General features: G+C 43.4%; 13 protein-coding genes across 20 annotated transcripts; 6 read left to right on the forward strand and 7 right to left on the reverse strand.

The window, feature by feature from the left end:
- The first annotated feature begins 10735 nt into the window (after positions 1 to 10735).
- On the forward strand, positions 10736 to 15573 carry inab (internexin neuronal intermediate filament protein, alpha b). Its single transcript, XM_076728887.1, has 3 exons — positions 10736 to 11811; positions 12338 to 12462; positions 12676 to 15573. Exons 1-3 carry the CDS (start codon positions 10765 to 10767, stop codon positions 12962 to 12964), a joined length of 1461 nt encoding a protein of 486 aa, XP_076585002.1. The 5' UTR covers positions 10736 to 10764; the 3' UTR covers positions 12965 to 15573.
- A 19529-nt stretch (positions 15574 to 35102) lies between these two features.
- On the forward strand, positions 35103 to 40267 carry taf5 (TAF5 RNA polymerase II, TATA box binding protein (TBP)-associated factor). Of its 2 annotated transcripts, none has more exons than XM_076729544.1 (11): positions 35103 to 35529; positions 36034 to 36259; positions 36356 to 36671; positions 36774 to 36937; positions 37726 to 37861; positions 37958 to 38078; positions 38184 to 38313; positions 38574 to 38738; positions 38845 to 39022; positions 39280 to 39457; positions 39689 to 40267. In XM_076729544.1, exons 1-11 carry the CDS (start codon positions 35121 to 35123, stop codon positions 39901 to 39903), a joined length of 2238 nt encoding a protein of 745 aa, XP_076585659.1. In that variant the 5' UTR covers positions 35103 to 35120; the 3' UTR covers positions 39904 to 40267. The 2 variants fall into 2 exon arrangements, with proteins under 2 accessions (XP_076585659.1, XP_076585660.1); XM_076729545.1 differs by having other exon boundaries at positions 35107 to 35529; positions 36037 to 36259.
- Position 40268: 1 nt separating this feature from the next.
- On the reverse strand, positions 40269 to 41534 carry atp5md (ATP synthase membrane subunit k). The gene is made up of 4 exons (XM_076729546.1): positions 41449 to 41534; positions 40700 to 40804; positions 40497 to 40590; positions 40269 to 40389 (listed from the first exon to the last, which is right to left on the reverse strand). The coding sequence occupies exons 2-3, from the start codon at positions 40784 to 40786 to the stop codon at positions 40501 to 40503; spliced, it is 177 nt and encodes a 58-aa protein (XP_076585661.1). The 5' UTR covers positions 40787 to 40804; positions 41449 to 41534; the 3' UTR covers positions 40269 to 40389; positions 40497 to 40500.
- Positions 41535 to 41680: 146 nt separating this feature from the next.
- Positions 41681 to 54039, forward strand: pdcd11 (programmed cell death 11). Of its 3 annotated transcripts, none has more exons than XM_076727968.1 (36): positions 41681 to 41758; positions 42274 to 42396; positions 42551 to 42697; positions 42824 to 42988; positions 43110 to 43271; positions 43390 to 43510; positions 43743 to 43918; positions 44106 to 44213; positions 44372 to 44584; positions 44706 to 44830; positions 44928 to 44988; positions 45204 to 45350; positions 45467 to 45718; positions 45838 to 45963; positions 46057 to 46251; positions 46402 to 46572; positions 46675 to 46888; positions 47062 to 47211; positions 47738 to 47850; positions 48007 to 48506; positions 48647 to 48709; positions 49178 to 49277; positions 49436 to 49525; positions 49624 to 49726; positions 49811 to 49988; positions 50232 to 50288; positions 50397 to 50519; positions 50707 to 50829; positions 50997 to 51162; positions 51441 to 51584; positions 51705 to 51851; positions 52003 to 52253; positions 52451 to 52619; positions 52744 to 52897; positions 53061 to 53226; positions 53421 to 54039. In XM_076727968.1, the coding sequence occupies exons 2-36, from the start codon at positions 42286 to 42288 to the stop codon at positions 53590 to 53592; spliced, it is 5463 nt and encodes a 1820-aa protein (XP_076584083.1). In that variant the 5' UTR covers positions 41681 to 41758; positions 42274 to 42285; the 3' UTR covers positions 53593 to 54039. The 3 variants fall into 3 exon arrangements, with proteins under 3 accessions (XP_076584083.1, XP_076584082.1, XP_076584081.1); XM_076727967.1 differs by having other exon boundaries at positions 41688 to 41758; positions 51708 to 51851; XM_076727966.1 differs by having other exon boundaries at positions 41708 to 41725.
- On the reverse strand, positions 53938 to 60649 carry LOC143319214 (RING finger protein 122). The gene is made up of 8 exons (XM_076727970.1): positions 60497 to 60649; positions 59958 to 60389; positions 59396 to 59764; positions 57897 to 58050; positions 56955 to 56997; positions 56459 to 56500; positions 55686 to 55768; positions 53938 to 54926 (listed from the first exon to the last, which is right to left on the reverse strand). Exons 3-8 carry the CDS (start codon positions 59418 to 59420, stop codon positions 54806 to 54808), a joined length of 468 nt encoding a protein of 155 aa, XP_076584085.1. The 5' UTR covers positions 59421 to 59764; positions 59958 to 60389; positions 60497 to 60649; the 3' UTR covers positions 53938 to 54805.
- Positions 60650 to 60683: 34 nt separating this feature from the next.
- On the reverse strand, positions 60684 to 65144 carry calhm1b (calcium homeostasis modulator 1b). The gene is made up of 3 exons (XM_076727969.1): positions 64599 to 65144; positions 62894 to 63395; positions 60684 to 60715 (listed from the first exon to the last, which is right to left on the reverse strand). The coding sequence occupies exons 1-3, from the start codon at positions 65142 to 65144 to the stop codon at positions 60684 to 60686; spliced, it is 1080 nt and encodes a 359-aa protein (XP_076584084.1).
- A 1789-nt stretch (positions 65145 to 66933) lies between these two features.
- Positions 66934 to 69165, forward strand: LOC143319058 (inositol 1,4,5-trisphosphate receptor-interacting protein). Its single transcript, XM_076727627.1, has 2 exons — positions 66934 to 66994; positions 67291 to 69165. The coding sequence occupies exon 2, from the start codon at positions 67300 to 67302 to the stop codon at positions 69163 to 69165; it is 1866 nt and encodes a 621-aa protein (XP_076583742.1). The 5' UTR covers positions 66934 to 66994; positions 67291 to 67299.
- A 147-nt stretch (positions 69166 to 69312) lies between these two features.
- On the reverse strand, positions 69313 to 72384 carry zp3c (zona pellucida glycoprotein 3c). Its single transcript, XM_076729082.1, has 8 exons — positions 71836 to 72384; positions 71631 to 71737; positions 71343 to 71446; positions 70381 to 70564; positions 70171 to 70297; positions 69999 to 70087; positions 69771 to 69844; positions 69313 to 69485 (listed from the first exon to the last, which is right to left on the reverse strand). Exons 1-8 carry the CDS (start codon positions 72382 to 72384, stop codon positions 69313 to 69315), a joined length of 1407 nt encoding a protein of 468 aa, XP_076585197.1.
- A 692-nt stretch (positions 72385 to 73076) lies between these two features.
- Positions 73077 to 77782, forward strand: LOC143319912 (ras-related protein Rab-40C-like). The gene is made up of 6 exons (XM_076729178.1): positions 73077 to 73798; positions 73911 to 73971; positions 74109 to 74169; positions 74274 to 74351; positions 74555 to 74777; positions 75624 to 77782. The coding sequence occupies exons 1-6, from the start codon at positions 73645 to 73647 to the stop codon at positions 75923 to 75925; spliced, it is 879 nt and encodes a 292-aa protein (XP_076585293.1). The 5' UTR covers positions 73077 to 73644; the 3' UTR covers positions 75926 to 77782.
- Positions 77783 to 79071: 1289 nt separating this feature from the next.
- On the forward strand, positions 79072 to 80959 carry wfikkn1 (WAP, follistatin/kazal, immunoglobulin, kunitz and netrin domain containing 1). Its single transcript, XM_076729363.1, has 2 exons — positions 79072 to 79332; positions 79442 to 80959. The coding sequence occupies exons 1-2, from the start codon at positions 79072 to 79074 to the stop codon at positions 80957 to 80959; spliced, it is 1779 nt and encodes a 592-aa protein (XP_076585478.1).
- A 667-nt stretch (positions 80960 to 81626) lies between these two features.
- On the reverse strand, positions 81627 to 84170 carry mettl26 (methyltransferase like 26). Its single transcript, XM_076728068.1, has 6 exons — positions 83825 to 84170; positions 83421 to 83583; positions 82527 to 82586; positions 82358 to 82425; positions 81993 to 82071; positions 81627 to 81903 (listed from the first exon to the last, which is right to left on the reverse strand). Exons 1-6 carry the CDS (start codon positions 84016 to 84018, stop codon positions 81847 to 81849), a joined length of 621 nt encoding a protein of 206 aa, XP_076584183.1. The 5' UTR covers positions 84019 to 84170; the 3' UTR covers positions 81627 to 81846.
- Positions 84171 to 84264: 94 nt separating this feature from the next.
- On the reverse strand, positions 84265 to 103174 carry LOC143319264 (girdin-like). Of its 5 annotated transcripts, none has more exons than XM_076728064.1 (28): positions 102665 to 103026; positions 102492 to 102583; positions 100813 to 100918; positions 99053 to 99122; positions 98380 to 98438; positions 98210 to 98293; positions 97941 to 98081; positions 97521 to 97699; positions 96382 to 96463; positions 95410 to 95568; positions 94455 to 94601; positions 94144 to 94288; positions 92983 to 93660; positions 92680 to 92885; positions 92395 to 92589; positions 91975 to 92105; positions 91730 to 91868; positions 91447 to 91620; positions 91049 to 91210; positions 90608 to 90885; positions 90356 to 90499; positions 90072 to 90258; positions 89505 to 89650; positions 89211 to 89303; positions 88236 to 88447; positions 87256 to 87336; positions 86218 to 86283; positions 84265 to 85987 (listed from the first exon to the last, which is right to left on the reverse strand). In XM_076728064.1, the coding sequence occupies exons 1-28, from the start codon at positions 102725 to 102727 to the stop codon at positions 84882 to 84884; spliced, it is 5325 nt and encodes a 1774-aa protein (XP_076584179.1). In that variant the 5' UTR covers positions 102728 to 103026; the 3' UTR covers positions 84265 to 84881. The 5 variants fall into 5 exon arrangements, with proteins under 5 accessions (XP_076584179.1, XP_076584178.1, XP_076584180.1 ...); XM_076728063.1 differs by having other exon boundaries at positions 91730 to 91871; XM_076728065.1 differs by lacking the exon at positions 87256 to 87336 and having other exon boundaries at positions 91730 to 91871; positions 102665 to 103174.
- A 2195-nt stretch (positions 103175 to 105369) lies between these two features.
- Positions 105370 to 116196, reverse strand: pld5 (phospholipase D family member 5). The gene is made up of 10 exons (XM_076728914.1): positions 115882 to 116196; positions 113306 to 113442; positions 112609 to 112792; positions 112283 to 112391; positions 111700 to 111827; positions 109421 to 109618; positions 108556 to 108707; positions 108247 to 108412; positions 108021 to 108111; positions 105370 to 106295 (listed from the first exon to the last, which is right to left on the reverse strand). Exons 1-10 carry the CDS (start codon positions 115912 to 115914, stop codon positions 106054 to 106056), a joined length of 1440 nt encoding a protein of 479 aa, XP_076585029.1. The 5' UTR covers positions 115915 to 116196; the 3' UTR covers positions 105370 to 106053.
- Positions 116197 to 122373: the final 6177 nt, after the last annotated feature.

A 122373-nucleotide genomic window follows, 5' to 3' on the forward strand; every position in this document is an offset into this window, starting at 1 on the left:
CCATGTGAGAAGTTTAGAGGGGAAATGAAACTGCTAACAACTCATAGACATCTGGAACGTGACTAGAGGCCCAATCTACGCACTGTTTTGTGTGTTCATTTGTTTGTTTCTTGTAATAGTAGGGTTAGGTCATGTAAATTCTTAAGTAGATGATCACAGCTGTCAGACAGTCCAGTAAAAAGTGCATTATTACTCTCTGAAATGTAATGGAATAGTAGTATAAAGTAGCATGTATGGAAATACTTAACTAAAGTACAAATACTTCAAAATTGCACTAATAGTGCTTGAGTTAGCATACCTGACCACTGTCAACCATTGGATACTACACAGCAGCTTTAAAGCTAAAAGTCAGTTCATTATCATTGTTACATTTCACATACACTAGGGAGGAGAAACTACAGAAAATGTGTTGCTTCAAATACTAAAAATACAAATAATAATAAGCAAAAGTAGGGTTTTTGAAAAGACCCCAATTACAAGTACAAAACAATGCACAAAAATATACTCAGTCACAGTAACAGGACAAAATGCAACCCAAAACATTTTGATGACATTTCACTCAGGTCAGTATTTGAGGAAAATGTCAAAAATGCATTTCTCCAGATAACTCCGGGAATGAAACATTTCCCATTGACATTGTCACTATAGCTACGTGCCTCCCCTACCACAAGCTGATTTTGGCTTGCAAGGCTTCATTTTATTCACACAGAATTCATTGTCACAGACTTTACACATTGCTTGATACCAGCACAGATTCCTGGAGAAAGGTAAAAAGGTCCTCCAGGGTATTTGTAGGGCAACTCAGAGGCTCAGGTTTGAATATCCTGCATAAATATAATGCATGTCATTCAGCTTGCAGCTCCATGGTGCTTCATACAGGGTGTTTTGATAAGGATGGCTTGTGTTGGCTGGATGCTTTATTGGGGGAAATCGCTCTCATCTGTCAGCTCACCAGTTCATCCATCATCAATTCACCTGAACATCCAAAATCCAGAAGGCTGCATTCATTATTATACTTTATATGTTCAAGAAAAAATATGATCTGAATTCGTGGTATTGGCTGACTATATGTAGTTTATTATGGTGTATGAACAGTGAAGTAGGTTAATATAGATAAAACTCACTGCTCTATCCCCCATAGCTGTATTCAGCCCTGTAAATACATTTGCCTAAACACATTTAGGCAAACAAGTTCCGAACCTTGATGGTCAATCATGCATGGAGGCCTTTCATCCAGCTGCTGCAGCCGTCTTGCAACTTATTATGCATAACATAAGGTGAGTATGTGCAGTGGCATGTCATCTGCAATCATACACTGCAATCATCAGTGTAGATAAAGATAATGTGACCTGTGGCACCTCCTGGCAGCATATGTTCTCAGGCTCTGACTGCATTGTTGCACAATTTCCACATGTGCACTACAAATACACGATACAAACAAATTTAAACAAAAAAAAAAAAAAAAAAAAGACAATTCATGCATGTATAAAGCTAAAGAAATAAGAAACCTTGCATACCAGTATTTGCAACCAATAATAGCATCCACGTTTTAGATTTCAATGTGTGTGCTCTAGCTAGCTCCTGTTCTCAGCCTGAGGTGAATGGCCAGTAGTGCTGGTCAGCAGTGCCCTCTGTGTGCGCTCTGCCCATTCATGTGTAAATGACAAGGAGCACTGAAACTAACAGCGCAGTTAGACCGGTCAATGTCTCAGCAACCCAGTGGTCGAATTTGATGATCGACACCTCTATTGACCAGTCAGAGTCAAGAGAATCGAGGGGCAGCACCCAAGATCACCATAGAAACACCAATGATGATCCAGAAGGAAGTAACCCCAGAGATAGTATATCACATGAAGAGCACTCCCCCCACTCAATTCAATTCAATTCAATTCAATTCAATTCAATTCAATTCAATTCAATATTCCTTTATTTGTCCTGCGAGGGGAAATTCCAGATTACAGCAGCATCAGTAGAGCAGATTAATATAAGAAGTGCATGCAAATTAGAAATCCCCTTCTCCCCTTCTCTTTATGTAAACAACCAGGACCTTTTGACTCTCTGCTTTCATATGATATCAGGCTTGTATGGTTTGCGTGACGTGGTGAAATCAGCAGATGCACTAATGTTTTCATGTTTTCGTTACATATCCATATAATTTCTTGGGGTATGAATTATGTTTCGTTTGCATGGCAATGCTTGGTAGAGGCTTTTAGCTGAGTTTCTCCCATCATTCTGGTATGCTACAAGTTAGGATTGGTGCTTCCTAGCATGAGAATTGACCATCTGAACTGTGTGCATCTCACGCTGCCCCCTGTACAGGGGGGGCTCGTATTGAAGAGAAAAAAAATAGAAAGACATTTTTGGACTAACCATTCAGAAGCATCCTGCTGAATTCTCTGAGTATGAGGTTCTGTAGGAGCCTCCCCTTCTTCTTCAGGATCCAATTCAGGTTCGAACATGTACAGCTGAACTATTGAAGCATGTCTGTTCATGTCCACTACTTTCACACAGGTAGTGTTACGAGAGTCCAATCTGGCAGCGTGCCGACTCTGCCACGGGGAGAAGGTTACAAAAAACACAAACAACCACACAGAAAGAAAAAGCCACATCATAATCACACAGACAATAACAAATTTGACCTTTTTGCACAACTTGCTATTCTCTAACAAGGAGCTGAACGGTAAAATTGGTGTTTGATCCATGAATCGACCAATAAATTTCCTGGTGCAATTAAAATTGCTATTTAAACAGTCCTCTTCATCATGCTGTTCACATATTGACATCATGAGACCAAGACAACACCTAACAATTGGTCAACAGTACCTCGCCATTGCGAGGCCTCAAACGGGATGTTCTCAAAGGAAGGTGGCCACTGAGCTGAGAGTGTTACAGAGTGTCATCAGCAGGTTGCAACAGAGAAACAGAGAGACTGGAAGAGTCACAGAAAGGCATAGAAGCGGACGTCCTTTGGCCACATACCACACTGATGACTTCATCATTGGTGGGTGGAGGAATCTGTTTCTACATCAACAGTGGTTGGTGCAACAACGTGACAGTGATCCAGCAGCACTGTTCTCCTGACCTGGAATCTTTCACCATTAACTGTAAGCCTTTTTATTCACCCCGTGAGTTCACTTCATTCATTCTGGTCGGTGTTTACATCCCGCCGCAGGCCAGCATGCAGGACGCACAGTGTATGCTCGCTGACCAGATACTGCGTGTGGAGCGGACCAACCCTGACTCCTTAGTTATTGTCCTTGGCGACTTTAACAAAGGTAACCTCACGCACAAACTCCCTAAATACAGACAGTTTATCAAATGCCCAACCAGAGAGGAGAACATTCTGGATCACTGTTACACCACCGTCAGGGATGCTTATCACGCCGTCCCCCGTGCTGCACTGGGCCACTCTGACCACGTCATGGTGCACCTGATTCCTGCGTACAGGCAGAAACTAAAGCTCTGCAAACCTGTAGTGAGGACATCAAGGAAGTGGACCAGCGAGGCTGTGGAGGATCTCCAGGCGTGTTTGGACTCTACTGACTGGGATGTGTTCAGGACTGCTACCAACAGTCTGGATGAGTACACGGAGGCTGTGACGTCCTACATCAGCTTCTGTGAGGACTGCTGTGTTCCATCACGCACCAGGGTGTGTTACAACAACGACAAACTCTGGCACAGCCCAACTCAGGCAGCTAAGGTTGGCAAAGGAAGAGGCCTTCAGGAGTGGGGACAAAGGCAGATACAAAGAGTCGAAGGACTTGAAAGACAAGTCCAGCAACCATCCCCCACGACACCTCCGAACAGCTCCAGCTCCAGTCACCTCCACCAATGCCCACCTTAAAGCCGGATCGGTTTGTTGAGTCTGTTGGCGTCCGCCATCCTCAGCCTGCTGCCCCAGCACGCAACAGCATAGAGAATAGCACTAGCCACCACAGACTCATAGAAAATCCTGAGCATAGTCCGGCAGATGTTGAAGGACCTCAGTTGCCTCAGAAAATAAAGACGACTCTGGCCCTTCCTGTAGAGAGCGTCAGTGTTCTTTGCCCAGTCCAGTTTATTGTCAATATGTACCCCCAGGTACTTGTAGTCAATGTCCACACTGACCCCCTGGATGGAGAAAGGGGTCACCGGTGCCTTGGTTCTCCACAGGTTCACTACCAGTTCCTTTGTCTTTGCCACGTTTAGCTGCAGATGGTTCTGCTCACACCATGAGACAAAGTTGTCCACAACAGCCCTGTACTCATCCTCATCACCCTTACTGATACATCCAACTATCACAGAGTCATCAGAAAACTTCTGAAGATAGCAGGTCTCTGTGCAATAGTTGAAGTCCGTGGTGTGGAGGGTGAAGAGGAAGGGAGAGAGAACAGTCCTCTGCGGGGCCCCAGTGTCGCTGACCACTCTGTCAGACACACAGTGTTGCAGGTGCACGTAGTGTGGTCTGCCAGTCAGGTAGTCCACAATCCAGGACACTAGGGGGGGGGTCCATCTGCATTGCTGTCAGCTTGTCACCCAGTAGAGCTGGGCGAATGGTGTTAAATGCACTGGAGAAGTCAAAAAACATAACCCTCACAGTGCTCGCCGGCTTGTCCAGGTGGGCGTAGACATAGTTGAGCAGGTGGATGATGACATCCTCAACTCCAAGTTGGGATGAACTGGAGGGGATCCAAGAGTGGCTTGACCATGGGCCGGAGCTGCTCCAGGACAAGTCTCTTCAGGGTCTTCATGATGTGGGAGGTCAGTGCCACAGGTCTGGGCTGTGGCGTCTTTGGCACAGGAACGAGGCAGGACGTCTTCCACAGCATGGGGACCCTCTGGAGACTTAGGCTCATGTCGAAGACATGGTGAAGAACTCCACACAGCTGGGAGGCACAGGCTTTGAGCACCCTGGGGCTGACACCATCAGGGCCTGGAGCCTTGTTTGAGTGGAGTCTCATCAGCTGTCTTCTCACTTGCTCAGCAGTGAAGCAAACTGTGGAGGTGACAGGTGGGGGTGGGGTGTAGTCCTCAGGTTGCAGAATACTGTTGCTTTAAACAATATTTTCACAAGAAGCAACTTTCACATGTGCTCCAAGCTGCAGGCATGTTAATATTTGCATGTGTGTATTTACTTGTTTGTTATATAGATCAAATTCAAGAAGCTGGATGTATCAAAAAGTTTCATCCTAAAAATAATTTTAGGGGGGAAATGCTTTTCTCTAAATGTGCACATGGATTGAAAATATTCAGCTCACTGTGTGATAAAACACAGCTTTACTCTTGCTCTTTCATGTGAAATATTTACATCAACACAAGTTATCTGGCACATTGTTTGCACAGACATCATGGCTGAAAGGTTTTGCTCTTGTCTCTGTTTAAAGCTGGACACATGGACAGACACTACCTGTCCTCCATCTCACACTAAAACTCACTCACTGCTGCTGATGCACAGAATTTGCTTCACTAAAAACGTATTCGTTAGCTTTTCGTACGTTTTTAAATTGTGCACATTCATTTAGAAACTCAAAACGAATTCACTCCTTAAGTTTCCTCTATAGTGCGTTTACTCACCAGTCTCTGTTCAGATGTTGTTTAGATGAGCACTGAACTGTCGATATTCAGGAGTTCTCTCTGGGAGCGATGTGTCTCTCAGTGAAATGTTTGTGGTCTAATGCTGAAATCTGCGCGGCCGTATTTATACAGAAAGCACAGAACGCAGAACGCTCTCAGAACGTTCTGCGTTCTAATAGAACATGTGCGTGCGAGAGCGTGTGTGTGGCCATGTATTACTCATCTTGTGGGGACATTAAGTTTACACGCACTCGTCACCTTTATGAGGGCAAAACACAACTATCCATAATGTAAATCATTCAATTTTAGGGCGAAGACTCACTGTAACAAATTACTGTATTAAAATACAGGAAATTCTATCAAGTAATGTACTATTCTTCGTAAATACAGTTCAATACTTATCGATGCGTCTGAGTCACAAAATATTAGTAACAGCAAACTAATGTACAATCTTAACGGTGAAATACATTATACATTATTTTTCATTTGTGTCCGCCCGTTTCTCATCTCAGTAAGGTGATGCATCCAGTCCCATCGCCTCACTTAGCTCACAGTCAGTGTAAAGATAATAAAAGATAGACGTAAATATTGTGGATCATTGATCACGCGGTGCAGCATCATCCATCCTGCCCCTGTGCTTTACTGATCAGCATGACCCTGTTATATATCCACTTTGTGTCATATTTATATAACTTTTCTTTTTCGTGTTCACCACATGATGCTAACATGCGTGCAGGTGTTTCCAGCTAACGTTAGCTAATATCTGCCCTTCAGCTGCTCAGTGGACAACATCTGATATCTGTCTGTCAAACCACCATAACAATAACATGTCGATTTATTTGATTTTTATGGCCACGTGATCGGATTTATACACAGTTAAGTTAGCCAGCTGGATCATTCACGATTAACTCATTAATTAATTTCTAATCTAATCAAGTCCTCGGTAAAATGTGTTATTGACCTATTTCATGTTTTTTATGGTGTGTCGTGTTGCTTTTCTACCCATCGTTTTTCATTATGATAAAGTAGTTTATTATATTGAGATCATTGTGTCATAATGATGAGTCACAGACGCGATTATCATAAGAAAACATCCTTGAATATTTATTTGGTGAATGCATTACGTGCAGGCAATCTTTACTTACCACATCAGATATATACTTTCTCTGTTATTACACATTCAGGTGCTTCACTGGTATCAAACCCAAAGAGGAACAAAGTCCAGCGAGGGGACGGTGGTGTCCAAGAAACAGCTGTTGGTCTTCATGTGACTTTAGGCCACAACACATCTCCACACTGGACCTCACTTTGACAAAGGAACAGCCCACACTGCAGCCAGATGGTCGTGTTATAAGTTATAAGTCTCAGTATTATGGTCTGTTAAGTTCAGTATAGTTCACTGTAGTTATCCCTTTTCTGCAGCTCCAGACTTGCTCTTTCACTTGCTTTCTATTGCACATGATCATAACTGATGAAAGATGGACACTGAAGGCAGGATGCATTAAGTTGTATAGAAATTGTTGAGAACCTGTTTCACATGATTAATTACTCTCGTGGGTTGTATTTGACAATCATTTTATTATTTGAAGTGCATTGGCTACTGAATGGCATAAATGTAAGGCGATATGGGTAGCACTTGTCATAGTTCAAGACAAAAAGAAAATGAATTGAGGGCACAAAGACGAGGACATGCAGACTGAAAACCTGTTCAGCACAAGGACTGGCATTTTTATGGATCCTGTTTTGTTTTCTACAAAAATGAATTGACTTTAATAAAAGACTGTAAAGCCATCACTTGTCCAAGTCATATCTGTGCTTGCAATTTTCATGGTTTTCATTCTTCATTCTACTGCTCTGTAATACACTACACCAGTAATAAACTGGATATGGAGATTACAGCAGGAACACTAAAATAACAGTATCATGCAACCAACCAGCTGACAGTATGATACTGTAAAGCTAAATATTATACAACACAGTACGGTGATTCTTTTACAGTAATAAACTGTTGTTATACAGGGGGTACTCTGCTGAAAAGCAGTTTCATGCTGGCAACTATAGCTGCCCGTAGTTTACTGTGATTTAACAGGGAAATTTCTGTGTAAGGGTTAGGCAAGTAGTGGTAATGGTCATGGTTAGGATAAGGCTCCAGGAAATGAATGTAAGTCTATGTAATGTCCCCAGAACTGATGGAAACATGACTGAGAGACAGATGCAGAGGCTTTAAAGTATGAAGTTTGCTGACTTCATGGCTGGATTAACCTGTTTGGAAAAACAGGCAAAATTTGCTGTTGGGCCCTTTGATGGTAGTTTTAAAGAAAACCAGATTATCTAAGAGCTCCTCCACATGACAGGCCATAATAAGCAAATACTGCAGGGTTTGCCTTACTTAAAATAAGTAGTTGTAATTCATTAGTAATACAAATTCCATAACATATGCGCAATTAAATTACCGAAAGGCAGTTGGTACACTATGATCTGGGGCTTTTGAAGCCCTCATAGGTCTGGGACCCCTGGGCAGTGGCCTGCTTTGCCTGTTTGTCTGTCTGTCTGTCTATTCTCCTCCTAAGAACAAACAAAAACAACAATAATACTACTAATAATAATGACAATAATATGAATTATGATGATTGTTATCATTACTATTATTATTGTTATTAGTAGTAGCATTAAAATAATTTGTAGGTGCACTGTTCAACACCATCCCAGGTTTGATTTCTGGATGTCATTCCTTCCTTTCATCCCCATGTTCCCTGTCCTGCTCCTGCAGTTAATTAAATGTTAGGCAGAAGGCCTGAATAATTTCTTTGGACCCAAAGATGCAGACCAGAGAGGGAATCTATCAAACAAAAACAATTTATTTTAAACAAGGAATATCCAACAAAAAACACACTCATAATGAGTGGACAAAATAAACACAAAACACACTCAAAAGGAGTTGAACAAGGAAAAGTGCACCCAAAAAGTGAGTGGAAAGAAAGAAAGGGAGGTCCGATGAAACGGGTTTCTGAGGCAAGGCACATGCTGACGAGGCGGGCAGACAAACTGAAACACAGAGCACACTGTGAGTGGCAGTCCAAAACAAACTAAACATGAGCACAACTCACGAAGAGAGGAAAGAGAAAAACGTAGTGCTCACACTAAATGAACGAAGACAACGCCAGGGATTCAGGACAATCCGGCAAGAAGTAGGAGAGAGCTCTCCCTTTTTATCCTGTGCCTATAACAGGGTCATGCTCATCAGGTGTGCACCTCAGGAGGCGGAGCTGGCCAGGTGTAGAGACACACCCAGTTAGACAGACAGGGGAGAAAAGACAGACAACACATAACTTAACCAACATAACCTAACTTACCACATATCACCGCCCACATCCATGTGACCTATCACAATCATCAGAATTATTCAATAACAAATAAACAATCAAAAATAACCAAAATAGCAAGTATATAAACCAAAACAAAATTATCTGTTTACACTAAATCCCTCATGGCTCCTAAACTCCAGCCCCTAATTATTAAGTTATTACATAACAATTACTCACATTACACAAGTTAATAAGAGGCACAAAGTATTTAAAGCTCAATAATCAAAGTTCATAAAATGACTTTACATTTCTGTCTTCTTTCTTCCTCCCAATCCTGTAAATGGGTCATAAGTCAGTAAGACCAGAGGTTACTGGCACATAGTCTTATTCAAGAGTGATCTTTGCCATGACTCTGTCAGTCAAGGTCAGGGTCAGAGTCAAGGTAGGCGTCAAAGTGTCACAATGTGCAACTGCCACTCTTCATTCAGGTTCAGACTCCTGTAACAGACAGACCTTGGTTATTGGCCGGTCCATGCAGCTGCTCTTTGTCTTAATGTGCACCTAACGCACCAAGCCTCTCCTGTCTGGAAAGGTTTGTAGGATTCTTCCCATAACCCATGAGCTGCAAGGTGCTGTGTTGTCCACTATAAGCACTATATCTCCAGGGACAAGGGTGTGTTTCACTCCTGACCATCTCTGACACTCCTGCAGTTGAAGTAAGTATTCCTTAAACCATCTTTTCTAGAGCAAGTTTGACATTTACTGGACCTGCTTCCATCACCTCCGAGCATTCAGTATATGTGAAATACTCGTGGTTGCTTGCAGTGTGTCACAGTTTGACAACAGAGGGCAGCAAAGGCCTGTCAGCAGGACGCTGTTTTCTAGGAGTGTGGAACAAAACAAAATATTCTAGAAGTCTATGACTTTGTGTAAAGACTAACTATGAATAAAGATCTTAAGTTTTTTTCTTCTTGAAGATTCAACTCTAAACTCTTTAGCGACACCTTCAAGGCCAACCTGAGGACATAAAGCGCAGTTTGCTGCTTCCACCTTTATGAACAAATTCATCTCCAAACGGAGAGCCCTCACTTCACAGCTCCTCTGCTGATGGTCAGCAGGTGCACAAACATCTCTCCCTTTTGTTCTGGAAATTTTCAGCATCTTTTCATTCATACATTTTAGCCTCATTGTCCCTGCAGACGCCCGAGAAGAAGAGGTGCGAAACACACACGTTCCTTCATCATTTTAAAGGTGTAAAACCAAACATTTTGTCCAGGACACTTGGGGAATAATAACTTTGAATATACACAGAAGTTTAGAGCTCATCAGAAATGTCATTTTGTGGAAAGTGGAACTGTAATGTTTTACAGAGCAGTAACACTGTTAATTGTCAACTACCAGTTGCAGCTATGTACAACAGCAAAAAGTTTTGAAGCGCACACTCACCATTCTGCCTGAAAACCACTGGGCTTCCGAGGTAGAGGTATCTCAATGTTTTTCCAGACACACTGAAAGCAGGCTGGAGGTCACCCCGACATCAAAATCTTATGATTTGCTTCTGGAAGAACATTGCAGAGTTTTTTGTTTGTTTTAAGGGTAAATGTGCAATAAGCGATCAGACACTGACGCATCACCACTGCGCCACAAAGGACAGTAGGACAGTTCCCTCTGCGGCACACAAAGAACAGTGTCCACAGCGCACATCTGGACTAATGCCAGGATTTTAGTACACTAATTATGAGCAGAGACGAATTAATGTATGGCACAAAATTCACACTGTGCTACCTGACGCATGTGGAACGAATGAGTCCTGATGTTGCCGTCGGGCATTAATTAGTGATTGGGTTGGTCCCCCTATATAAAGGAGACGCGCCCACTGCTCTGCTCTGTCTCCATACGAGCCAAGATGAGCTACGGATCTGAGGTCTTTTCCTCCTCCTCTTACCGTAAGATTTTCGGGGATTCTCCCCGTTACGCGTCCTCTCCTTCGCGGACACCGGTGAACATGTCCTCTCGGGCAGGTTACCGCTCTTCTTCTCTATCCCGGAGCAACATTGCACCCCCGATCTCGTACAGCAGAAAGTCCGGCCGCTCCTTCTCCTCCATGCCACTGGAGACCTTCGACCTGACACAGAGCAGCGTCCTCACTAATGAGTTCAAAATCGTCCGCACCAATGAGAAGGAACAAATGCAGGGTCTTAATGACCGCTTTGCAATGTTCATCGAGAAAGTGCACAACTTGGAGCAGCACAACAAAGTGCTGGAGACCGAGCTGACTGCGCTGCGCCAGCGGCAGACCGAGCCGTCTCGCTTGGCCGAGATTTACCAGCAAGAGATCCGCGAACTGCGCTCCCAGCTCGAAGAGCTGAACGGGGAGAAGTCCCAGCTCTTGATCGAGAGGGATGCTATTGAAGACGACCTGCAGAAGCTCAGGGGGAAATACGAGGAGGAGTTCCGTGCCCGAGAGGAGGCGGAGGCCACCCTAAAGGCTTTTAAGAAAGATGTGGATGATGCCACCATGGTGCGCCTGGACCTGGAGAAGAAGGTGGAATCTCTGCTGGACGAGATCAACTTCCTCAGGAAGGTGCACGAGGAGGAGGTGGCCGAGCTGATGGACATGATCCAGGCTGCCCAGGTGTCTGTGGAGATGGAGGTGTCCAAGCCGGATCTCACCTCCGCCCTCAAGGAGATCCGAGGCCAGTACGAGTCCATGGCGTCCAAGAACCTGCAGTCCGCCGAGGAGTGGTACAAGAGCAAGTTCGCCGACTTGTCCGCGCAGGCCAACCGGAGTAACGAGGCCATCCGCGCCAGCAGGGAGGAGATGAACGAGTTCAGGAGGCAGCTGCAGTCCAAGACCATCGAGATAGAGAGTCTGAGGGGAACCAACGAGTCTATGGAAAAGCAGCTCCGGGATATGGAGGACAGGCACAGCGTGGAGATTGGAAACTACCAGGTAATCACATTTGAATTACTCGACAACCCATAGATGATAGAAAACCATAACGTCATGAAAGTTCTTTATTATTTACATTGAAATGAATAGGCTGTTTTTCATCTGAGGAAGTGAATGTCAGAGCAGTGATCATATGAGGGGCAGCTGCTGCGGGTCGGGCTCTGTCCGTGGTGCTGAAAGTCACTCCCCCGGGACAGCGCGCTCAGCAGCTACATCTGACAACGCCCTCTGAGCGTGTACGTGCTGCAAATGAGTAATTTCATCAGGTGTTGTTTTTGATTCAGCACTCCCAACTGAGAATATGCTTTAAGAACAAACATTTCAACCCAGTCGAATCGACTCTAATCTCCAGCTACACATTGCACAGCCAGGGGTCTTTGTCTGGCCACTGTGATTATTCCTCTGCCAGCCATGTGGTCACAGATGATTATTTCTAACTTACTTTGTCTCTCTCTCTCTCTTTTTTTTAAATTTTTGAACCCTGGTCCACTTTTCTTTTATCGCTCTCTTGATGTGTTTTCTTTAGGACAGCATGGCAGAGCTGGAGAATGAGCTGAGGACCACTAAGAGCGAGATGGCTCGTCACCTGAGGGAGTACCAGGACCTGCTGAATGTCAAGATGGCTCTGGATATTGAAATAGCAGCTTACAGGTAGGCTGCTCTCTCAAAGACAACTCACACATTATCAGCTGTGATAAGTTCTATGATGTGGAGGTGAAAGAATTTAAAAGCACTAAGATAGAGATTTTGTCCTCCTCTCCCTTGTTTAACCATTAATTATTAATTTAATTCTAATAATTATCTTTATCTCCTCCTCTATACATCATCCTTTCTAAACCCTTCCCTCCATCCTCCTCTGTGCAGGAAACTACTGGAGGGCGAGGAGACCCGCATCGGGACCGGGATCACCTATCCTGGCCTCTCCACCAGCTCAAGTGCTGGGCAAGGCTACAACTACCAGTCCCGTATTTACACCAGCTCCAGCAGGGGCTCCAAGAAGGAGGGCAAGGACGAGGACCAGCAGCAACAGCAGCAGAGCAAGTCTGGAGGCAAGGTGTCCCAGCGTGAAGTCTATGAGGAGACGGTGGTCACCACAAAGAAGATGGAGAAGCAGCAAGACTCCGGCGATATTCCCACCAATCAGAAAAATTAAGAGCCTACTGTAAGCCTGTTTTTGACCCCTGAAGCTTCCCTTTTACCCTGCAAACCCAAACCTCTCTTCATTCCCCACCCTAAAACAAACCCTGAGCCTTTACACTCAAACACTTGTGGGGATCTTAGATGATAGCTCTGCTTTTGCCTTCTTGTTCTAACCATAGTAAGATGGTCATGGTTTCTGTCTGAACTATTGTGTGCTGGATGTCCACAAGTGTGTAGAGTGTGGGACCTGGATGTTTGTTTTATGTAGGGTTTATTCCTCCTCATCCCGTCGGTCCCCCACATGTGTTCCCCAAAGGAAATCCATAACAACTCTACTGTCACTCTATTCAAAACCACACTGCATCTGTTCTCTCTCTTTCACACCCTCAGCATCAGACAATGACAAGCACTTAGGTAGCATCTCTTACAGAAGTATGGTCTTTCTAAATACAATATTCTACTGGTCTTTCACACTGTGGGCTAATGTTACATTAATATGTCATACTGACACTCAGTAGATGATAACTCTGGTCATTCACTATTACCACAAGCTGTGAGATATTCTCAACACATTCCAATGGAGGCACATGTGTGCGAGTGTTACTGTGCGCATTTCAAGAACAAGAGCTTCAATTCACACCAGCTGGTGTCGGTTATTGCTTCTACTTCCACTTATACATTACAAATAAAATTATTCTTGATATAACAACAATTTAGTAAGGAAGCACACAGTCTACAGTTGCAGCAATCCAGACAAACTAAATAATATAAGATTGCGTCTTGCTGAGCCATTATTTTGAGTCTCTAAAAATGGAGTTTCTAAGCAAAATGTCTGCTTAAATCTCCCATTGCACAACTTTTTTTGATCACAGTTGGTGCATCGGCAGTTTGGCTGTTGTCCAATTTGCTCTGCATGACAACAGTATGAAAGAGGATGAACAACCTCAGACTTCACTTTCAAAAGTGGATTGCTGAAGCTATTTAAACAAGATCTGAAGCCAACACGAAAACAAATGTATCAATGTATTGAGGATAATTTGCATGGTGTATGTAGATGTCATGCTTGCATGGAATCCATCAGCCCATTGATCATTTGACACAGTTATGTTGTTTGAAGTTAAAATGTTGGCCATCTACCATGCTGAGCATCATCACGCAAAACGCTCAACTGTAGTAGACATGTGCTTGTTAGCCTGTAGGCTAGATTAGAGGACAATTATCATAGCTCCCTCTGTAGGATGTGATTTAAGTAGGTTACAGATCTTTGTTGCTGATGCTATGTGAATAACAAGGGAAGAGCCTGTTTAAGGCACTTATACAGGATTGTCAAAACAACTATTTGGAACAGTTTGCACAATGTGATATGAAGGATTCCGGGAAAAGGGAAGAAAAGTGCTCTAAAGGAGGCAAAATGCAGGTAATATGATAAGAAAGAGGAAGGGATTTTCCTCCAGTCCGTTAAAGACTGAATAGTAAATTATGCTTTAGCACAAATTTACAAGATTCTGTATGATCCATCCATGTATCACCATTACCCATGTGCCATCGACAACGCTTTTGAGCCCCAGAATCCATGTCATATCACTCAGCCAGAGGACAAACCAATGCCATCAACACGCAAAATCCATCTCAGATTCAGTCAGAAGCTGCTAGACCATGATGTGTTTGAAACAACTTGACCTCGCTCTTTATAACTGTGGCCATGACTGGATACAATGTCTGTTGTAGTACGACCTCACCACTAGAAATCCTTCAGTATGAGACTTATAGCTTGTTTTTCTGCTTGTGCACTGCCAACTTTAACACAATTATCTTATTCTATTGCTGCTGCTAGTCACGGCGGTCCACGCCCTGACAAACTGCACTCACACAGAAAACAAAAAAACCACTGACTGTCCAGCAGACTCTGGATCAGGTTCCTTTTGTCTTACTTTAGGCTTGTGATAAGTATCTTAGTACTGTAGCGAGTGTGTTTATATCTCTACACAGTGGCCTATCATAACTGGAACTATTTGAGGGGCAAAAAATTTGAAAGTTTAGCAATTTCTTTTATGGATTGGTGAATTTAAGTGTAAAACAGGCATAAAATGAACAAGAACTGAAAAATATAAACAGCATTTTATAGTATACAGCTATAACAATGTATGAATGGTTCATGGGTGCAAATATCAAGCTTTTATCTTTACACTGTAAACCAAAAGAGTTTTCATTGGTGCGACGTCTGAAGAAAAAAATTCACGACTACTTCTACAGCACTGCCAAACCTTTGTAAGTGCGCACGCAGAACACCACTTCATGGAAAAACATCAAGTATTTTCTGAAAATAAAAAGTGTCACTGCTCCAAAACCAACAATCAAGATTTAGCCATAGAACAAATACTGTAGGATGTAAAATGCCTTAAAACACCAGCAGCTTTTATTCTGGCCATGTGTGTGATGTGTATGATTCTGTTCAGTGGGGTGTTTAATCATATCTCTTTATTAGTATTTATTAGAGCTACCATGACTACAAAAGCATAGGGATTGAATGTAGTTGACGTGCTATTCTCTTTACTGTTGTTACTACTTATGTATTGCTGTATGACACCATATGAATAAAAACTTGACATTAATGAGGCTGAATATGAGTTCATTGTGTTTATTTGAATGCCACACACAATTTTTAGGCAAGGATAACCTATTGGTAAGTGCAGACAGTCAGTCTGGGTCATCAGTCCAAGCATGCATTACCCATTAGCATCCCATTAATGGTGTTATAATAACTTAGCTGGACTCTTTCTTACTCCACTGCATATCTATGAAAGCTATAGTTACTTTTGACTTTGCAGATTCAGATTAATAATACAAAATATCATGAAGAAAATATGCGTTATTACAGGTTAAGATAAATGATTGAGCTCTAGGGGGAAATTCACAGGCTACCCAGCAGCACATAAAGTTATTGAAATTAACTCCACGTTTGCCAGCTGCAACATTAGAGTGATGTACACGTGAATGCATCAATAATTGTAATCCAATAACATAATATATGTTATTGAATTACAATGATTACAATGAGTACTTTTACTCTTGATACTTTAAGTATATTTCAATAACAATAATGAAGTAAGATTTTGAGTTGCAGGGAGTATTTCCATACTGTGTAAGTTTTACTTGAGTAAGAGTAGTTCCTCCATCACTGATGAGTTTTTTGTAATTAGATGGATGAGAGAATTCACAAATCTTTAGTAGCATCTAGTACAGTAGACCATGAGCACATGATAATAACATGCTATTCTTCTGTAGCATCATCAACAGACCAACCTGTAGTTTTTACTGTGATAACTAAAAGTTACTCGGTGGGGAGTTTTCTTTCTGTTGCACATGTGCAGGAAAATCTGTGGCTAAAGAAAATTCATTGTACCCATTAACCCGTTAGGGTTCAATGTTGAGTGCCAATATTGTAATATAAGTATTCTTCCAGCATGTTCTCAGGCCTGAAGAAAACCTGTCTTGCTTTGATTTAGCTGTAAAAGTAAATATTACTTTGCACCAAATGTCACCTTGACCTCTTCCTTGTAGATGTCCTTTACTTCTCAGGGTCACAGTGCAGATGTGTATTAAAGAGATATGATGGATTACATGCTGCTGTACTGTACGTTCATCTTTGTATCCCACCGCTGCTCCACACACACACACACACACACACACACACACACACACACACACACACACACACACACACAGTCCTAGACCTTGAGACCCTGGGTCCATGGATTATCTCTGATAAGCTCATCTCTCCTCGCCCACCAACTGGGTGGGACAACCTCAGCACCGGGTGTGCATGTGTGACGCAGGTTGCAGTTCTTCAAAGATTTATACCCCTGCAATGCTGCTGAGTAGAAGGTGTGGTGAGAGACATCCACTGAAATGCCACTGTAAAAGCCCTGTTATGAAACAGCCCTCCCTGCTTTTGCTTCAAACTTGAAAAGTGCTTCAACTTTCTATTTTAGGCCTCACCTTACAGCCACCCTGCCCCTTCTTCATAACCATAAAGAACACAAGAGTATTATGGGGCTATAAAAACATATAAAAAACTGTACTGACTGTGACCACGTATACATTTTTGCCTCCTCTAACAAACTCTGGGATTAATTTCAAATTTATAGCTGCTTAAAGCCATCAGTGGGTGTTGCACCTTCAGTGCCAATGCAATCAGCATGCGCTGTAGCCAGCTGATTTCTCAAGTGTGTCATTCTATGATTATTGCACACAAGCTTGTCTTAAAACAGAGGCTACCAGTATATTGACACAAACCCATTTTTCTCTATTGATTTCTCACATCTCATTATAGTAACATCTGCTTTCCCCCCTTTTTATTTTCTTTAGGTAGCTTTAAGGTTGGAAAAATATCTAATTGCAAACTCTCTATCTATTGATTTGCTTCAGCTCTTTAAACCCAAGAGTTCATGGTTTTATATTCTTCACGTTCTATATGACTCATGCATTGTCTTTCACAAAATTTTGCACATATTCTGCGGTTTTGTAATCTCCACGTACAAATTAAAAGCAGCTTAAGTTCTGTGGGTCTTAACAATGTTTGGATGCATAGTATGAGAGGTTTGAGAGGTTAATAAATATCAATTACACATGCACACTCCTCACTGACTGTGGCAATCTTTCCTTTTCATGGCTTCCCTTTTGGGACAAAGGAGGCTGTGTTGAGGGAGAAGCATGTTTTATGTTCTGTCTGGTAATAAGTGTCTGTGTGAGACTGTGATGGTGGTGGAAATGAGAGTCAGGCGGTGCAGCTAGGAGGCCATGGCTGTAAATTTCTTCTGTTTGTCAGCGTCTCTCGGATCAAACCCATTCCTCTTCACTGGGCTGAGGCGTCGTCTCCAATGAAATACATAAAATGTGACTGTGTCACCTTACAAACAGAAAAAGACCCATATCGCACAAACAGAAACCAATGAAAGCAGAAAGATGTTGCTCCCTGAATGAGGGAGATTCCCTTTTAATGTAAAGTATACTCAAACAAGTGTGTCATCTTGAGCAAAAAAAAAAAAAGCATCTATCCCTGTGCTTTATGAATTGACTTGTAGCCTACAGAGACAAGAGAAAAAAGAAGAGACAGGAAAATGACAGAAAGAACCAGTTTTTCCAACCAAAGTTGTTGAGTCAGAGGCTGAGCTGCCACACACACACACACACACACACACACACACACACACACACACACACACAAGCACACGGTGTGGACGCTATGTTGCTAGCTAGCTAACAGCTAACTCTTTACAGTCAGTACATTGGCCATTTGGGGTTAATAAACACAGACTGCACACAAATAACACAAGGTGAAAAGTCACTATGCTTTCTGTCTGAATGCACCTTTAAAAGAGTAAACTGTTTGGGAAATATGTTTGTTTCTTGTCTTAGTGGCAGTTATACAAGAAGATGCTCTCTGTGCAGGATGTGTTAGCCTAGCTTAGTTGGCACAAACAGGAAATAAAAAAAGGGGGTTAGGGTTCCAACAACTCCAAAATTGTCTTTTAACGTGTTGTAAGTAGCTAACTAGCAAACTCACTCATCAAACAAAAAAAAAACTGTAAATGTGACTAGCTAGCATTGTGCTATGCTAAGCTAGGCTTAACACACCACCGAGCCTTCGCAGACATGAAACTGCAATGAAACAAGGTGATTTCCTAAAATACCAGAGTATTCCTTCTTCATACATTACACACAGACAGGCAGACAAATTTTCAGTGCATTGTCGGTGTGACTCATTGTACCATTTGATCGTGTGCCAATGCTTGTGCATACTTCACTCCCTGTACCTGCACCTGCACAGAAAGTGTTACTTTGTGAGTGGCTGGTGCTGTTGCCTTGGAATCTGTTGCTAGCATCCTGCTGTGCTTCAGCAGCCTCTGGGATTTACCGCTCTGAGAGAGACAGAATTCACTCTCGTCCACACGGGCAGACAAAGAGGTCTGAAGAGAGGCATGTGAAGTGATACAGGAGCCACTCAGCAAACACAATAACAACAAACTGATTGAGGAGAGCTGATTTGTCACATTTAAGCTAATAGCACACTGTGGTTGATGTTACATGTAAACTGGATGAGCTTTAAAAACTGTGGAGGCAACAACATAAAAAAAGAAACACTTTGGTGACTATTTAGCATTAAATAACCAGTTCAATCTGTTTCCTTGCCTGGCAGAGAGTGCTGAATCATTTTGAGGTAGGCCCCGTGTGTGACTTGACGTTCTCTCTGTTAACCGAGCCGTCACTGTGGGTTATTTATTTATTTATTTATTTTTTGCTTGGTGCTAATAATAGCAGAGGCAGGGCTGGCAGAGCCAGACGTGCAGACAGACAGACTGTTTTCCCCTGAACAAAGGGGAAGGTCGTCGCAGCCCTGTGCTTAACCTCTGTTTAAGCGTCTGTGAGGGTGGATGGAGTGCTATTTCAACCTGAGAAATGTAATTACATTAGCCGGAAAGTCCATCTCACTAATCAGACGCTGGAGTGGATGTGGCTGTTGTTCTTCAAATATTTCTAATATTGTAAAGAATCGGATTGAGGTTTAAAGATTTGATTTGTAGAGCAAAGGTTACCTGATTTAATCTAGTATAGATGTGCTCCGTGTTTTTCTTTGTTCTTTAGTTTTATATTTTGACAGATCTCTTAAATGCTGCTTCAAACAGATGTTCGGTTCGCACCGTTCTTTTACTGAACAGACCTGAATAAAGCCTATACATCGTTCAAGGACAAGCAATAGGAAAGGAGTACTTGTTAATAGGTATAAAGCTACACACACATATGCAATAATTATAGGCTACACCAAAACACAGAGTACTGACAGGTTTTCTATGCTGATATGGCTAAATACATTTAAATACAACAGTGTTTCAATTAGCAGACTACCAGAAAACATCCATTTAAAATGCATCACACCAGAACTATTTTAGGGTGAAATCTCACTCCTTCCCCATGTGTATAAAAGTGTGATTTATCATTTCCTCAAGTGATTGAACAGATTTCATAACAACCCACTGTTATACCAGAAAATGTCTGATGAAATGTTAAAAGGTAGATATTTTTAGGTTTCAGCTGGCTGCAACAAAAGCTGGAGAAGGAGGAAGGTCCTGTAATGAGAAACTGATATGTGCATCCTGAGCAGCAGAACTGGAGCTTTGCAGACTGCTGTTGGATGCACTGGAGGCACAAAATGTCACTGTGGAGATAAATCTGGTAAATAAATCTGCCCTTCACAAATTTCAAACAGCTCAGCAATATTTTGCAGTTAATAAATATCATACATGCTAGTCAAAGTTACTTATCTGCAACAGTTACTGTCTGTCAAACTTTCATAGAGGCAAAGTCACTGACTTGAAGCAGAAGTGCTGTTCCCAATTCAGATGGGACTCATTATATTGGAGGAGGCCGGGGAAGTTGCAGGAGTGCAGCAAAACAAGTTCAACCAACAGGGATCCTCTGTCCTTAAAGTAACCTTGTGCTGCAGAGTGCAACTGCTGACAGTATTGTCAGATGTAATGTGGAATCACACTCACATTAAGATATCCATTTGGATAATGGTTTATAGGTCTATAGCAAGGTAATGGACTTTTAAAACTGCAGCCAATTTCAGAAGTATATTTCATGTTGGCTGCTTAAGATCTATTGTCTTAAATAATATATTCTTATTATTCTTGATTCAGATGTGGATAACACAGAAGTGCATACACATTTTTTTTTTTTTTTTTTTTAGGCAAATGGTGCTCCTAAAGATCACATTGTACCATCATGTTTTAAAATGTTCCTTCAGCTCCTTGGGGGAGGTGAGAGGTGTGTGCTGCCGCTGCCTAATCCATAATAGAGCAGCTGAGCCCAGCAGGGCTTTCGATTCAGCATCCAGCCTGCAGACTATGACACAGCATTTTGAGAGTGAGAGATCAAAAGGAAATTGCAAGTATAAAGATAGAGCTGAGCTCAACCTGATGTTGAAAAGAATTCTCTTCAAGGCATCATGAGGGATTAAAACCCAGAAGTTAAGCAGTTGTAAGAACAGTAAGAGTAGTGAATGTGTCAGATGGAATAATTAATGATCAGGAGCTCAAAGCTTTAAAAAGCAGTGAGGCCTCTGATCACTTTTATATGATTCTGTTTCAACGGTCGGCCTTAAGAATTCCCTTTTTCACTTATAACAGAGCTGCAATGACTGATGTAGCCTGGTCGGATGAAAGGTTACATGAAACATAAACTTTTTGCCACGATTTTACTCAAAACTTTTCCTTTCTTTATTCTTATTTCTCAGTGGTAAAATATTAAAATGGCCTCATCGCTGTCGAATATCTGACCACCTACCAATTACTGTTGAATGCCTGCTGCTGGAGAGTTGGTGCAGCAATGCTGTGATGATACATAAATCATACCACCTCCCCCTGCCCTATAAAAAACATCCACTTATTTCCAGTGATATTATCAGGTAGAACACTGGTTAAATATTGCATTTTTTATATTAGCTTGCTTTTTTTTTTTTTTTTTTGCATAATTAGGCCACATCATTGTGGCCATTAATTTCCTCTCCTGAGCAGGTGTAAAACAGTAATTGTGCTATTATTAATCTTCAGGCCTGAGGTCTTCAGTTCAGGCCATGCACCTTTAAAATTACACTAAGGGATATTTCATTAAGACCATTAATAACAAAGTAACATCAAATTTTCACTAAAAAGTTACCAGCACTGTATGCTTGTGTAGGGATGAGTCAGCTTTGCCCTATGTTAGCGACTGATCTGCTCCAGTTAGAGATGTTCTCCTGGTCTTTGTTCTTCTTGAATCCAGGGACATAATACAAAATATAGAGGCCAATTAAAACCTTATTTTGACTGATTTTCAAGATGATGGAGTGTCTGCACTGGTCTGTGCTCACAACAACGGGCCACCTTGGACAGTCTGCAGGCATTATCCGGTTATGTGGTTGTAACAGGATTCAGGATTTACATCTCATCCCTGTCAATTTGAATCTCACACATGTTGGAGGTGTGAACATGCTTCGGGGACATAGATTAATCTGCAAGTGAGCTGTTTGACAAAAGAAATGTGAAAAAGTCTAGAGTGGATTATCTTAAAGGAATACATTTTGGCAAATACTGTTATTTGCTTTCATGCCAAGAGTTAGATAAGAAGATTGACACCTAGCTTAGCATAAAGACTGGAAACAGGAGGAAACAGCTTGCCTGGCTCTGTTCAGAGATAACAAAACCAGCCTGCCAGCACCTGAAATGTTCACTGAATGACACATTATATCTTGTTTGTTAAATCTGCACAAAACAGGAAGTGTTAAAAGATCATCCCCTCTTTCCAGTCTGTGCTAAGCTAAGCTAACCCGCAGCTGGCTGGAGTTTCATATCTGACAGACAACAGGACAGTGGTATCAGTCTTCATCTCTAAAAATCTGTGCGATTTTAGAGCTTCTTCCCTGAAGAGAGTTGCCTGTTACAGCAGGAAATGACAATGACAGCAGGGAGACTGAACTATAAGAGTCAAGTTGTGGGATGTGAAAGCAAAATAATTCCCTGGAAGATGCAGAAATGCTCCATAGAACTGAGGGGATGTGCAGAGTCAGGTGATAATTCCCTGTGTGTTCATAAAAACAATCCCTTTTGTATTATATATTATCATTTGACCCGTCATTGATGTAAAGATATTGAATAATGTCAACCCCACAAGATCTCACTTGTGGGGTTGACATTGTATCTTTATCATTAGAGCATTTGTGTCGTTGTCATTATATAGTGTTAATTTAGAGTGTGATTATGTTGAGCACATCATTGCAATTTTCCAACAGAACTGTCAGTTGAAACATGTCGAGTGCCTTATCCACAAAAATGAAACACATGTAACCTTGACTGGATTATTGGGGCTTCTGCTTCTCAGGCTGTTCTGATTATTTAAGCTCCACTAAAACAACCAGCAGGTATTTTTTATTTCCTTTCCCTACCATAGACCAAGGATACATTCTACAAACAATATCACATTTGAAGTTATCTTCTCATCTAGTTTCATACCGAGAGTGAGATTAACGTATGATTTATATATTAAACTGCCTCAGTAGCTACCTACCAGCGTGCAGCAGAGGATGTAAGAGCTGGAAATGGACACAGAGAGGGAACCTCCCCCACACAGAGGGCTGCAGGCTGTCAGGCTGGAGGAATAAAGATTACCTGCCTCCAGAGGCCGACTATTGACAAATCTCCCATGCTCCACTCACTATATAGTCTTCAAACATCCAGACGTGCACACCCCAGATGGGTGGGGGTGGTCAGGGCCTGCTTGAAGGGGGGAGGCCTTGTTTTTGTGTCTGTCTGCGTTTCACAGACCCGTCTTCTATGAGGTGCAGGAACAATAGTGACACAGAATGAGACATAAAGATGGAAAGTCTCTGCTGCTGCAAGCCACTCCTCTGCTGATTCAGCACTGATCAATGACCAGTGACTGATTAAAGCACTTATAAGTCCACTAATTTGTGTTTTGTTCACAATGTTTACATAGCTGCCACACCTTCTCCTTGCAATGCTTTCTGTTCGGCATCTTAACACCCACCAGTCATCTCTCACTCTAACCTCATTTGCTGAAACGCAGTAAGAACTAATGGAGAAATCCTGCATTGCGTTTGAGTCTGTTAGAAATTACAATGTCTCCCAGTGCAGGAGGCAGCCCATCAAAATGCAAAGCACACTCCCTGTGTTAAAGGCATGAAGGTCATTCATGTTTGAACATGTCCTAGCCGTAAAGAAAATGACAAATGCAAAATTGCCTTAGAAGAAGCTGAAAAGATACTCAGTGTGTATGCAGTGCTGTTCATATTGAGATGAGGTCAAGAAAAGCAATCGTCTTAGACCATGCAGCGAGGATCACTGTGCATAGGTTTCACAAAGAAAATACAAGTCACACAAATTGAACTGATTAAAAGCATTTGATGCAGGTCAGTGCACACCAGTTTCAACTCACAGTAAAGAGTTTGTTTGAAGGTGGAAATATTTTGTATACTCACAAGGATCCTTAAAAAAATGACATTTTTACATCAATGGTTGCATTTATTTGCTTTGCATTTCTAAATGTAAAAAAACCATCAACAGCAATATGTACGAGGAGCTTACAGACACTGCAGATCCTTGTATGGAAAGTGTTGGCCAATGATGAGTGCAAAAATACCTCATCAGCTTTGATGTGGGGTAGCATTGTTTCAGTGGGATGGACAATATTGGTGGGTTTCAAAAAATATAATACAACTTTCTAAAATTTTGATTTGCAATGTTGTGGAAAAATCCCTTGGTGCTGGTCCTTCCTTGCTTTGTCTTTTTTCTTTATCTAGCTCTTAAATTAATCAGTAAGATCCTGATGAAGAGCATCTAAACCAAAAATCCATTTATTAAAAGAACAGTTCAACATTTAGGGAAATATACTTATTTGCTTTCTTGCTGATGGTTACATGAGAAGATTGATATCACTCCCATGTCCGTACAGTAAACATGACGCTAAAAGGTTAGCTCAGACAGGAAACACAGGAAAACAGCAAGCCTAACTCTGTCCAGAGGAAACTAAATCTGCCTATCAGCACCTCTAAAGCTTGCGAATTAACGCACAATATATTGTTTGTTTATTTTGTACAAAAACTGAGGTGTAAAAACATCAAGTTGTCATGTGACTTCTACAGTGATGACAGGACCCCAGGAAATCACTCAGTCACATTTTGTAGCCTTCGGACAGAGTCATGCTACCTGTCTCCCTTTGTTTCCAGTCAGTACGCTAAAAACCCACAGCTTTTTATTAATTAAACTTAGCCTCTTTCTTAAAGCCAGCATGTGTGAGGAGTAAATGATTTATGATGCATTAATTCCGCCATTTGGTGCAAGTTATAAATGGTTAATAAAGTGTATCTTACTGAGAAATGGTTTTGGCTGAAAAATTTCAGCTGCTTTAGCTGTGAAGTGGCTACCAGATTTTATGGTCCCATTACTGCTCCATGCATCTTTGAGCCTTCACCCACTGAAGGTGCTAATGGCTTTGTATGTGATGTGTGTGGTGTGTGGGCAGGTGGGTGGGTGGGTGGTATCCAACAGCACCACCATCACCTTACTCCCCTGTGCCTGTCTGAGTGGCAATGTCTATTTCAACCTTGAAGCGTGAAGAAATGACATTAAGATTAGCGATGGACTGCTGCTCAGTGTTTACCTGGAAGACACTCATTCAATCTAACCTGCTAGTCATGGGTGAGTGCAGGGTGATTACACAACATCATTCAAAGATCTTAAGGCAGCAAAGAATGACTTCATGGCATTATGATCTCCAAAGACTGTCATTGCATGGAGAAGAAATGGCAGGCTGAAGGTAACAGAGTAATTGTTCTCTAAATAAAAGCAGACAGTTATGGGAACGGATCCCACTAATGCCTGCTTTCATTAATCAAATGCTGTCGTGGAAACCTTCGGACAGATGTCGTTAACTCAATGATTCAATTTGTTTTGGCAGTGCAGCGCAGATGTGACACAAAAAATGGTGCTTGAGAGACTATGGATAACAAATTGAAGCAAAGTTGCTTTTTTTTTTTTTTTAAAGTGAGCACGGCCATTCATTTCACTCGTCTCATGTGTGGTGTCCCACGCTTGAGACACTATCTGCAGTATGTGTGAGGGTTTGAACATCCATCAGCGAAGAACAATGAGCATCTCTATCAACGGCTGCAGAGCCTGACAGAGGACCAGGTGGTGGCCGAGGGCCTTCTTTGCATGAAATAGACAGACACAGAACAGCATGAATTCATACAACTTTACACTCACTCAAGCATTCATTATCATCATCATCATCATCATCAGTCAGCATCCAGATTGAATTCATTTTCATCTGTTTTCTTGTGCTTTTTTTTTTCCTCCCTGTGTCTAAGTTCACACTGCGCTGCTGCAGCTTGCAGATCCATTAGAGACAGCGTTTAAAGCCACGACACGAGGAATACTGACACCTTTGGCTCCACCCTCTGTGCTGCACTGCATCAACATGGCAAATACATGCAATACCAAGGCATCCCATGCATCTCCAGGCCTACAGCGTGCACATGCCTGTGTGTGTGTGTGTCCCTGCCTGCCTCCTCTCCTCCCCTCTCCTCTCCCATCATCCAAAGTGCTGACTGGACTCATTCTCCACCTGCTGGCAGTCTGCCCAGAGGCTGATATACTGTGTCACTGTACACACATAAACAGCTATTGATCGGGCAGAAAACACCCAAAGCATTCCATTATCTTGGCGCAGCCGTAGTTAAAACTGTCGTCTCATTCTGAGCCCGTGGGACTCGAGGCTGAAGACTCATTCAGGCTGGTAAACTGTTAAAATATTTACCTCCCACAATGAAGTGGCTACAGTAAAATGTCTGGCTGAGTGGTGCAGAGGTATGCATGATGTGTCTGTATGTATGTGTGTGTGTGTGTGTGTGTGTGTGTGTGTGTGTGTGTGTGTGTGTGCAGATGGTTTTGTAGAGGTGGTTGTGTGTATCACAGGGGCAGCTGATCTATGGTGAGCTAACGCCCCATAATTAGAGAGCAGATCGATGGAGCAGGATCAGCTATTAATTAAAAGGCAGTTTAGAGGCTTGTATGGCAGACTGAGAGGTCGTATATCACTCGTCTCTGTAAATCTCTTCAGGCCTGTTCACAGCTCAGTTTATCTGGTAGTGTTTTGGTCTGTGTGTTCAGATTTAAGCGTCTTGTTTCAGCTGTAGCTGTCGGAGTGGAGAGGTATAAGATGTCACTATGTGCTGTGAGGTTCACATCTGAGACTATTACCTAATTGACTCTCTAACCGGTGTTCACTGTGCATATCTTTTTTCATCAAATAGCATAATTACAGGCTCTCTGAGGGTGAACATGTCCTGCTATTGCTCAGGGAGATGGAAATGTCAATGGAAATGTTAATTACACTGAATAATTTGCTTTCTAAGCCTGAGACATCTCACTGTACAATATAAATGGACATTAAATTCATTCAGATTCCATTAGAGATAGATGGAAAATAACTAACTCGCTCCTCTGCTTAATGCTCTATGGGCAATTTTAGATATAGCTAAAAAAAAATCTATTAATATTTCATGTTTTGGAGTGTACGTCCTTTTGAGCTGCTTTTTAGTACAAATAGGGTCTAGATCTAAATCTTTTTATTACTCTTCCCATCAGCAGAATTATATTTGCTACATATCTGTTTTTGGCTTAATACATGTAATCTCAAGCCAATAGAGTCAACCTGTAGACCCACTGAAAAGAAATGATTCCCACAGCAAATCTATTTATACTCTCCAGACATCACTGATTACTGTATTTCTAGTTGGAGTGAAGACTCTGAAGGGTTTTTGGAGTCGTGTTTTTAATGGCTCAGTGTGTCATAAATCTGTCGTCTACAATCAAAATTGAGACACAGACTGGTCGTTTCTGAGTAAATGTAAAGGTATATGCAATCGTACATATTTGTGTGTGAAATCTGTGTGTTTCTGTCTGTTCATGAATATACCAGTCTGTGCATGTGCCTCCACATGTCTGTCCATCGCTGTGTTTACACAGGTCGGTCGGTCCCCAGGGACATTCCCATCCTCCTGTTCACCCTCCCCTTCTGGTGACATCATGTCGTGGTAACAAAGGAAAACCTGGTCCACCCCCATCCTCTATTTTGTGAAAGAGACTCACACATACACACACACTTCAAGGAGAACAAGGACGATTTGCTTTACCATGAACAGGCTTGTTTGTGCATTTGCCTGTCTGTCATTTCTGATGTATAGTTTTGCTGCAGACACAGTGATTGACTGTACGTTTGTCCTGCAGTAGCCCAAGTCCCTGACCTCCATGATGAAAGGCAACTGAATGAAAATCAATATATCCTTTTCAACAAATTAACTGATAACCTACAACGAAAATGTGCTCTTGAACACTTTGGTTTACAGATCAGATCAGGATTTAGTCCAGGTTCCACTGACAGACTTCAGGCTTTCACAAAGCTCCCTACGTGCGAGAAAGGGGTCTTTGTATCTGCCAGTCTGCTGTCCTGGACGTCCTCTTGGGAGATTTGCTGTCAATGTGACACACACTAGGTGGGAGATGTGCAATATTCCTTAATAAATTATTCTAATTTATGATGGGATACCTCAGGAAAACGTGAAATGGATGGAAAGGGCGAGGACAGTGTTTTTTCACTTCTATATCCACACAAGCACCCACACACTTGGAAGACACTGACGGGCTGAACAGAAGAGCTGCTACTCTACCTTTACTATAAAAACAATAGATGTATAATCCAGATAGTACACCTGCTGACAAAAGGAATGCTACAATGCGTAAATCATAAAATGATCTTAATTATTTGTCTCTAAAATGTTTATGTTGCCATTGGTTACAAAATTGTAATTATCGATTCAGGCTCTGAGTACCGGGGTGCTGACCTTTAGCAAATTGGATACCACCTCTTTATCTTACCCTCACAGTAGCTGTCAGATAGTGTGTGTGTGTGTGTGTGTGTGTGTGTGTGTGTGTGTTTCTGACATAGGCTATTTTTGGGGACAGATTTCAGACTAAAGACCAGTTAATTGGGGGAGGGCTCATCCACCTGACCATGTCCCCAGTTGGAAAACAGCTGATTTTTGCATCAGTGGTCAAGGTTAGAGTTGGGGCGAGGTGAAGGTTTGGGTAAGCGTCCAGGAAATGAATGTAAGTCTATGTCATGTCTCCAAAAGTGACAGAAACATGACTGTGTGTGTGTGTATGTGTGTGTGTGTGATAATCTTTAGACAGTGCTCGTTGGACCGCAGAGAAGGCTAATTTGGTAGAGAAGCTATCTGAAGAGGTTAGCATAGCAGGGAACAAAGGACATCCATGTGGGAACTGTCTCTTAGATCAAGCTTCTTTTTGTAATAACATGGTTCAGCAACAAACAGTGAAGTAGACTATAATCACAGCAAAGAATGATGAGATAAAGAGACATACAATTTTGAATCAAAATGCTCCAGTAGAACTCAGCGTGTTCTTGGTTTGAGTTTGTTACGTCTCCTCGCTGTGCCATGCTGTCTTATTAGCTTTAGACGGGGCCTGCATTATTTATAGTGATAAAGACACTGTGGTGTGCAACATTGTGTTGTGAAGGCCCTGTGATGGGGGGGGGGCTGCTTAAGTGCCTGGTTAGGTCTCCAGTGGCAGAAAATGCGTGGGAGGGAACAGAGAGAACGAGTGAGAGAAGGGAGGGAGAGAGAGGAGAGGCTGCGTTGAAAATGAAAACTTCTTCACGTAAAATGGTTTAAAATAAGATCATCACAAACACCACGCCGCATCTTCGCGAATAGATGTACCACTGTAGAGGTAATCCTTTCCAGATAATGAGGAGATCTGTGTAACTCTTGCATCACACATCTCTAGGGGCTACACACACACACACACACACACAGACAAATAAAAGCACAACAGAAAATACTCTACAATTGAAGACATTTAACACCAAAGCCTTCCAAAAACATCCCCGAGAATCAATTTGGATTTACCTCCAAACAAAGTGGCTTGTAACAATAACAATAATAATAACAATAATAATAATATAATGACAATAAACTTTATTTGTGTAGCACCTGTGCAGCTCAAAGTGCTTTAGAGGAAAGAAATCGCGTGCACCAAGTGTTTAAATGCAGTGTTCTGGACAGATCTCAGCAGTTAACATGGCAAGTACAATGTTAGAACAGATGGATGATGGCAGCAACAAAAGTAAGACTCAAGGTCTTTAACCAAAGGTGAGACACCTACTGGCACCTTTGAAGTCAACACATTCTCACTCCCAGAGCATCAAATACAGACACTTGGTTACGTCCCTCAATGTCTCATACAGACACAGACGGTAGCCTTTAGCGTCTAAGTCCAATGTAAACGCAATGTAACGTACTGGCAATGTTAGACCCCAGGGGCAACTGCTCTGGTAGTCCAACAGGTTCTCATCCCAAGACCGCACAAAGCCTTCCTGCCGGAAAACATTTCCAACAAGTGGTTAATATGGTGAAATGTTTGCAGTTATGTTTAGGTACCAAACTACTTGGTTAGGTTTAGGAAAACATCATTCCCTTTTGGTTCACTTTGGATTTCTCATGGGACATGAATCCCAGTCTGCTTGGAGAGAAGTCATATGTTTGTTTGACCCATCCATCCACCTCACCTTCTTCCAATCATGGACTTTCTTGCTCTTCATACTGTTTCACCTTGCTCTGAGTGTTTAGTATAATAGATGGGTTTACAGTGGAGTTACCTGAAAGCTAAGAGGGTACCTTGTGCATGTACGAGACAGATGGGCGTGATAAAGCATAAGTATTTGACACCCTCTTAACTCTTGTTGTTTAATTTGTACAAAAATTTCTGTTACTGTAAAAAAATAAATCTAGCCGGCCGCTGGCTGTTCCTTTATATTTACTGTATAGACATGAAAGTGAAACAGATCTCTGAAGCAATATTTTTTAGATTCAGAAATTTTGATGACTCAATACTGAATGACTGAAATTTTTGCAGTGTCATGACTCAAATCTACCTCAAACCTGTCGTGACGGTTGTTACAGCGGCTGCCTTTGAGCATATACGGATTCAATGCCTTGCTGAAGGGTTCTTAGACAAGATTATTTCTAGCTGTTCCGGGGGTTTCAAACAAGTTTGCCATCGCCCATCCATAAGGATGGTAGTGCCAACAACTGCGTGCAGGATCCAGCTCTCCAGTTAGGTCAGTATTGAATAATGCAGGCTCCCCATATTTCAGCCCTCAAAATGGAGATCTCTAGTGCCACAGCTCTGCCTCATGCCCATTATTCCGCTTGGATGGACAAACGTCTCAAAGATGCATTCATGCACGCACACACACGCAAAAGTGCACCATCACACACACACACACACACACACACACACACACACACACACACACCCACACACACACACCTCTCACAGGCCAAAGAAAATAAGAGCAGCCAGTGCAAGACAAGGAATGACAGGATTAGAAGCTAACCGGAACTTTATCTTTGAGCTCTGAGTTACAGGAACATGAAGGCGGATTTCAGGGAATTTGGAAGCAACCTAACCTGTATGTATTTCCAGCTCAAGGTTTTGTGATACAGATGGTCTATAAAGGTACTTTTCAGGTGGGCTGAAGGTTTACAACCCAGTTGCTTATGCCACTGGTGCAAATTAAAGCAAAATCTGCCAGAAGAAAAGTGAGTTTGAGTTTTTAGAAATGAAACAAATATCTATATCCAAGAAGCAGTATCAGAAACACTGCAGCTCGTTTAATGCTTCACCTCACTGTGATGAAACAGGGTGAGGACGCAAGTCTTCCTTTTTCCTCTTTTCCGTCTCTGCTCGACTCTCAGATCACTGCAGGAAATCTGCGTTGCTATTAGCTCTCTTCGTTAGCTGTTTCTCTGATGTTTCATGGCCCCTCTACACCTGCCTCTCACCGTTACACGTCACCTCTCACATTCACAGTCTCATCTAAGCTCCTCTCGATCAAGCATACATCCTGTGAGTTTAAGGTACCATCTTTTCTGTCTTGTTACCGTTCCCCAAGCGCTGCCACACCCCTCCTCTTCCCTGACCTGCTCCCCATCCCACCCACCATGCTGCCTTCCCCCTACACCCTCCTTCCACTCTTTTCTCTCCCTTCATCTTAGTCTCCCTCTCACCCTCCCTCTCCCCTTCTCCTAGGGCATTTTCTACCTCTTCTGAGAGTCACACCTCATGAATGATTTACTTGTGCATCACAGTGGGGGATTTTGCTGCGTTTCCTGACCGTTTAACGTTAAAAGATAGACAGGCGCTGTTTGCTGAGAGGCAAAAACTGGTGTTTTCCTTTATATTGCAGTTAAGCATCACAGATCTTCTGCTTCACACCCTCACTGTCTGGCCGACTGCTGGGCGGTCCTGCCTGAACAGCTATAGCATCAACAATAACACCATCATAACAAGCTAAGGATGGACAAACACAGCAAGCCAGGGAAGCATCATTCGAGTGTTAAATATATTCAGGGTGCAGTTGTCACATTCTGGGCAATTTATGGCAAATCTCCGGCATTGTATGGAGATGTTGAATTTATATAAAGTAATCAGCAGATACAGCTCGGTTGCAGCATTTGTCGCAGCTGGGAAAAAGCGTGCATTCACTGAAATCCAACATAAAAGCACTGGAAGCGAGTGGAGAACTGCCACACCCCTGCACTCTGCTCTCTCAGGACTACCTCACTCTCTGTTGCCTCACACACAAACATGCACATCCACAAAGCAAAGCTTCTTTTAATACCTCTTGTCGTTTATCTTTTTACGATTTACAGCATATGAGGAAGGTAAAAGTGATGTCAAACTAATATAAATTTCCATCTGAATGAGCACATCACAGCACTCAGGAACCTGCTCAGGGCATTTTACTGGCACATAACAGCTTGAGGAGACGTCCAAAACAACACATCTTCTCCTGATGCGCATTAACCACAAAGCGATAGTCTTTTAATTTGAATCAGTGGAGCATGTCAGTGGTAGCAGGACTGTACTGGAAAGTACCATATGAAGATCTGATATCAAGCAAAGAAATGGCAGCAATTGGCATGATAATGACATGACCTTTATAAAATGCTACATAATGCATAACAGTGACTTTCTCATTTTTGGATTGCATATTATTGTAATGCTCTAAAAAGCATTGCTATGGCTCCACAGCAAGTGTTGTTCTTTCAGGGTCTGTGTGTGTGCTCCTAGAAAACTGTCTCTGCTGGGTGAAGCCACACCCTGCTGCTTCCTCACAGAAAGAAAGAGAGAGGTGGTGGTGGTGGTGGTGGCGGCACAAGGTTGCTGCAAGGTACTGAAGCAGCAGACGGGTTCACAGTTCTAGATATAAAGTAATGATAATGTAATGACAGAATGTAAACTGATGGTGCTTCATTGTGTAGACAGTATTTAGAATATTAGATGCTCCAACAGAATCACTTCAACACACCAGTGAAGTGATTATATGCAAATATAAAATGTGTCCTTTATGATGGCGCAGGTGCTGTACATTGAAATCATCTGGTGCAGCGCCGCAGGCTCTTTGTAAATCGCTATTTGAAGGGAACACTTATAGATCTCAAATCAATAACCTTTAGCCTGACTCGCGTTGCAGCCCTGATCATCTGCATATCTACTGGGTAAGAGAGGAGGTGAATACAGCGAGAGCTATCTCAGCCATTTATAGCACCATTCATAGTAACGTTGCTGATCTTTGAGCACATGCATTGGTGCTGCCATTCAGTGAATGACACCAAAGGGAGGCATGAATCCTCACTCCCTAATTAGCAGCATCACAGTGAGCCTGCACAGATGACCGCACCCTCAGATGCTAACGTGTGTGTCTCCTACACCCACCCAACCAACCAACCAACCCACCCCACCCCCATCTCTCCTCCACACAGAGCAATGCCACCGCAATGTTATACAACGCCCTGCTGCTTCTGCTGTGAGCACTTCTTTTGTCCTACCCTGTGGACCTCAGTCTGCATGTCAAACCTGCTGCTGAGAGCTCACTCTAATGATATCCAGCGTGCATGACAGGAGAGAGGAGCTCGACGAGTGCATCTGAGCCTGAAGAGACGTTTTTTTGATCATTATCTCTTTACATTGAAATATTCTTTCTACTTTATATAGTTCACTTTTGCACATTCCATCCTCTTCATTTCAGACACTTAACAGCCCTTTTCATTTAAAAAAACAGATATATTTTACATATTTATTATTGGAAATTTCTATTTTATATTTAGGATTCTTGATTTTTGCATTAGTTGCAAAAAAAAAAAAAAAAAAAAATACTGAGGCAAATTCCTTTAATGTGGCAAACCAACTCGGCAATAAACCTGGTTTTGATTCTGAAATAAGCTGGTAATAAGTAGATAATTTGAAAATATATTGCTTGTGGGGTTCTTTCGATCTGGAGAGGTTTTTTTAAAAAACAAAAACAAACTTTAGATTTTCAAGTCTGTTATCTAACATTCCTGTACTTAAAAATCAAATGAAATCAAGTGCTGATTTTGTACTGACAGTCTTTTGGAAATGAAAACGGATGCTGTGCTGACCTGAAACATGCACAGTCAGCGGTATATGAGCGTGCCTCTGAGTGGGAGTTCAGAGCGTTCAGAGACAGAATAAGGTGTGTTATTCTGTATAGGCAGAAATCCAGCCTCAGTAGAATGCAAAGTGAATACTGCTGATACTTGGCTGTACTTTGTGTTGATCTTCTCTGCGACAAGTTGTACATAAAACTGTACAGTACATTTAATTGATCAAGTGATTATCAAAACCATGGTGCTGTTTAGTAAAACCTGTGTGTTCTTCCCCTTATTGCATCATGTATTACATGTAATTATATGTATATCAAATAAAGGGGAGGATAGTGCATCGTTTTAAAACCATGGAAGGAAATGTCAGGTTTTCTTACTCTTCTATGATAACAGACTTAAGATCTGTGGGATTTTGACCATTGGTTGGACAAAACAAGACACAAGAAGGTGTCACCATGAACTCAGAGAGCGCTTGATGGGAATGTTTCATTTGCAGACCTATAAACAAAACACATAATGGAACAATAGACAATTATGAGATTAATTGATTATGAAAATAATTGTTTGTTGCAGCTGTATTTTCTTTACGTTTCATTCATTGCATGGGTGATATATTGTCCAGGAGGTCATCAGGTTGAGACGCTCCAGGCTGGGCAGGGTTCTGTGGGACCAAAGTGCCACCACCTGGTGCAAAATGGTACATATCTTATAATAGCCGAAACATGAAACAAATTCATTGTCTACCTGAACCTGAATAGAATGAAGATTACAACTAGTGCAATAGTTATACACGGTACATCTGAAAATAGCTTATTTAAGGTGTATTAGAGCAGAATCTAACCCGATGATCATGACATGATGAGTTATAAATTTAGGTTTGCTCCAATTTCTTCAAGAGCCCCGTTTCCATTGAGTTACAGCTGCTGGTGTAGAGCGAGGCGGGACTTCCGCTCTACATAGCATGACGCGGCATTAATAAGCACCAATCAGGTGATCTGATTTTGAACGTCGGCGGTTTCCGTTTTCAAACCTCGCACATGCGCATTTCATTTGGAAGATGGCGGCCGTACAAGGTAGTCTGGTCGAAGAGAAAGACATAAAAACAGAACCATCAAACGATGGCGGTGGAAATAATAACGCAAACGACGGCAGAGTGCTCTCTACGTCGCCCGGCTCCAGTGCTTCGTCTGGAAGTAACAAAAGTGCGACGGGAGCTCCGGAGGACCAGCAGACGCTGCTGGCAGTCCTGCAATTCCTCAGAAAGAACAATCTGACCGAGTCCGTCGAAATTTTGCGTCGTGAAGCGGGATTACCCGAGGATTCACTGGATCCGAAGGGAGGCGATTCCTCCGGGGCAGGCTCGGGTTCTGCTGCGGGCGGTGTGGACCTAGAAGGCGGGGATGCGAGCTCTCTCCTCAGCCGGGTGACCGTCTCATCCTCCGCTGCAGCTCAGGCGCCAAACAAAGGTAGAACCGGGCTAACGTTACCGTGTGTGACACGCTGTGTTCGGCCAATCCAAACCTTTCCTGTTATTATACCATCACCTGTGAGCTCCTCCAGGCTTTACTGTTACACGACTATAACAGAGTCACTACAAATGTACTCTCAATGACCGGAAATAAAAATATAGAAACTTAAAATATAAAAACTTTAAAGAGTTTCACACAGGTAGTGTGTGTTGGAGGAATGCTTCGGGGGTGTTGCTTTGTACAGGTGTGTTTATGAGATGCCGCATGGCTCACAAAGCGCGAGTATTAGTATGCATTTCTGTTTTATGAAGATTCAAAGCAGATGGTTCTGGTCATAAAAATGCCTAGAAAGTCTGACTGAATACTCCAGTTACTGAGTTGACATAGTTGTCATCATTTTAGCCATCAGGTTTAAAAGTTATGCTTGGAAGATTAATGACATATTGTTTTTAAAAACTGTAGTTTGGCGGTACTGATGAATGCATGTCTGACTCCTGTCAGTAGCAGAAGATCAGCCGGACGTCAACGTGGTGCTGTCAGCGTACAGTCAGCAGGGAGACCCGGCTCTGTACGAGGTTTACTACAGCGGCCTGAAGAAGTTCATAGAGTCTGTTTTGGACTGTCACCGAGCAGAGCTGTCCCAGGTCTTCTACCCACTGTTTGTGCACATGTATCTGGAGCTGGTGTACAACAATCACGAAAGTGAGGCCAAGGCCTTCTTTGAAAAGTGAGTTTTCTTGACACGTTGTATGTTCTTCCAGCTACAAACATTGAATCCCACACACTTGAATAACTCTGGCCTTTTCGCCTCCCTTCATTCCAGGTTCAGCGGGGATCAAGAGTGCTACTACGAGGATGACTTGCGCGTTTTGTCCAGCCTGACTAAGAAGGAGCACATGAGAGGCAATGAGACCCTGCTGGACTTCCGCACCAGCAAGTTTGTGCTACGTATCTCCCGCGACTCTTACCAGCTGCTGAAGAGGCACCTGCAGGAGCGCCAGAACAACCAGATCTGGAATATCATCCAAGAGCACCTCTACATCGACATCTTTGATGGCATGCCGCGCAGCAAGAGCCAGATTGATGCCATGTCTGGCAGCCTGGCTGGAGAGGCCAAGAGAGAGGCCAATAAGGCGAAGGTTGGATTTATACACTGATGTACATATGTTCATGATGGGATGCATTTTTAAACAGCTTTGTTGAATTCATGACGCGTTCTTGTTTTATTACCGTTCAATTAGGTTTACTATGGTCTGCTGAAGGAACCAGAAATTGAGCTGCCTCTCGATGATGAGGATGAGGAGGCAGAGAACGAGGAGGGTAAACCCAAGAAGAAGAAACCCAAGAAAGACAGCATGGGCTCCAAGAGCAAGAAGCAGGATCCTAATGCACCTTCACAGACCAGGTAGATCCACATATATATGGCTCTGAACATGCGCTGCTGGTTCATCGTTGCTGGTTACGACATCCTGTTTATGGATCAAAACTTTTCATTTGGAGGAAGTGACTTCTCGACACATGGTACAAGACATTGAATCAGAATGAGTGTGTGTGCACATACAAGGAATTTGAGTCTGCTTTAAACGAATTTGACTTGTTGAAACAGCTCAGTGATGACAAAAGAGGAAAAAAGGATTGAACAATAAATTAATGTTGTATTTGCTAAAACTCCAAGCCTCTACGAGACTGTCATATTTACTTGCAAGCTGAAACTGTTTGTGGACGCACCAGTTAGTAGCCATGTTTCCAACAACAATTTTTCTGCACTTTTTCAAATAATGCATCAGAAAAGGTTGATTGAAATGGCAAAATTAGGGGAAAAAAATGAAAACACAAAAAACATTGAACATTTAACTCACATGATCGAGGAGCTGTTTCTGCTCAAAGAAGAAGGAGAAGAAGCTTCTTGAGACCTCTCTCCATTTTTCGTTCAGGCACGGCCATTTCTGGTTTGCAATCTCTAATTTTTCTCCTCATATTATTACAGCCATGCAAAACGTAGCCTATACTGCCTCCTCCTGACGAAACTACGCTACGTATAACCTGGTTTATTCGCGGCAGAAACAGTTGATAGAGACCTGGTTAATTTGGATTTTCTTTTATTCCTTTATTGCAACATTTTAAAAGTTTGATCAAATTTGGTTGACAGTTAGATCAAAGCATGGCTTGTGAGCTTTGTTTCTTGTTGTCCAGGATACCCCTTCCAGAACTAAAGGATTCAGACAAGCTGGACAAGATCATGTACATGAAGGAGGCCACCAAGAGGATCCGCCTGGGACCAGATAACCTCCCCTCCATCTGCTTCTACACTTTTCTCAACGCTTATCAGGTCGATAACTCTGCTCTGCAAGTAATGGAGACTTAACAGTTAGTTGTAAACTATATTAGAATCACGTCTAATTATTCCCCCCTTTTGCACCTGCAGGGTCTGACTGCCGTGGACTTCACAGATGACTCCAGCCTGATTGCAGGAGGCTTTGCAGACTCCACAGTACGGGTGTGGAGCGTCACGCCGAAAAAGCTCCGCAGGGTCAAGTCTGCGGCAGGTACGGTGTATGAGAGTGACGACTGACGAGGGACTGACGGCCTCACTTGATGTTATCCAGACTCTCTATAACATGAATCATTTTTCCCTTGTTGTCTCTCTCAAGACTTGAACCTGATTGACAAAGAGTCAGACGATGTGCTGGAGAGGATCATGGATGAGAAGACGGCCAGTGAGTCAAAGATCCTCTACGGACACAGTGGCCCCGTGTATGGCATCAGCTTCAGTCCAGACAGGTATAAGTCAATCATGGCTTACAATGTAAAGTCAACCTGAACACCCATTAGAACATTAACCCAGAAGAATTATTAGTAATTATTAATGTGCATGTAAACTAGAGATGGGTGGATGATGCTGAAGCTCTGAAGCTTGTTTCGCTCCTGTGAAACGCAGTGACTGATGACATCAGAAGCTTCGAGCGTCACCGGTGCTTCAGAGAGCGCATGATGAACGATGAGTGCATCGTTCCTGATGAACTTCTGCTTCTGCTTTTCAGAAACTACTTGCTGTCGAGTTCAGAAGATGGTACGATCAGGCTGTGGAGTCTCCAAACATTTACTTGTCTGGTGGGCTACAAAGGCCACAACTACCCAGTGTGGGACACCCAGTTTTCCCCACATGGGTACTACTTTATTTCCGGGGGACATGACAGAGTTGCCCGGTAAGAACCTGCAGAACTAAACTGATCGATCCTTCTATATTTAACACAGAAGTAAACAGACAGTCAGTACACTTGTCATTGGTCTTTGTTGTGCTCTCTCAAACAGTCTGTGGGCAACAGATCACTACCAGCCTCTGCGGATGTTTTCTGGTCACCTCGCTGATGTCACTTGCACCCGCTTTCACCCCAACTCCAATTATGTCGTCACGGGGTCATCTGATCGCACCATCCGGCTCTGGGATGTCCTGAGCGGGAACTGCGTCCGCATCTTCACTGGTCACAAGGTCAGCCGAGTCACCAGACCGGTACCAAGATGTCTGGTCTCCTATTCCACTGTTGATGATCTGTTGTCTGAAGTAATGAAATGAAGCACCTATGTGTTTACTTCATTTCTGCTGGATCCTCTTAAGGCTGTTCAGAGATTTTTTCTTTCCACCCACGGAGTTAAAGATCCTTAAAATTCACTGAGTTACTCTGCAGCACAGCTGGCAGACTCAGCTGCTGCAGAGGCAATGACTGAGCCTGTCTTCCTACTCAACAGGGTCCTATCCATGCGTTGGCTTTCTCTCCCAATGGGAAGTTCTTGGCTTCAGGAGCCACTGACGGCAGAGTTCTTCTGTGGGACATCGGTCATGGACTCATGTTCGGAGAGCTCAAAGGCCACACAGATACCATCTACTCCCTCAGATTCAGCAGAGATGGCGAGATCCTTGCCTCCGGTGAGTGACTTGTGTCTCTTAATTTTCCATCAGTTGAATATACATCAACTACTGAACTGGAAGCATGTGATGCCAGATCTGTTGAAGTTGAATCTGATTTTATGAACAGTTAAGCTACAGAGGACCGTACCCCTGTAGCCTCTATGTATTTGTTTCAATGCTACCACACTCAGGTTTTAGTGGAGTTTCTGCAGTTGTACTGGCAGTAATGTTTCGTCTGGTTTGTTCTAGGCTCCATGGACAACACAGTTCGTCTGTGGGATGCAACGAAAGCATTTGATGATTTAGAGACTGACGACTTCACAGCAGCTACAGGACACATCCATCTACAAGATAACTCCCAGGAGCTCCTGCTGGGCACCTACATGTCTAAATCCACACCTGTCATACACCTTCACTTCACCCGCAGGAACCTGCTGCTGGCCGCTGGGGCCTACAACCCATGAGACATTATTGAAATATCACAAGGTAAAACTTGAAAAGAAGCAGACTTCTCATCCCCGGACTCCTCAAGTAATTGAAGAAGTTTTGGGTGCAGTGGGAATAAAACACAACTGTATTATGAAAAGGAATAAATCACCTTTGGTGAACATGTAGCCATGAATGATGAAAGTGATGAAAGGCCACAATTCAAGGTGATCCATTACAGATCTCCCCTCACCTGAGAGAAGTGCCATTGTTGATTGATGACTTTTTTTTTTTTTTTTAAATCACTGCCATGAGTGCAGCTTTGTTCTCCACATGGCTGACTGTTCTGTATCATAGTCTTTTATACTGGTCTAAACTGTAAATAAAACAAGTGTTTTCTATGTTTTGGGAATAAATCTTCTTTATTGTTAACACATGGAAACCAAACAGCCATATTTTACTACAAGCATGTGCAGCTGGTTCCTCCTGTCCCAGCTGTTAGAAATGACGGTCAAACTGGACACCTGGAAAGACACAATGGGGGTTTGAGTTTCATCCAATGGAGCAAGACTTAGCTGGAGTAGATGGAGGTCTGGAAAGTCATTGGATGGAAATCTTTGAATGCACTTACATAATTACTTGTCAGCGATTGCGGCCTGTTTCTTGGGTTTCAATTTGAAGTAAAGGAAAATGCTTAATATGCCAGCATATGTGGCAAAGACACACTGAAGGAAACAAAAAAAAGGCACATTGAGAAATTCAGGAGGCAAGACAGTTTTAGACTGCTTGAGAGTTTCACTGTTTAATGTGGCAATACAGATTATTTATACTCACATTCCTCCTTCCCGTGATTGTGTATGAATTGAAGTACTTGGCAATCCCAGTGAACTGGCGTTCACTTCCGACATCATGTCCTCCCATGGTGGATTGTTAATGGTCCTGCCACAAGGAGAACAAGTTATCAATAGTGATCATTAAGTCATATTATTAACTTGGTCTTCTACGCTAATAACTTGAACATCTTGTGGTTTGGGACACAGCAAATCTCTTGAGGACGTCACCTTGGGCCCTGGAAAACTCATGGACGTTTACCAATACGATATTGGAGGAGATCTCCAGATTGAGTGTTTTATAATGGACAGCCACGTAAATAAACTTCTGTCTGTCAATTACAAACAAGCTAACTTGGTTAACGTGCAACTTCAGTGGTGGTTGGCTCGGCATGCTAATTGTTACTTCGGCAAAATCTGCTCGCTAAGACGCTGATAAGAAACGTCCGTGCAAAACTAGAGTATATATTTTTAGGTTAAGTCGCTTAAATTCAATAACACCGTGGCAGACAAGTGGACAAACAGCAGCATTCAATCTGACTTTCATCGGTCATAGTTGCTTAGCTTGTTAGCGAGCACACTCTATAGTAAGTTGACGTTAGCTTGCTGGTTAGCCTGCTAGCGAATTGAACTTTCAGACCGTTAGCTAAATAATACATTGCCACATAGGGGTTTCAAAAATAACATGGGTACTATTCTGCATTTTAAAGCCAAACTGAGAAGGCTGACTTGTATCTAAGTGTCATGTCTTACCTTTAACACGCGACCCCAGTGCGAGCAGAAAAAGACAAGTGCCCTTCAGCAGAGGCTGCAATGCTAAATTAACAAGGAAATCCCGCCTATTCTGAGCGATCCAAAGGTGCGTCGGTATTGGTCCAAAAGAATGACAATCAAAGTTAAGGTCCAACGCGACCACTGAATGGCTAAAGGTACTATCAATCATTCTTTCTAGTCTGTGACTGGACAAAGGATGAACCAGCCATATGGGTTTTCTTCCGGGTCGTAATCATGGCGTGTTGCTGAACAACATGTGAGTTTGATACCCACAAGCCGAGGATTCAATGTAAGGAAACATTTCTTCTGAAATTCTGAAAGAACGATTTGCTCTTTGTTTAATCAAAAGCGTATTGGTCTGTACCGGAAAAGGCATTTTGTCTGCTGGCAAACTGGCTTTGCTTTCAGCCGTAGTGCTAAACTGTGATACAGGTAGCTAATATTGTCTCGTGCATTTTTAGGGGTAACTTCATGTGCAGCACTATTGTAACTGATCCAGATGGACTACATTATGTTTCTCCAATCGTTTAAAATAAGTAGGTGTGCATGCGATGAATCAAACAGTGTCTAGCTGCGAAGCGAAGCTGCTGTTTGTGTCTCTCGTCACTGTTTTCACATTCGCGATTTAGCATCTGTAACACTTAAATGTAACGTATGAACGATGGTAGTTGCACAAGAGAGGGGTCTGGGTCTAATACTTTTTCACATCCATTCATTACTTGACATAAACCTAACTTTGTATCAACAGCATGCTTGAGTTTTTTTAAATGATCTGTTTATTGACAGTGACTTTGGTTTTCTTAGACATCTGAAACAATGTCAAACATGGCAGCAGTGGAGGAGGACTTCCCTCGAGGGGGGTCGTCAAAGAAGCCCACAGGGAGTAAAATAGTGGTGCAGCGGACAGAAGTGGACAACCTGTTCCAGGTAGAGATCCACTCCTTTCTATCTTTCTGTATCCACACCACTGTGATCCATGGTGACATGACAACCCACAGAAAGAGGATAATCACACAACATCTTCAGGGTGCATCAGTAAAATGGCCTCCAAAGTTAACAATAGTTTGCTTTTCTCTTGCAGTCAAATGAACAAGTAGAAGCTAAGAAACGAAAGGCGGCGGTCAAAGATGACGGCAAGAAGCTCAAGAAGCCAAAGACGGGCAGAGAAAAAGAAGGTGATCTGACACTGAATGCAGCAGCCAAGTGTGTGGAAATTCTACATATGAAGGTGAGACTTTTATCAAGAACCAACATATATGTATGAGGGTTTAAATCTTACTATTGGGAATCAAAAAGGCATCCAGCACAGTGCCTGACTTGATAATGTGTGTGGGTTTTTTTTTGCATTTGCCAGAATGTGAAGGAGGGTATGCTGATGCTGGGCTGCGTGAAGGAGGTAACAGACTTCGAGGTGACAGTCAGCCTGCCTTGTGGCCTGCAAGGCTTCCTCAGCATCAAGAACATCTGTGACTCGTACGCCAAGCTGCTCACCGAGCAACTGGAATCAGCTGATATAGAGGTAGGCCTGCGGAGTGTTGACTCGAATGCGATGCTTTTTGGTTTTATCGGATCAAGAGTTTGCTCATGTTGCAGGATATTTTGTGATTTTGAAGAGGCGGATCGTGTATTTTACTTCACAGGAGTTCTGCTCTCTGCCACACCTCTTCCACCCGGGCATGGTGATCAGGTGTGTGGTCGCCAAGTTGGACGTAGCTAAAGCAGGCTCTCTGAGCATCCAGCTGTCAATCAATCCAAAGCTGGTCAACAAGGCTCTCACCTCAAGCTCTCTAAAGGCTGGCATGGTGAGTCATAAATGAGCATCTCCAGTTAATTTGGTTGGTGTTTTAGTTGAAAAATGTTAACGTTCAGCTTTCTTCTTTCTTCTTTATCCAATAATTTTGTCATTGTGTAACATCACAGGTCTTGAGTGGGTGTGTGGAGAGTGTGGAGGATCATGGCTGCATAGTTGACATTGGCATCAACGGAAGCAAAGCCTTCCTGCCCAGGAAAGCCGAAAAGGACAAACAAAACAACCCAGAAGGTATGACAAAGTATTTCAGATCGCCTGTCATTGACCAAGGAAATAATCTCAGCCGGTTGGGTCCTTCTGATGCAGAGAAGGGTTTCGCCTCACCTGGACCGTTAGGTTGTTGTCCAGTTTTTATCAAACACATTCAGAGACTAAGGGATTGGAAAGAAGTGTCACTACAGGTCTCAATAATGTGTGTGTGTTGTCATGTGTGTTAACCATGTGTGTGTTGTCATGTGTCCAGAGCTGAAAGTGGGTCAGTATGTGACTTCTCAAGTGGAACAAGTGAAGAACGAAGGGCGTGTGGTCCGCCTGTCTGTCAGCCCACCGACCGTCACCCAGGCCTGTGCTGACTCTGAGCAGGGTTGGAACCTCACTAACCTTCTGCCCGGTCTTCTGGTCAAAGCTACGATCAAAAAGGTAGAGGCTTTTATTTTGGTAACATTGTTTAGCCTCTTCTCATCAGATTGAGATGAATTCATCGTCTGTCGTGACATTTGAGGATTTTTTCCCCCTGTTTTCTTTTATCCAATGAATGATCTAGTATTGCCTTCATTACATGGTAGCTGTGTGTCATTTTAGTAAGATGTACATGTTGGTATTGCAGGTGACCAAACATGGGCTGATCCTGGACTTCCTGTCGTCCTTCAGTGGTCAGGTGGACTTTCTCCACATGGAGCAAGAACAGGCGTCCAGCTACACCGAGGGAGCCGAGGTAAAACTGACTTAGTCTCTTGCTCCTTTAGGCTTACACAAGCTAGTGCACTACTTTGGCATTGTTCAGACAGCAAATCCTTTTTTTTGGCATGTCCAGATTGATTATAATTTAAGAAACTAATCTGATTTGCCTTCAAATGCATCATTTCCACGCAGGTGCGAGCCTGTGTGCTGTATGTGGAGCCGTCCAGCCGTCTGGTGGCCCTGAGCCTGCGCAGCTACCTTGTTCAGCCCGGGAACGGAGTCGAACCATCTCCTGCTGGAGGTGACCGCATTGGTGAGGTGGTGAAGGACTGCAAGATGACCGCCATGCACCACATGTCTGGAGCCATGTTGGAGCTGCCAGACAAAACGAAAGCGTTTGTGCATGTGAGTCAGGGCCACGCTGTAGATATTTAACCCTGCTTTGGCTGTTAAGTGGAATAAATGCCATGAATGCTCTCTGTAAATATTCAGCTGACTCAGCATTTTGGGAATCACTTCTTGACAGAGGAACCACCTGAAGGAGTCAAAGGAGCCACCTAATGAAAACAGAGTGCTGGCTATGCCTGAGCACACCTGCAGGATCCTGGACTTCAGCCCCATGGACCAAATCCACTTTGTTAGTCTGCGCAAGTATGTGGCACCTCACTGATGCGTCTTTGTCCCTTTAAGCATGGACCTCACCTGTCCAATTTCATGTGTTGACAACCTTATTTTGTCTTGATTTCAGGAGCATGATTGAGAAGCCTTTTTTCAGATACCATGATCTCCAGGCCGGTCAGGTTGTAGAGGTAAGAATAAAGCATCGTCGCCTGTCCAAGCAGCCTGTCTTTGATTTCACTTTGTATTAAAATAGATTATATGTAAAGGAATAGTCCACAGAGGCAGTTTAGCTCTCCTCTCCTGTTACTTTTATTTGCCTGGTTTCCCTGTCTCATTCTGCTCCGTCCCTGGTCCGCTCATCTGTGTCACACATTGTCTTCCTTCCTGTGTCTCTCCCTCCCAGGGGACAGTGTCAGTCCTGCTCAGTCATGGCATGGTGGTGCATCTGTCGGACCACATTAAAGGCCTGGTGCCCCGGACACACCTGTCTGATATTGTCCTTAAGAACCCAGAGAAGAAGTACGTGGAGGGCATGAAGATCAAATGTCGGGTCAGTCCAGTTCTCTACTTTGTTTTAAAGCCACTGAGAGGAGCGCTGCCAGAGAGTAAGAGAGTAAGGTCTGTAACCTCTAGTTTCACCTGTGTGTTTAATGTTTGGTCCTTCAGGTGCTGTCAGTAGATGCAGGGAAAAAGAAGCTGTACCTGACCAGGAAGAAGGCCCTGGTTGAAAGCTCCCTGCCGTTGTTCCTCAGCTTTGCCGATGCCCGTCCTGGCCGCGTGTCCCACGGCCACATCGTCTGCATCAGAGATTTTGGCTGCATCTTTCGTTTCTACAACAACGTCAAGGGTCTGGTGCCGCTCAGGGAGCTCAGTTCAGAGGTCATCACCAATCCAGAGGAGGTCTTCTATGTGGGACAGGTGAGGAGCTCGGCGTGGACAGAGGGCGTCTTTGTTCAAGATGATAGGCATTATTCTAAACAACATGACTGTGAATGATTTGGCTTTTAATAAGTTGTTTGTTTTTGTTGATTATCCAGGTGTTAAAGGCTAAAGTTCTTCAGTGTGACCCCGATAAGGAAAAGATGGTGCTGTCATTTAAGGCCGCGGTGGAGGGAAACACAGAGGAAGCTGCCAAGCCCCAGTTTGACTGTGAGGTGGGGAAGGTAAGCGAAAGACTTCGTGCCTCTTGTTTTTCTTCTTTCTTATATCTGAGTTTCTCTGATTTTGACCTGAACATGTGCGTTTGCATGGCATAGAGGCTGGAGGCCAGGGTGCTGAAAAAGTCAGTCAACAGCCTGGAGGTGGCCATCCTGCCCGACGACATCCGCGCCGTGCTACCCACAATGCACCTTTCTGATCACTTATCCAACTGCCCTCTGCTGTGGGAGACGCTGCAGGAGGGAGACAACATCTCGAACCTCGTCTGCTTCAACAAGAACAAACAGAATATTGTATCCTGTTCGAAAAGTAAACTCTTACTTTGATTCTGTACAATATGAAATATTTCACTGGCCTTCGATGCTCATCAGGAAGTGAATTCATGCACTTCCTGATTGTGAAAAGCATGAAAGTGGTTTTCCTTAGCTGCTCCTCTGGTAAAGACCCTCACCAAGAAACCAACAGTAAGATGGTCGCTGGAGGAGGGAGTGGTTGCCAAGGATTTCTCTGAGATCACAGTTGGAATGCAGCTGATTGGCTGGATCAAGAACATCATGTCCTATGGCGTCTTTGTAGAGTTCCCATATGGCCTTGTTGGTCTGGCGCCCAAGTCGGTGAGTAAAGGGCTTTGTGTTACAGCTTCTAACCTGAAAATCTCCCTCCAAGTTGTTGTCTCCCCTCTAAAACCCCTCCACCCCCGCTCTGCTTTCCTTCAGGCCATGTCCGACAAGTTCATCAGGGATGCGACGACTTCCTTCCAGCTGGGCCAGACGGTGATCGCTAAAGTGACCAACCTGGATGAGGAAAAGCGGCGTTTTCTGGTCACGCTGAAGATTTCAGAGGTCATATCTCCAGAGAGTGATGCCCAGACCAGACTCCTCAGTGGTCTGCAGGAGAGGAGAGCTGTGACCGAAATGCTGGCTCTGAGAGGTGTGATCGCTTTGGTCTGCTCTTTGTGTTTATCTTGTGACGAAGGTCCATATAGATAAATGTCTGCCTCTTGGAAGTAGTCTCAATAAAAATGTGCTATTTGCGTTGCCTAATTCTTCATTTGAAGTTGTCTTCAGTGTCAAACCTCTCGTCATCTTTGCCTTTGCTCTCAGATAACAGTGATCTCCGCCAGCAGCTGGCTGCTCTGTCTGTTGGTCAGAAGCTGAAGCTGACTGTAGATACAGTGATGGACAGCGGTGCCACCTTTAAATCTGATGATCTGGCAGGTGCTTCCATACAGGCCACCAAGCACCATGTCATGGGTATGTATTAGTTAAATATTAGGTATTCTTTTGGCATTTCAAGCCTTTGTTACAGAGTAGAGAGATGACAGGAAGCAAAGACATTCAGTGTACAGTCGGGTATTGAATCCTTGATGTCCCGACTTTTATTGTGTAGTATGGATCAAACTATAAAAGCTTTGGATCCTACATTTCCTACAACTCATAGTGACTCTCAGTAGACTTTCCCTTAATTTTGTACAGCTATGTCTCCAAGCCTGAGCTGAAAGCAGCCTTTAGAGATGTTCCTCCAGAGCCACAGAAGATACTATACAAGCCTGAGTCGCACTAACCATGACTGAAGTGATTTTTATGTCTGAAATCAGTGGAATGGCCCTTTAACCCATAAGCTATGGAGCCCCCATGAGATAAACTCTATGTCTGCCCTGTGGTGTTTTTCTCGCCTGTGATTGGACAGTTGTTTTGCTTTTCATCTGATTGGATCCAGTGTGTGTCGCACACCTCTTACAGAGATGGTGTAAGTGATAGAATTGTCTGTTGATTCCAGGCGTTAACTTGACCCCTGGACAGAAGGTCACTGCAGTCATCCTCCATATTGACATCCTGTCCGCATGTGTCCACGTGTCCGTCCTTTCCAAGCTGGTGGGGAAGAAGAAATCTGTGAGTGTTCATTTTCTGAATGCCATGCTGTTGATTGGAAACAAAGACGATGTTTAGACTTTTTATGTGCTGTGGTTGGGAAGGTTGGACTGAACGTACATTTCCAGTGCTGCTCATTGACCCTTATTGTCTGTGTTTTAATTTGTATTTTTGCAGTTAAATGAAGGATCAAAGTACACGGCGATGGTGCAGCACATCGACAAAGACTTTGCCGTCATCTCCCTGGATGATACGGCGCAGCTGACCATGATCCAAACCAGCCGCCACCTGAATGAGATATTTCTGTCTGAGTCAGAGAAGCTGAAGGCTGGGATGAGTTTGTCCGTTGAGGTTATAGAGTCCAGCTGCCAGGAGGCGCAGGGGCTCCCTCTAGTGTCGTGGGAGCGCTGTGCACCAAAACGACAGCGCGTGACCTCGGAAAGCCAGACGGGCTCGAAGGGTCACCTATTTGGCGAAATCGTGCAGGGTAAAGTGCGGACAGTGAAGCCTACCTCCATTCAGGTCACACTCGAGGATGGAAGCACGGGCAGCGTGCACGTGTCTGAGGTGATGGAGGTCACAGAAATGCATCAGGGATCTTTCCCCACGTCCTCGGTCAAAGTGGACAGTGTGGTCACGGCCAGGGTCATCGGAGGACGAGACGTCTCCAGTTACAGGTTCATACTTTCATTTTCCATGTTGGAAAAGACATTTATTGTTATCGAAGTTCCTACTTTTGATCAGTTTCAAAGAAAAGCTGCATGTGATGGTTTTTGATGCATTATTTGTCATATTGAACTTAAAATTGTCGTTTCAGATTCTTGCCCTTCTCCCATCCCAAATTTACCTACACCATTCCTGAGCTCACGCTAATACCCAGGTAATGGTATACCACGGTTCATTGTGCATGGTAAATATCATGGCCAACATGACTGTGATGCACCGCATGATAACCTGAATGTAAGAATGTTAGAAGTAAATGAGTAAATCTACAGTGCTCAGATGTTGTTGTCTGCTGCCTTTTGTTTTAATGAATTGTACACAGTGTTGTCATGAATGCTGATGTTTGATATGATGTCAAAAAGAACCTTCGCACAGTGTTGGTACAAAAAGTCAATGTTTTCTTTCATTTGTAGGCTGACACAGTCTTTATGTTATTAAATGGTTATTTTAAACTCATGGTTTCGAAAAGGCATCGATACTTTTGACAACATTAATTGTACAGAGATTAAAGGTGTGAATTGTAGCATTGTAGTATAAACCCGTGTGGATGTTCCTGCTGTTCATGTTTCATGTCATTATGTGTCATCTTTTGACACGCCCACCCTGTTTGTTCTTCTCTCTGCAGCAAAGTGGATAAGAGTGGTGCAGATTTCAAACCTGTTCCAGCAAAAGAAAAGCTGAAGGGCTATAAGGTCGGGGAGGAACTGACGTGCTTTGTATCAAAGGTCAGTTTGGGAAATCAGCTTGCTGCCGCTTGCCTGGCAGTCTCCACAAAATGTACTTTTTTTGTCAAAAGTTGACAAATCCAAAATAAATCTAAAGGAACTTTAAAGGAGTGGAACTGCTGTCAGGATTTTCACTGTGTTCATGCTTCTGTCTCCAGTTTAATCCAAAGAGGAAGTCGTTGGAGGTCACCACCGATCCCTGTGTTACTGGGACCGTTGAACTGCTGGCCATGATCACGGATCCAAAAGTAAGTTTAAACTTGTGTCCAGGTTATGATAGAAGATGGAGAGGAAATGAATTTCGATGGATTTTGAAGCGATTTTTTTAAATTCTGCTTATTTTCAGGATGCCGGTCACCCAGAGAAGCTGTACAAGCTGGGCCAAGCAGTCCATGCCAAGGTGGTAGAAGTGAACTCCAAACCTCAACGCTTTACGCTGTCACTCAACGGTGAGAGAAGCTCAGACTGTGTCCTGCTTCTCAACGTCACACCACACATGTTTCTCATCATGGTTTCTTCCTTCTGCTTTCCAGGTGTCCATAAGCTGGAACAAGGCAGTGTTACTTTGGGGATGGTGATTAATATTCAGCCCCAAACTGGCCTCCTGCTCAGACTTCCCTTTGGCGCTACGGGGACTGTTGCCGTCACTGACCTGGCTGATGCCTACAAGCCGAACCCCCTAGACAGATACAGCAAGGATCAGGTGCTCAGGTCAGTAGAGGCAGCAGTGACGTTTGGCTGAGATGCTTTTTAATATGTGCACACAGTCTGACTGACGAAGCGGGCCTGTTTTTGCTTTGTGATCTTTTATTTCAATTGTAACAGAATCATCAGAGCTGCATTGTTATGATTATAAACAGTCATTTCTGGTACCACTGACAGACTTTAAAACCCATTTAGATTTTGGTGAAGTGCTGATTCAGGATGGATTCTTTGCCTCCTCTTCTGCTTCAGGTGTTTCCTTGTTGGAAGTGAAAACGGCAAGTGGCAGTTGTCTCTACGTCCATCAAGGTATGAGCAAGTTTGATTGGATTTGTGAGTTTCTATGACAAAATTCAAAGCTTTCCAGGACAAGTGTCTTCTTACGACATGCGGTTGACTGAAACTTTGCCCTTCCAGGCTGAACCCCCAGCAGGCCAAGCCAGTGAAAGACGAAGAAGTTTTGTCTGTAGACAAACTGAAGGCTGGCCAGATCATCAGAGGCTTCGTCAAGTCTGTCGGAGAGCAGGGGGTCTTCATCAGGTAACAAAGAAATCCAGCAGACTGGACAGATGGTTACATTCATATCTAAACTCCACAGAAACATGAACATCTCAGAGGAACACCCTGCTGGAAACTGTAATATCAGGGCAGATATTTCAGCAATTATCTGTATGTGTATCCTCGCTCCTGCCCCTGAAGGCATCCTTATTTCATGTTTGTCTTCCAGGTTGTCCAGGAGCATCACAGGAAGAGCCCAGTTTCAGCAGTCCACCAGGTACTTTGTCAACAACCACAAGGTCCTCTCTGATCACCTGCCTCCCAACACCCTGCTCACTACCAAGATCCTCAGGTAAGAGAAGCACTGATGTCCATTCTGTGGTTTGAAAATAAAAGACAGGAGTCTGGCGGCACAATGCTGTTGCTGTGTCTTCACATAAGGCAGCTTTAGGTTGCCATTTATAGAGTCAATACATTGGTCCACGTTTAGTCTGCAGCTCTTTCTATTCTTGTCCTCAGTGTTAACAAAGAGGAGGAGTTGGTCAACCTCTCTCTGCTCCCCGAGGACACCGGGAAGCCGGACATTCTTCCAGAGTCTCTCAGTCTGCCGCTGCGTCTGATTGGAGAGGAGAAGAAGAAACACGATACTCAGAAGAAGAAACGCAAACTGTCTGAGAGCGAACAGGTAACAAGCAGCCTTCGTTTCCTTTCACTGTCACGCCACACTGCTTCACATGAAATAGTAAAGATGCTGTAGATGACTCAGAGGGGCTGGAGGTGAACAGTGCTCTGCATATGAAAACTGCTTCCACACATATCAAAGGCGTCTTCAGTTATCAATCATTCATCATCCTTTGGTCTGACAGTAAGAAACGCTGTCTTGATGTTCACCTCAGTTTAAAACTCATGCTCTGCAGCTTCAACTGTGGCACTTGTTTACATGTGTCGTGGTGTATTTGACAGAAACAAGCAGAGCCCCAGGTCCCGAAGAAGAAGAAGAAGAAAGCAAAGAAAGCAAAGACTGATGACAGCGACAGCGGCGTGGAGGTGTACTTCAGAGAGGAGGATAAGGAGGACGAAGAAGAACCCAAATCCAATTCTGTGAAAGTAAGTATGTTTTTTTTTTTTTGTTTTTTTTTTTGTTTAATCATGCAAATCTCCATAGATTTGCTACAGTAATCTCATTATGCAGAAGCTGGAAAATAGATTTGCCCTCCTCTCTCTCAGCAGGTGAGGCAGGACTCAGCGGGACCATCCAGGCTGCAGGTGACAGCAGGCTTCTCCTGGGACGTGGGACTGAGCTCCCTGAAGCCTGCCTCTGCAGCGCAGGAGGGAGACTCCAGTGACGGAGAGGACCAAGACGGAAGCAGCAAGGTGAGCTGACCATAAAGAGTCACGAAACGTGTTGGGATTATTAGAGGATCCCAACTTTCTGTCATTGTTTTTGTATACAGCTGAAGGATGAGTCTCTCTTTGTAATTTATGACTTCATCAAACTCACCACTCATCTTCTCCTTTCTGCCAGCCCCAGAAGAAGTCTCGTCATGAGCAAGAGCAAGAGAAAAAGGCAGCCGAGAAAGCCCTGGTGCAGCGGGAGGCGGAGCTGATGGATCCGAGCCTGCGGCCCCAGGATGCGCCCGCCTTCGAGCGCCTGCTCCTCGCATCCCCCAACAGCTCCCTGCTTTGGCTCCAGTACATGGCTCACCATCTGCAGGCCACTCAGATCGAGCAGGCCCGTGCTGTGGCCGAGAGGGCCCTCAAAACCATCTCCTTCAGGTGACTGATGGATTTATAGATATATGTTTTTTTTATTCAACTGTGTGAGTGTCATTAAGATAAGATGTGTATCATCCCTCATCTGTTGCAATGAGGAGGTAAAGTACATCTGTTGAAATAGGTTTCCATACACGGTTGTGCTGATGGATGGAGACAAACGTTAACAACATTTGGTTGTATTTTTGTGCTGGTTCCAGAGAGGAGCAGGAGAAGCTGAATGTGTGGGTGGCCCTGCTGAACCTGGAGAACATGTACGGCACAGAGGAGAGTCTAAAGAAAGTGTTTGAGCGGGCACTGCAGTTCTGTGAGCCCATGCCCGTGTACCAGCAGCTGGCTGACATCTACACAAAGTCCGACAAGACCAAGGTACGGTCTGCGAGCGTTTAAATACCACACTTTACACATCCCGCCTATTTGTTGCGACTGATGCTAAAATTCAGTGATCTGTAGCCACTAATGTCTGCTGCTCTGTCTCTGTGTCTGTGTCCAGGAGGCGGAGGGCCTGTATAAGACGATGGTGAAGCGTTTCCGTCAGAATAAGGCGGTTTGGCTGAGCTACGGCACCTTCCTGCTCCAGCAGGGTCAGGGTGACGCTGCCAGTGCTGTCCTGCAGAGGGCGCTGAAGAGTCTGCCCTCCAAAGAAAGTAAGATGGCCTGCCCGAAGCACAGTTTGACGCACATTGACTGAGCTGAATTAAAGCAGCCAGCTCTCATCGTTTCCCTTTAGTGTAGTCGGCGTCATTGCGCTGTTCCAGCTGTGTATCTCCACAGGTTTTAACCTTTATGTATTGTCATTCTTCCTCTCAGGTGTGGACGTGATCGGGAAGTTCGCTCAGCTGGAGTTCCGTTATGGTGATTCAGAGAAAGGTCGCGCCATGTTTGACAAAGTCCTGACGAGCTACCCGAAACGCACAGACCTGTGGTCCGTCTTCATCGACCTCATGGTCAAACACGGATCACAGAAGGAAGTCAGGTGAGCTTGCTTCACATTTAGTTTCATTCCTTGTAGCTTCTCTGTTCATAAATAAGTAAATACACTTGCTAAAATATGCAGTCCCACATAAAACTAGCGAGCCTTAATGATCTACGTGATGAGCCGGTTATGTGTTTAAAGTCCAGTTCTATAAAGAGCGCTTGATGGAGTTTCCAACTTCCTGTCTCCCGCAGGGCGCTCTTTGATCGTGTGATCCACCTGAGTGTTTCAGTCAAAAAGATCAAGTTCTTCTTCAAGCGCTACTTGGAGTACGAGAAGAAGCACGGCACCCCGCAGAGCATCCAGGCCGTCAAAGAGAAGGCCATGGAGTTCGTGGAAGCTAAAGGCACGGAGGCTGCCCACTAATGACCAGATACACACAAAAATATGCACACTGTGTATGTGCGCAGACTGCAGAGTGTTAAACCCTGCCTGAGCCTCACACCTGTTCAGAAACGAGTCTGTGACTGCGATTGCTCGTACAGATTCCACCAGGAAATGAAATGATCGGCTTCTTGGCTTGTAATTTAGCTTTTTTTATCGTTGTGGACTGGGAGACTCCTGAGCAAACCTTTTGTAAAGCGGGTTGTAATCATCTATAAATGTTGAAAACAAACTGGTATTTAACATTTCATCAACTTCCTGTGAGTCACATTTGTATGAGAATGAGTGTGACCTACGAAGAGAATAATTAACGTTATGACTGTTCACTGCTTTTTGGAATCGATTTATTAAAGGACCCTTTACACATTTGTGGGAGCATTTTCTATTCATCCGGCCAGCCTTTCAATAAATCCACCGCATTACAATACATTACGTGACTTTTATTTAAAAGCAACAAATACAAAATAACAATATATAGGGACATGTTTACATACAATACATACAGGCAAGACGAGTTTTCCATCAGTCTCTTTTAAAAGGAAAGGGCCTGGGACACGATCGGTAACAACAGTGTCTACTTAAATCGTCATGGTTGTAATCCCGCTGGTCTTGGTTTCAGCCGGAGGTTGTGGCGACCTCTGACTCTGGGAGCCTTCCACCTACATTGGCAGTATTGAAGATGCATGTGTGGCACAGAGTTATAGGGTGACTGACATGGTTTGTGCTGGCTGTATTGGTAACACCCCTGAGATATTAGAGGTATCCATACTGATCCTGTACTCTGATGTCCTGCTCAGGGCCTGAAGTGGTGTTGGTCTCTGGCAGTGCTGCACTCGTCGTCCAGTGACAGTGGCAATGATGTCCTGCTCTCTAATGTGGCTCTTTTCCTGGCCTTTTTTTTGTTTGTTTTTTTTTGGTGAACAGTGCAATATGGAAGTAGAACTAGGAGCATTTTTATGAAAAGGTCCTATTCATCCAACTGACTGATCCCTGACTGATCTGACCAAATCATTTTGCTGCTGTCAATATCCATTTCCCACCAAGGCATATTGCTCAAAGGTCAGCAGCAGGGCGGCCGCTTGGGATCGTTATCAACATTTCCTGTGAGATGTCTTTAAAGATGACCACTGTCCATCATCCCTAGTGTATTTAATGTGTGTGTTTTCTCCGCCCGGTTTCCTCTTTCCCCGCTCCCTCACACCTCCTCCGGGTCCATCGGACCCTCGGCACCCTGTGGAGCGTCTGTGTGGAGCCGGAGGATGGGCTTGTTGCACATGGGGCACACGCTGCGGATCTCCAGCCACTTAAGCAGGCACCTGACAGGACAAGAACGACAACCGTTACCTTCTAGATTAGCATGAAATTAGTAGGACAAATCCACAGATGTGACTTAAAAACCTTCAAAAAGAACCAGAGAAAGCCACCAACCCACAATGATACAACTGGAGTGTCTGTAATTACATGCTCAATTAAGATTTATTGCTTTTAAATAGTTGCTAAAATAGGTTTTATACCTAAGAATAACATTTTTTCAACAATTCTTGGTGAAAATGTTTTCATGTGTTTGAAATAAAATGAGCTGGTAGTACATTTTATACACTAGCGGTATTGGTGGACCTTGGCGCCCATAGTGGCTGATGGCTGCCTCCACCACTCATGAGGGGAAGTACATCACTGTCTTGCATGGAGGCTCCATAGATTTTTTTTTAATGGTTAGTTTGATATTCAGCTCCAGATTTCTATATTTATTTAGATCTGCATTAGTTGGACTTAGTTATCCAGTTTCTAATTAAGTCAAAGATTGCTCATTTCCAACAGCCAGCACCTCTGACAGCTCACTAAGTAAGACGTTCATCTTCCTTGATCCTTGTTGTCATTGGAGGAGGGTAGCTGTTTAGCTTTCTGTTAAGCTTAGCTAACCATTAGCAGGCTGTGGCCTATTTGCTCGACAAAAGCATGGCATCTTTTTCTTCTCATCTAATATTCAGCCAGAAAGAGTGAAGGCATTTTTCCCCCATACGCTGAATTATTTCTTGAATGTATCTAATTCTGACTCCCAGTTTAACGACACTCACTTCTTGTGAAATGCATGTGAGCATGGGCACACCCCCAGTTCATCTCTGGTCCTGAATTCTTCCAGACACACCGCACAGGTTTGCTGCAAGAACAAAAATAACAGCAAGGTTCAATCTTTTTATTTATTTTTTTTTTCTGTCTCTATTCCACAGTGGGCTTACAGCAGCCAAGAACATTGGCATTTGTAAATTTGAGCATTAAATTAAATTGACCTAGATTTAGAGCACAAGTATAAGCCAGTGTTTTGAAATGACGCTTTTATCTTAACTCCGTTTCCAGGTAACAGCACCGCTGCATTTCATCCTTCCCTTGTACGAAACAGGGATTGAATATTGAATAGTTAACCAAAATGACCCCTGACCATCACTGCTGCCTTGGAAAAGGGGAAAGGACTTGAAAAAGCATTCTTTGTAGAAATCACAAGAGACAGAGGAGAGGTCTTTTATAATGCATTTTGAATGAGTGCAGTTATTCCTGGGGTCCTAAATTCTGCTCCAAGTAGAGAGCCAAGCAGGCGCTCTGACATGGTCCTTAAATGGCTGCATTTGAGATACAAGATAGTTTCAGGACATCTCTGAGTGTGTGCGCTGCATGTTATTCACATCTGACAGAAGAAACTGATCGAGTTAACCGACCGAACCCTCCCAGCTCACGATGGGTCATCTGAGCCGGTGCGTCCGCAGCGTGGGTGAAATGTGTACAGCTGCTGTGTTTTAACATACATGTTCAGCACGAGTGATGCATAAAAGCTTTCGCAGGAGGCATAACTTACTCCTAGGAGGCTCAGTTTCTTGCTTGCTCCCTTCAGCACCACCTACAGTTGGAAAAGGGAGAGGAGGGAGAGAAGCGTTGGGTCATGTGACTGATGTGTCAGCACTATTATGCTGGCAGAAAAATCTATGGTGTAAAACAAACACTTCAGATGGGCTCAGTGTCCTGATGTGACTGGCTTAAAAATATCTGCAAGAGTGGTGTGCGCTCTTTTGTTTGCTGCATCATTAAAAACTCATTATGAATACAGATAATACAGACAGCTGCAGCTGGAGTTCAACCTTCCCCGCAGCTGAAAACACTGTCGCCTCACCTACAGCCCCACAATGTCACACCTCGCTACCTGCTGGGTTAACAGTTCTGAATCAGTGTAGGTAATGACAGCGTCAAGGTCATCTGTGAAGGTCTGTGTTAGGCTTCGCTGTTGACTGTAACAGTGTGAGCAGCAGTATTTATAACCTGCCTCAGAAACTGGTGTAGCACGTTCACCCACATACCTCATTGTAGCTGAACTGCTCCCTTGTTCCTTGTTGCTTCAATCTGAGAGAGGCATAGAGACATAACAACATCTGTACAGGAGACATGACTGGTGTAACATCTGTAAATTAAGGCAGTGGTTGAGGTTGGGGGCTGGGACCCCCGCAAGGGGCCATGTGATGAATCAAAGGGGCTGTGAGATGATTACTCAGGTAGAAAATAAGAAACAAGCAAAATTCTGCTCATTCCGGGGACTTATGGGTATTTATACTACTGTACAGTAACAAGTGATGCTGCATTTTGAGACCAACAATCATCTTACAGATATGTCGGCTGTATCACTGAGTCATTTTTAGAGTAAACACATAACAAACATTTTTGATGAGGGTCCTTTAAGTGTTGTAAGTCTGAACCAATTGATTTGTTGGCCACATGGGGGCAGCACAGCAAGCTGGTCACACAATACAATATATCATAATATCACTTTCTGAAGTTGATATGGCAAACATGTAGCAAACAGTTGTTGCTTTACACACCCGGCAGACATGGAGCAACGTTAGCATTCATTTGTTGTTAAGTTGTTGGAAGGGTCAAACCCCTTTCCATTTGCTGCTGCGGCATATACATGTGCTACTTACTTAACATACATATATAAATAGCAGCATAGAGTGATGGGTTTTTTTTCTAGCAACTCTGGCACCTCTGCAGGACAACACTGCATAAATTAGCATCATTATTGCTGATGTCATCATATCTTAAGATCTTACTGTCAGGGTAGTCTGTGGCACACTGTGTGGCAACGCTTGTTCAAACTGTCAACAAACCTCTAACAGGCTCATCCTCTTGCTCTTAATATCATTTGTCTTTTAGTACTTTTGTTCTACTTGTCTATTTTTCCCCACATGCCTCATTCCCATTTTCAGTCCCCCGGTTCATCTTCCTCTCAAATGTCTGCTACCCACCTGAAAAGGTAGCAGCAGAAGATGAGGCTGAGCATGAAGACGAAGAGGCCAATGCCCAGCACAATGACATACACATTGAGCGGGAGGTGATAGATGTCAGACGTCATGCTGCAGTAGTGTTCAGTGCGCTGAGAACCCAGACCACACAGGCATCCTGCCAGGAAGAGTTTGCACATACAAAGTACATACTTAACACACATTTCACTGTTTCCTTGCAAGGTTAAGAGTCCAGCGTGTCAGATGTTAGACTAAGTGAGTTTAATAAATGTTCTTCTTTTATGATTCTGTATTTTCTGCTTGTTTACAGCCTTAGTCTTTTAAACTACATGTTCCCCTCAAATGAAAGAGCTACTGAAAAAACATCTACTGTTGCAACTGCATTCTTTCCTTTCCCACTATAACCACCAAAGCTCCCTAAAGACCTACAGAATCCATTTGTTGGTATTGACAGAGCAAGTCTAGATTGGTAGCATTAACTTCAGATGCTGCAATTTGTACAGAGAGTTGCACCACCAGGCTGTGAGTTTGGCTGCCAGCGGATAAGAAACCATACAGAAACGTAGTAGCTGGTGTTTGTTTGAATGCAGGTGTGTCCAGGGAGCTGTGACTGGCACTGTGGTGGCAACTGAGGCGCTCATAGGACTGTGCGTTAATTGGCTGTGAACAAGACAAACATGGAGGACAGACAGCACTTCCGCCACACCACCATCTGTTCCACAGACTCTATAGAGGTGACTGGTTGAGTGTGTGTGTGTGTGTGTGTGTGTGTGTGTGTGTGTGTGTGTGTGTGTGTGTGTGTGTGTGTGTGTGACAGCACTGGGGGATGGAAGGGGAGGGCTGTCTGTCTGCATGTATTTGTAAGACAGAAATGTGTGTGTGTGTTGCAGGTGGCAGGGGGTGGGGTATATTAAATAGGATGAACTCTGGGGACTAAAGGAGCATTTGGTGAAACAATAGCAGAGGAAGCCCCACTTCCACAGGCCACATGTGTTCCTATTAATTTGCAGCGGGGATGCTCTTTGCCAGCCCCTAAACGTCCATGTGTCTCTCTTTAGAGTGAATGAATGGGTACAGCTTGCACACTGTGGGGGGTATGAGTTGGATAATTTAACATGGCTGGGGGTTGGGGGATTTACAGGGGGGGTTAGTGTAGGGAAGACCTCGGGTAGCATAATGAGAGATGCAATTATGACCCAGGCATGGATGCACTGCAGAATCAGTCGCCAGTAACAAACCAAGAATATAGAACAAGGATAGAGAATAGAACATCTTCTGTCTCTGTTTTCGGAGCTGTCAGGCAGACATGACCTTGAATGAGGCTTATTTTCACTGAGGCCTCCACTCTCTCTGTCATTCACTATTTCACAAGCACATCCATTACATGGATCTCATAAGCTGACAGCCAGCAACTAACTAAGCAGCTGAGTTTATGAAATACAAGCACACGTGCTGCCACCTCTTGTGTATTTGGCAGATGGGAGAGAAATCCACTCACTTACCGTTACACCATTGGAATGGTTGCATGAAATTTGACTCCCAGGGCAGCAGCAGTATATTCAGGCCCTGTCAGGAGAAGGCTGGAGAGGGCCGGGCTCACAGGCCTGAGCTCCGGACGCTGGATCTGTTTGGAGTGTGGATTCAGGCACCCCGTGCTGGATCGCCCTCTTGTTGGCTTGTGTTGGCTCCTCCAAAAACAACCATCAAGATTTTCAGATTTGCTCAGATTCCACAAATCCTCGGGAGGTGCGGTCTCGTTGGCTCAGCAGTCTGTGCTGCCCAGCATTCCCAAATCTGGATTAACCACTCCGTGTAAAGATTGGGAGATTTGGGACTGGGGTTTGGACTGGGACCGAAGACCTCATGTGCTCCTGGATCCCAGTGAGAATTATGTCATCACAGGAGAGGGAAGGAGAGACAAAGAAATCTTGTTGAGAAGACATGATTGTTTTTCAGATGCCTCGCACCATGTGTTATTCGGGAGTTGTTATTGTGAAACGCTGAATCTCACTCGGCCACAATGTCATAAACAACACAGGCTGCTTGGCAACAGGAAATACTTACATCTCCAGCAGAAAAACTGCCTCTTTGACTTCACTTTGCGTCTGCGTTGTCGTCCCCTCTCCAGATTCAATGACAGCCACCGTTCAAAATGACAGTCCTCGTCCAATCAAGGTAATTATCTGGCATTAGTCCGGGCTTTGTCTTCCTCCCAAAGCTGCTTTTTTTAACAGAGGATTTTCACAAGTCTCATCCCCCTCTCCTCTCCTCTTTTGTCTCCTCCTCCAGTCCTCTGATCCTGCAGTGGGTATTCCTCCTCAGTGTAGAAGGCAGAGATGTGCTTCCCTCTAAAGCCCAGACAAAGTGAGGACAGCTCCATGCAGTCAACAACAGTCCTCTAGCTGGGCTTGGTATTTTGCTGGTGAGTCTGTGTTTGCGTGTCACTCAGTGTGTGTGCGTAGGGGGGGATCCTACTCTCCCTCTAACCATCTGCTCCTTCAATTGAGAAAAAAAAAAAAAAAAAAAATCAGAGACAAAGGCAGTGTGTGTGCGTGTGTGTGTGCATGAGTGTGTCTGCGTGTGTCCTATCTAGTTTCTCCCACCTCCAACTGGCTTTGTCATGGCAGGCTTCCCCTCTTCCTCCTCCAGTCCTTTATGGTGCTCAGACAGACTCTGCAGTTTGCCTTTCCCTTCCTCCCCTCGCTCCTGCTCTGCTCTGCTCTGCCTTGGGTTTGTAAACAGATCTCTGCTCATGTGACCAGCCGTTTTGCCTCGCAACTCTCCTCTCCCTCAGCCCTCCCTCGCTGCCTCTGTCCTCCAATCTGCAGGCAGAAGGAAGGCAGAATGAGCCAGACACTGACGAATGGGGCGCCTGCAAGCGTGTTGATGTGTGTGTGAGTGTGTGCGCACACCCCTGTGCATGTATATGTGAGAGGGAGACAAGAGAGACATTTGCAGCAAAGTCAAGGGAGGCCTTGGTCAGTAAGAAGCGCATGGCTGATGTCCTGACAACCAAAACAAAGCCATCAGTGTGAAGTGGAGGTCAGCGAGAGAAGAGATGAAGCGACCTCAGTCACCATTTCCTCCCGTCTGCACACACACAGATTGTATTTTTAGAGCTACGGCAGATTCTTTTTCATGTTTGGCTTGCTTGATCTATATATAAACACCATGTCACTCTTTTGCAGCGGAAGAAGGAGACAGGTAGAGCAGGAGGAGGTATTTCACCTGATAGAGGGGACAGGAGACAAGATGTGAAGGGAAATAACATCAAGAGAGAAAAATCACAGCGTGGACAAAGATGTCCACCCCCACACCAGCGGCCCTGGCTGCCAATTCGCTGAGGGAGAGAACAGCTGCTGGGCTACTGGGCGAGATGTGAGACGGTCAAGGGGAGTGCTGCTCCACCAACCCCCCTGGGGGAAGGAGGGAGGGAGAGGCTTCAGTGGGACCCGTGCCATTTCCATTCACCCTCCCCTCCTCCCCTCTTGCTCTAGTACCAGCACTACTGCTGAATACTGAGGAACAGCTGGATTGATCGTACAGATGCATGAGCATAAATCCAGCCTTTAATACACTGCATGCATTGTTGGGTGTTTACAGCTGTTTCACAATCAGCGGTGATTGCGGCTCCAGGGTTGGACTGGCTGGTGGTTTTGGTAACAGCGTGCCCTCTTGCGAATTATGATGAAAACACCATTATATCAACAACTCCCTGGAGATATGCAGTATATGAAAATGATCAGGTTCTACGTGTCCAGCTGTAATGAAAGGGCTGTTAAAGATATTGAAAAGGCTCCTTCAGACTGAATGTAATTCCTCATTCTTTCGGTGACCAGGGTTTTGCAAGGGAGTGACTGATTAAACTGAGAACCAAGCGAGAACATGAGGGAGAGAGAGAGAGAGAGATGCAAATGTTGACCTTGTTTTCTTAGTGACATGTAAATTGTTTTGGCTGTCACAACCTTTTGTTTCTGCATAAATCATAGCTGAGCCTGATTTGAACTATAGTACTACTGTGGGGTTCTCTGCTCATGATAAGGTCTGAGGCCCAGAATGTTTTTGCAAAGCATAATAAACTAACATACAAGTGCTCCTGTGGAAAGGTTGTCGTTTTTGAACTGAGACTGCTAAACTCTTGTTACATGAGCACAGATGAAGTATTTGTCCAAAGTCCATTTAATTGTTAAGCTTGAATGTGGCTTTAAAGCAACTTGTGCTGAGCAGTAAATGCTAAAATGTAGTGCAGCATTAGATGTTATGTCAGCTGCATAGCAATATCTATATCAAGTTAGCTAACGTTAGCCACTATAAGCTACTGGTCATACCAAACCAAGTAGGGCTGTATCAACAAAACGCCCGAGTGTTTTGAATTGAGCAAAAGTTTGTTTATTTGCTTCTTAATTCAACTTTCCATTTGTAAAAGAAAGATTGTGTCATTTCTTTCTTTATGTGTCTTTCAAAAGTTGCATAGTGTCGCTTTAAAGCAGCCATATTAACACGTTCTATTTTGTGCCCTGGGAATATTCATGGTGGCCCCACAGACACAAACACTCAAACATTTATTACTGCTGTTATCAATGAGAGCTCTCTAGAGTGCTGTGATAATATTTTACTATCAGACTGAGCCAGGAGCTCTGCCTCTGCAACCAAGAATTTACACACGGAAGATTTTTGGCCTCGGAGAGCGGCTCATAACATGTACATAGTTGTGCAGTCAAAACAGCAGGTTCTGGGTTACATCCACAACTAAATGCTCGAGTATTGTACTATTAGTCAAACTCTATATCGCACTAAATTCAGCTAATATTCATTCACATGTTGTATGCATTGCAGTAAAAATGTTACTAGACTCCTCTATTATATTTTTAACTTTGACAAATGAAAATGTCCCTGCGTATCGAAACAAAATGATTCCTAAAACTCTGAAACAATATCTGAAAGTTAAGGAAGAGCCAATGCCATGTTTTTCTTTCCCGTTTGAGCTGTTCAGACCTTACTATAATACACTGCCCATTCCTTTTTCTCCACCTCATGGGTGTGTCCCTTTACAAAGCCATTTGCTGCTCCATTGGCCTCTCCATTCAGTCTCCCATTGTTTTCACCATCTATTTGGTTCTTTCTCAGTGCCAGGGCTGGCTTACAGGTGTGCCAGTTCCACAAAACTTTATTCATATCCTCCTGGGCCCTGATACCCAGAAGCTTTTCTTCATCGCTTCTCTTGCTGTCCTCGTCTTCGTCGCTGCTCTCATCCTTGCTGGAGTGATGGCGGTGGATGCTTCGCATCTCCCCACTGATGTTCTCGAAGTACTCCTGGATGCAAATCTTGGCGAAACTCTTGGCGTGCTCCTTACAGGTCTCATCGAACATCTTGCGCTCGATGTCGATGTAGTGAGACCAGTACTTGGTCTTTAGGAAGGCAGCTTGAGTAAAGCATGGTCGAATGGCTCGGATCAGGAAGGCTGTGAAGGTCATCATGAGCAAAAACATCCATCCACATGCCTGGAAAGAATAGACATCAATTAAAACATTTGGTGCCGCAAACCAACACTTAAAAATGATACTACAGTACATGAGCAAAATACAGATGACAGAGAAATGGACTTTTGTTGAGAACCTGGTTGACCTTGACGCTTTCAGTCTGCCAGACCAACACTAACAGCTGTGTTTAATGTTGTGTTTTGTGTTCTTACTGCAGATACTGAAGATAGTGGACGTCAAATAGTCCAAAGTGTAATCGAAAAAGAATATGTAGGAGCTTCCTGAGAGTTTCATAGCTCATTAACAGAATCTGTATATCAATAGACTTTTTAGAGACATTACTTTTAAGGTTGTATAATTGCCCTTCGGCTGATCAAAGACCCAAATAACAGTGTGGGTGTTTTTGGATGGATTGAAATAGGTCCCAGCTCCATGAATAATACATTTTGAGGCTTATCTATCCCTCTAATAAGCGAACGGGAAAGCTTCAGTGAGCTCAAAGCGCAAAGCTAGAGTCTGGTGGGGGGATTTAAGTTAACTACAGTTTTTGAGGAATAAAGTAAGGAAAATTAAATTTGCTTAGTCATCATATGCTGTGATGAAATTGGAAAACTGCCCTTTGAAAGTGTCCTAACTTTTGGCCACACTTAATTGTGTTAAAAAAAAAAGTGTTATCTTTACATTACAATGCCTCTATAGTCAGAGAATCCCCAAATACTGTGAACACAGCAAACAAATGAAACAATAGTTCTTTATGTTATTGTATAATCCACAGGTGTCAGATTACTTTTACTGAGGACATGACCAGTGTCTTCAAATACCGCTTTTCATGTCATTTTGACACAAACTGTGACAAAGTAATGGCATATTTTATCCCACTGTGGCATGTGGAAATATTGTCTTTTAAAAAGGTCCATGGCAGCTATGACCCTGATGACAACTTGCCTACATTAAGCGCTCTTGTTGCTAAGAGAACAGTCTAGCCATGCTGACAGTAAATTAAACTAACAGTGATGGCTTATAGCTAACAGTGCCAGCCACTTCTGGTCAGATATATGTTTGCACAATTTAGCCAGAGATCCTCCTGTGTTATTCAGTGCACCATTTTTGGTCTTTGAAATTGTCTCCTTTGTCTCATGCCTGTCTCTTACGAGGGGCTGTCAGCTAATGACCCCTCATTTAAAATCATTCACAGAAAAGCGCAGAGAAAATCAGCCAGCTGACCTGTGATATACACTTGATGTATCGTGATGCTGCCACTCTTATTTCCTGATGCTCGAACAGGTCTTTGCATGGAATCCTTGCCAGCAGTTTTATCTTCTCTGTCTCTGACATCCCAGTTATCAAACTGTAGTTCCCAAACCTGTTAATGTCCAAGCTGATGCTGAAAGCACAGAGGAAGCTCTTCCCATCCATGAGCGTGACAGACACCCATACTGCAGGTGCTATCAAGGATCTCTGTGTGATTGAACAAAACATGTAGCGAAGGATTGATGGATCCTTCCTCCGTCTCCCTGTGGGTCTCTTCCACTCCTCTGCGAGCACTGAAACATTATTGTTCAATACAAAACCCAGCATGAAGAACCATATAGGTGGAATGATAAGCAGTCCAATCCCGTAGGTGTAGTTATATTCTGGCATGCAGGGGCAGCTGAACTCAAAGGCAGAGTACATCTGTGCACTAGCTAGTGCCATGATACCACAGATCCCATTCATAAAAGATTCCTGGTTGGACTGGAGGAACTGGAACATCATACGAAACTTATCCATCTTGGGAGATGTGGTCGATCTTTGGTTCAGATGGAATTAAGTCTGTGAAAAGACATGAAGTAGTTCAATCTAATTTTAAACACATGGTGTTGAAAAAACACTGATACTTTTGACAACCAGTAGAAAACATTTTACAACTTTCTGACAAGGGATTATGAGTTGTAAGTAATTGCTTCATTATGCTTATATTATTATATATAGATCAGTCATAACTTATTAATTAGAACAACTTTTGGACTGACAGATTGCAAAATATCTTAAGTCTGCTGTTATAAATGTTAATAAGTCACAAACAAAGGGCCAAGAGTTACTCACTTTTCTTATAAGCCTAAAACCAAAGTTAGTAAGTCATCAACTATACATGTTAATAACTCATTAAAAGAGAGATCTTACAAAAATCCTGTATCTGTTAATAATAAGCTGTTAATAAATTGTTGTCAAGACGCTCTGCAGCTGTTTTCCAGAAGTTTGGAGGCTCAAAAGCTGAGGAGATTTTTCTTATCAGCCAATCCAAAAGTTGTGCTCATTTATGGCTTATTACATTCTGTAAAGCAAATTATTAACCATTGATAAGGCATTAAAACCGCTTCATAAAGGGTACCTTATTAGAAGTGGTACCAGAATCTCATATGTTCATAGTGAACTGTGACTCTTATTCTAAACCAGCTTTCAAGCAGGAATATCCCAGTTTCATCGGTTGTAAATGGATGTAATAATACAATGTTAGGCATCCACGGTTAATGATGAGAAAGTAACATCACACACCAGCACTCACTTACCTGTTTTCTTAAGAGTGGATGAGTGAAAGAAAAGGAGAACTTCATGTAAAGACAATGTCCATAGTAAATAACCTACAGTCCTTTGCGTAGTTCTCAGACATTGTAGCTCTGAGCGACTGTAAGGTGTTTCTCGAACTCTCAGTGGTGATGTTCAGACTGACCACATCATCTGTCACCATGCCCCACCCTTCACCGGTGTTTAGTGTGATCTAACAAAGACTCATTCAACCCACACTTTATCAAACGTAAACCTGTTAACAGTGCTCAGAAAACACTTCCAATTTAGTGCTTTCACAATTCATAGTAATGTTTTTTTCTTACTTGAGTGAAAGTAGTGTGCGGCAGTGCTAACTCGAGTTACCCGAAACCAGGAGGTGAAGTGTTGTTCAGCTGAAGCCATAACAATCCAGACATGCAAAAACGGCCTCAAACCATTCAAATATCTGTGGTTTTGGCTGGAAAATTTGGTTGTTGCCAAAGAGATGAGGGTTGAATCTGTTTGTTGTTTGATCAGAAAGAAAAAATCAAAGGGCGGTAGCTTATCACATGTAAAAATGATAACTATTAAATCTCCGAGGGATTATTTAAAAATTATTATTAGCCCTTTGAACTCAACTGCGTCCACTGAATGAGACAGAGCTCAACAAACCAGTTACAAAGTCACAAGAGAGTAAAAGGCAGGGGTTTGCTTTAGATACAAACCATGTTAACAATAGTATGCGGCCTAATGTTTGCTCTTTCATGACATAATATAACATGTCGTCATTTAAAGTGCGTATGATTCATCCAGGGACTGGGAGTGAAAGGCTCATTTCAGATTCTGAATACGCAGTTAAACTTACAGGAAGTCTGCGCTCTCTGTTATCATCTGTGTGTTGCACAAGAAAGTGTTGCAGTTGAATACATGTGCGGGGTGTGCAGGAAATAAGTCATGAAAGACAACCTACAACTGTACCTAAAACAGGAAGAGAGCTCTTTGACTGTGTAAGGTTATTCTCTTGCTTCCTCCTTTGCACCTATTCACACATTAACGGAACATCGCAACAGTGAGATAACTGATCACTTCTTTTGGTGCGTATTCTTGTTCCTCTGCTTTAATGTTATGTGCGAGAGTAAATGCTGTTTGATGCAGAGTGTAATGACAGAAATGAATAGAGAGGATGCTTCTACCACATCGAGGAAGTAGCTTCTTTCTTCCTTGCTTTGCATCACTGTGAAATTTGCCAGCAGGAACATTTCTCATTGAGTATTTTTACATATAATTACATGGATTTTTAGTCCATCTTTTGTTTTTGCACATTTCAAATAACACTAATGCACAGAAATGATCCGTAAAAATTCTTTTACGCTGTTTAACTTGTTCGCAGACAGTATTCATGATGCAAGACACTCTGGTGCGGGTGTTTGTGGTGACTCTGAGTCTTCTTACGTATCCGAGGGATGACCCCGGGGTTGAGGAATGGGATGATATCACCACAGTGGGCATCCAAATGCATGAGGAGAGGCTGCTGAGAGAAGGAGATCAACTGGACCACAAAATGGCACCTGTTAGTGAGGAAATGACACAAGCTGAGAACAACGTGCCTCGGGATGACGTCAAAAACATTCTCAAGGAACAAAATCTGCCTGACCAGCGTGTTACTGAGAAAGATCAAATGTCAGTTTTAGAGGAGGTGAGTGTCACCAAACAATATTCAGAAGAAGACAGTGCTGATCGGCTCCAAAACTCCAGAAGTGGACATGAGACTTCACCAGTTGACCATGAGCAAAAGAGGGAAGACATCCAGACCGATGACTCTTTTAGAGACCCAATTGGACCACAAGGACAACAAGAAAATCCCAAGGACTTCAACTCCAAAGACCAACTTCAGAACAAAACTTCAGAGAAGGCCACCGCTGCCTGGGAGCGTGATTACCTCTGGTACATATGGAACACATTCTCCATCATTTCTATGATCCGCTTGCTTAGGAAATACCTCGGGAGAACATCACAAGTCAAACAAGAAGAAACCAAGCACTTCCCAGCGATCTGCACTGCAGCTAAAGTGCCACTACCAGACAGCGACGCTCTGCAGAGATTTCATTCTAAATGCATTCAAGCCTCACCTGAGAAGAAGTGGAGGGACGATGAGTTTTTGGAGGGGTTCGCAAGCGATCTATTGGATGCCATGAGGAGTGTCTGTGATAGAAATAGCAGCATGGTGATTGAGGACTTTCAGATGGTGGATGTGTACAATATCATCATCCCCTTCAGCCCACCTGATCCATATCATTTTCACTGTCTGCTCTGGAGCAACCAGGCGAGTGACCTGCTGCCAGATATGCAAGTCTGTGGTCAAATAAAACTGGTGGAAAAAAAGATCCAGAATGGCTGCCATTGTCAGTCTCCTGATGTGGAAGATGTGGTTTGCCTGCTGCACTGTGAGACTGAGAAAGTGCAGGTGAAAATGACTGAGGTTTGTGATGGCCTGCTTTGCATGAAGAACTCTCCATTCCTGTCAAAATCACAGGTGACCAGATGGTTTCAGAGCACCATCAAACAAGGGTGGGCACAGATTTCACACAAATATGAGTTTGAACTGAACATTCGCTACATTGATGCTCCAGGTGCTTTCGTAGTTCGATTCAGATCAGGGAAGAAGATTAGCTTCAGTATGAATCCTGTGGTTAAACTCAATGCTGATGCTCACTTCTTTGTTACTCCCGGCTCCCCAAACAGCTTGGATACTTTCTGGACACTCTCCCTGACCAACTATGAAGACAGCTTTTTAGAGCACATCTCTAAACGCCTGCCTGAAAACTCATGCCACAGACAAACTCTTGAAATTGCACATTTCCTTCACAAGCGACAGACAGCACTGTCCGGAAGTAGCGCTCTCAAGGATTTTCATTTCAAAACTGCACTAATGCATCTGCTTTTGACCAAAGACCCGTCACAGTGGAAACCCAGCTTTGCGGCTTGTAGGCTGCGAGACTTGCTGGAGTTCATGGGGAAAAGCCTTGAGAAAAAGCTTCTGCACCACGTTCTTATCGGGAACCCTTTAACTCGGAAGGTTTTTGAACTCCCTGCTGAGTTTACTCAAACAAAGGCTGTGAATCTCTTCCATCCCCTTGTGGTACACGACTGCATCTACAGACACGCTGTGATGCATTTCCAGGAAATGCTTAGAAACGCACACATGCTGATACACGATTACATTGATCAGAGTATTGACAGTTCCAGCAAAGGGTTTAAGAGTTAGGCATTCAAGTTTTAATCTCTGTTCCAACAGAAATACAAGTTATGGTTGATTCATGAAGTAATGGCATATTGTACAAGAGAAACAAAGTACAAGTTAAGCATCTGATTTATCTAAAAAATTCTGATCATTTCCATGTGACAATTCTGTTTAGTAATCATGCTCCCAGTACTTTAGGAAGTCTTCATGCTCTGTCAAGTCTGGGTCCTCTAAACTGAATGTATCAGTGTCAAGGGATTTCATCCGAGGGTCAACCTCCGTGTATCCGTCCTCGCTGCTCAAGTCAATCTTCCACGAGTGGCTGGAGATTATATTCCTAGAAGCTGTTGAAACAAAGACATGATCAATTCCCAACCTTAATTTGTGGAAGAGCAGCTTTAAGTATTTATGCCATGTTTTTGAAAGATTGCTTGAGTATTAAGGGATAAGCACACAAGAGATTTGCATTAATACTGCCTGTATATGACAGCAAAATGCTTCTTGAAATAACTGATGCTCAAGTTAAGCCCTGTGCCAATTTGAGGATCATGACTACAGCTGCTGTATTTGAGATGGACCGGTTTTACCACCACGCCCCACAATGTGTGAACACAAAAAGGGAAACTTACCTTTGGTCTGTGGCGAGGAGCAGGTGGATTCACAGCAGGTGCACACAGAGTCATCATTGTACAGCTCCTTCCACCTAAAACACAAACAAGGTTATCAGGTCAGCACGTGACACTGCTCAATACAACTGAGTGGAAAAAAGGTTAATTTGATTTGAAACATTTTATCATACAAGACCTTCAAAGAGCTCCTGCCACATGGAGGTTTTACTTTAACCAGAATCAACTCACTTTTTGGTAGCTGGATCATAATTGCAAGCCTTTGAACTCTGAGTTGGGCTAAGTTTCCCCAGAAGGACCTCGCAGTGCATGTAGAGTTGCTGAAAGACATCAGGTTTTAGGTTTAGTGTTTACATTCTCTATAAAGATAGCAGAGATTTACACTGCTTGCTCTTGACAGTACCTGTGATGAAGACGAAGTGGACACTGCGTTCTTGAAAATCAAGGAGCCCACGCTGAACTTCTGGACCATCTTTGAGGAACCACTGAGGAATTTTGACTGGCCAGTCACCTTGCCGTCAACCATACAGCTGCAGTTAGAGAGAACATGCGTGTTTACATCCAAACACCAAGTGATTATGGCCACCTTATTCTGAATTAATGTACATCTTACCCTTGGTTGTCAATGACTGTATATTTGGGATGTGAACTGGAGTCTTTGGAAGCTGTTGTGAAGCACTTATTGATGTACATCCTCTGATCTCCAGATTTTGCTGTACCCTCAGGCTGCTTGACCTCAAAGTACATTGGCTGGCCCAAGATGTAGGTTTTGGCACCTGTGATTTCATTCCCTGATGCTGTGGCAAAGTGAAGAACATCAGTCACTGAACAATTTAAAACATCTTCAGTTAAGTCATTGGGTTATCAAAACCAGTGGGGAAAAAAGTTTGCTCTTAGCAGTGAATGTGTTAACCCTACCTTTGAAAATACTTTCAGTACATGCATTACATGTAAGCATATGTTAATGTACCTTCAAATACTTAAGGATGAAATGACTTTGCTATGTTGCCATTAAAAATGAGTGTGTCAATTACAGGTGTGCTTAGCTCAAATAAAGCTGAAGTCCCAATATCCCACAACTTTGTTTCATTTGTTCTCCTTCATATACAGAAGCATTAGTAATTTGAGAAAATACACATGTTTTGTGGGATTCCAAAAATGCCCATTTAAGATCAAGTGAACCAACTCGTACCACCTCAGTAGTTCATCCTGCTCTTAGTCCGTATTTAAAGCTGCCATTTTCCATCATGTTACAACATTGACTAAAATGATACTGTACAATATTTACAGTGCCCCCCTCCCTCTCTTCTGTCCAAGGTTAATATCTAGACTGAGGACTAACTTTCTAGCAGGGTTTAGTTCAGATCTCTGTGCTTTTCCAAGTTATGACTTTAGACACTTAAATTACCTGTTCCTGTAAAATCTATGCACTTTTACTTTGCATCAGAAAACGTTGTGGGGGAAAACGCCTTGTGCTAGTAACACTAGTCAGCAGCTTTGAATGCAATCACATGTGAACAGGAATTGAGTCATTCAAACAAAAAAAAAAAAAAGGGGGGGGGGGGGTGAACATACCATCTTGAGGAGTAAGGGTAAAACTACTTTTTGGTTGGAGTGCTCTGAAAACTGTGCCTCCTTGCAGTTTGGGATAGAGGCCAACTTTGAAAGAGTGAAAAAACCTGCAACAGTCAAGTGAAAACTAGTGTTAATCCAAAATTAGAAAACAGCAATCACAGGATTTCTTTGTAGACTTAACAACATGCCAGTTGTTGATTTTTCCCCAACCTTAACATTCATTGTTAGTGGTCAGGTGATAAAGTCAAACATAAAATTCTCATACATCTAGCCAAAACAAAATCTTACCTGGGAAATTTACATTGCAGAGGAATGTCAAACGGCATTTCCCTTAAAACTGGACCAGGTGGCTTGTAGTGGAGCATATTGCTAACGTACCGGTAATCTACAGTGTTCTGGAACATACGAACATTTCTGTGTCGGTTGTAGTTTGTCAAAATGATGCACAAAAATCTTACTTATTGAAAACAAAGAAATAAAACCTTTTCCCAACCTCTTTCTTGAATCCACAGTCAGTCTTCAGAAGGTACAGAAGGTAGTAATATGCTGTGTTACCTTGGTTAACGGGACAGGTGCCTAGTTTCAAATATTTGTATGCTTCCCTGGTCTTAAATGCTTCTCTCTTAATTCTTACATACATTCTGTCAACATGGCACAGAATATCTACCAACTTTGGTTTGGCTGCTTCGCCAGCAGTTGTGGCAGAAGCTGCAAGTAACATTTCCTTGATCGAGTTAGGGAGGGGTCTGGCACCCTTTTCTGGCTTGAAAACCTCTTTCTGGACCTTGGAGGCTGGGACAATCACATACTCAGGAACCTTCTTTGCTTCAGGTATCGAAGATCCACCCGAAGCACTCCTCCAAAATTTGGTTTCAGGTGCAGGGGCTTCATGCGGCATTTCTTCACCTATCACTTTCTCCATTCTCTCCCACTCTAATTCAGGATCTTGCACAAACCGGCCATACCCAGATCCACTTCTAAACTGATAACTATAGGCAGAACAAAAAAGCAATAAGAAAAGCCCAGCATACGTCAGCTCCATTTTCACTCCTGCAGCTGCCTCTGAAGCTGACCCCTCACCTACACGTTGAGTGTGACAGTGGTGTTTCACCTGGCTTTTGTGTTCTGCAATCAAGAGAGAATCCCCGCAGCTGCTGCAAGTGCCAATCAAGAGCAGCCAATGAGAGGTGACCAATGATAATCACGCTTTACTGGCTATACCTTTCTCCGTGTCATTTACCAGCTCGGGTTTGTAATGTAGATCACAACCTGACATTTCCTTATACATTGAACTGGAACGGACAACACGGAAAATAATCTCAATAAAACGCGAATAATACGTAGAATGAGGGTGACAGAGCCAAAACATCAGCTTTATCATTATTGTGAAGTGTAAACAGTTATGTACCTTGAAGGCTATTAGTATGACATGTTAAATAAATCGAGACATTGCATCACAATAACGATGAAATGAAAAGGTCCAAAAGGAATAGTCATCTTACTATTTCTTTTAATAACCCCCGAAGCAGATTAAGTATATATTTATTGACACTGATAATCTTAAATCGACGTAATTTCCAACATTAAAAGATCAAACTCAAACTATGTAGGCATTTTTAAGCACTTGGGCTAACGTATCTGAAATTTGTCTGATAAAACAAGTAAATTATCAATACGTTGTAAAATAACATTAGGTGTTTCTTTTATTTTTAAAATCATACCCGGATGTTACGCGACTAATGACGTTACGACCAGGAAGTTCCAACACATTCTTGTAGTCGTTGTGCGCGAAAGCTGAACATCCCTCGTTGGTTCTTTTTGTTTCTAAAGAAAGTGTAACGGTCGTATCTGCTTTGGTAGGTTGTCGTTTTATGTCGGACTCAAACGCCTTGTTTTTACTGTGTTTCGTCTGTCTGTGCCTGAATGCGCTGTTACCGTTTGCGTTAGCTGGCTAGCTAACAAACCAGCTAACAGCTAGTTAAGGTTGTTTTGATTGTTGATGCGAACATTGACGTTACATCGATGGTGTCTGGAGTCATGTTCCGCTGCTAATAGCGTACACTGAAAGGTTTGCTTGACATATTCCACTCGAATCAGGAAATTATTTTATGTCTTAGACGTCACAGAGGACAGAGTTGATGTAAATTGTGGGTCGTGCACCCGCTAGCTGGTTAGTGTACGTTAACCGCGGTCGCCTGCCTCTAGCTACTCAGTTACCACCGTTGGGGACTATCTGGTTTGTCCCTCGCCCCGAACAGTGGACGTCTGGTGAGCTTAAAAAGCTCTCTGTGAACCGGATCCAATGCGTGGGATGATGGGGACCCAGAGTAGTCCTGTCAAGAGTTACGATTATCTACTGAAATTCCTTCTGGTGGGAGACAGCGACGTCGGGAAGGGAGAAATCTTGGACAGTTTGCAAGACGGATCAGTCGAGTCTCCCTACGCCTACAGCAGCGGTGAGGAACGAGCTCTGCTTTTGGTCAGGAGTTAAGAAATGTAGAGAAATCAGTTAAAATCCACAGAATGACCAGCGTGAACTAACTTTGTGTGTATTCCCTGTAAATTCAGGGATCGATTACAAAACCACCACAATCCTGCTGGATGGAAGAAGAGTGAAATTAGAGTTATGGTAAGTGTTTTTGGCAACACGGATTTATCCAGTCAGTAGTGGCTGCAGAATGAACAAACTCTTAGCATATTGACTGACTTATATACGTGTGTGTGTGTGTGTGTGTGTGTGTGTGTGTGTCTCTCCTCCTTCAACAGGGACACATCAGGTCAAGGCAGATTCTGCACCATCTTCAGATCTTATTCTCGTGGAGCACAGGTGAGGACCTGTAGAGCAATTTGGAGTTTTTCCCCTCATTTGGTTGTCCTATATCTACATCTTTATGTGTTTATATGTTAACATGCTTATCTTTCATTCCACAGGGCATCCTGCTTGTGTATGACATCACTAACGGCTGGTCGTTTGATGGCATTGACCGCTGGATCCGGGAAATTGACGAGGTAATCCCATTCAACTTCATTTGTGGCTGACAAAGAAATGCAGGAAATACATGGGAAGGGGTTATATCCTGTGTCTGCATCCTTCCACCCCTGAGAAAGAATGAGAGATGTTGTAGAATAGCTTTAAGAAATCATGTTTCAGAGATACAACAACTTTGGCTAACATTTCCTAAATATAACAACAATATTGTTTTGTCCTTCAGCATGCCCCAGGTGTACCCAGGATCCTGGTGGGCAACCGGCTTCACCTGGCTTTCAAGCGGCAGGTGCCAACGGAGCAGGCAAGGGCTTATGCAGAAAAGAACAGCATGACGTTCTTTGAGGTCAGTCCGCTGTGCAACTTCAACGTCATTGAGTCCTTCACAGAACTGTCACGCATTGTGCTGATGAGGCACGGGATGGAGAAATTCTGGAGGCCCAATAGAGGTGAGCTGGTTTATCATGTTTGCGTGCCAATTCTGTCAGATTAGGCATGCATGCTTATTTTTTTTGTATTGTAGAAAGATTGTCATTTCTCACAAACGGCGAAATGTTTTAGCAGAAAGTTTCAGTTGTATTTGTCCCAATTTTGATGGATTCACATCTGAAATTTCTCCCACCAGTGGACAAGAGTGGAATTCCATTTTCACTCTCCAATTAATTTCCAAATTAGATTTAAACAACCCAAAAAACATTGTGAATTCTCAGATACAGTGTACTGGTTACTCTGGGCAATCCACGGTCCTCACTGTCAGCGGTTTTCATCAGTACTTTTTCTTTGGTAGAAAGTAGTCCCAGTGAAAGATATTCAATGCAAGGTCTGAGGATCATCCAGAGGAACCTCGGCATTGTTTCTAGTGGCACTTGAAATTTTCTCAAAGTTCAGTGAATGCATGATGTTTCCAAATTCAGTGAGTAATTGTATTAAATAATTGTGATCTCAGACTGAAATCATTTGTTTTTTAAAAGCTATACGTTATTGTTTTATAGCTATCTGACTGTTAGACAACCAGGTTTGTAAATGTAAGCTTTGTCAGCTTGACAAGGGACTGAAAAATAAAGAGAAAATAAAATAGAAATAAATGAAGCTTAAATACCTTAAATACTGACGAGACCGTGAAACAAAAATAATTCATTTATAGTGCAGACAGTAAGAAATGTGCATGGGTCAAAGTCTTATCTGACAGAGAGCATCATCTTTGTCTCCATGTTTTTGTGATTATATTAGTATTATAGATGTATCTGACGTGACATCCACTCATAACATCAGTATTCCCTCCTCTCATTCCACAGTGTTCAGCCTCCAAGATCTGTGCTGCCGTTCCATCGTCTCCTGCACGCCGGTGCACCTTATTGACAAACTGCCCCTCCCTGTGGCCATCAAGTCCCACCTCAAGTCTTTCTCTATGGCCAATGGCATGAACGCAGTCATGATGCACGGACGCTCCTACTCAGTGGCCAACAGTGCGGCCTCAGGCGGAAGCGGCGGTGGAAGCAAAGCCAACAGTCTCAAACGATCAAAGTCCTTCAGGCCTCCGCAGAGTCCACCGAAGAACTCGACGTCGTCCTCGAAGGGGAACTGTAAGATTTCATAGTGAAGGAGCGGACTGATGGTTGCCTCCACAGGGCCAGTATTAAAGGTTGTGTTGTTGCTCCAGGAGGTCACGTGGGGCACAGAAGAGCATGGAGAGCTACCAGCAATCTTCACCAGAAACAGACACAGCTGTGAACTTACATTCACCTTTGGGAACCGTCTTGGACGGCTGGTTTCTGTTCTCTCTGCGCTTGCTGCTGCCATCTTGTGGACGTCCGTTTCCCCGTACTCTTTACGACAGAGGCTCACTGTGATCAAGTAGAACAAGATGTCCCTGGGACCAACGGATGTGATTCAAGGATGAGCCCTCTCCTGCTAACACTACACATGAGTGGAGGGACATGAGCTTTCTTTTATTGGAAAAGGAGTGTTTATTGTATTTAAAGTTGGACTTGTAAATATGTTGTTTGTGCTCGTTTTGGTCTGTGTTTGGTGATTGATCCTGGAGATGCTTGTTTTGTCTTGAATGTTTTGGGAGACCTGCTTCAGTGTACAACTTGTGTGTGTGTGTGTGTGTGTGTGTGTGTGTGTGTGTGTGTGTGTGTGTGTGTCTCTTGTGCCCTTCATCTGCCCTATAAGAATTCCCTTTGCGACCTCAAGGGTGCTGAGCTACTTATTTAAAACTCAGACTTGTGAAGTTTTCAATAAGACCAGCTTCAATTGAATGTTATAAGAAGAGTGGGGCTGGTTTCCCAGACAGATTAGTACTAGACTTAAGACAAATTCAGAAGAGTTATCCGTTGAAAGACCTTCTTTGTCTAGCACTGCTTAATCTGTTCGACTGTCCAGCAAAGTTTAGCCAAACTGTCTTGTTTTGAAGACTTCCTGCGGTGCCCCTAAATTCCAGCCCGGATGAATTCACCCTCCGTCAGTCATTGGCTTGAACATCTGTTGACTTTCTCGGGCCATTTTTGCCTCCTCAGTTGTATCATTGCTTTAACTTAACCACCAACAGCATGATCAGTGTCAGTCTAGTAACTCTTGGTGCAATTCAGAGATCGCGCGGTGCTGATGAGGAAACCTGATTGGTTTGATCGAGTCATGGCGGGCTGCCTTCAGAGAGCGCCGCAGTCGTGTCTTGGATCTGAGCGGGAGTCTGTAAACTCAGTGGACATTGGCGAGAGGATTGTTTTAATTTGATTGCTTTTTTGGATATTTTATGTACATGATATGTATTTATGAATGTAAAACAATAACCATCAGCAGCTTTTCTGTGGCCATGTGGTAAAATGTGGAACTGTAAGAATCAGAGGTGGAAAGTCACGTGCTGCTGTAACATTTTTTATTGGCTGTTGCTTCTCGTCTGAGTATTTGTACTTTCGCTGCTTGAATTAATTCTTCTTTTCCGACGCTCAAACGAAATAGGAGTTGCTTGCCTGGTGTGGTGGTCACGGGGTAACAATGTCAGAGTGTCAGATGAGCTTGAAGACTTCAGAAAGAGCACAGAAAGTGTTTCTTTAATCAGAGCTGACTAATGACATTGTTTAGTTTAATATCTGAATGATCTACACAAATCCTTTTGTCCTGATATAAATTCTCACTTCTTTCCACCTCCGATTGACATGTATTAACAAGTGTTTCCACTTGAACATTCCCAGTGGCTGTATGTCTGTGATGAGCTCATCCAGGGCATAAAAAAAACTGGTGCATGTTTTGTACTGGTGCCTGTTTTCTGTGGTGTATTTTGAGAGCGGAACAGTAGGTTCACAGAACTCTTGAGTGAACAGTAAAGCACTATATGTAAACGTTTGATACTGATCTGTGTTTTCAGGGTTTGGATGCGGGATTCATTCTGATTTGTCTCATTGAAAACAGTCACCCATCGAAATAAAGGCTGAAAGTATTTGTGTTCTCATCAGCTTGTGTTGCAATGATTTTTCATTCATTTATCAAGGTCACTGTGGGAATTGTGGGAATATTTTTTTGGACCCTTTGTCCAGTCCGGGGCGGCCGGTGCCCAAGTGCAATAAAACCCGGTGGGGGTGGGTGCGGGGGCTGAATTGATTAGCAGCTCTCTATTGGCCAGTTTTGGATCACTGGCACATCGCCGCAGCGCATGAATGCAGCGCGGTCAAAAGTCACCCAAAGGTTGCAGGGTCACTTCCAATGAAAAGATGAGGGGTGCTCCTTCTCATCGCCTCGGAGCCGCGCCGAGACAAAGATGAGCCGCACGCTATTGAGAATGTGGCGCTTTACGCCTTCCCACCTGACCGTGGCATCTCTGAGCTCCGTGTGAATGAGGGACGGTGGTAAACTGACCGACGTCTAGACAAGAAGGACGTAAACAGCATGTTTTGCGAGACACGACACGACACGCCCCGTGTTTGGGTGTCACGCTTTCCGCCTTGCGCTCCGGGCGACTTTTAACAGTTTGCTCGCTGATTTTGTGCAAGAAAAGTTGTGTCTGCGCAAGTCTGCGGTGCCTTAAAACATCTGGAAATATGTTACTAGAACTGAAGATGACACTCTAACTACAACATCTCTTGGCGAGAAAACAGCTCATTACCTTAAGTATGAATGACACCTCTATAAATTCTGTCTGGACACAGTTAACGTTGGATTTCTCACCGGAATGTGTGGCTCCGTGCGCGCGGTCGTTGGGACAGCTTGCCACCATGGCCCCACGTCTTCTTTGATGTTTTTACAATGTTTGTCCAGTTGCTTAGCGCATGGTGCTGCTTCATAAGAGTTTCAGACACTGGGCGACCATGGGGGCGGTCAGAGGGGCTGCCCTTTCCACCTCCATTCACACTCTGAAAGGCTGATGTTGCGTCTTCCTCTCTCTCATTGTGCACATTTCGTTCGCTTATGTCGCCGTTGGCTGAAATCGACCTGGATGAGAGTTTGCCCACTACAGCAAGAGTTGTGTTTTGATTAACTGGGCGAATGTTTCATGCAACCGATCTGCATTTTTTAAACACGTTTCTGGGGTGAATTTTGTTCAGTAGATGTCCGGCTGACGGGAACTCGTCCTGATCTTTGGGATTGCTGCAACTCTCCTCTCTGCGCGCAGCAAGATGATTTCCACAATGTTTGCGCAACGAGCGGACGACCACCTCTGAAAGTCGATATTAAACTTTATCCGACTTTGAAGACCTAAAGGAGGAATGGATTTACTCGGTGGTCGACTCATGCAAAAGAGCAATAATGTATAAACTCCCTCTACAACTTTTGGAGGATAGATGTATAAAGGATAAAAGTTGGCACAACGCACCCAATAAACTACTATCAGGATGGATATGCGCGTATTTCTTCATGCTCTTGGTTTGCGAATTACCCGAACTTTCACTGTGTGCAAGTGTGGCAGGACCCAAACCTAAACACGAAGGATTTTGTCCCAACAAGCTGAATTCCAATCTGTGGGTTGATGCGCAAAGCACCTGCGAGAGGGAGTGCAACGTCGATGAGGTGCTGTTACTTATGTTATCTCCATTACTCTTACTCATAATCATAATCATCTGTTCGTGCTGTGTTTAAATTTGCTCCCATAAACGCTGTTTTGTGTGTGTCTGCGCAGGACTGTGCCGACTTTGAGAAATGCTGCACCAACGTGTGTGGCCTCAACAGCTGTGTGGCTGCACGTTTCTCTGATGGCACGCCTGCCCAGCCAGATGGGCAGGGTGGAGGAAAAGAAAATGATGCCCCCACCTCCACCGCTACCTGTGAGGGTTTTATCTGCAGCCAGCAGGGGGCAATCTGTGACATCTGGGACGGACAGCCCATCTGCAAGTGCCAGGACCGCTGCGAGAAAGAGCCCAACTTCACCTGTGCTTCAGATGGCCTCACCTACTTCAACCGCTGCTACATGGACGCAGAGGCCTGCATCCGTGGGGTGACGTTAACTGTGATCACCTGCCGCTTCTACCTAGCAGGACCCCACACCAGTCCACTGCCTCAGGACACCACAGCTAACCCCACCCCGACATCCTCCCAGGAGGACCCCATGCCCCCCACACTGTACTCCAACCCTCACCACCAGTCCATCTATGTTGGAGGTACCGTCAGCTTCCACTGCGACGTTATTGGAGTCCCTAGACCTGATGTGACTTGGGAGAAGCAGAGTGAGCGGCGTGAACGTCTGGTCATGAGGCCTGACCAAATGTATGGAAACGTGGTTATCACCAACATTGGCCAGCTTGTCATTTACAACGCCCAGGTGTGGGATACAGGTATCTACACCTGCATCGCACGGAATTCTGTGGGAGTTCTTCATGCAGACTACCCGCTGTCTGTCATCCGCCGGGCTGATGATGATTTCTCTGAAGATCCCGAGATGCTCATGGGGCGCCCATTCTCACCAGCAGACTGCCTGGCTGAAGTAGACCTGCGAGTGTGCAGTGGTGAGCGCCACGTGGACTGGTATTATGACAGCAAGCTGGGCTCCTGCATGGCCTTCAGCAACGGTGGATGTGACGACAGCCGCAACCGATTTGAGACTTACGAGGAGTGCAAGGCCTCCTGTCAGAGAGAGGGGATGGGCATCTGCTCCCTGCCTGCCGTCCAGGGCCCCTGCAAAGCTTGGGAGCCACGTTGGGCCTGGAATTCCCTCATGAAACAGTGCCAAGCCTTTGCCTACGGTGGCTGCCATGGGAATGCAAACAGCTTCCACACCAAGAAGGAGTGTGAGGCGAACTGCCCACAACCCAAAAGGAAATCTTGTAAGACCTGCCGGGTGAAGGGGAAAATGGTGCCCAGCTTATGCCGCAGTGATTTTGCGATTGTGGGGCGGCTGACAGAGCTGGTGGAGGATCTGGACTCTGGGTTAGCCCGCTTTAGCTTGGAGGAGGTCCTGAGAGATGAAAAGATGGGCTTGGCTTTCTTTAATACCAAACATCTAGAGGTGACTATCGCCAGGATAGACTGGAGCTGTCCCTGTCCCAACATCACCATGGAGGAAAACCCTTTGCTGGTGATGGGTGTAGTGCAGGATGGCATGGCCGTCATCCAGTCAGACAGCTATGTCAGAGCCATAACTGAACGCAGACTCAAGAAGCTACGCGAGGTTGTGAATAAAAAGACCTGCGAGGCCTCGTAAAAGTCCCAGGCCTTGGACTTGAGTCTGTGGACACCTTCATCTTTAGCACTGAAGATAAGCATCAGGATTGCAACACAAAAAACTCATATTTAATAACTCTTCAAATCAAAAGACAAAAATATGTTAAATACTGTGTGTTAATGAAGTTATGAAAGATAACTTGTATGTTCAATGTCATTATATTCACAACACCCCAGGTAGTTCAACATTCCACGTGTTGCTTCCATTAACATCAGTGCTGAAATGCTCTTTTTAAGTAAGTTTAATTCTAGATATCCTTTCTTTTGATGTCTTCTGTATGTTTGTATGTGGAAAAATAAGACAATAGCCAGAATAGCACCCACACAGGCTGAACAAGTGCCTAGTGTGTGATGCTAAAGATGTAGACACCTGCAGTGTATTACGTTTTTTTCTGTTTTACTGTGTTGTGTTCACTTTGTATTGGGCTCTTTATATATTAGACATTTCCATAGGTGTTTGATGATATAGGTTTCCTTCTGTTGTTATGTCTGATTTCAAGATCTAATGTACAGCACATTGTCTCTTACACACCTCCCTCTGCAAAGCACTTCTGCCAACTTACTTTTACTGACAGTCTGCAAACTGAATGAAGAAATAAAAAGGTTGGCTGGATCAAGGTAAACACAGTAAACAGACAACAAGTACGTGAGCTTGATCAACTTTACTCAACTGAGCAATACAGTGGAATACAGTGTATAATAGAATACATTATTTCTGGTCTGATTAATGACTCTCATCTTATGTCAGTATGTGTTAGAATATGGGGAAACGATTCATTAACAGTTCTGGAAAATTTGGCAATGTATCTGAGTTCCAAGTGTAAGTTAAGGCGTCTGGACCATCCTGCTCCGGAGCAACAGGACACTTCACACCAAACTCTCCTTCCTGAACAGAAGACACTTGTTGTTTGCTGGCATGTCCACCTGGCAAAGAAAGCATTTAAAATCAGACATCGGCGACAAGATAGAAGATAAACGACTGTGTTGGATGCTTAAAGGAGCTGTCCACTTACTATCTTCTCCAGGAACAAACCATTTCTTTGTGCTGTAGAGCTGAGGAGGGAGATGTCCCTAAGTCCCCACTCTGGGTTCCTGTAAGACAAAAGAATACAGCGTTTCTATATCCCCCAGTCACCTTTGCATTATCAACTGTATGGGTGAGAAAAACAAATGAAACCTTCATAATTATGCATACAATGCTGCTCTCAAAGCAAATATATGCTATTTTACATCAGATTTGATGAGGAATTAATAACTTCTATGAAAAATTGAGTTCATGTTATTGACAAGAAGAAACTGTGACCACTCAAATCACCTTATTACAATATTAACTTTAACAAAGCATTAAAAAAGATTCCGAAAACACAGAGCCCTGTACCTCTGCCGTAGGCTGTAGTCAAAATCAAGGTTACTTTGAGGGGTGATCTGTCCATTTACTGCATAGGGCTGAGGGGAGCGACAAAAGATTGTCATCATAAGTGATAATAACATGTCATGAATGTGGTTAAGTGCATGTTTATGACAGCATGAAATGGTTTTTCACTCACCCCGTACGTCAAAAGAAGACCTTGCGGCTTCAGCACTGCTCCAGCTCCTCTGAATAAACCCTGCAAGAAAACAGTGATGTCTTACTGCTTGCAGTGGGGGTGGAGTGGCAGGAGGGACAACTACTCCAGCCCTTTGTGTTCTGGGTCTTTTTTAGAGGCAGATATTGTAAAGGGGAATTGCCTACAGTTATTATCTGAGGAGTTATGAGCCAAAAGGGTCATAATGTACACTCTGGGAGGCATACGCTGCAGTATGTCTGCTTTATGGAAGATGAACACCAGCAGCAGTTGACAGATCACTGTACAACACTTAAAGCTGAATTGTACATTTGGAAAGAAGAAATGACGCAATCTTTTCCTTAGAAATGAAAAGTTAGAATTTAAAAGTAATAAAACAGGTTTTGCTCAATTCAATACACTCAAACATTTTGCTCCTGCAGCCTTACTTGGTCTGGTATGACCACTAGCATATTCTGGCTAATATTAGCTTATGTAAGCTAGATGTCGCCGTGTAACTGACATTACTCGGTAAGTTTTGAGACTTTTGACACTTCTACATTTGTTTTAAAATATGCACAGTGTAAGCACAATATAAACCCACACATTACAGGCCTTAAAGCTGGATTTTATCTCTTCTGCTACACAGGGCCTCAAGATTAGATTAAGAGTGCAGGTGTTGATGAGACACAGTTTACTTTGTGTTTGAGGGGTACATACAGTATTACCCAACAAATGTGCAATTTATCAAATGACCACAAATAGCCACACATTTAACCTGAGTGCTTCAGGGGCCCTGAGGACCCTTGGCAGTTGCCTGTTTGGTCATCCGGTTTTGGATCCTTAGATCTTTGGGTTGAATGAGCCAATCACGTCAAATAAAATCAGCAGTCCTACCTGTGTGCAAGCAATCGGAGAAATGTGGATCATGTTGATGTTGACGATCAGATCGAGGCTCTCTTGCTGGATTCCTCCCCAGTACTGATGGGGCAGAGAAGCATCCAGGTGGATGGCAGGCATCACATTGTGCAGCTGGTAGTGGGCTCTGTACGCTTCTATACTGAGAATGGGAACAAAAGACATTATTGTTAATGCAGGAATCCTCCAACAGAACACACGTTTTACCAGCGCAGCACACAAGTCCTGCATATTGAAATTACAACCTACACCTGCGTTAAATGGGCGAAGCTTTTCTTCAAGTTTGCTACGCAGAAATTAATGAACACGGTTAATACCCGAGTTTATAAGCCGTTACTAAGGCACAGCAGTAATGTAAATTGCTACACACACTCTGAATTTACCTGGCGAGAGACTGGCGGTCATATTCTGACGGCTGCCAGATGATATTCCGCAGGGCCTGAGCGAAGTGTGTGACATGCTGCCCGGTCCCGGAGGAGATCTCCAGAGCCTGCAGGGGTCTCCCGGTGTTCACGCTCTCCCGGAGCACCGCCAGGATGGGCTCCTTGTTCCTCTCCGCAGCGGCGGCGCTCAGCATCTTGCCAAACCCCGGGTAAAGCTGTCGCGTTATGCGGTACAGTGCGCGGAACCACTCCAGCGGACCTGAGTAACGTCAGCCTAGATTGAATAACTCCACACCACCCACGAATGTTTTGTTTTTCGGCTGAAAATGGCCCACTTCCGGATTGCATCACGTGACTGACCCGCCATCCAATAAAATTACTGGGCGGGTACAAGTTCTCGCGCACCGTTATAAAAGAATGACAATGCAAATACATATTTTACATAGAGGATTTCTTTAATTGAGGGGATGAGTGGACAGGTACACGTCCTGTTTTTACAAGCTTTACACAGTTTCACACAAATGAACGTCACATTTCCCTCAGGATCAAATTAAAATCCAACAGACTAATCAATCAACTTCAAATAATTTAAAAGTTCTGTACAGGAACAGAGCATAAATAGAAGCAGAGGAAACGAACAAAACGTTTTGGCAAACACATACATAACAGGATTGTCAGTGTAGTAAATGGTAAACAGCTTGGAGTCACAACACCAATCTAATTTTTAATGGGCAAAAGATGATATCTATCAATACATCATTCAGTTATATTAAACAGAATTTGTCCAAAAAGAGAACCACAATGGAAAGATAATGCCGTGAATCTCTGGATTTACACTCAGGTTTATTAATGTGCTGGAAAAGCTAGTAATGTTACTACAGCAGCGTGAAAAACATTTCCTTTACACTTTTAAGATTACTGTATACTCAGGTAGTCAGTGGAATAAAACGCAATTACATTATAGTGACTTAAACTGTGTGCTTCGGTTGATGTGATGGAAAGTGGCCCCTGCTTTAGAGAGCCAACACATTCACATTCACTGATGTGACAGCTGCTTTCATGCGATAGTGAGTGGCCGGTCCTTCTCCTCCAGCCCTACTGCATGTTCTGCATCTTGACTCTGCTCATTTTCCACGTTGAGCTGTGTGTGTGGTGTGTTAAGAGGAGACTCCTGGGTCTCAAGTGGACAGTTTTGCACCAGGGATGGCTCTGGATAGTGCACGGCCTGGTTGTGGCTGAGGGCGTCCAGACTAGTCGTGGTTGTGACCACAGAATCGCTGAAGATTGTGTTTGAGAAGACAGAGTTGAAAGTGAATGAGGAGCCAAAAAGTGACTCCTGCACAGGGGACTTGGGGTAGTCTGTAGGAACAACTACTGCTGGGTCTCTGGGAGGTTTGACTGGAGGAATGGGCTCAGGCTCACTGGTATTGGTGTCTGGTTCTGGTTGCTGCTGACTAGCTGTTTCCTCCTGATTTTTGCTCTCTTCTAAAATCTGGACAGACGGTGGGTCAGTCTTGGCCGTCACCCTGCAGTCACTGTTTACACTGGCGCGTCTGGACGATCCCTCTGCTGTGGAAATGACGCTGCTGGCTCGGGGGAGAGTTGTGGGCGACCTGGGCCCTTTCAGTCGCCCCTCTTTGCCCAGAGGGGTGGAGAAGCAGTTGAGGCAGCCAGACATTGAAGATGACTTACCCTGAACATACAGCACTGTGACAGGTGAACAAACTGAAGCTCGGGTAGTCTCAGCTTTGCTAGAGCTCAGTGTTGAATTCACCCCACTGAGCCCTGGGTTTGCTTTGACTGTGCCTCCTGAATCTGATGAGCGACGTGTCACTTTTCCTCTTGACCCCCTTCGGATACTTTTTGTTCCCCTTGTGAGCCAGAAGTCCTGAGAGAGGCCAGATTCTTTCTGTTTTGGTATAAACTGGATGTCTGAATTCTGACTGCCAGTGATGGGAATGGTAGAGGCCTTCTCCTTGTGCTGCTGCTTCAGTGTGTGTTGGGGGGTGGAGGTATCACTGGGTGGCTGGTTGGAAGAGGAAGAGCGGCGTGATGGGGGCTGCTGGACAGGGCTGCTGCCATTTGACCATGGCTCGTTTTCCAGACTCAGGCTGAACTCACCGCTGCTCTCACTTTGGGCTCGACTTTGCACGCCATTCAGCCCTAGAAAGAGATTATGATGCTTTTTTAAGAGCTACAATAATGAGTATGCTTAATGACCAACAGGGGGCAGCACAGTCTTTCTATAACAGTTGGTGGTCTTTGTGGTCAGCATAGAGATTAATATGAAACAAGGTCATGATTGCAATTTGATGGATTTACTCTAATTCCTGAGCTGGTAATACATCTGTATGCTTGCTGAATCCTCTAAACGAGTATCCACAGGGCTTTACCGTGATTCTGCAGCTCGTCGTTGTCCTCAAATCCAGATGGCACAGCACTGTCATTAGAATCCTTGTCTGTGGAGCATGAGAAATCACTGAATGGCTACATGACAGACACTTCACTTAAAAATGAGAGAAAGCAGACAAGAGTGCTGCCTTCTCTCTCCTCTCCTCTGCACTTTATTCTAGCGTCTACCTACTGCAGATGACATCAAACAGAACAGTGGCTCGTGACTGCCTATACCTGTAACCCAAAGCTCAGACACATCTGGAGCAGTGTCGGTGGTGTCAGTGGTTGTAGTGGTGGTGGTGACGTGGCCAGATGGTACAGAAGTGGGATGATTGAGGTGGAGGATGGACAAGATGGATGTAGTAAGGGATGAGGTCAATGCGCTCTTCCTGTCCTCCTCCACATCAGCCTGTGACCCCTCCAGCTGCTCTGAGCTGCCTGCCCACCGCTCCTCCTCCAACGGGGCCGAGGGGTACGCCAAGCTGCTCAGGGCTGCGTTGTTGGATGGAGGAGTGGAAGAAGTGGGAAGTGGATGAGGTAGGGGGAACAGACAGGTGAATTGATCAGGGGGATTAGGAGGTAATTTGGGCTATGGCGTGGACAACACAGAGACAGGGGTGGTCTGCATCCTCCATAAGATTTAAAATGTTTCCCTACAGTGCAGCCGTCTCCTGGTAGGACAGAGCTCATGCAGCACCAGTGTCCTCCTGCAATGCAGCATTTCTATGACCTCTATTAACAACATACCCCAGATTGTCTTCAAATATAGCTACCCTGCTAAAAAATGACTGGTGCAGATGCTTAAGCTGAAATGTTAAGTTAGTGCGGTGAAATGAGGTTATGATGGACAGAGCACTGACATATGGCTGCTGATTTTACACCTGCTGCGAAGCATCCTTGCTGACAACGACGAAGCTGTTATATCACATAGCAGATGGTGAAGAAAAGCATAGATTCACTTGGTATTATCAAGTTAGCAGTGAAGTAAAAGGCTACAGTCAAGATGAGGGAAGGCGCCGGACCACAGTCTTTCTTACACATGGAACGACGGAAGAGGGACTTGACTTTGTCTCTGTCCTTCAGCCTGTTCCTCATACGGGGAAACATTTTCAGAGGGGCTATTTAACAGCAAGTGCGGCCACATGGGAGGTAGACAAAGGGATGGATGCAAGCGGAGAGAGGGACGTTAGGGAGGACAGGGGTCGGAAGGGACGGAAAAGACAAGGGAAAGAAGGAGGCAGGAGCGAGAAATACATTAACAAACAAGAAAGACACAGGGAAGACATATTGAGGAAAGTTCACACACATCGTGCATCAGGAAGAATGACCTTTTGGACCTCTCACACAAACACACACACACACACACACACACACACACACACACACACACACACACACACACACACACCCATACAAACTCACATGCTTGCTCTTAAATCAACTGAAATACCTGCAACAGTTATTTATTTATTTATTATGCAGACTGTCTGAAACTTCTTCACTAGACACATCCACTTACTAAGAACCCATTCTTTAAATGTAAGTGTTAGTAAACATATAAGTTTGGAGAATATTGAAATTCCCTCAGCACTTCAAGCTTTTTTTAACTTAAAATGGAGTTAATAAAATGGAGGCTGAGACTCTGCTTAGGTCACACTGTGTGACGGCTGTGTATGACGCATGAGCTTAAAGGAGTTCACATGACAACAGTGCTTCAAGAGTTTTACTTTGAAATCCATTTACTTAAAAAATGTGGAGGTGGAGGCAGAAGTTTGGTCAAATTTTGAGAGGATGTCTGTCCTCCAAATGCAGCTTCATGTGTGTGAGTCATCTCTCTGTCCTCTGGCTGTGGGCTGGACCTTACATGAACGCAGTGAAAGACGTTTGTGCCCTGCCTCTGATGGTGGTCTTACTTCCTGGTCTATGACTGAAGCAGCAGTGAGGGGGGGACTTTGATGCCTTGATTCCACGAAGTCAATGGGAGATGATCTGGTGAATTCAAGAAGGTCATACTCACTGCTGTGACGTTGGGGTGAGATGGCATCACCTGCTGGAGTGGAGGCTGAGCCTCCAGAGCCATCTAAGCTGATGAAGGAGCTGTTGTCGTGACAGAAGTGGTGTGGCTCAGCAATGCCTGAGTGTGTGGGTGTGGGTGGGCGGTCGGGTCCATGCTCACGGCTACTGGATTTAATCAGCTTCTTCAGTTTCAGAGTGATCCAGTTTCCACGTCTGTGGGCAGATATGCAAGAGGAAACAGTAACAGCAACAGCATGGGACATAGATAACATGTACTGGGAGACCTGTATTGGGCACCAGTCAGTCAATCACCAAACATGGAGATTTGAGCTGGACTAGCAATGAATGTGTAATTTCCAGATTAAACAAAGGATACCTAAAGCTGCAATATTCTTATATTAACAATGGGCTACCACACATAACAAATGTGTCTGTGAAGGGGGTTGTACGTAGTGACAAATCCATACAGAATTATTATCCAAGTCTGCAATCCCTCTCAGCTTTCCTCGGGGTATGAATGTCTCGAAGCTCATTGTTTAGGTTTCACGGCACGCAGCTACTGTTTTGGTGCACTCATTCTGCTCACAGTGGCATTTTTGCCTGGCAGGAAGTTCAGTTTTTCAGTGAAAAAGCTCTGCTAATCCCACAGTGCTGAACCTTCTTCAGCAACAAAAGTTTTATTTCCCTCAGGAAGTTGATGGAGACCAAAAACAGAGGTGAAAAAAATCAGTTAATGTGGGTTCAAAAGACAGTCGGCTAACCAGTTAGCACATGGACAAACACGTCCTGCTATACAGAGATGGAGAACCAGTATTGAACTGAAATGACATAACTCAACGCTGAACAGTATGAATTAACCAAATACCACTGTAGAAAGTATTGAAAGTGAAAACAGAGATTTGACCTGTCACAGTCATTTCACCATAGTAATGGTAAGATCATTAAATCATAGGTATCAGTATTATAGATAACTTACCTGCGAGGAGGCGATGGCTCATAGAACTTGTACTGGTCCATTATCTTTTCCTCCAGCTTCTCCTTCTGCCTCCTCAAATCATTAAGCTTGTCTCTGAACAGAGACAGGCAGAGAGAGAAAATAGATTGGTTATAATTGTTGATTACTCTGGTATTTTGGTGCCCTGTACAGGGCACATTGTGCTGTTTGTTTAACGCATTAGCTCACTGACAAATGAAACATGCTGTAAATCAACACATTAGATCCTGTTTAGTGCTACATTATCTCCTCATGGTGTTAGCCCTATTTACTTACATATACTGTCTCTCTTCAACGTGAAACAGATCCTTGCTCTCCATAGTCTGTTCTAACAAGGTTCGGTTCTGTAGCATCAGGGTCTCGATCTGGCTGAGCAGGTGGCGATTCTCCTCCTCCAGGTTGCCCTTCAACTGGCTCAGCAACTAAACATCCCATAGAAAAGCAGGCATACATGCACATGTGTAAGCATGCATACAAAACACACACTCATACAATTATTAAAGGTGCAATATGTAAGAATTGGCCACATGTCGAATTCATACTCCAAACAAATAATGGGCCGCATGTCATCAGAGTAACTGCTGCTAACTGTGGCAATAGCTTGTTAGCTCAGTTAGCCATGTAGCTGGTGATTCTATCAGCTAACTCTGCCCAAACTGGGAGCTGGTTTTTATTTTTTGAAATTGTTAAACTAAAATTCTTACATATTGCTCCTTTAAAACAAAGAATTGCAATACTATACATAAAGTCATCTTCTTGAATCTACTGTATGCAGCCCTGACTCTAAAGAGATAATAGGCAATAGGCACTACCACACCAGCACAACCTGCGGCATGTCAGTACCTCACACTGGTTGGTGAGCTTTGTGGAGGTGATGTCCAGCTGCTGAAACTCCTTCTTGAGCTTGGAGAAGTCGGCCTCCAGCCAGGTGTGCTCCAGCTTGGCCTCATTCAGCTGGCTCTTGAGCTGCTTGTGATCTGCTGTCAGCAACTCGTTGTCGTTCAGAAGCTGACGGTACGTCTGGTTCAGCCTTAAAAGAAGATGTACTGTGATGTTTAGCCACGCATTTGTCTAGCCATGCATTAGTGTGCATGTGCTCCAGCCGGTTCATGCGTGTGCCTCCTTACCAGTCCTTCTCGTCACGGAGCCTGCAACATTCAGCGGCAGTGGTCCTGTGCTGTTCTTTCTCCAGAGCCATCCTCATCTGCTCCTCCTTCAGGGCTTTCTCCAGGTCCTCTAGCTTGGTCCGCTGCTGCAACAGGCTGTTGTACCTAAAGATACCATCAAACACACACACACAAGCATCTCGTACCACATGACGTGATCCATTTCAATTCATCCACAGTGCCTTGATTGTGGCTGCCTCTCCTTTCACCTACCTGTCCTGCAGCGTGCGATGCTCCAGCTCCAGTGTGCGATGGGCATTTTTCAAACAGCCATGCTTGCCCATCAGGACCTCATACTCCATGGCCTGCCGCTCGTGCAGGGCGGCCAGTCGCTCGTGATCTCGTAATAGCTGCTCATGAACACCACGCAGCTCTTCACGTTCCCGTATGGCGCTGTCCCGCTCGCTCTCCGTCCCTGACTGCTGCTGCTGTAGCTGAGCATTCTGGGCCATGAGGGAGGCACTCTGTGAGTTCAGAGTGGATTTCTCCACCTGCAGAAGAATGGGAGCCAGTTGATTAGGAGTTAATGTGGCACAAATGCTTTCAGTGCACATGCTGTCAGCATGCATACTGATGCAGAGGCTGAGAAAAGATTCTTCCAGAACTCTATCAGCAATATACGTGTGTGTGTGTGTGTGTGTGTTGTGGCGGCACCTGTAGGTTAGCGTTGTGTGTCTGCAGGGCTGTGTTGTTCTCCTGCAGTGAGGCAGCCTGCCTCTGCAGGGCGAGGATCTGAGCCTGCTGGCTGTCAGACTGACTCTCCAGCTGCTTCAGCAAAGCCTGCATAGCCAGGCGCTCTGCCTCCAGTGTCGCATTCTGGAGAGGATAGGGCGAGAAGGGGAGAACAGAATAGAAGATGAGAGACGTAAGATGCTGATAATACTTTGCCAAACTGCAGAGAGACGAAGAACATGACATCTTAATGCCCTTGATACATTGTTATGTCTGTCATTAACATAAATCAACACCAAAAGCAAGGGCTAGTGTGTTTAAGTATCAAAAGTATAAGGTTATAAATTGATCATCTGCTTTAATGAAGGTCAACCACTGACATTCCTCTCCACTTCAATGAGACGGTCTTTGAGCTTCAGCAGTTCCTTGGTGGCCTCCTGGCTTTCACGCAGCCATTCGCTCATTGCTCTGCCAGTCTCTCTGGGAGGGGTGGAGCTTGATGCTGTCAACTCTTCCTCCTGCCTCTGCTGCAAGGCCTCATAGCTCAGCTTCACCTGTGAGGTAAAAGAGGTCAAACACTTGGATCTGTAACAAAGTACAATGCATTTGTCTCAGATGTGACACTAACAGGCCTGCAAAGGTGAATTTTCAGACATGACTTACAGTCTTGAGCTCCTGGCGCAGCTGCTGGTTCAGGTTGGACGATTCCTGCAGACGAACCTCCAAAGCTGCCATCTTGTCCTCTTTAATCTGGAGAGATTTTTTCAGAGATGACTCAAACTCTGACTCCAGCATCTTGAACCTGCTGCATAGAGGAGAGAAGTTCTGTGACACTGTAACACTCCACACTTCTTACCATATTCCCTTCAACAGTTACAGAATGGTAACACCAAACCGTATGGAAGCACCTGTTGTCTGGGGCCTCCTGTTCAGCCAGCTGTGTACTCTCCTGGTTCAGGGCCTTCATTTCCAACTCATGGGCCAGCCTCTCCAGTTCATTGTCTCTCTGCTGGGTCTTCAGCTTCTCGCTCACCAGCTCCTAAAGAAGGACAGTATACCTGGATTACACTACAGAGCCTCTTTTCATACATTCATTTTACAGTATTTTTACTTGCTTTCATCATCTTTTTTCAAAATAAATGTTTGTACTTAGAGTTGGATGAGTTGTGGATCTTTGTAAAATCTTGCATCTGACCAAATCATAAAATCTATCAAAGGTCAGACGGCCTCTGTAAAACACGTGCACACTGCAGCTGTAGCATTATCAGTGAAACGTCAGGGCAGGTCAGGGCAGATTATGTCTTCAGTCAGCGTAAATTCGACAGCACCTCTCTGAGGGTGGCCAGGGTCCTCTGGTCGATAGCTGTTTGCTTGGTCAGTTCTCTGTTGTCTCCCTCCAGGCCTTTGACCCTCTCAGCAGTCTCCCTTAATGCCTCCACCTCCTTGACAAGAAAACGCACCTCTCTTTCCAGACTGGCCATACAGACATTGCTGCTGTCTAAGTTGGCTTCCTGAATTTCAGCCTGAGACAGAGAAAGGTAGAACAGAAGCCATGTTATTAAAGGGTAGTGTAATCTTTCCAAACATTATCCCTTATATAAAAGCCTACCTACCTGCTGGCGGAGCCTTCTATTCTCTTTCTCTAGCTGCCTCTTTTCCCTCTCCAGGACAGTGGTTTCTTGCTCCAGGCTTTGCTTCTCTTTTTCCAGTTGCTCCAGGCGGCGTGCAGAGATCTGAAGTTCCTCTAAAGTGGCCTGCAGACTCTGGTTCTCCGCCTCCAGTTCCTGAACCTCTGCCTCTAGCCGCTGAACTTTGCGGTCTAAAGAGATGGAGGGTAGAAGAAGAAATAAACTATGTAGTATATGCTTGACAGCATGATAGCAATCTTTAATGTTTTTTTGATCTACAGAACCCACCAGTGTTGTCGAGGGAAGTCTGTAGATGCTGGTTAACCGTGTCCAGGGCCCTGCACTTGGCCTCCAGCCGCTGTGTGTGCTTGCTGGCGTAGGAGGAACGTGTTGGCAGACCTGTGAAGATGCTGTCATGGCAGGGACTCCTGCTCTTGGAGCCAGGGGAGTGATCACGCGATCCCACAAAACAATGGAGCCTGTTGTGACTGTTTTCTAAGACTTCCAGGTCTGACATCAGTTCTTTGAAATGATCTCCACCGTCTGCATCCTCTAGCTGTCCTTTCTCCTGAATATGAAGGTCTGGAATATCTGTGAGGAGGATCTCACTTTGGTCTCCCTCCAGCTCTTCTGCGTTTAGCAGCTGATGGCAGTTTGAATCTCCATTCAGTATTGGCTGTACTGCTGTTCTGAGTGGGAACACATTAGCGCTGTTTTCCATATTTGAGCGGGAGGTTTGCAGACCCGTGGGCTCATCTGTTGATGAGATGCAGTTGTTGGTGCTACGCCTCACCTGGCAGACATGGTCACACTCAAGGTGGTGGCTATGTTTGGGCTCTGTGCTGTTGTTCATAGAGGCAGCTCTGAGTTCCTCTATGGTCCTTAAGAGACTTTGGTTCTCCTTCTCCAGCTTCAGCATCCGACTGCGGGTCCTTGCACTCACCTCCTCGCTAAGAGTCTGCTGGCCTTTACACAAACACATGATGGCAATTAACTGAAGGAGGTGAGGACGTGAGACAGACAGAATGACAGACTAGCTGTAAACACTTCAAGGAGGCGCGAGGCTTTTCGTATGCAGAGTGAGACACACTTCAGTTCACTAGCAGCGGCATCAGTAGCAGCTCCATTCAATAAGGGACGTACCAGTGTTTAAGTTAACGTACACAGTTATTATACATCACATATACTATACAAAATCCAAGCAATTCATTTGCTTTATCAAAAAAACAATACTGACATGATAAATCTGTAAATCCTAATTTACAGTGTTTGGTGAAAACTCTCCTGATCCACGCACATCCAGTGAGGGAGCTGATAAGCTCATGTTTCAGCATACATTCAAACTGCATGCAGAGAGAAGCAGATAACAAGCACACAAAAGCACACATGCAACCAATCCCATCCACTAACTCTCCCATTACTTCACCATATGGTATCAGCAGCTCTTACCCTCAGAGTTCTCAGTGGTCTTGGAGAGTTGCTCTAGCTCCCAGCCCAGGTGCTGGGACTCCTCCATGCTCCTCCTCTGAGCCAAACACAGAGCCAGGTTCTCCTCCTGCAGCTCCTCAACGCGCCTCCGGTCTGCCTCCCTCTCCTGAAGTGACGACACAAAGTATCAGCTGAACAAGTTCTGTCCAGCTGCTGAAAGGACTAGACGACCTTTCAATCTTAAAGACGACTTTGCTTTCTAGCTGTTTTGGAATGTAATACAAGGTAACACAAAGATAAGACAACACATCCTTGTGTGCAGATGACCTGACCTGCTCCATGTCGTGGACCCGGGCCTTCAGCAGCAGACTGTGCTTCTCCAGCTGGTGGATTTTATCTGAGCGTGCCCTCCAGCCTGCCAACTGATCCTCCAACACCTCTTTGGTCTCCTGTAGCACCCTGTTATCCTCCTTTAGCTCCTGAAACACAAAACACCTCTCAGATTTATATATATTTTCTCTTCCTCACATGAAAAATTGCCCTTTATCTCCATCTTTCAATTTTCTTGTCCATCTCTAATGAAAGCTCACCTCATCAAATCACGCAGTAAATCATTTCAACTTTTGTTGGAGCAGTGTACTCAGTGATAGCTAGAAGTTCTTGAGTTGGGATTGATCCGATCCAATATCTATATGGGGTGCTAATACTGATGTGAGTTACTTTTCGGATATCAGACTGACCTCATCGACCCAGATTCCAATCTACATCCTGTTAACCTATTTCATAGGGTCTTTTGATAGTGTAGATATTTATTTCTCTACACAGTTCTTGCACTTTGATTCCAAATATTCACTTTGAATGAAGGAGTTTGCTATTGCACCCTTTGCAATATTCTTGTGATTTTTGAACTCGTATAGAAATCGATTTACTAGTAGTTGATAATGCATCGCTGTGTAATTGATCTGCTCAAGCTTGTTCTAGTACACCTGTTTGTATGTGTAGCCTACTTAACCTACAGTTCAAACAACTTGCTTTGGAATGCATTTGAATCTAATTTATAGCCTCATGTAACGTTACTACCAGCAACAACAATGGCAGTAATAATAATAGTAATAATAATGATAATGAAGAAAAAAGAGCTTTGGCATCAGTGTCAATAACGGAATTCAGGTATTAAAATCAGATCAGAACTGAATAAAGTAGATCAGTGTATCCAAGTTCCAACCATAAATCAAAAAATGTATGTCTCAAAATTTACTGCTAAAGCACTTATGAGACTGCATCAACCTCCACTTTGGCTTTGTAGAACTCCATCTTGTGCAGCTGCTCCCTGTAGCGTCCCACTTCACTCTCCAGCTTGTCTGCCTTCATGGCTCTCTCTCTCTGCGCGTCCAGCTCGTCACGGTAGGTACGGGCTGCACGGGCGTCTACAAGCAGCTGGGAGTTCTGGTGAAGGTTCACACACAAGCACGATTTATAGCAAAGTCAGCTCACACAACCGTTCTTTCTCCACTAGTCTTTACTGTGGGAAACTTCCTCAGAAGAAGCTTTCATATTAACACTACACCAAATGACGACCTGCACTGTGAAAGGTGTGGCTCCTTGTGATGAACCCACAGAAAATAATCACCCAACTCTGCAATTCCCCTTTAGCTTTTCTGCCATTTAGCTAATTGTTTTGGTGTTACAGACAACTACTTTATTGTTCTGTCTCACAGCCCTCACCAACCTCATTTTGAGGTGCAGGTGGTTTAGCAGGCAGTTATGATGAACCCACTGTGCAGACACCAAACGGCACACAGACAAAGTTAGAAACTAGCTGGTGGAGCATTTAGCAGTTAAAGAGCCAGATATTTCCCTGGGAAGTTTTCATTGGACATTCATCAGGCAGACACAAACATGCCTATGAATGAATGCTAATGTCTAAATATGCCTATAAATAAGCAGCTGTTTGCTTATTAACCTGTTCCGCTGCCCCAAAAGTGACTGAAAGAAATCAAATCACTCTGCTTCAGTTTCCAGAGTGGTCGCTGGAAACCATGCTAACTTGCCTAGGCCACATGCTCTGATTCAGACAAATCCACATAAGCTCTAATTGTGTCTCTGAGTCTGAGTTTGTAGGTTGACATTTGCTGTCATTAAGTGCTTCTTTGCAGCAAAGGATGGCGTGCAGTAATCTGTGTAATCTGCAGAACGGTCAGGAGGTTACTGTGTGTCACCATCAGAAGGAGCTGCCATCTATCCTTCTATTCTTCGAACCTCCTGCTGGATCCTCTTCAGCTCGGCCTCCATGTTCTCCAGCTCATGTCTGCAGTCCAGCATCTGCTCACTCTTCTCTTCTCTGGTGTTAAGATGTGCAGTGCACAGACACAAGCATGTGTGTTGGTTAGTAATTAGTAGTTACCGCTTTTCTCCAATACTTTTATGTATATTTAAACACAGCAATTGACCAAACACATGAGGGAGCACATATATACACGTACATTCAACTTTCAGTCAATTTGTTTTTATTAGTTTTTCTAATTTCAAATGCTGAGTGGCAAATTCCAAATGATAAGTAGGCTCTATTAATGATAATATAAAGATCAATAAAACACAATATTATTTTCTTTCCCATGTTATTGAGCCATTGCTGGTTCAGATATATGCATATGAAAGAAGTGAAAAGCCAGGGCTGTTCAAAAGTTCAAAGTCATAAGTTTAAGAGATATCGTGTTTGCCCAGGGGCAGCAGTGTGTGAATCTGAGCATCCCCACAAGAGTGGACAATACAGCCGAGAAGACGGGATGGAGAGGAAAGATGGAACTGAGGTCTTGATCGGATCAGGGTTAGTGTGTGTGTGTGTGTGTGTGTGTGTGTGTGTGTGCATGCAGTATCCGCTGAAATTCAGAGGCAATGTGGGTCAGTGGTAGTGCACAGCCATGGAACCTGCCAAGCAGGCAGTAATGTGGGCCAAACTCCCCAGGGCATCTCTTATCCTGTAGTATCTCTCTCTCTCTCTCTCTGCCTCTCATTCACTCTGTATTGGCAGTTCCCCAGAGGAAAGGCTAACTCTTTACCAGCAGCCATCCTGATAGAGAAGCTAATACTATAGTAAGACACAATATTAAACTCAACAATCACTTACTGTGGGAATGGACAACTTCTGTCACTTCTGTGTATTCCTACACCATTAGAGCTCAGAGCAACAGTTTAATAGGCATCGGCACGTTTGCTCAAAGATGCTTTTATGAAGGTGAAATTTTAAAGGAGTCATTTTTTTCTGTTCACCTAATTGCATGAACTAAATGCAGAGGCTTTTTATACTACTTCTCCCCTGACAATCTCTCATTTAACTGCATTGTACTTTGAGTTTTTGCAGAAAATGATTTATTTTTCTCTGTCCACTTGGTACTCACAGTTCTTGTCTCAGTCGTCTGATCTTGGCCTTAGAGTCGGCCAACTCCACCGCCAGGTGTTGCTGAGTCCCAGCTTGCTGCTGCTGCAAGCTGGGAGAGTAGCTGGCAGACTGTGGGCTGGAGGGGCTATTGAGCAAGCTAATCATACCGTCCTTCTCCTGCATGAGATCTGATATAGTCTGCAAAAAAGACAGGTTACAGATTTCCTTTAGCAGACGACTCAATACTCTCATTCTGAGTAGAACTGTAGAAACTTATCAACTGAAACAGTTTCACTAACTACAGAGAAGTTTCTACCAATATACAACTTCATGTACAAAATATGTGCGGATTCATAGATGAGTTGGCAAACTCACAAAATCATGCAGTTAATATTCATTCCTTAAAGAAGCAGAATAAATGAAAGAAAATCAAATATACCTCTAGATGGGCGTCCCTCTGGTCCAGCAGATTTCGGAGGTGTGTGGCCATGTTCCTCGCTGCAGCCTCCAGCTCATCTGGGTGCACCTCACTGGACTCCAACCACTGCAGATCCAGCACGTTCACCTGACTGTGGGTCAGCTGGTAAACATGGGAAGGGACAATCAGCATAGCAGGAAACACTATAACGTATAATGTGATACAAGCACGACTACACACATTTTTTTCTGCTGTGGCATTTTGAAGCTTGTGTCACATAAAGTCAGTACCTCCTGAATATGTGCAGCTATGGCAGCTTTCGTGTCAAAGTCAAGCGTCTGGATCCTCTCAATGTACTCCTCCTTCTTCTCACACTGGACATAAAAATAGAAAGACATTTAGATTCTCACAGCCCACGCAGTCTGTGTCAGGTTTCTGCACACAAATCGTCAGCCTTTACCTGGACTGCACATCCTAACAGCAGCAGCAAAAGCTTCTTTATTTCCTCCACACTTTGTTCTGTGGGGAGAAAAAAAAAGTTCATTGTATGAAATAAAACTTATCAGATTGAGGCAGTGAGGGCTGCTGGCATGGATTTAAGTCGAAATGAGGGTGAGCCGGTGAATTTGGGTCACCCTGCGCCAAAGCCTTACCATCACAAGCCAATGTAGTTATCAGACTGATAGAGTGCAATTGAATTACAACTGTATCAGAAAGAGCCAAAGCAGTTTGTGAGGAAATACTAACAGTGTTTTCACTGCTGGAAAAATTACCTGATTTTCATCGATCATTATTTATCACTTGCTTTGTATTGTTGCAATGCAATTAATAATTATGTCAACACTAATATTTCAATTTAGTTTCCTTGGCAGGGTTGTCTTCATAGTTTTTCAAATAAATCATAAATCACTTTGTTAATTAAACTCTACATTTTCTGTTTTAACTTGACCTATCAAGCAATGAGCCACTAAAGTTTTACACGTCCTAATCCAAGGTAAATGATGGGAAATCAATGCAGTGCTTATTGAGTATCAGCAAACAGACTAATCAGGCTTCCAACCACACACTGACTTAGCAGCTCCAATAGAGAGGAGAGACGAGGAATAGTCTGAGAGTCCTTTAAAAGAGCATACCACAGTAAGGAGTCCTGCCAAGAAGAAACACGTTTGGCAAAGGGATCATGATTAGTTGTCTCAGATTATCCTGCAAAAAAACGAAAGAGAGAGAAACCGAGAGAAAGATGAGGGAGATGGGTCGAGAAAACGGAAGATCAACACATTTAAGGCCAAAGTGAAACAAGGACAGAATACAACGCTTCTTGAGGTCTGGCCAAAGTGCTTGAATGGACAGAGGCGTATGTATGTACAGCACATAGCAGCTGCTTTAACACATGTAAAGAAACCCAGCCAACAAATGGAGGAGTGCTCTGAATGGGTGGATGACAGAGCCAGTTTCCCTGGTGCGGTGGTGAAATCCACCAAAACTGTTTGGTACAGCCTTGAATCAGGCTGTAAGTGGCTTGCGTTCATGCATGTGTGTACAGTATGTGCGCTGTGTGTGAGCGTGCAGTGTCACAGTGATTGTTAATAGCTCCTAATGATGATAAGTGAGCCTGTACAGTTCAGGAAGCTATTACTGATCCCCATATGCAAGGAAAGCTGCAGTTGACTGGAGTCATTTAGTCTTTGATGTAAAACAGTCTGCACCAACAGTCATGTTTTCCAGTGACCACCACCGTGACCCGGTCAGGAAAGTTCAACAGACCATGAATCTCCCATCATCCTCTCCTTCCCTAGCTTAATGTGGCTTGACCAAGACAGTGGCCATGGTAAACATTATAGCAGCTAAAACATCACCATGTTAGCATTGTTACTGTTATGTTAGCATTCTGACATAAGTGTGTATCTCAAAGCACAATTGCAACAAAACAGAGGCTAACAGAGCTGCTAGCATGACACTCCTCAGTCTTATTTTTCATCCAGTGGAGGAGCCAAGTGCTTCGACTGATCTGACAACATAAAAATAACCCACATTGGACCAGAATGGGTGTGACGTTTCCATGACAGCCCTACATCCACTTTTACTGAAGTGTGCTTGATTAAGAGTTATCTTAATATGAGCAAAGGCACAAATAAAAAGCTGCAGTGTCTTAAATAGGATGTGTTTAAGCAAGAAGCAGACATACATAAATTATGATGTTTTTTCCCCAATGTTAGTTACTTGTACTGAGAGCTGAAGTCAACGCAACTAAGTTTAGCAAGAGTCACTGCAGCCGAAACAGTGATTAGACAAGCCATCGTTGTTATCAGATATACTGTTAATCTGCGGTAGCAAATACGATATATAAGGCCATTGCTCCTTTGCAGTGCAGTCTGAAGAAGAACTTGATGGTCCTGTCCTAATTGAAAGCACTGTTCTTGTGATCTTAACAGATTTTAACAAAAGAAAGCTTAGCTCAAACTGCACTTAATCACTCTGACACAGACAGAAAATCCAAGATTCAACATCAGCGGAGTCTGCCCGTGAATCTCATGACTTCATGTGTCACTTTAAAGCTCCATCTGCCTGTGGCTCAGACTGCAGCTTTACTCTGGCCCTCTGCAGTGCTCCAGCCTCGCTCCTGTGCTGATTACACAGATGTGTACATGGTGGATATTTAGGGCATGCATCTTAAGAGGAACTAGTTGATCTGCTGGGACACAAGTGCTACCAACTATCTGCTCTGCGCATGTGTCAGCCAGTGCGTGCGTGATGGATGATGCAAATTGAGGTAGGGCTGAAAAAATCCAAATTAAATGTTCAGATATCATAATCCGATGTAGATGGAAAGCTTTGCGGCCTGAAGCTTGGATATGTTTTATGACATATTATACAGCTGAGAAACAAAACTCACCAGATAAAACGTCTTGATCTGCTGAATGAGGAAGTTCAGGTTCTGGATCCTCTGACCTGCATCACTGCTCACTTTGTTTGCACCCTGAGGTGTAGCGGAGGGATTTCTGACAATGGAACAACATACAGTAAATGCATTTCACTTGACATTTCTGCTATTCACATACAAACAAATGGTTGTCAGTGGAATGGAGTGGGAGGAAGCTGCGAGCTGGCACAAGTCTTGGCTCAAGGATCACCCTGAAAACATGTATGAGGTCTCTATTCATTCCTAACTTTAGCCTGCGTGACGTCATTCCTTTCAGCCGACAAACTGGGTTGTTTTCGAGCCAAACTGGTGGCATGAGACTTTCCACCCAAAGGAGACTCTTTCGCTGGATACTTGGGCTGTTGGCTCAGGCCCACTGTAGTCTGGGCTTGAACTGTAATACATTATACTTGACATATTTTACATTCATGGAGCCTTGCGCTGTTTTATAGGTCAGACTTCACCTTGTTGCTCAGAAAAGGTAATAAATGAACTCTACGCCTGGGAAAAAAAGTATAGAGAGACAGACATAATGGATGAAAGGGAGACGGAGATGCTGCACAGTGCATCACATCTTTTAGCCTGCCTGTCTTCATCTCTGTGCTGTTTTTCCTGTTTCAGGGCCTCCTCCTCCCTCCCATCTGTGTCCCAGTGCTGCTAAACACCAGCAACAAGGCCCTAATCCCATAGGGTCTCCCAATCCAGGAGATTATCCCGCCTGTTGCCCTCCCCTCCCCTCCCCTGGGCACAGCATTGTTTTGCATTTAGAGCTGGTTATTGTGACCCTGGGGGATAAGTGGGATGAATGGATACTGTAGACTTGGGATGGCTAGACAGCATTATCCACAAGTGCATTGGGTCATCAGTTTTTTACCCTTTGTTTGCAACTCTTCAATTTCGGTTCTTACTCTACCGTGAGGAGTCATTTCATCCTGACAGGGTGGCTACAGTAAGTGTTAGCTCACAGAAGTCTTCAACACATCGCAAACTGCCACAGGACCATAAGTCGGTGTTTGTTAAGGGTGAGGGTAATTCTCTCAGAACATAAGGCACCCAAATCATAATCTCTTAAGTAGCATCTTGACAGTGTCTGATGGCCCTCATGACTGGGCAGATATGGTCCATTTCTACATTTGTTCTTTGAGGTGATGCCCCTCAGTGTTGGTCTCTGTATCTCTAACTCTCATGCTAATTCGACCATTTCTTCAGAGAAACCCTAACCTGTAAGTAATGAGGGAGTTGCATTTAAAAACTGCTGCAGACTACAAAGATCCCCTTTATTGCTGCAGAGTGACAAAGCCGGTACTGTTAGTGTCTGGATAAGAATGCAGACAGAAGCTTGGTACTGTACCAGAGGCTGCTACAGATGGCATGAGGGGAAGAGACACCTAATTCTTAAAAAAAAGAAGACTTTCATTGGGATGATGTCTAGTATTTGAACAATGTGCAACCACTGACATTTCATCCAAGCTTCTTCCCTTTAAACCTCCCAGTTAATCATAACTTAATGATTGATGCAATATCAAGCCTGCAACAGATAACAGCTTCAAAACACAGGCTGCTAATCTGAATATCCATCCGGGCCACCTCCATTAGAAATGTGACAAATGACATATAAGCTGCAAGAACAAAGCTGGCATGAGGTGACTTACATTTGTGCCATTATGTCGTTCAGAAAGACTCCATCCAGCAATTCAGAAAAGTCCAAGTGCACGCCCGCATCATGTGGCACAAATGTCTTCACCTACATAAGAAAGACAACGCAGGATGAGAGGCTTGATCTCACAGTGTCTGGCAGGAAATCAGAGCCTCCCGCATGACTTACCCAAGTGACAAGTGGGCTCAGCATGAACTGATCCAGACAGGGCAGAAAAACTCCACTTTCCATCGTCGCCGAGCTTGTGGGTGATCGGTCTGAAACAGAAAATCCCAGCTGTTTCAACCAGGAACAGGCTGGTAGCGACCTGGCAGCTACATGCTCCTCAGAAGTGAGCCAGTCCTGCAGAAGTGCACCATTCAGGTCGTCCCATCCATCTTGTTCAAAACTAGTTGAGAATGTCTTCTTGCCAATGCGGCGGAGATGCTCGGCGTTTCCTCTCACGGGGCTCCGCTTGCAGCAGCTACATCCACACCATCCCACAGTCGGTGTTCACGCACAGTCCTGTCCGCATTTTGTCCCGCAACACCACACACACACACACACACACACACTAACACATCCTCCTCTCTGCTGCAAAGGCATCTGCCGCCAGTCCCCCCACAACCCCTCCTCCTCCTCCTCCTCCTCCTCCTCCTCTCAGCCTCCCTGCTCGTCACACAGGAGTTAGCTCTGATCTGTGAGTGACTGTTAAAAAATATTAAGCAACCAAAAGTGACACTTTTAGCCAAATGTGCTAATTCCCTTTAAAAAAACTCTCAGTCCAGACGGCAGAAAACGACATGTTCCGCAGCAGAAGTACTAATAGAGCTATCCGAAATACTTTGCCTTTAATCTGTTACCATGACGACGGCGCCCCCAGCCGCCCCCATCAGCAGCAGCAGCCTCTTTTTCACGCGACAACAAAAGCAACAGTGCTGCTCACACACCCTCTGCGACCACCGCCTCAGATGACGATCCGAGAGCCGGAGCAGAAGTAGGATACGGGGCCACGAGCAACGACAACATGTTGTAAAGTTTTGAATGTGTGTGTGTGTGTGTGTGTGTGTGTGTGTTTAAAATGATCATCACCGGATAAACAATTTTAAACATAAAGTTTTCTTTTGTATAATTACCGTTAATTCATTTCCAACTAAATTCCCTCAACGTGATTACTGATGATGAAGCCTAATATGGTTTTAATATGAATCGGTTGAGCTCAGCTCTAAAAAAAAAAAAAAAAAGAAGAAGAAAAAAACGGATGAACTGAATCTGAAAGGGTGTATTTTATCCGAGACAGATGGATGGCAGTTCATATATGTGATGAGGTTCTTTGCTCTGAACACAAAGCCTCCAGTTTAATCATGCCAAACTTTGGCTGCCAAGCTAGGAACGGCCTGGGATGGCGCAATGGCACCATCTTGTGTTCAAGATTGGAATCGCATCTGGACTCTGGAGCTGTCAGAGATGTCTGTTACAGATACTATAACAACCTTATAATACTATCCTGTCTTTTTCAGTATATGAACGATCTACATAATATCCTATAATAAACAAAACAAACAAAATGGAAAACGTAATTAATTTGATCAATTCTTGAAGGGAATCGCATAACATAACAGTGTCGCTCCAGTACAAAGCCTCCGTTCATGGAAGTTGTTGTTTGCCTCACACTTTTGGAGGATGGACTTTGTGGTGCTGTTGGACTGTAATGCAAACACAGAGATGTGTTTCCATTATTTACTGTAGCCTGCCTTCACTGTTGGACAAAACAATAAAAACACCTGTCAGAGTAACGCTGCCAAGTTCAACAGCACCACAAAAATATGAAATGACCACCACATGCACCCACCCACACATGCACGACACCCCGACACACACACACACACACACACACACACACACACACACACACACACACACACACACACACACACACACGCACACACATGCACACACTCATGTTTAACCATTTTTGGGGACATTACGTAGACCTACACTCATTTCCTGGATACTTACCCTAACCATAACCACTACTTGCATAACCCTAAGCCTTACCCTAACACACACACACACACACACACACACACACACACAGCTGATATTATAGCGTTGTTTTTGTTATGATGTTATGATTTATTTAGAAGAATGCTAAAGATTTAATAAATGTGATAGATATAAATGCCACATCAGAGATGTTTTCACTCATTTAACAGCCGGTTTATGTACAGTTACTACAATATAGTTTCTAGTGTTATTTGACATAAAATGAAATCCAAGTACTCCATTTGATGTATTGATCAGATTACTGGAGTTTGATTCCACTGGTTTGATACTGTAATCCTGTGTGTGGGTGATGTGTAGGCCACTGTTTGCTAACACACCACCAGGCTAAATTTGGTTCATGCAGTCTTCCTGAGTTCATTACAGAGTGTAGATGGAGTATTGCACAGGCTTCAATGAAACTAAATTCATTTTTTGGGCTATTTCTGGTCTAACAGAGTAATTCCTTGGACATACTGGAGTTGCTCTGTTTTAGCAACAAGTGGCTCTGTCTTCCCAGTAATGGAAAACTATTTGAAATGTGTTGTTGGTGCACGTTGAGGAGGTTATGTAACGCACACTGGCCTCCTTAGAAACAACTGTGTTCACATATGTTTTCTAATTACATTAAAACTGTGAAGGCCTTTATTTAAACCCAACAACAGGGACTGATTCTGTTATTTAAGAGGCCTCCTTACTTAGTAACTAACTTGCAGCTTGTTAGTGTTTCTGTTGATTGGAACATGTGAACAATGGTTGGGGAGCTACGTTAGTCAGTGCTTACAGAATACTGCACATCAGGAAAATAATTCAGGAGAAGGCAAAAACACAGACATGTCAGTCTCAATATTATCTGTTGAGAAGCACCTGGCCTTGTTTTATTGGGACTGGTGAAGAAATAGAAAAAAAAGAAAAGAACAATAATTAAGAAAGGGTACATTTTATGAGGACTGATGGACATTTTCAGTGAGATGATAAACAGCTGCTGTTATGTCTGTAAAACTATAACATAAGCCTCTCTGTGTGAAGTAACTGAATCAATTAAAACTGCAGGGAATTTAGCATTTGAGTCCTAAATGCTATACAAATCCAAAAGTATTAAAAAAACATATAAAATACATATTAAAACTGTTAAAAAAAAAAAAAAAAAACTCATCATCATTAAATACTAAATGTGATTTGTTGTGGTCGTTTGATGGGATGTGTTTCTGGATTTAAATAAGGTTCACATAGAGCATATTGATTTTATAATCAGCATATTGCTTGTTCCAGTATATAGTTTGAATATGAATATTTCTTTCAATATTCATGCAGCATAGCATGCTCATATAACAGTCAACAATTCATTAAGCAACTTGCAGCCAAGAGTCAAAGTATTTTCTTTGTTAACTGTAACTGAATCTATTAAAATAATGCAGTGCTCAAGTCTAATAGTGTAAACCACATTCTCATATTGTGTTAATGTGTTGTATAATCTACCATATTCAGCCCTATGAGCATTTAGGATATTTAAAGACAGTCTATAAAGGGTTGTTCTACTCGTTTTCCTCCTTCGCCTCAATGTGAATTTTTGCGTGATGCAGGTTTCTGTGTTTTCCCTGCTGATCTTTGTTTCCTTGCAGACTCTTAGCGTAACGTGACCTCCAGTCTCTTTCAAAAGCAGCCTTGACGTGTTCCAGGATTGTCACTCCCCTGTCATGGAGATCATTTTTCATCTTGACCACCAGCCCAACTCCCGCATTATAAGCAAAGTCGCTGCCAACCCAGTCGTGGCTACCTGTGAACAAACAGCAAACATTACATTTTGTGTCTGTAACGGGCCTCTCTGGTGTTTGTGTGTCTCAGTGACTGTGTGTGAGGGAGCAAACATCTTAAAGTAAGAGTTACACACGTGGAAAAATCTTTGCTTCTTCACTTTCCTGAAGATTTATACGACTCTCTACATATGTCTGTTGAATATAAAGCTACAGCCAGGAGGGATTAGCTTAGCTTGGCTAGCCTAATTCTGTTGGAAGGTAAATAAATCTGCCAACCAGCACTTTCAAAGCTCATTGATTGACACTTTTTATGTTGTTAGCTTAATCTTAACAGAAAACAGTACGTATATAACGAACAGTTTGCACTTCAATGAAGAGATATGTGGTGGACTTTTTCTTGTCTTGTCTTTCTTTTTCTTTACTTGTCCCCCACAACCCTGTGACCTGTCTGACAGCTCTCAGCTGGCTGGCAACAGAGGAAGTGACCATGTTTGTGGGAGAGAGTCTGTGTGTGTGGTTTGAGCTCAGCCGTTCTGAAGGAACTCCCCACAGACTCCAGCTCTTTCTGCTATTTCCTCCCACTTTCTTTCCTTTGTCTTGTCGTGTGTGTTGATGAAGCAGATTCATAAAGCCCTGGGAGCTTGTTGTTTCCCCCTTTTTTCCTTTGTCTTTGTTCTAAGCTACGCAAACTGTCTGCTGGCTGTAGCTTCATATTTTATGGAAACAAATTGACAGTGGTACCAATCTTCCCGTCTGAGTCTCAGCAACACAGAGAACAAGCCTATTTCTCAAAATTTCTAATAGATCAACTCCTAAAACTATTGCTTTTAAAAAAAAAGAACTGTTTATTGCTTGAAAATTGCACTCAAAATAAAATGAAGATGTTCTGTAATACCTTTAAAATGTGTAACTATAAATAAAATCAACAAGAAGAAAGAGTAAACTGAACCAGAGACCATCATGCAATGGGATAAGACCAACCGTGATCCAGGAGTTCTCAGTAGTCATTACTACATTATTACGTCAGTACTCAGTACTCATGGGATGGACCACACTCATCTATGAACCTGGCCTTCATTTTGATCTCAATGACACACCTGTGAAGTTTAATGACTGTGTCTTTCACAGTTATGATGCTATTGCATTGACAAAATCTGTATATAGACAGATTAACAGGCAGACAGACATACAGACACAACAAATGAGACAAAATCAGCTTGGTAGTAGTTTCTGTTATAGTCGATGTCAAGCCATATTTTGCTATGATGACAAACACAGACTCAGATTGTGAAAACAGTACCAGCTGGTAAGCTAAGCCAACAGCACATTCTACAATTTGATCCACTGGAAATGAATGTTTACTTACTTTGTCCTCTGTTTTCACATACTTCATTGCACTTATTCACAATGCATACATTCTGGAAATCTCCACGCATAGCTACATATGTTACTTTGGCACCTTGAGCTACAAATGTCCAAAGGTTTTTGCAAATTATATTTGAGATTTTTCACATCTTCTTCCCTGCTTGTTAACAATTTTAGTTAATTCCTGTGTTTCATAGTGAGTCGACTCATCTTCCCTCACTAAACTAATCCCAGATCCCAGACCAGATCTTGTTCTCTCTGTTTTGTTCCTCTCCTCTGTTGTCATGCCACACACACACACACACACACACACACACACACACACACACACACACGAAGAAAACAATATCACTTTATACATTACATTATATGTTGCCTACCAATGTAAACAGCATTGTCGGTCACCATGTACTTGTTGTGATTGAGTCCATGTTGAATATCATCCTTCTGCTCCTTGTGACTAAAAAACCTCTGCAAAAAAATTTGATCAAACAAATATACCACATAAAGACATCACTCTCATTTTCAATTTGATATTTGCATAATCAATCAAGAAACTACGGCTTTCACAAACCATATTTGGAGGAATCATGTCAAACCACATACCACCTCTAATGAACAGTTGAGCAGCTGCATGCAGAGCGACTTGAGGGAGGAGACAAAGTTAAAGGTGAGGGGGTGAGTCTTCTTCCAGAAGCTTATCAGCAGGCGAACTCTGATACTTCTCAGTACCACCGCCTCTCTGATCACCTCATCAATAGCTGACCAATACCTATCAATGCCACCATTGTAATGACACACAGTTTTATAATCTAAAGGCAGTGATACACACACAGTGTTTTTATGCTGCTGAAAGATTTGATTTCAGTTAATGAAATGTATCTGTCAGAAGAAACTGTGTTTGTTTTGATGTACCTTGTGACTGAGGTTCCTCTGAAACTCCTGCTCACCAGAGGGAGGTAGTCGGTCACGGATATGAAGATGAATGTCTTTGCGCTCTGGATGACTTGATAAATTGCGTCTACATCTCTGGTGCGATCTTTAGAGCAGAAGAGATCAGGAGAGGTCTGCAGGAGAGATGCATCACTCAGACAAGTTTGTAGCCAAATTCATATAAAGATTATGAAAGTTGAAGAAGGTGGACAAAAATATGCTTTTGGCAACTTTCAATATCCAGTTTCTATCAGTTCAGTAGAGAAAAGTTGATAAAAGAATCTTTTAATTAACACCTCACTGAATTGCCACATTGATAAGGACAACATAATTTGGGTTTATGATCTTCCAAGGCAGTCAGTGTAACATTTTATAATGTAGTAAAGGGCATGAAATACAAAAAGGCCCATTTCTCCAACCATGCATCACTACCAGTGAGGTGCATGAGCAGGTTGGAGTTGCCAGCAGCTTGTGTCAGCATGGCTCCATTAGTTCCTATAAGATGATAAATGTCCTAAATGCATCTGATAAGCATCCTGTCGCTTGGAGGGCAACAAGATTCATTACTGTCAAATTAGGCAGAGGTACTGATATATTCAGACTCAAGATGCTCCTCAGCATGATATTACCATGATTAATCACCCCCCGCGTGTGTCTGTTATTAGTTGGTAATGAAACTTTAAAGACGTCTAGTCCAGAGTCAGGAAATTGGTGCCCTAAGAGGAATATAAACCAGTCTAAGAATTTATTACACTCTCAAACTGTGGGTTGTGCATGTTGAATTTGTAGAGTCTATGTATGTGTTAACATACACCAAATGTTGCAACATAACAAAGTCGTTCCTTACAGACACATAAGCAGTGGCCTCGGCTGCGTTGAGTTGCAGCTCCAGGGCATCGTGCCTCCCATAGAGGGCTGTGACTCTCTTCGACCAGATGGAGGGGATGTAATCCCTCTCATGAAGCTGCCAGTAAAATGAAAAGACTCGGTGGAAGTCCAGAGCCAGACAGCTGCAGTTGTATAGCACCACCCCCAGTTCTTTCCTCTGTGGGGCGTCAGAAAGGAGCACATAGGAAGAGGTGATGCAGCAGAAAAGTTGCAGTCTCAGTGTAGGTGTGTTCACTGGAGAGACATGCTTTAGCAAAGTGAGAGAGGAAGTTATATAAAAGGCAAAGGTGATGCTGATTTTAGAGTGAGAACAGAAACACTGTGGGAGAGGATTTGATAGTCTAATCAGGATCTAATGACTGACAGAGTAAATGTGTGATACAGCTTTTCTCACCTTCAGTTCGATGGCGAGATATTTCAGGTAGGTAGTTAAAATTCGACTTTCTACTAGTTGTGTAGGCTATGACGTGTTATGTGTTAGCTGTTAGGCGATACAGAATGATAGCTACTCTGGGTCTTTTCATAACTCAGAAGTTATCTACAAGAGTAAGAGTGCCATCCGCTGGGTCATGTGACTATACAGCAACAGGTTTTATCTCTGCCCAACTAGCTGCTGTATGTGGATTGAAACAGCAGTTTCATTTACAGCTGCGTTCAGTGTGGTCACAAAGCGTCTCTGACCACCTCTGGAGGTGCTTTGGCCGATCGAAGCGCAGTCTGTCCTCAGTGCGTCTTGGGTGCATTTACACCTGTACTTTCATATGGTCAAGCACTATCCAACTGCAATCTGATCACCCAAAATGCATTTTAATGCAAAGTGTAAAGGGGGTCAAAGATTCAAAACATGAAATGTTGCAGTATACAGTCAGACACAAAGTTAGACCAAGGTTTTTTCATTTTGCCAGACACCAATAGATTTGATGAACATTGACAGATGACAAATGACTGGAGACAGTGACAGATAATGACGGATAGTATGCTGTCCTACGCCCCAGAATACTCCAGGATTTCCTTTACCTACAGAGCAACTAAGACTCTACAGCTGAACTGACTCTGTGGGGCTAAAGGCCAACATCAGCATGCTTACATGCTCACAATGACAATGCTAACAAGGTATAGGCCAATATTTACGTTGTATGATTAACATGGTAAATGGTAAATTCCAGTTGTGTGTATTAGCATGTTAACATTTGCTAACTAGCAATGATTACTTTACAAATTTCACAATTCATCCTGAGGGTGATGCTCATGTGTAACACCAAATGTAATGACAGATCTACCCAAGAGATGAGACATTTCACCCAAAACCACAAATATCAAGCTCATGGCAGCAGTAGAAGGACAATCAGGGGATCACTAAAGTCAATAGGATTCATCCTGTGGGCAGAATGGTTATATGTATTTAATGGCAATCCAGCCAGTTGTTGTGGAGATATTTCAGTCTGGACCAAAGTGGTGGACCAGCATTGCCATGCATAGAGCTGCTCGCACAGCGAAAACAGCAAAATGAAAAATAAGCAAGAGACAAACTTTCTAAATATATTCTCGCCTGCTCATTAATTACACAGCAAAATTTGTTTTGTGTTTATTCTCTTTTGGCGAGTGACCCAGAAGGCAGCACGCAGAGGTTTCACTCCATTTCGCCTCTGCCCCCTTTGTCTCTCTTCTTTCCCGCCCTTCTGTCATTTACTATGTGTGTGTGTACACACCACACACACATTCACACATGTGCCCGTTCCTTCCTTCCCTCTGGCTCCTTAGTTAATTATACTGAACAGTAGTTCTACCTCCAGGCAGCGCTGAAGCATGAAAAGTGCCAGGTAATCACTTCAAGTAGTAGTATGCTAATTCTCCATGGTTCTCGCTCTATTGTGAATTACATACTAAATGCAAAGTGAAATGCTACTTGTCTTCCCGTCCCGCCTCAGACAGCAATCTTAAATCATCCCTGATGCCTGCTGCTGATGCTGGAGTAACTAAGAGGTACAGGTGAGCAGTGGAACTAATCTAGACTGAGCGCTATGTTTTAAGTCCCTGTGGGGTGCCGAGGTTATCATTTAATTCAGTGTGTGTTTGTCTGTGTTTGTCCAGGTCTAATATCTGAGAGACCAACAGCTACAGAAGCCATTTTGAGGCCAGACATGAACTGCAGACCTGACCACACCTGACTGCAGAGGCTCATATATCCTCTGTTCTGAATTTCCTCTGCACGCTCTTGTTGTTGATGTTTGTTGTTACCTTGGAGAGTGACCTCCAATCCATATCAGCGCTCCCGATGTAAATGTGCTTCCGATCCACTATCCAGAATGAGGAATGCAGTCCTCCTCTGGTAAGAGCTGTCATATTAACAAAATGAACCTCTGCATCTAGACATGGTGAGACAGACAGAGAGTGGTGGCAGTATGAAAAGTTGGAAAGAATGAGATGGAGAGAATAGTGGAAGTCTGCCAACTGGCCTTGGACTGTCTGACAGACATGTGGGCAAAGCAGGCAGGTGGCCTGAGAGGCAAAGGCTTTGAAAGGAAACCGGTTAGGTACATTTGCACATTCATGATTTTTTGACCTTTCATTGTGAAGTTTGGCAGACATGAAGGTTATATGTGGAGCTGCTGGATGGGGCTGCACGGTGTAAATGAGCGCACATCCGTTTTACTTGACGAGATGCTATGTGTGATAAGTACAATATTGTGCTGCTGACAACTAAAATTTTTGCCAGAAATGATGTCAGGTGAGTTGTTAGGAGCTATCAATCTTGCATTCTGGTTGCCTACAGTGGTATAACAAATTGCTTTTCTCAAATCAAAATATGACAGCCACTCACTGTGTGCTGCCAAAGTCTTCAGTTCAGCAGAGTTAGTCAGACTGCTGGCAATCTTCAGTTTAACCCCACGAGATTTCAGGCTGAGCAGTCTCTGGAACAAAAGCTGACCCTGAGGAAGAGAGCGATGTTCTGTCGTTTGAGCAGTGTTTCCGGATGTCTCTTAAAAGGGCACTGCTTACATCTCAGCAGGACTAACCTCATTAAAAGACTCCATACACATTTACTTGAAAATAATTGCATTTCCTCTTACAGAACACCTGGGAAATGCTTCATGTTCTGCGGGATTGTAGGGGGATATATAGAGACAGTCTGTTGTGACTTTGTACCTGTTTGGCAGTGCTTGGTATTGTTTCCAGGCCCCACGGGTTTAAGGTCCAGACAGGTGACACCACCTCAACTGAGTGCTTTGCTTGGTCCAACAGTGTGTGAAAGCCAACAGAGAGAGGGAGGTGAGGTCTGCCATCCACAGGGAGGAAGAGGTCATCTGGAATATTCTCAACAAGCTCGATGCTGAAAGGAACACATCTGTCTTGAGTTTCTGGAGCCTTAAAGGGCATCTCAACAATCCTGCACATCGAATTTTGACATCTTATAGTGCAATGCCCACTAGGTTGGCAGTTAGATCCTCGGTTAGTGTCCATGTGCAAGATACTACTTTGGATGGACAGGCCAGCACCTTGCCTTGTGGCTTAGGCGCCATCTGTGTATGTGTAAAGAGGTGAATGACAAAGCAGTTGTGTAGCACTTTTCTGTGAATGTAGAAAAGTGCTACATAAGGGCAGTTTACCATTTACTGTAGTGTGCTCTTTAATAACACGTTACCATAAGGTTAAAATAGGAGGAACCAATCAGAAATCAGACCTCATCATTTATGAATCATACTTGTTCCTAAATAAGTGATTATGCAGTAGACTTGAAGATATCATACTCATGAATCACTACATCTTGATTTGTTCATAGATATTCTGCACTGTACACAAATGCCTTGTTATGTTATCATGTCGCACTTGCAGATCATCTTACCGGCAGTCTGTGCTGCAGTTTTCCTCTGTGATACCGTCCTCATCGTCCCCCCAAATGTTGACTGATGAAAAGATCAGCGCCACCAGCACAGCGAAGCAGCAGAGAAGGGCAACGATGGCAATGTACTTCTGCTGGTTCTGGAAGATGAGTTACACAGACACACTGAGCAAAAGTCAGCAGCACTGTACAGCTCAACCCCTCCCCTGGTGTTCGATAGCAACTTGCAATGGAGACATTGACAAGGCAGTTAGTTTTGGGTGGAGTACAAAAGGCAAATTATCAGCCCTTAAATGTTAATGTCCTCAGTCAATACCATTGATTAGAGATCAGCATTCATGATCAATACAGAACAACATCTCTGTCTTATTGTGACAGTAGAAACCCCTGATTTGACAAGCAGGGAGCAGAGGAATTCACAACTCTGGAGCAAACATCCCCCCCAGAGCTTCACAAATCTCACTTTATGCCACAGAGCAGACGACAAGTGAAGTGGAACGCTCTCCAGCTGAACGCAAATTGACACACACTAAAGCCCAACTATAGGAAATATTGGAAAGCTCTGGTTTATGCTTTTCTGTATACGGCCTGCTTTGTTATTTGAATCCCAGCTGGAAGAGATTTTATGACCTCTGTGTCAGAATGGATACACCCAATGTGGCATTTATGAGAAACAATATTAAAGGCTTTATTAGTGTGCATGCATGTGTGTGCAGTATATGGCAGATACTGGCTGTAGTAGAGGTGGCGTGGGAGTCAGTGTGGTCAGAGGTTATGATGCAGCAGCCTTATTGCCCTGATCCAGCCCGAGGAGTCTCGATTTTCTCTGTTTTAAAAGTGCAGTTAGGCAAATCTTTTTGCATACGACTACAGATTTTCACCATCTCATTCCCCGGCCTATTTGGCTTTGTCGGTTTTTTTGAGCTGTCATCACATCACATTACATATTCTCTTTTGTTGTGTTCAATCAATCACATGAATTACATCCCACTGATATCATTCAGCACCAAGTCTTACAGAAGATGGTGGTTGGAGGATATTTGTCAACCTCATCTACCACACGTCAATGAGGCTGAAACACTGGTGCCAGCCGGTTGCACCTAACACTCCTCTGCTGTCCACTGAGACCCCTGAGCTCTTCATCACATTTAGCAGAGTCAAGGACCATTCTTGACTTGTGGAGATGTACATGGCTGCGAGGAAATAAAGCCTCATGTCACAGAGGAAGAAGACTGGCACAGCGAGACAGGTCGACGATGCAGTAAGATGCAATATTTCCCTCACTTCAAAAACATAGTAACACACTGGTTAAGCAGCTTGTCTCCACAGCTGTTTTTAATGCAGTCAAAATAACCTTACATAGCTATGTGAGTTTTGAACTGATGAATTCACTTTTGTGCCTGAAAGAAAGTCTAATGACAAAAAGGAAAAGAAGAAAAGAACATGTCTTTGACAATTATCTGGCAAATACTGAGCTAAATGAAATGACTTTGGGTTTTGTAATGTTTGGACAAAACAGGCTATTTGAAGACTGCCCCTTGGGCTGTGAGAAAAATGGATTTTCTGATATATTTTTTGGCTGAATCATGAACAGAAAATTAATTGGAAATAATTTCAATAGATTCAATAGAATCTGTCATTCAGAAATGCCAAACATTAGTTAGAGGCCTCTCTTGTGTGAGAAGTTTCTTTTTTTCCCTGTTGTTTCAATAAAAACAAACTGAATACCTTTGGATTTTGTAATGTTTGGACAAATTTTCATTTTATAGACTAAATTGTTAAATTAATTGGCAAACATTTTGCTAATCAGTAAAATCATCTGAGCCATCTGTCAATCAAAAATGACAAACATTAACTGGTGCAAGCCTTTCAAATGTGACACTTTTCTTTTTTTTTTCCAGTTGATATAAAAGTAAATTGAAAAATTGAAATACATATATATATATTACACAAAAAAAATTCAATCTGAAGACTTAACCCTTTATGGGCTCTGGGTAATTGGTCAGGTTTTCACTATTTTCTGACATTTTACATACTAAATCATTAATTGAAAATTAATAGGCAACAATTTTGATGGTCAGTAGAATCATTTAAGTCTTTTAACTAGTAAAATGCCAAATATTAGTTGGTTCTATCCTCCTAAATGTGTAGATTTTCTTCTTTGTCTAGTTTAAATGTACATAATTGTAATTTATAATATAATTGGCTTTGTAACGTTGATTGGACTAAACATGCAATTTGAAGATGTCCCTTTGGGCTTTGGGAAATTGTGACAGACGATTTTATGAAATTTTACAGAGTAAAATTCATTATTCAAAGAAACTATTTGTAAATTAGTTGGTAATGAAATTGTTAGTTGCAGTCATCCCTATCTGTGCTTTTTATACTCATCTTTGTTTTCACTGGATAATTGTATAATACATCCAAATGAATCAGTCCATGAATAATATAATGGAAGCCAGTAAGAAATGCTGAAGGCAAACATGCAGTGAAATCCCACAAACAGACAAAGTGAGAATATATCACATATTAAACAGATGCAGGGTGAAGCGAGCATAGTTGAGGGTAGTAAACATCACCTTCATGGGCTCCTGTGGGGCCGGTCCCGCCATGAGAGCAGCACTCCTTCAAACTTCTCTGACAGGTGGGAAACAGCAGCTCAGTCACACATCTTCTGCCTCTCTGCCTTTAGCACCCACCCGTCAGTCTGTCCCTCTCTGATGTCTTCACTCTTTGACAATGTCTTCATCCTGCGTGTTCCTCACTGTCTGGAAAGTATGTGCGTGCACCTCAGCTCCAGGTCTGTCCCATGTCCTGAAATGGTTCTTCCAGCCTCTTAGTGTGTGCGTGTGTGTGTATGTGTGTGTGAGACAGATGTATGTGTGCTGCTCAGTGTCTGCTTTTCAGCAGAGGTGGTGAGAGAGATGGAGAAAGACCAACCCCTCTTGTTCAAATGGCCAATACAGAGCTGTAGCTCCGAGCCCCAGCAACCCCCCTCCTCCTGCTCAATCCCTCCCTCCTCTTCCTCTTCTCTCTTTATCGCCGTCTTTTATCTGCCTTGTGAACAAACCTCATCTGGCTGAAAGCAGGTCTGTTTTGGAGGGAAGGGATGCTGAAACATGTCACTGGTAATCCACTGCATTTGACAGCTGCTGCAAAACTACAAAAACTCATTAGGTGGGACATATATGCTCAAACACACACACACACACACACACACACACACACACAGTTTTGCTGGAAAAGACAAACGAATTTAAAATACTCCTCTACCTCCAATTAGTAACCTGGACTGACATGTAAGTCAGCAGTAATGTTTGCTTTAATCCCCACTGTGTTTAAATCATTGTAATGAATGTGCTTTTCAGCAATGCACCATGCAGGTTCCAGAGCACTCATTCGTGCTGCACCTCTTCTTCATATAGCATCAAATCTAAAGCTCTGCATCTTTCTATTGCAAAGAAGTATATTACAGGGCCTCTGTGGGGAAAAATGAAATATGGAAACACTTTCCTCCACCATTTATTTGCCCCAACCCTTGCACAGATGAATATAGCCTTATAGCAGAAAACAACATATGCTGCTGACTGCAGGCAAGCTGCTGCTGCACTGTATAGGGAGTGAAGGAAGGACCTAATGAGGGACAAGAGAGAAATGAGAGAAGGATATTTTAAAGTTTAATTGGTTGTAATGTCTGACCTAATTAGTAGTAGTCAGTTCACTTAACTAGCACAATGGGATGCAGTCAGTAATTTAAAAAAGTTTCAAGTTTGCTTTTGGCCACGCTAGCGGTTTTGACATTTGTGACAATTGCATGTAATTAGGCACACATATTCGTTTTTCGCTCGGAAAGAATTGTAATAACCTGACTCTTGTGATCCTGGTGATTTTCATCTAGCTCCATCATCTGGGATAAAGTTTTAATTTGTCCAATCAAATGCCTTCCAAACTAACGGCATTCCTGCCTCAGCTGCACTTAATATTTTACTTTGTTTGTTAATTTGCAAACGTTAGCATGCTAAACTAAGATGATGAACATGACAAACATTATACTTGCTAATATTAGCGTTTTAGTACTGTCACTGTACATGTTATCATGCTAACACGCTGAACTAAGATGATGAACATGACAAACATTATGCTTGCTAACCATTAGCATGCTAGTATTGTTGCTGTGAACATGTAACATGTTAGCATGCTAACACGCTAAACTAAGAGGAAAGCCTCTGTTCCAGAACAGATGCTATCCTGTACTTGTTGTCATGACTTTGGCTATAATATGTACATGCTAAATGTCAGTTAGCATTGTCACTGGCACTCTAAGCATCTTGCCTCGATAACATTAGCATTTGGTTTTAAGCACTGCCGTTCCAGCCTCAGCACGGCAAATGTGGCTGTGGCAGTGTCTTAATTTACCCTCTTTACATACTCATCTACAAACTAAGAATTTTTATCCATGAAACAAGTAATGGTTTAACAGTGAAATTCCCAAAGGGCATGTAGGCTAAGGTAAGTTTTAATTACACTAGTGGGGCTCTGTGTGAGATTCCAGGTAGATATTGGAAGCAGAGGAACAAAGTCATAGCAGTGAAACCTGCTGTGTCTGTCTGGGGGAGGTGCCCTCTGCACGTCACCCCGTCTGTGAGCAAAAAAAAAAGGAGAGAGAAATGTTTGGACCACTTCCCAGGAGAGGTCAATGTTCCTAAAGCAGCATATATGGGGTCAAACAAACACACAAGGGGAGAAACAAAGTGACAAACAGGGTGAGATTGTCACTGTTTCCCCGACCATCATGAGCACAGACCAAGTGAGACGGAGCCACAGCGCAGGTTCTGTGTGTAACAATATGAACGAGATCCTCAGGTCACGGTTAGCAGTGTAGTAGTGGTCACACCAGGAAACTGCTAACGTAAATGCAACACTGAACAAGTACAACAAGTACAACACTGAATGAAGTGTTTAATTGATAATTTGGTAATGGGTTTTCTTTTTCATGAGTAAGCACTTGCTTGATGAAAAAAAAACTAGAAAAAAATAATATAATAATAATAATAATAATAATAATAATAATAATAATAATAATAATAATAATATGTTAATAATAATAATTTATTATTAAAATAATAATAACACTGAATATAAACACTTCATTCAATTTGCAACACTGAATATTAATATATGAAATACCTAATCTAGCCCATTTCCTTTCCTGTAATGTTGGACAGCTGAGCTGTTGTTGTTATGTACACTTTTCAAGTTTTTTTGTCTTTTTGATGCTACTTGAAGGCGAGTAGTTCAGAGGTCACAGCAGCCTTTACAGTTTATTACTGATCCCCCCTGACTCTCTCTACAGGACATCATTATCTGATAATATATTGTATAGTCTCCAACACAAGGGACCAATTATAAATAGTCTTCATAGTTAAGAGCCACACAGGCACATTCAGACTTCACACACAAATGAGCAAATCAGAATGCAATGGACTTGCACCAGTGGAGGTTGTTATGCACAGTATTTGTGTGTGTGTGTGTGTGTGTGTGTGTGTGTGTTTGACAAAAATATGGTGGTCAAAGAACATTGGGGTCCATATTTTTTAACAAGTTTTGGTCAGTTATCACCTTTTTATTGCATGAATGGGAACTGGATCCATGGGTTCATGCTGAAATATACTCATTGAAACGCCATGAAAACAGCTTTTCTATGTAAGAAAGAATTCTGTAAACCTTCCACTTTTCAACCAAATGTAATCTAGAAGCCTAGATGTTGATTTTGACCTGCAAATGGCCTAAACTATCCTTACAGGTGCATATTTAGAGTCATTTAAAATTATATTTACTTATCATATTTACTTATTATTATGATAACACTATTTAGTTATGCATGAATTATGTTGACACCCCCCCCCACTCACCCACCCACCCAATCCAAACACATGCCTGTGAGTGCCAATGAAGGACACCTCAATGTGGGTGTTTCACCTTCACACCAAGAGCTCAACAGCAGGTTTCTATGCATGCATAGGATTTTTTTTTTTCATGTTCCTATGGCGTCATACTCGGGGTGATATGTGCTGAGTGAAGGTTTACCGGGCACGACGCCATGGGAGAGAGCTGGGCCACATGCCAAAGGGACTGTGGATGGGGTGCAGATAGGGATCCTGCAGTGGTGAAAAAAATGATCCTTTTCTGCTGTTTTGTTCAAAAAACTCCATCAGTGAGTGTCTGTCTACAGCAGAGCAGCAGAGCGCATTCAGCCTCTAAAGGCAACATGGTTAAAAGAGAGGGGAGGAATGAAGTGTTTAATTGATCATTTGGTAATGGGTTTTCTTTTTCATGAGTAAGCACTTGCTTGATGAAAAAAAAACTAGAAAAAAATAACTAGAAAACACTCAGTGGTGAAAATTACTGACAATCTGCCACCTTTTTTCTTTCCCTTTCTAATTTAATTGCATAAGTAATAAGTAATCAGCCCATACAGTAAGCCTAAAACACGACAAGCACATTTTAGTCCTTGTTTACATTTTTGTTCCCTTCTACCTCTTACTTTATCACATGCATCATTGAATTGACCAGAAATCAACCCTAAACTTTTATGGCAGGCAAAGACTCTGATTCACAGATAACAAACCCAATTGTGTAAATATTTATAAAATTCATGAGTAAAATATAGCCTGTATCTAATTCATTTGTCTGACTTGTGGATCGCTTGGACTGAAAGTTTGTGTTTGTTGCACACATCAGCTGATTGTGTCAGCGGATCACAGACCATAGACAGGCTGTAAATATACTGCACGTAAATCTCTGCTTTAGAGATGCCAGAGAAAGAGTAAAATGCCTGTAGCAATTTCCCAGAGCCCAAGGTGAAATATCCACAGTGTTTATTTTGTCTGACCAATGGTCCAAAATCCAAAGACAAATTGATTAATAAAAAAAAAATGCATATGAAGGTGAAGGTTTCCAGTGTTAAAACACACTGAAACGCGAATGAACATTCATAAATATCTTAATGAAACTGTAAGTTCTGTTAGTTAACATTTTAGGATCCTTTGTGTGCATATTTTTTGTGTTTGTGTGAGTGTACTGGGTGTGTGGTAGCACTGAAGAAAGTGGTAATCAATTCTCATTGGAGGCAGCAGGGCTCAGTTGCACACTTTTCCAGCAGCAATTCTCGAGCGCCAAGGCTGATGCACCACAGGCGTCCAGAATGAATGGGTTTCCAGTTAATGAAACTAATGCCCCTCCTGGGCTCACAGGATGCCATAATGCACACTGGACAATGAGGCTGTTGAATTAATTCCTCTGAACATACTTTTAAACACTTTCCCTACTTGTATGGCATTGTGTCGCATGCCCCTCCTCAAAGTTATATCCAACGCCGATAAACAATTGAGTAAACCATGGCATGATATTTGAGAGGTACTCATCTCACCTGCTCCAGCTTGTCTTTGCGTCGGAGAAAGATGGATGCAGAGTAGCCCTGCTGTTGGACAGCACTGGAGCTGCTGCTTCTCATTTGGGACACACAGGACAGGAGTGCTGGGGGAGCCTCGTCTGGACCCCTCGACCTTGGATCATCTGACAGTTCCATTGATGACCTGTGAGCTGCTGCCTGCTGGGGCACAGACAGTCAGATGTACACACACACACACGCACACACACACACACACATACACACACGCACACATACACACACACACACACTCACAGCCAAGCACACATAGAGATGCTGTCAGTCCCGTCTTCCCTCTTTTCTCTTCTATCTATCAATGAACAGCTGAATCAGCCACTATTGGTCTCTGGTGCCGTCTGAGCGACAGCATGCACCCCGTCTGTATGTGGCCAGAGCAGCAATGCCTCCACACACTCCCACATACTTGTTGGGGAGGGTGTGTGTGTGTGTCTTTATGTCTGTATGTAGTACATTCTCACAGGCAGTATGGGAGGGGCAAGTGATGTGCTTCTGGATGAGGCGGAGGTGCAACAGGAGCTCCTGCACTGGACAAGAGGGAGAGCAGGAGACAGTGAAGGAGAGTAATCTGATTGAGAGGAGTGCGAGGAGACTATCAGACATGAAGACACGTACACACACTCTCTCACCCACACGAGTGCATAAAATCTAATTCCTTCCATTTGCACCTCACGTACAGAATACTGATACTGGCAGAGACAGAGTGTCCCTGAAGTACTCAGGCCTCACCTTAAGAAACCTTTGGCACACGTTGAGATGGGCACCATATGCCAGCTATGAAACGGGTACACACACACACCTTAACACACACAAACAAAATGACTGAAGATTTTTGTAGCCTGCACAATTTACGTTATAGAGACCAAAAGGTGCTGGTGTAAGAAAAATGGACTTTTCACTGATGTAATTCAAAGCACAGATTCCCCCGTGGCCTCTGAGTCAATACGAGCAGAGCCACTGCAAGTGTCATTTAGATTCATTTATTCATTAAGAGGAGGACTGCTTGCTGGTAAACATGGATTTACACAATGTGTCTCTAACTTTTAACAAAAGTTGGCTTTGCCTGTGTTTTATGGAGAGGGGAATGTGCTCATCACATTTGTTACACTTCAAGGATACACTCAGTGCTTTTTGGGGAGCAGCATAATGATAAACATCAGAAAACTACACAGGACACCCTTAAGGGCGAAATCAAATGTGTTGACAGTGAAAAACGGGTCATCACAGAGACAGGGGGGACTTGATAATCATCACATAAGGGGACAATGGCACACATTTTCTGACAGTCTCTCCTGGACAACATTCATAGAGATGCACTCAGCTTCACCCTGCCTCCTTTCTCACCTTTGCCCAACTGGCTAAGTGAAGTGGGTGTGACTGCTGGGCTGTTGATTTCAGAGGGTAGCAGAAAGGGCTGAACACAGACCCCTCTGGGGGAAAGGTGTGTGTGGAGGGGAAGGGTTTTCTGTTTTTGTTTTTGTACAGAAACGGCACATAATGTGTTACTTAGTGAACTTTAGAAGTGCTATTTGGCAGATTTTCTTACCTTTAGACAGGCTACTTATGTCCACTGTTTGAAGTCTTCATGCTAAGCTAAACTAGT

This window comes from Chaetodon auriga, chromosome 4 (genome assembly GCF_051107435.1).
Source record: "Chaetodon auriga isolate fChaAug3 chromosome 4, fChaAug3.hap1, whole genome shotgun sequence".
NCBI lineage: Eukaryota > Metazoa > Chordata > Actinopteri > Chaetodontiformes > Chaetodontidae > Chaetodon > Chaetodon auriga.

What these genes read in the sequence shown, in the direction of transcription:
- inab (XM_076728887.1), top strand. Translation starts at nt 10,765, where the DNA reads ATGAGCTACGGATCTGAGGTCTTTTCCTCCTCCTCTTACCGTAAGATT. An exon ending in TGGAGATTGGAAACTACCAG is followed by an intron (nt 11,812 to 12,337) that starts GTAATCACATTT and finishes TGTTTTCTTTAG; the next exon opens with GACAGCATGGCAGAGCTGGA. An exon ending in ATTGAAATAGCAGCTTACAG is followed by an intron (nt 12,463 to 12,675) that starts GTAGGCTGCTCT and finishes TCCTCTGTGCAG; the next exon opens with GAAACTACTGGAGGGCGAGG.
- taf5 (XM_076729544.1), top strand. Translation starts at nt 35,121, where the DNA reads ATGGCGGCCGTACAAGGTAGTCTGGTCGAAGAGAAAGACATAAAAACA. An exon ending in CAGGGTCAAGTCTGCGGCAG is followed by an intron (nt 38,079 to 38,183) that starts GTACGGTGTATG and finishes GTCTCTCTCAAG; the next exon opens with ACTTGAACCTGATTGACAAA. An exon ending in ATCAGCTTCAGTCCAGACAG is followed by an intron (nt 38,314 to 38,573) that starts GTATAAGTCAAT and finishes TCTGCTTTTCAG; the next exon opens with AAACTACTTGCTGTCGAGTT.
- atp5md (XM_076729546.1), bottom strand. Translation starts at nt 40,786, where the DNA reads ATGGGAGGACATGATGTCGGAAGTGAACGCCAGTTCACTGGGATTGCC. An exon ending in CAATCACGGGAAGGAGGAAT is followed by an intron (nt 40,591 to 40,699) that starts GTGAGTATAAAT and finishes TGTTTCCTTCAG; the next exon opens with TGTGTCTTTGCCACATATGC.
- pdcd11 (XM_076727968.1), top strand. Translation starts at nt 42,286, where the DNA reads ATGTCAAACATGGCAGCAGTGGAGGAGGACTTCCCTCGAGGGGGGTCG. An exon ending in TCAAAGCTACGATCAAAAAG is followed by an intron (nt 43,919 to 44,105) that starts GTAGAGGCTTTT and finishes TTGGTATTGCAG; the next exon opens with GTGACCAAACATGGGCTGAT. An exon ending in CTCAAAACCATCTCCTTCAG is followed by an intron (nt 52,254 to 52,450) that starts GTGACTGATGGA and finishes TGCTGGTTCCAG; the next exon opens with AGAGGAGCAGGAGAAGCTGA.
- LOC143319214 (XM_076727970.1), bottom strand. Translation starts at nt 59,420, where the DNA reads ATGCAACCATTCCAATGGTGTAACG. An exon ending in ACCATTCCAATGGTGTAACG is followed by an intron (nt 58,051 to 59,395) that starts GTAAGTGAGTGG and finishes TCTTCCTGGCAG; the next exon opens with GATGCCTGTGTGGTCTGGGT. An exon ending in AGCAGTTCAGCTACAATGAG is followed by an intron (nt 56,501 to 56,954) that starts GTATGTGGGTGA and finishes TTCCAACTGTAG; the next exon opens with GTGGTGCTGAAGGGAGCAAG.
- calhm1b (XM_076727969.1), bottom strand. Translation starts at nt 65,144, where the DNA reads ATGGATAAGTTTCGTATGATGTTCCAGTTCCTCCAGTCCAACCAGGAA. An exon ending in ACATCAAGTGTATATCACAG is followed by an intron (nt 63,396 to 64,598) that starts GTCAGCTGGCTG and finishes TATTCTTTCCAG; the next exon opens with GCATGTGGATGGATGTTTTT. An exon ending in GGAATGGGCAGTGTATTATA is followed by an intron (nt 60,716 to 62,893) that starts GTAAGGTCTGAA and finishes TTCTGCCTGCAG; the next exon opens with ATTGGAGGACAGAGGCAGCG.
- LOC143319058 (XM_076727627.1), top strand. Translation starts at nt 67,300, where the DNA reads ATGATGCAAGACACTCTGGTGCGGGTGTTTGTGGTGACTCTGAGTCTT.
- zp3c (XM_076729082.1), bottom strand. Translation starts at nt 72,384, where the DNA reads ATGGAGCTGACGTATGCTGGGCTTTTCTTATTGCTTTTTTGTTCTGCC. An exon ending in ACTGTGGATTCAAGAAAGAG is followed by an intron (nt 71,738 to 71,835) that starts GTTGGGAAAAGG and finishes CGTATGTTCCAG; the next exon opens with AACACTGTAGATTACCGGTA. An exon ending in ACAGTCATTGACAACCAAGG is followed by an intron (nt 70,298 to 70,380) that starts GTAAGATGTACA and finishes CTCTAACTGCAG; the next exon opens with CTGTATGGTTGACGGCAAGG.
- LOC143319912 (XM_076729178.1), top strand. Translation starts at nt 73,645, where the DNA reads ATGCGTGGGATGATGGGGACCCAGAGTAGTCCTGTCAAGAGTTACGAT. An exon ending in TCCCTACGCCTACAGCAGCG is followed by an intron (nt 73,799 to 73,910) that starts GTGAGGAACGAG and finishes CTGTAAATTCAG; the next exon opens with GGATCGATTACAAAACCACC. An exon ending in GGATCCGGGAAATTGACGAG is followed by an intron (nt 74,352 to 74,554) that starts GTAATCCCATTC and finishes TTTGTCCTTCAG; the next exon opens with CATGCCCCAGGTGTACCCAG.
- wfikkn1 (XM_076729363.1), top strand. Translation starts at nt 79,072, where the DNA reads ATGTATAAACTCCCTCTACAACTTTTGGAGGATAGATGTATAAAGGAT. An exon ending in GGGAGTGCAACGTCGATGAG is followed by an intron (nt 79,333 to 79,441) that starts GTGCTGTTACTT and finishes GTGTCTGCGCAG; the next exon opens with GACTGTGCCGACTTTGAGAA.
- mettl26 (XM_076728068.1), bottom strand. Translation starts at nt 84,018, where the DNA reads ATGCTGAGCGCCGCCGCTGCGGAGAGGAACAAGGAGCCCATCCTGGCG. An exon ending in CTCCGATTGCTTGCACACAG is followed by an intron (nt 82,587 to 83,420) that starts GTAGGACTGCTG and finishes GTTTTCTTGCAG; the next exon opens with GGTTTATTCAGAGGAGCTGG. An exon ending in GTCTTCTTTTGACGTACGGG is followed by an intron (nt 82,426 to 82,526) that starts GTGAGTGAAAAA and finishes CGCTCCCCTCAG; the next exon opens with CCCTATGCAGTAAATGGACA.
- LOC143319264 (XM_076728063.1), bottom strand. Translation starts at nt 102,727, where the DNA reads ATGGAAAGTGGAGTTTTTCTGCCCTGTCTGGATCAGTTCATGCTGAGC. An exon ending in ATAGAAGGCTCCGCCAGCAG is followed by an intron (nt 92,590 to 92,679) that starts GTAGGTAGGCTT and finishes TCTCTGTCTCAG; the next exon opens with GCTGAAATTCAGGAAGCCAA. An exon ending in AGCTCACCAACCAGTGTGAG is followed by an intron (nt 89,651 to 90,071) that starts GTACTGACATGC and finishes TGGGATGTTTAG; the next exon opens with TTGCTGAGCCAGTTGAAGGG.
- pld5 (XM_076728914.1), bottom strand. Translation starts at nt 115,914, where the DNA reads ATGGCGGGACCGGCCCCACAGGAGCCCATGAAG. An exon ending in TACCAAGCACTGCCAAACAG is followed by an intron (nt 112,392 to 112,608) that starts GTACAAAGTCAC and finishes TCTCTTCCTCAG; the next exon opens with GGTCAGCTTTTGTTCCAGAG. An exon ending in GAAGACTTTGGCAGCACACA is followed by an intron (nt 111,828 to 112,282) that starts GTGAGTGGCTGT and finishes CACCATGTCTAG; the next exon opens with ATGCAGAGGTTCATTTTGTT.